The sequence below is a fragment of the Anabrus simplex genome, chromosome 5 (assembly GCF_040414725.1).
Source record: "Anabrus simplex isolate iqAnaSimp1 chromosome 5, ASM4041472v1, whole genome shotgun sequence".
In the NCBI taxonomy this organism is placed as follows: domain Eukaryota; kingdom Metazoa; phylum Arthropoda; class Insecta; order Orthoptera; family Tettigoniidae; genus Anabrus; species Anabrus simplex.
This window is the reverse complement of record NC_090269.1, coordinates 183,322,999-183,467,177: the sequence shown is the minus strand read 5'-3', so window position 1 is coordinate 183,467,177 and position 144,179 is coordinate 183,322,999. Positions and strand designations below refer to the sequence as shown.

The 144,179-nt window shown below is 39.1% G+C and overlaps 1 protein-coding gene and 1 non-coding gene across 3 annotated transcripts; one reads left to right on the top strand and one right to left on the bottom strand.

Annotated features, from left to right (window-relative positions):
- Positions 1–78,203: 78,203 nt before the first annotated feature.
- On the top strand, positions 78,204–141,570 carry Mlc-c (Myosin light chain cytoplasmic). Of its 2 annotated transcripts, XM_067147210.2 has the most exons (5): positions 78,204–78,318; positions 78,414–78,441; positions 83,588–83,728; positions 96,989–97,153; positions 138,210–141,570. In XM_067147210.2, the coding sequence occupies exons 1-5, from the start codon at positions 78,316–78,318 to the stop codon at positions 138,314–138,316; spliced, it is 444 nt and encodes a 147-aa protein (XP_067003311.1). In that variant the 5' UTR covers positions 78,204–78,315; the 3' UTR covers positions 138,317–141,570. The 2 variants fall into 2 exon arrangements, with proteins under 2 accessions (XP_067003311.1, XP_067003310.1); XM_067147209.2 differs by lacking the exons at positions 78,204–78,318; positions 78,414–78,441 and adding an exon at positions 78,452–78,716.
- On the bottom strand, positions 134,921–135,027 carry LOC136875162 (U6 spliceosomal RNA). Its single transcript, XR_011018368.1, has one exon. It is a non-coding gene; the product is annotated as a U6 spliceosomal RNA (small nuclear RNA).
- Positions 141,571–144,179: the final 2,609 nt, after the last annotated feature.

Below are 144,179 nucleotides of genomic sequence, written 5' to 3'. Positions count from 1 at the left end.
GATAAGCCTGCGGAGGTAGCTACAGAAAAGATAATTTATGTGGCCATTACCTGGCTGATGTACTGCCTGCCGAAGAATGAGGCGTCCCGCCTCCTGCCTTAACACACACCCACTCAGAAAGACGACGATCAAGAGACAAGGAAACTTGAAAAGCCGCAACTTATATACCCTCAGGGAAGGTTCGAGAGGATTCTGGGCTAATCCGGACACACTCTCTCATTTTTATTGGCTGAACCCAAAAGTTACACTCAAAACCGAACAAGAAGGCTGTGATAGGCTGAAAATTAATTACAGAAAATTTTCATTGGCCAGATTCAAAACTGGCGGAATGAGACAGAAGTGTTGCAAACCTAGAATTTCATAAGGAAAACAAATGAAAGTTGAGAAAACCTATAAACACAAAATTTCTTTCAATAACAACTTCCTTTACCTTGCACCAGAGTGCATTACTATAGTTTTTTGGTAGTGACTTGATGCACAGCAAAAACAAAACCAATAGAAATCCAATCAGTTTAGGAAACTTCACTATAACACAATTACTTAATATTTCAGTAGTGAAATCTGTGATGTGAAAATGGGAACTAATATTTACTGGACATAACTGAATTGTAACATCAGGGCGTCTAAGAGTATTTATTTATTCATCTGTCATGTCGACTTGTGTATCCGGCCGTTATCTATATTATCGGCCATTGTTGGAACTGTTACCTTACTGTGGAGGTTACCAGACCAATTTAATTCAAATTTCTTATCCATTATTGTCACGCATTTGACTGGACTATGTGATGCGCTGAATTATCATTTGTGACTTCTGCGCACTTTCGCGGTGCACGCGTTGAATCATGGGACTGGCGACTTTTCCAGATCAGTGTGAGCTCAGTAGTCTGGTCGCCGCCAAGGACCATATAAGAGAAATAGATCCGTCACTCCTGTGTAATAAAGTTGACTGAGAAAACAGGTCATGGAAGCTACAGCGGCCACTTTCTCTCTGCCAACATAAGGAAATAAATCCCACGATAGTACCTCGTAGTAAGCACGATGATGATAGTTGTTACTTTGTTAAAATTTTAATTGTGATAGAGATAATGATTGTATTTCGGTAGGAAAGTTGTATCTAAAGCTTCTCTCGTGTCTTTTACTTGAAAAGTAAATTGCAATTACCGTATTTGTATGTTGGCAATACTGTTATAACGCTAGCTTGTATCGTTGTTTCACCGTTCGCATTTTAATGTAAATTTACATCTATTAAGTGATAAATTCAACATTGATTACTGAAAATGTTAATGCAATTCATATAAAACCCCAAAACGCCCATACCTGCCTAAATCACGATCTAACATAACCTCATTCTTTCGTTCGTTCGTTGAACACTTCCCACGACTTTTATGTATGGGAATGGAAAACACGAGAAGGAGAGGATGAAGGTAAAACACAGCATAATGAACACAGTTTATATTTTGAATTTATTTATTCTAAACAGCAGGTAAGAAGCACAATCACACAGACGTTTACTCGCAACAGCTAGGTAGTTCAATGTGAAGTATGTTCATGATCATAATACTATTTCTTCACACTAAGAACGCGCATAATTATAATTTCACACCATACTCTCAAAAAACTGGATCAAAAATCTCGTTCAATGCGAAAGAATCTCAACAAATTTTCGTCTAACAAACACTATTACATACCGTACGACCAAGGTCCCTTCGCGCGCAACGATAACGGTGTTGTGTTTTCAATTTGCTGTACCACGCAACTGAATGTGTAATGCCAACTTCTTCCTTCTAAATTAACCCTCTGAAAGAGAATTTTAGTTTTCATTAGTTGGCAGAGATCGATTGGCCCATCTCAGAACTGCTTCGGACGCTCCCTATGAAGTGTCACCCCCCTGGTCGCCGCTACTCTCCAAGATGGCTGTGTTGTGTGAAGCTCCCAAGTGGACGGCTTGGCAAGAAGGGAAAGCGATTACAATGGAGCCTGACTCTGGTGGTTAAATGATAATGTTAGAGCTAGGCCCTGTTATTCTTTTGAAAGTTGTCCAGTGTGCTCCAACCGTAATATTTTCTTAATGTAACATGTAAACTTGGTGTTGTGAGTTAACCGTTATCGGTTTGAAAAGTTTTAAGTGTCTTGTAAGTTGGATATCTTAACTCCAAGTAAGTACTGAAAATTATAATTTATTGAAGGGATTCCGTTCGTTCAGACACTAGAGTGAGTAATTTCATCGTGGACATGACCAACATCATAAACGCAACTTTTGGTATAGTGTAACCTTGTAAGCAAAATTTGATATATATTTGAACTGAATCCATTGGAAAAAGAAAATTAATGTAATGTAGGGAGATCGGGATCGCTAGTTATGCGTCTAGGAGGTGGTATTTTGTGCAATTGATTTTATCTTATGGTTTTGTCGGTGTGCATTATTGCCAACTGTTTTTCTTGGTGTTCATAATGATGAATATTATTATTATTATTATTATTATTATTATTATTATTATTATTATTATTATTATTATTATTATTATTATTATTATTATTATTACTTTTATTCTTTTAGTATTCATTTCGGTGCGTGTTTTCTCCCTTAATTTTTCCCTGGTTGGTGGTATTTGCTGTCTGATTTTAGTCCTATTGCCTTCGTGGCTGATTATTTGTACGTGATTATTACTGCATTGTTACGGGCGTTAATTAATGACACCTCATATTCGCATCGTAGCGCAATCCAGGGCCTCCTCTGTTCTAAAGTATGTAAACCGCAGGTGAATTGATTAACTAAAGCTAATGTAAACTGGTATTATCACCTCTTGGATAAATAATAATTATTATTATTTTTAATTACTTAAAATCTTAAAATTGAAATTTGCTGGTCGAAATTATTTAATATGGGGGTCTTCTTTCGTTGTCTTATAACATTTCTCCCATTGTTTGTGTTCCTTGCTTTTGTCTTTATTACGTCATGTCATCCCTTCTTATCTAATCTGATGATACGTTATTTCTTTTGGGTGGCTTTGATTATTATTATGGGATCTTGGCTTCGCGTCGGTAACTGGTAGCTCCTGTTGTGTGCTTCAGTGTTCTATTATTATTATTATTATTATTATTATTATTATTATTATTATTATTATTATTATTATTATTATTATTATTATGTGCGCACCGTTAATTGTAAATTTCCTTTAATATTCTTCATTTTGTTGGGGTTGCTGTGCGCCATTCTTTTATTGTGTTTTCATCTAGGTCGTTTCTTTGGTGTAATGTTAATTCGCGGTTGGAGCCACTAATTTTTTTTCCCTTTTTCGCGTGTCCTTGTGTGCGTCTTGTAATTTAGCATTTTAGTAGTGTAGCAAATTTCAATTTTAAAGAGATTTTATATCGCGGGCCCGCATATCGGTTGCAACCAAATTTTAAAATAAATTTTAATCTTTCTGTATGTAAGGTAATGAGTTAGTAATGAATTTTCAAACCTTAATTTTGGTGGAAGCCTATGTTAATGCTAGCTTCATTTCATCTTAATTTCAACTTTATTTTAAAATACTGTTTCTCTCATTTAGTTTAATTGCATTTTTAAATTTTGGAAAAAGAAATATATTTATTGTTCTTATTTTATACCATTTTCAAATTACATTTACTTAGTAAATTTTCTTCATTTTAAATTTATCTCTTGTGTCATTTAGTAGCTAGCAATATTTACCTGGCAACCTGTCAAAGTTATGTAATACCCTGGCCTTTCTTATTCTCGCTTTTGCCCTCCACGCTTCATATTTTATGCTACTGCCCTTCGGTAAGTATTGTGTTTGTTTTCTTCTTGATGTTTGTGCTCTTCATTTGGATGTTTTGTTTACTAATTGGTAAGGTTGCAAAATCTTCTGATTAAACTCTCAACTTTTTGTAGTAACAATTCCACATTTTGGGCGATACAGGTTTTCATTAAGGCGCTTATTTTGAAAGTGCGGATTTGAGGTGTACCTCCCGGTACAATTATTATTATTATTATTCCGGGTATCTGGGGAACGCAGAGAGGTGAAAGAAGGTGTGAGCTTGAATGGGTCTAACTACAATATCAAAAATTAATTTAAAACTTTAAATAAAGGTTATATTTCTTTTCAGATCTCAAACTTAACAACATTCTTCAGGTACAATGACAATTTTGATACCAGAATAGAAAACCCCAGAATAGGGAATTTAAGAGTTTTGGGCTTCAAGCCCCAAATTTACAAGTTTACAATGTCGCCAAAGTAGCACAACATTCCAGAGCACTTTGCTCCAACAGTTACAATTTAAGGCCTTCCAAAGGCACCACTCATTATTACACAAATATCAGAAAAGATCTTACATGATCTCCAAATTTTACCAAGGAGACTGAGCTCCCAATACCATACAATCTACACAAGGCAAATTTTTACAAAAACCTTACAATCTCAGGCCTCTTTAGGCACAACCTACCATTTACAATAACATGTGGTTTACACATGGGTATGTAGTACCCATGCTATTAGACCTTCGTGAAAAGAAAGAACAGGTTAATATTACTGGCCCAAACTCAACATGTATGGAGGCGTACACTTGCGCTCCTTGAAAACCAAGTTTTAAAACCCTACTTGGGATAGTGGCCCGATGACGCAGAGGCTAATCCCAAACTACTAAGGTGACTCGAAGGACAAGTTAATTTATGATTTACATGAGATAAACAGTTACAAAATCGTAGTCACCTCCAGATAAACTGAAGGGGAACTCGAGAGGGTAACGCACTCTCTATCCCCGATTTTACAGTTTAAGACTTTATGAAATTTTACATGAGAAGTAGTAGTTTACATTCTTAGGAAACGGATGGCTACATAGTTAGAAATTAGAACCTTCCCTGGGGTAAGTCAGCGGAGACAGCTACAGAGATATAAAACTGGTGGCCATTACCTGGGCTGATGTTCTGCCTACCGAAGAATGAGCCACACCGCCTCCTGTCTTAACACACACACGCACACTCAGAAATCCGACGATCAATAAGACCAGGCAAATACAGTAGAGATAATACGCGACACTTACGGATTTAGCCTTGTTAAAATGGGAGACAATTCGACGGTGGCGCTCCTAGTGACTTGACCTGAAAGTCGGGCTAAATTCAAATATCAATGGAAATGCATATACGATAATGGATAAATAAATTACGTCTAGAAAGAAAGTATTATTGAGATATTAATTTCGAAGTTGCTAAAACAGTTCTGGATAAATGAATGAAGAATTCTTTAAAAGGTTATTATTTAAAGACTGAAATTAGACATATAAACAAGATGTGAAATGGACTGCTGTGAAATGGGTTGATCTTTCATTTATGCGTTACTTTTTTTGCTTTAGCGTTCCTGCCTGACTTTTACGGTTAGATTTGTCTTTTTTCTCATTTAAAAAACATTGTATCATCACATTAAGACACTTGTCAATAAAAATATCGGCACATTCCTTACACACATGATGCAATGAATTAACATTTAAAAGCTGGACAATTTTACTCTTAATATGAAGCCTACTAACAGAAAGAAAATCTATAAAATCCCGGCTTTAATCTGAGAAGACGGATAAAAGAAAGAAAAATATGAAAATGTTGTCGATAGTGATGCTTTGAGAAATATTTACGTACAATTAGGGTAAAAATGTAACATACCCTTGGCTGTATAGTCGAGGATTTTTAAAGTCGCTGGACTGGAAATGATCTGAACAGGTCTTATAATTCTTATATAAACGTAACGTCCCTTCTTTCTTGTACACCTTATCCAAATCACTTCTGTGACATTTCAAACCCCACAGATCACACCTACAACACCACATCGGTTTTGAAGGTTAACTGCTGCACTATACAATAAAATACGCGTATTATATTTTAAGCCAGTTAGAATATGGGTCACGCAGGTCAGAAGATTATGAAGTACGGTACTATAAAAATCACTTTGTTACTGGAAGAATATATATGCAAACACAATATTACTTACATTTTCTTCTCACGGGGGAAGTCAATTAATCAATCAATCAATCAATACTGATCTGCATTTAGGGCAGTCGCCCAGGTGGCAGATTCCCTATCTGTTGCTTTCCTAGCCTTTTCCTAAATGATTTCAAAGAAATTGGAAATTTATTGAACATCTCCCTTGGTAAGTTGTTCCAATCCCTAACTCCCCTTCCTATAAATGAATATTTGCCCCAGTTTGTCCTCTTGAATTCCAACTTTATCTTCATACTGTGATTTTCCTACTTTTATAAACGCCATTCAAACTTATTCGTCTACTAATGTCATTCCACGCCATCTCTCCGCTGACAGCTCGGAACATACCACTTAGTCGAGCAGCTCTTCTTCTTTCTCTCAATTCTTCCCAACCCAAACATTGCAACATTTTTGTAACGCTACTCTTTTGTCGGAAATCACCCAGAACAAATCGAGCTGCTTTTCTTTGGATTTTTTCCAGTTCTTGAATCAGGTAATCCTGGTGAGGGTCCCATACACTGGAACCATACTCTAGTTGGGGTCTTACCAGAGACTTATATGCACTCTCCTTTACATCCTTACTACAACCCCTAAACACCCTCATAACCATGTGCAGAGATCTGTACCCTATATTTACAATCCCATTTATGTGATTACCCCAATGAAGATCTTTTCTTATATTAACACCTAGATACTTACAATGATCCCCAAAAGGAACTTTCACCCCATCAATGCAGAAATTAAAACTGAGAGGACTTTTCCTATTTGTGAAACTCACAACCTGACTTTTAACCCCGTTTATCAACATATCATTGCCTGCTGTCCATCTCACAACATTTTCGAGGTCACATTGCAGTTGCTCACAATCTTGTAACTTATTTATCACTCTATAGAGAATAACATCATCCGCAAAAAGCCTTACCTCCGATTCCACTCCTTTACTCATATCATTTATATATATAAGAAAACATAAAGGTCCGATAATACTGCCTTGAGGAATTCCCCTCTTAATTATTACAGGGTCAGATAAAGCTTCACCTACTCTAATTCTCTGAGATCTATTTTCTAGAAATATAGCAACCCATTCAGTCACTCTTTTGTCTAGTCCAATTGCACTCATTTTTGCCAGTAGTCTCCCATGATCCACCCTATCAAATGCTTTAGACAGGTCAATCGCGATACAGTCCATTTGACCTCCAGAATCCAAGATATCTGCTATATCTTGCTGGAATCCTACAAGTTGAGCTTCAGTGGAATAACCTTTCCTAAAACCGAATTGCCTTCTATCGAACCAGTTATTAATTTCACAAACATGTCTAATATAATCAGAAAGAATGCCTTCCCAAAGCTTACATACAATGCATGTCAAGAAGTACCAAAATAAATGAAAGTCAATTTCGTTGCGAAAACCTATGAACACAAAACTTCTTCAAATCATTAATTATTCCACATTGCACCGGAGTGCATGACCTCAGTTTTTATACAGACATCTATGAAAAAAGGTTCAAACTTCTTGATGTACACCAAAACAAAACAAATAAATCCAGTCAGTTTAGGAAACTTTAAAATAACACAATACCCAGTTATTCAGTAGTGACATCTTCTGATCAATGTCCCAACTTTATCCATTAGCAGTTTCAAGAGTTGTTCGATAGACAGTATTTCTTAAGGCGCTTCTTGTAAATGTGCGGGGCTGAGGTGTACCTCCCAGTACAATTATTATTATTATTATTATTATTATTATTATTATTATTATTATTATTATTATTATTATTATTATTATTATTGTTACGGAGTTTCGTGGATTTGCAGAGGTGAAAGAAGGTGCGGGGGTGAACAGGTCTCAAAATACGAAATTAAAGTTAAGATAAAATTTAGCAAGGTTATATTTTCTTTCCAAGATTAAGAAATAACAAGAATGGCAGGTACAGAGTAGCGAAGCAACCAATCGAGAATGTACAATTACAGAGTTACAGGATTTGGGCTCAGAGAGCCAGACACATAATTCTTGAGCAATAAGCCCAACCTTACGCTATACAAGATTTAACAAAGGGGCAGAAGACCCCAATCATGCCCAGGAGATCTTGCTCCCAATTACACAGTAAAGCCTCCTCGAGGCACGCATAAACAAATTTTAAGAAAGAGCGACCCGCTCTTAAGTTCAAGCCTATCAAAGGCCACACCAAATTCCACCTTCAAGCTGTCCCCCAAGGACACATACACAGGGGTAAAAATACCCAACCTACTGAGCCTATTCAGAGAAGAAACAGAAATATTACATGGCCTCTAAAATACCAACATGAGCGGAGGCGATCTTGCACTCCTAATATACTTTATTTAAAACCTACTTGGCACTAGGCCTCAAATGCAAGGGCTAATCCCATACTAAAGAGGTGACTTATAGAAGGAGACAATTTACATTACGTTAAGGAAGAAACGGTTGAGAAAATAAGTTCACCTCAATGCAATATGAGTGGGAGCTCGAGAGGGTTAAGCACTCTCTATCCCAATATGTAGTTTAACAAGATAGACTTGATACCAAGTGTCCTTACATTTTAGGGAAAAGTTACATGGTAAAACGCTTCGGACCTGCCCCGAGAGTTAAACTGCTGAGCTAGCAAGAAAAGAAGTTATTAAACGGCCATTACCTGGTGGTTGAACTGCTGCCCGACGAAAGAGGCGCTTCCCGCCCCCCGCTACGTACTATACACACTGAAAGGTGTTACTGAAGTGGCGCGGAGACCCGAAAATCAGCAGTTTATATACTCTCGCGGAAAGTTCGAGGCGTTTCAAGAATGAGAACACCCTCCCACAAGAATTTTATTGGCTAACCAAGAAAACCCCTACACAAGATGAAGAAGAAACACATCATTGGTGGAAAATTAATTCGAGAAATTCGGGATTGGTAAATTCAAAACAAGGGGAAAGAAAGGGTTAATATTGCCAACTTAAACAATGACTGAAAGAAATTTAACAAAGAACAAACTTATGAATTCAAAATTTCTCCAAAAACATAGTTCTTTCACTTCGCACTAGGGTGCACAATTGTACTTCTTCAGTAGTGCCATCTGGAAGAGAATGTCCACACTTCTTACTACAGGCAAAACAAAAATACATCGAAAACGACCCAGTTCAGAAACTTCAAAATTTCCAAGTAGTGACATCTTCTGAGAAACTTGAAAATTAACACAATAGATAAAGTTCAGGCTTCCTCCAGTAGGGGAGTTTCAACTGGCGCAAAGTTTGAATTAGCGACGTGGAGGTGTACCACCCGGTATTATTATTATTATTATTATTATTATTATTATTATTATTATTATTATTATTATTATTATTATTATTATTATTATTATTGAGCCTCCGTGGCTCAGGCGGTAGTCCACCGGCCTCTCACTGCTGGGTTCCGTGGTTCAAATTCCGGTCACTCCATGTGCGACTTGTGCTGGGTAAAGCGGCGGCGGGACAGGTTTTTCTCCGGGTACTCCGGTTTTCCCTGTCATCTTTCATTCTAGCAACACTCTCCACTATCATTTCATTTCATCTGTCATTCATTAATCATTGCCCCAGAAGAGTGCGACAGGCTTCGGCAGCCGGCACGATTCCTATCCTCGCCGCTCGATGGGGGCTTCATTCATTCCATTCCTGACCCGCTCGAATGACTGGGAACAGGCTGTGGATTTTAATTTCATTTTCATCTAAACTAATAATATTATAAAGAGGAAAAATTTGTATGTGTGTTTGTAACGAATAGACTCAAAAACTACTGAACCGATTTTAAAAATTACATCACCTATAGAAAGCTACATTGCCATTGAGTAACATGGGCTGTATTTTATTTTCAAAACAATTCGAGGTGGGTGTACGGGTGGGGGAGGGTAGATATAAAAATAATAGGCTAATATAGGCAAAATATCGAATTTGTCGTATAAGGACGAGATAAAGCTCGATTTAATCCTCTTGACGCAAAGAGTAAAACTCGGTAAGCCCTACGGGCCCGAAAACCATGTTTTAAGGCCCTAAAACCAACCGTTACGGAGATATTGGCACCACACTACCCCTGCTCTGGGATTCGGATAAAGTAATGAACTGCCGAAACCATGGCAACGTCAGCTCCAGGATTCTACAGCAGCGAAAATGTCTACAATAAATCACAAAAACCTAACATGTTACAGACATCAAAACTGATATTTGGAATCCTCTTTAAAAATAAAATAACACAAATATTCGTTTTCAGAAAATCCACTTAAGCGGGGGGGGGGGGGGGGTGGGGGTTGTGAAAAGAAGTGAGGAAGGAGTTCAATTATTTATATGCGGATACATAATCTCAAAAATGAAGATGTTACAGACTTTAAAATTGGTACTTGGAATTTCCTTTAAAAATGATCACACTCTTTTTGGAAAATCCACTTAAGGGGGTGAAAGGAATAAAATAGCGGGTGAATTTTTAAAATGAGTATCTTCTTCTTCTGCTTATTCTTCTTCTATCGCTTTACCCACACCTGTGGGGTTGTGGGTGTGAACTGTGTCGCACGTATGGATTTGACCCTGTTTTACGGCTGGATGCCCTTCCTGACGGCAACCGTATGTGTAGGGATGTAATCTATACTTCTATACTAATATTATAAAGAGGGGAAATGTGTGCATTTGTTTGTAACGGACAGACTCAAAAACTACTGAACCGATTTAAAAATTACTTCACCTATAGCAAGCTACATTGCCAGTGAGTATAATGGGTTGTATTTTATTTTCAAAACGATTCGTGGGGGGCGGGGCGACGGGGGGAGATATAAATATTAAAATAATAGGCTAATATAGGCGAAATCGAATTAGTCGTACAAGGACTAGACGAAGCTCATTTTAAGCCCCTTGACGCAAAGAACAAAACTCGGTAAACCCTTCGGGCCCGAAAACCATGTTTTAAGGCCCTAAAACCAACCGTTATGAAGATATTGGAACCACACTACCTCTGCTCTAGGAATAGGATAAAGAAACGGACGGTCGTAACCATGGCAACTTCAGTTCCAGGATTCTACAGCAGCTAGATTATGCATGTACGTTTGGGCATAGCTGCCAACCAAAATTGATACACATATGACTTACTATCTGGAAAAAATAAACTGTTGTGTAAGACGCTCATAGCACTCCTTTGGGCGGGGATGGAAAGGGAGTGAAGTATAAAAATAATAGCCCCGGAGATCTCCGTAGTACAGCGACCAGTGGCTGCCGACGGGCCTCCGTTTTTACGTACTGGCTTAGGTTTCAGCTTTTTGTGGAGTCTGTTACCTATAGTTTAAACTATTTTCTATCAAATCATGGAGTAGTACGATCACTGATGTTATTCGTACCGATATTTTGTTCCACTTTCTCAACATTTATACTCAGATTCATTATATGATGTGCGACATGAGTGACAAGCCCTGAGAATTATAATTCTCGATAATTATAGTAGTTTCTTTTATGCATCGCGTATTTCCTTGATCATTTGTAATAGTTACGAAATGTCGGATCAATCAAATACATTCAATAATATTTATTTCTGTGGTACTATCTAGCGGAAGTATACTTACACTAAACCTGCAGCTTTCAATCAATCACTACTACTGATCTGCATTTAGGGCAGTCGCCCAGGTGGCAGATTCCCTCTGTTGTTTTCCTAGCCTTTTCTTAAATGATTGCAAAGAAATTGGAAATTTATTGAACATCTCCCTTGGTAAGTTATTCCAGTCCCTAACTCCCCTTCCTATAAACGAATATTTGCCCCAGTTTGTCCTCTTGAATTCCAACTTCTCTCCACTGACAGCTCGGAACATACCACTTAGGCTTTGTGAAGGGAGCAGGTATATCTAGGTGTGAATGAAGGAAAAACATGGTAGCAAAAGATCTTAGAGGTCGACGCTAATTAGGAACTAATATTTAGAGGCCCCCATGAAGAAAAGAAGAAGAAGAAGATACACTATAATTCCAAATGTGACAAATAATTTCTACGTACTTAAGTAAATACACCAGTGATATAAATATCTATTGAAGTCAGTCACACCGATAGTATGAGTAACTAAAGCCAGTTTCTGATAACCCGTACGAAGAACGGGTAGGTACTTCTGCTAGTTATTATTATTATTGTACCGGGCGGTACACCTCCACGCCGCGAATTCAAACTTTGCGCCTGTTGAAACTCCTCTGCTGGAGGAAGTCTGAACTGTATCTACTGTATTAATTTTCAAGTTTCTCAGAAGATGTCACTACTTGGAAATTTTGAAGTTTCTGAACTGGGTCGTTTTCGACGTATTTTTGTTTTACCTGTAGTAAGAAGTGTGAACTTTCTCTTCTAGAGGACACTACTGAAGAACTACAAAAGTGCACCCTAGTGCGAAGTGAAAGAACTGTTTTTTGGAGAAATGTTTATTTCAAAAGTTTGTTTCTTGTTAAATTTCCTTCTGTTATTGTTTAAGTTGGCTGTATAACCCTTTCTTTCCCCTTGTTTTGAATTTAGCCAATCCCGAATTTCTTTAATTAATTTATAACCAATCAGGTGTATCTTCCCCAGAGGGGATATATTGCTTAATCCTAGCCAATAAAGTTTTTGTGGGAGGGTGTTTTCATTCCTCAAACGCCTCGAACTTTCCGCGAGAGTATATAAACTGCTGATTTTAGGGTCTCCGGGCCACTTCAGTACTATCTTTCAGTGTGTAAAGTACATAGCAGGGGGCGGGAAGCGCCTCTTTCTTCGGGCAGCCGTTCAACAACAAGGTAATGGCCGTTTAAGAACTTCTTTTCTTGCTAGCTCAGCAGTTTAACTCTCGGGGCGGGTCCGAAACCTTTCACTATGTAACTTTCCTCTAATATGTAAAGACACTTAGTTCCATTCTGTCTTTTTAAACTAAAAATTTGGGATAGAGAGTGCTTAACCCTCTTGAACTCCCATGCATATTGTTTTGAGGTGAACTTGTTTTTCACAACCGATTCTTCCTTAATGTAATGTAATTTGTTTTTTTCTAAAGTCACCTCTTTAGTATGGGATTAGCCCTTGCATTAGCGGCCTAGAGCCAGTTTAGGTTTTAAACAAATGTATTAGGAGTGCTAATTGCCTCCTCTCAAATTGGTATTTTGAGGCCATGTAATTAACCTTTTCTCTCTTAATAGGCCTCAGTAGGTTGGGTATTTTACCCCTGTTTTCGTGTAGTGGAGGACAACTTGAAAGTGGAGTTTGGTGTGGCCTTTGATAGGCTTAAGGTTTGAGAGCGAGTAGCTCTTTTCTTGAAAATTGAGGGTTGTATGCCTCGTGGAGGCTTTACTGTGTAATTTTGGAGCAAGTGCTCCTGGGCATGAATGGGGTTTTCTGCCCCTCTGTGAAAACTTATTTTGGAGTAAAGTTGGGCTAATTGCCCAAGAATTGTGAGTTCGGGGCTCGAAGCCCAAATCCTGTAAATACTGTAATTGCACTTTTGTTGCCTTGCTACTCTGTACCTGCCATGCTTGTTATTTCTTAATTTTGAAAAGAAAATATAACCTTGTTAAATTTTAAATTAACTTTAATTTTGTAGCCTGAGACCTGTTCACCCCGCACCTTCTTTCACCTCTGCTGTTCCACAGATACCTCGGAACAATTATTATTATTATTATTATTATTATTATTATTATTATTATTATTATTATTATTATTATTATTATTATTATTATTATATGTTCTGTTATACACCCCACATGATGGCCATGATCTTTAAGGCGTTGAAGTCTAAACGGTCTGACGTCGTGGATAGCCTGTTCGAGTCCCGTTGGTCGAAAAAATGATCATCAGAATGTTAAATAATAATATTATTTATTTGCTTTACGTCCCACTAACTACTTTTACGGTTTTCGGAAACGCCAAGGTGCCGGAATTTAGTCCCGCAGGTGTTCTTTTACGTGCCAGTAAATCTACCGACTTGAGGCTGACGTATTAGAGCACCTTTAGTTACCACCGGACTGAGCCAGGATTGGACCTGCCGTGTTGGGGCCAGAAGGCCAGCGCCTCAACCGTCTGAACCACTCAGCCCGGCATCAGAATGTTGGGTGGCAAGGTAGGGGAGGTGGTGGTATACAATTTCTAATCACAAGGTTGCGTGCCAAAAGCCTGGACTAAATTCCAAACCTCTCCGCAGTGATAGTGTGGGTATATGACGCTGTTGATGGAGATTCATCCGTCGGATGGAGACGTTAATCCTTGAGCAGACCCCTTGGTGTTATTCGACGGGAGTAGGCTATGCGCCGGTACTAGGTTTCACCATGTTCCTTCTTACTATCATATATCACGTCATTCATTTCATCTCATTAAGACCTGATGAGACTGATGTCAGAAAGGGCGTCCGGTCTTATAAAACCCGCCACGACAGATTCATCTCACCTCATACCCGACCCCGGAGAGAAAGGGGACAAGGGTTGGACAAACAAACATAATCTGTTATACGAAGAGGTTCCGTTCTGTCTGAATTATTTCCATTTAACTTTGACGAGTGTGCCACAGTAGAAAATGTGAGCGCAGCTGTAAGCTTGCATCTTGGAGCTAGTGGGTTCGGACTCCACTATCGGCAGCCCTGCAGATGGTTTTGCGTGGTTTCCAATTAGCACACCAATTTTCACTTAATTAAGGCCACGGCCGCTTCTTTCCCACTCAAAGGCTTTTCCTATCCCACCGTCGCCGTGTCTCCTTGCGACGTATAGCAAGTTCCAATAAATAAATAAATAAATAAATTGCAGTGTCTGTATCATGAAACACTGAACTGTGCTGCTGCACGACTCAGACCACGGCAAGTTGCTCTACTACTGACTACTCGTCCGCTAGCCAGTAAAATGCCATCCGTATCTGCGTGCTACTGCGCGTGAAATAACAGTCATTTCTGTTTTTCCTTTCTTTTGGCCCCCAGGCAGGATGTGGTTCTACCTAGGATGAATTCTAATGTTTAAGACGGTACCGAATCGGAGGAATTATCAATTAAAGCTAAAATCCTCGACCGGGAATCGAACACAGGACCCCTTGGACCAACCAGTTAGCCATGGAGCCGGACTCTATGTATGGTGCAACTAAGAAACAATTAAAAAAAAAATGAAATGGCGTATGGCTTTTAGTGCCGGGAGTTTCCGAGGACATGTTCGGCTCGCCAGGTGCAGGTCTTTCGATTTGACACCCGCAGGTGATCTGCACGTCGTGATGAGGATGAAATGATAATGAAGATGACACATACACCCAGCTCCCGTGCCAGCGAAATTAACCAATGATGGTTAAAATTCCCGACCCCTATACGGAGGGATGTAATCTCTATTTGCGTGTTTCTCTGGTGGTTAGTCTAGTATGTTGTCCGAATATGAAGAGGAAAGTGTTGGGACAAACACAAACGAGAATTAATCAGACGCGATTAAATCCCCATCCCGGCCGGGAATCGAACACGGTATCCAATGTACAGAAGGTCTCAATGCTGACCATTCAGCCAATGAGTCGGACTGAAGATTATAGGAAATAATCAGAGTGACGTTCCTCAACTCTTAATCAATTTTGCAGACATTAGGCGAATCTTTTCCTGCGAGTTGTTCGATACAACCTACCGAATGTTCTGGAGTTTTTCTCTTGAGTGAGAGTTGTTGACATAATATTTTCCTTTCAATATCCTCCACATGTACTAACCACAGGTATTTAAATCAGGGAATCTAGCAGGCTCCGATCTCGAAAACGTCCCTTATTACTTTTTTCTTTCAATATGCTTCACGTAGCACCGACACAGATAGGTCTTATGGCGATGATGGGATATGAAAGGGCTAGGAGCGGGAAGGAAGCAACTGTGGCCTTAATTAATGTACAGCCGTTATTACTACCGCGCCTTCGTTCATCCGACAGCTCTTGAAAAAATGGTTTTAGATCGGCATTTATAGATTCATAAATATTGGGCCTATAATTCTGCGAGTACTTATCGCACACCAAGTGGTCGGGCATGAAGTCGCCTCTGAATATTGCACAAAATAATCTAGAAATGTTCCCAGAATATTTTCCTAAACCATTCAGTGTTCCAGAAATATTCTAAAATATTTATGAACATCCCTAGTGCCCTCCAGAAAGATTTATAAAATGTAGTACGTAAAATGTAAAGACTTTAAAATATTCTTCCCTTGTAGCGATACATCATGGTCATTTAGTGAGCTACGCGCTCTCGACAATTTGGCGCCCTGGGCCATAAATTCTGACTGGCCTTACCTGTTCTAAAGATCACCTGCTCACAACAGTAGCAGTAAAAGGAGCTGGAACCTAGAGAAAGAGTAGCATTTAACTTTGCTTCCTTCCTTCTTTTCTTTCTTTCTTTCTTTCTTTCTTTCTTTCTTTCTTTCTTTCTTTCTTTCTTAATCTGTTTACTCTCCAGGGTTGGTTTTTCCCTCGGACTCAGCGAGGGATCCCACCTCTACCGCCTCAAGGGCAGTGTCCTGGAGTGTGAGACGTTGGGTCGGGGGATACAACTGGGGAGGATGACCAGTACCTCGCCCAGGCGGCCTCATCCGCTATGCTGAACAGGGGCCTTGATGAGGATGGGAAGATTGGAAGGGATAGACAAGGAAGAGGGAAGGAAGCGGCCGTGGACTTAAGTTAGGTACCATCCCGGCATTTGCCTGGAGGAGAAGTGGGAAACCACGGAAAACCACTTCCAGGATGGCTGAGGTGGGAATCGAACCCACCTCTACTCAGTTGACCTCCCGAGGTTGAGTGGACCCCGTTCCAGTCCTCGTACCACTTTTCAAGTTTCGTGGCAGAGCCGGGAATCAAACCCGGGCCTCCGGGGATGGCAGCTAATCACACTACACCACAGAAGCGGACATTTAACTTTGCTACATGTATTAAATACATTTTTACTTATGGTTTGTTTTATTTCTACATTATTACCGGCACTCGTCATTACCGTGACATGAATTTCGAGGACTGAAGCGTGGTAATACCAAATATGCGCGTGTCTGCAGTAAGCGGGTCACTGGGGCGCGAGATTTTGTAACACAATTTAGCTCAGTCGTGACATCTCATGGCATGGTCTCTTAAAATAGTGTAGAAAATGTATGTACACCTGTACGCACAGCTGTGGCACTTGAAGAGGTAAAAGAAGGTGAGGATAACGGAAGAGGGCAGTCCTAAGAAGTGGCATCGTATCACAGCACATAATAAAGTATATTGATGATTTTCATTCGTATTGTAACAGAATTATTATAACACATGTTCAGAAACATCTGTCACGAGTTATTTGAAATTTGAAGGAGTGTTTGCAGAATTCTGGGAATGTATGTATATGTTCAGTTCCTTGGTGGAATGGTCAGCGTCGAGGCCTTTGATTTAGAGGGTCCGGATTCGATTCTCGGCTGGGTTGGGAACTGGGTTTGATTAATTCCTCTGTCTGGATGTATGGTATTGTCTCAACATATACACACAACACACTACACTACGAACCATCACAAAAGCACGTAATAATGACTATGTACATCCTTCCACATAAGGCTAGCGCAAGAAAGGTCATCCGGCGGCAAAATAAGGCCAAATCCACATGTGCGACACAGTTTGCACCCGCGACCTCGCCAGGGTGTGGAAAAAGCGTAAGCAGAAGAGGCCTCATGTATGTATGTATGTATGTATGTATGTATGTATGTATGTATGTATGTATGTATGTATGTATGTATATGGACTGTATAATCGAGGCGATAAAAACGTAGTGTGTTCTCTTGGAAGGACGTGGGTTCAGTTCCTCGTTAGGCAGTCAAAAATTTAGAAACGAGATTTCCGCTTTTGGCGAGGCACATAGTTCTAAGGTTCACTTATCCTACTCAAAAATTGAGTGTCAGGTTAATTTCTAGGACCAAAGGCATAGGGATGACCACCCTGTCGCACTTAGTGTCGAGGTTACGAATAGTAGATACCATTATCTTCCACTCCTTCTGGGGCCTTCATGACTTATGTGGAGACTGCTTTTGAAAATGAACGGTGTGCATCATTATGAACACATGAAAAAAAAAACAGTCATTACAGATAACTTCTCATTAGGCTGAAGACTATGTCGAGAACGCAAATCTTTCATCCGCCATTAACTTGAGTAACAGTCATTTATTTAAATTGCAATAATGGGTGAAATTTTTCTTCCTTTCATTTTGACCTTCAAATTGGTCTTCATGATAGATCATCCCTTTTCTCCTGTATCTTGTGTCTTGGAGCTGACATTTTATATCCGGTATGGTATTCAACTGGTGTAGATGATAAGTGACATGTTAATTCAGGAAAGATAGGAAGAAGTAGAGAGGGAAGTAAGCAAGTGTTAAGCACAATTCCAGCTTCTTTTTCTTTTTTCTCTTTGCTACTTGTTTAACGTCGTACTGACACATCGAAGGTTTTCGGCGTCGGAAGGATGAGAAAGGGCTAGGATTGGGAAGGTAGTGGCCGTGGTCATAGTTAAGATACAGCCCCAGCATTTGCCTGGTATGAAAATGGGAAACCACGGAAAACCATTTTCAGGGCTGCCGACGGTGGGATTGGAACACACTATTTTCGGAATGCAAGCTCATAGCTGTGCGACTCTAACCGCATGGCCAACTCGCTCGGTCGTTCCATCATTGACTTGTTAAGCTGTTATAATGGGAACGCATGAAGGGGGCGTGAGTAGAGCGGTGGCTTAACTGCTAGTATTCCATCCAGACGTCCGAAGTTCGACACCTGGTGGAACTTTTACTGAAAAATCACATAGCGTCATCAACGAAGGCAGGGCCCTAACGAATGAGATACTCTATTTTACGGCATCACTTTATAACCCTTATTATTGGAGCGTTTTAGAAGACAGGATACGGTACATATGGTCGTGAAACAAGAAACAAACCTAGGTTAACATATTTGCTGTTAACCTTTCCTCCCTTCACGTTGAAACTTCTCGTCAATACCATGCAGCCGAGATTTGTAAATGGAGCTTGTGATCCGCGACTTCAGGGGTTGCTTTCATACGTGACCGGCAATTAATTCTGTTACGGGGAATACCGTGGTGGACAGAGGTGAAAGAAGGTGCCGGCATGAATGGGTGGATAGAGAAAGGACTAAATAGCAATTTAAAACTTTAACATTTTGGAATATATTTCTTTCCTCGGTCTTTTCTTTTCTTTTCTTTTCTTTTCTTTTCTTTTCTTTTCTTTTCTTTTCTTTTCTTTTCTTTTCTTTTCTTTTCTTTTCTTTTCTTTTCTTTTCTTTTCTTTTCAAACTTTACACTTTGCTAAGCAAATAACAAAAATCAGGTACAAGGTCCAGCTCGTGAGCTCGAGAAACACTATAAGAAAAGTCTAGAACATGATTTAACCACCTGAGCTTGAAGCTCCCCAGTTACAATTTTAAAAAGAGCACCACTGCTCTCTTCAATATATACTCGAGGAGACTGAGCTCCAAAATTTACAACAGCAGAAGGAGCGATTTGCCCCCACACAATTACTCACTAGGAGACTATTCTCTAAAATTTACAAGTTCCAAGCCTATTAAAGGCACAACCTACATTTAACAAAAACCAACAGTAGATACTGTCCTATTTGCTCAACAGTCAAAATTACATAGAAAAATAGCAAACTTTAACAGGGTTAATAAGTGTCCATTCTACCTGGCCTTAGTTAAAAAAAGAAAAGGTTAGAGTTACTGGCCGAAAATCAAGATGTTATAAAGCGAACACTGGCACTCCTTGAAATTCACATGAAAATACTTAAAACCGTATGTGGGCTTATGGCCCGACGTTACGGAGGCTAAGCCTTTACTAAGGACGTGACCGATGAAAGAAAAAAGTAAGTTACGAGATAGATTTTAAAAGTTACAGAATCATAGTCACCTCAGTACCAAGTTGAAGGGGAATATAAGAGGGTTCCCACTCTTTATTCCCTAATTTCGGTTAAGTTCTTTAGACTGGTTGAGAATTTCCATTGAGAAATCGAAGTTACATTAAGAAAGAAAATTGAAACCTTCACCTCGAACTATCTTTCAGAGACTATTACATGATTACACTGAGTCTGCCATTACCTTGAGCTGGTGGACCTCCCGGCGATGGACGAGGCAGCCCTTCCCCTGCCTTCGCTACTAACACACTCTAAACCTCTTGACTGGAGCGATCAAAACACAACATGGCTCACACGGTCCCAGCTTTTATAGCCGAGAGGAAGTTTGCATATTTCTCTGGGCCGAAACCCTGACACACACCAAATTTCCACCGGACAATCAAATAAATATAAAAACCCCTGATTGGTTACGTAAATACATGTACAAAATTTCCTATTGGCTACAATGTTAAGTTGGCGGGAAGAGATCGAAGTGTTGATAACTTTAGAATACCAAAACTAATTTCACCAACTAACGAATACAACATTTCTCTTGATATTTAACTGTCCATCCTCTCATCAGAGCGAGTATCTAGGTTGACAGTAGAGACCTCTGTCGAGAAACGTTCAAACTTCTTCTACCACATAGTTTAAAGTACAAGTTGCAGATGGCCTTCTAAAAGGCACTTAATTTAAATTCACGGAACGGTTGTACCTCCCGTACAAATTCACACCCGAGAAACAGCGAGGCTTCGCCGATTTTCCGTTCACTAGAAGTTTTAGTTTTTCGGTCCCACACATATTAGCTCTCAGCATCACTGTAACCCTTTCTTTACTTGTTAACTGTTTCTCACAAACAATAAATGCCGTATTGCACAGTTAATGTTGCTCAAAATTCGAGTTACAGAGTATTTTTTTGTTTCAAGAGAGGAAATGTTTGCTTCGAGAAATCGAGAAATTCGTGTAACCGGAATTTCGAGTAATAGAGAAATAAATACACATGGAGTATAGGACAAACGGCCGGGAAATTTAAGTTAGTTCGAGATACTGAGAATTCGAGTAATGGAGGTTCGAGATATCGAGGTTCGACAGTATTGTCAATTTATTATTGTCAAGAGATTATTCATTACCGGTATTGTAGGATTATTAAAACATAATGTTTAAAAGGTCTTATGTGACTACCTCCGTGCTGTAACGACTAAGATGCTGAACTTCCAACAATGAGGCCATAGGTTCAATTCCTGGCTCCGTCGCGAATTTAAGATCGATTGGAGGCAAGGGCGCCCATGTCCGGGGGAAGGGGGGCCGTCCCCCCCCCCCCTAGTTTTCAAGGAAAGAAAAAATCTAATGTAGTCAGGTGTTTTTCCTTCGAGAAAATGATTTAAAAGGTGGTATTACGAAGAAGTGGTTCAACACTAAAATATTGTTTATTGTAGCTTTTTCTTTACATATATACTTAATTCTTTCTAAATATTAGTTCAAGCATGAGTAGCTGCCGCTGCGGTCTCAAGGCGCAGTATACAGCGAGAAAGAGTGCGCAAGCGCAACGTCCTTCACGAATCATCCCCCATCCCCAATCCTACCCAAGCCCACGCGACGATACATCACAACAGACTTCGACTAGTCAGTTTTTTTTTTGGTTGAGAGCGTGAACATGCCGATGAGTCGGAACATCTCCATCACGTGCACTGGCGGGGGAGGAGCGATTTGTCGTGAAGAAGAAAACTTTTTCTCCAAGCTACTGTAATAAAATATCTAATAATGAGTTCGGAGTGAATTTAATGAAGAAGAATTTGAAGAGGTGGAAAGCTTCCCTTATTAACAGACGGGCCTTTTCAACGGGGGGAGGAGATTAATTTGGATTTTAAGTAATTTAGATTGTTACGTAAAGTTGAGCCGAAAAGATGGGAGGTAACCAGTTAAAACAGGTCGTAGGTTAGCCAAGGGCCGCGATATTTGAAACGGGTATTCGGCTTCTTGGTCCTTACGATCTGTTTTAAGTGTAGGATGCCAGAGTCGGTAGAATGGTTGAGGATGATTCTAGACTTGGCCATCTTGACTGTTTTATTTACCTGAGATCTAATAAGCGGAATACGAAATTACTCTGCTGTACGAAAACATAATCATTCTTGGTGACTTCAATACTAATCTCCTAGTTACAAGTAACGAATCAACATACTTACAAAACTTATTCCATGGCATGGATTACAATATACTGACACTAGACGCGACTAACCACGTTCACACAATAAACCACACGTCTCACACACTGATCGACCTTATGATAACAAACAATCCGCAGAAAGTGGTAAAACATGGACAGCTTGCTGTGCCAGGTATTTCGACCAACGATCTCGTATACTTATGTTACTCTCTCAAGGTACCAAAGTACAAAACCAGGTACATAATGCGAAGGGACTTCGAGCATTTTGACACTGAGGTAATACGAAATGAAACATATCAACTGCCGTGGAATGACATTCTACTGACTAATAACATTGATGATAAGGTTGCCAGACTGAACTCTTTAATATTAAGACTGTATGACAAACACGCTCCGAAGTAGCAAGTTTCCCACCCTTCGTCTCTTTGGTTAACACATAAAATTAAATCGGTCATGGCAAATCGTGATGCGTGGTATAGGCGATTTAGGCGAACTGAAAGCACTAGTGATTTCGAAAATTACCGTATTCTTCGAAATCAAGTTAAACAATTCATTCGTAGCAGCAAGTACAAATATATTCAAGAGATAACAAACAGGCGAATTTCAGTACTACCGGGTAATATGGAAACATTTGCATCAGATGGCTATAGGTCGCAACCTGACCAAGCAGGCACCCAGTATACCACTTGATTATGTAAATTCTCATTTTACGTAAGCAGCATACACTAATAATGATATTACTAACAATAATGACTATGATAATAACTCCTAATAATAATAATAATAATAATAATAATAATAATAATAATAATAATAATAATAATAATAATAATAATAATAATAATAATAATAATAATTGTACCGATCGGTACACCTCCACGCCGCTAATTTAAAATGTGCGCCAATTGAAACTCCTCTGCTGGAGGAAGTCTGAACTTTATCTACGGTATTAATTTTCTACTTTCTCAGAAGATGTCACTACCTGGAAATTTTGGAGTTTTTGAACTGTGTCATTTTCGACGTATTTTTGTTTTGCTTGTAGTAAGAAGTGTGAACTTTCTCTTCTAGAGGACACTACTGAAGATTAACAATAGTGCACCCTAGTGCGGAGTGAAAGAACTGTTTTTTTTTTTTTTTTTTTTTTGGAGAAAATTTAATTTCAAAAGTTTGTTCTTTGCTAAATTTCTTTCAGTCATTATTTAAGTTGGCAATATTAACCCTTTCTTTCCCCTTGTTTTGTATCTAGCCAATCCCGAATTTCTTGAATTAATTTTCCACCAATTAGGTGTTTCTTCTTCATATTGTGTAGGGGTTTTCTTGGTTAGCCAATAAAGTTTTTGTGGGAGGGTGTTCTCATTCCCCAAACGCCTCGAACTTTCCGCGAGAGTATATAAACTGCTGATTTTAGGGTCTCCGGGCCACTTCTGTTCCATCTTTCAGTGTGTAAAGTACATAGCAGGGGGCGGGAAGCGCCTCTTTCGTCGGCAGCGGTCAACAACAAGGTAATGGCCGATTAATAACTTCTTTCTTTGCTAGCTCAGCAGTTTAACTCTCGGGGCGGGTCCGAAGTTGTTCCATTATGTAACCTTCCTTAAAATGTAAAGAAACTTGTATTTATTCTATCTTTTAAACTACATATTGGGATAGAGAGTGCTTAACCCTCTCGAGCTCCCACTCATATTGTTTTGAGGTGAACTTATTTTTTTCTCTACCTATTCTTCTTTAACGTAATGTAAATTGTGTCCTTTTTAAGTCACCTCTGTAGTATGGGATTAGCCCTTGTATTAGTGGCCTAGAGCCAGATTAAGTTTTAAAAACAAATGCATTAGGAGTGTAGATCGCCTCCTCTCTAATTGTTATTTTAGAGGTCATGTAATTAACCTTCTTCTCATTTAATAGACCTCAGTAGGTTGGGTATTTTACCCCTGTGTATATGTCCTTGGAGGACAGCTTGAAGGTGGAATTAGGTGTGGCCTTTGACAGGCCTGAATTTTGAGAGCAAGTTGCTATTTTCCCGAAAATTTTGTTTTCTGCGCGCCTCAAGGAGGCCTTTCTGTGTATTTTGGAGCAAGTGCTCCTAGGCATGAATGGGGTTTTCTGCCTCTCTGTTGAAACTTGTGTTTTGGGGTAAAACTGGGCTAATTGCTCAAGAAGTGTGAGGCTGGGGCTCGAAGCCCAAATCCTGTAAATATTGTAATTGTATTTTTATTGCCTTGCTACTCTGTACTGCCATGATTGTTATTTCGTTATTTGGAAAATAAAATATAACCTTGTTAATTTTACATGCACTATAATTTCGTAGCTTGAGACCCGTTCACACCCGCACCTTCTTTCACGCATAACTACCGCAAAAACACGGTAACAAGTGGTAGCAGAGCGTGGTTGAATGGGTCTCATTTTAGCCACTTTTGACGGCTAAACATTGTTTTGTTCCGAACTCTAACCATTTTCTTAGTTGCTGGAATTTTTTGAGTTTTTCAAAATTGTTCTGTCATCATGCCCGGCCCTCGCGATGTCCTCCATCTTAACTATTTGCGCAAAGAGGAGTTGATCTATGAGTTAACTATCAGAAATGTGCAATCTGGAGGCACGGTTGCGATAGACACCAACAAGCTTAGAGAGTCCCTTGATTTGCCCATTTCCATCCCCAATTTGTTAGAGAAAGAAATTGACGACTCTCTTTCCACGATCGTCGAGAATATTACTGGGCTAGCATCTGTAGTTAGCTTTTTCGATGAAAATGATCCTTCTCCTAATCAAATTAAGCGCGTGCAAGCCAGGCTGTTTCATTTTTCAAATAGAGTTAACGATCTGTTGTCTCTAAAGTTGAATGACGTTCAGAAGAAGGAAGCTAGTAAGCTGCTTGAAAATATTTCTGAATTATCTAGCAAGGTCACTCAATTGTTAACAGGGGAGGTTCCTCCCAAAAGCGATCAACCAACCCCGATGAATGCAGGTAGCGAGGAAGAGCCTCCTAAGGGAGAAGTCAATAGGATAACCGTTGCTGCTCAAACTATCTCTGCCCCATTGGACAACGAGTCTGAACGCCGTGCATCGTTGAGTAATATACGTTCTGAACTAACTTCCTTGCCATTGAAACCTTTACCTACTATGTCACCCGGGTTTAGCAGCTTGCCTCATCCATTGGCAATGTTGCTCAGAGGTATCTCTAAGTTTTCCGTTAATACCACCAGTGATGTAATTTCATTTTTAAGATTTTTAGTTGAATTTCAGGATCATACCCTTGTTTTTTCTCTTTCCCCGTGTCAGATTTTGCAAATCATCTATCCCTATGCAACTGGTATTCTCTCAGACAAAATAGTAAGAGCCATTGCCGAGCAATCATCTATTGAGGATTTCCACGCCCACTTGCTAGCTAACTTCATCCCGGCTAGGGCCAGGTCCTCCCTTATTCAGAAGTACTATTATCGTGTACAGCGTTTGGATGGAAACTTAGCAGACTTCATCCAAGATATTAAATTCTATACTAGGGTGTTTGCCCTTCATTTTCCTGAAGATCAAATTGTACAGGCTATTGTAGAAGGAATTTCACCATCCTATAGGTCATATTTGTGTTTCGCGGCGTGCCCGCAAACCTCCTCTGAACTTGAAGCATTGGCCGTCTCAGCGGAAGGAGTTAGATACGCCGACTCTTTGCGTGTCGCGAAAGAACCCCCACCTTCCTTTAGTAATACTCGGCCTCCACCTCGCCGACCAGTCACACCCCGTAAATGTTATGCTTGCGGGTCGCCCGACCATCTGCGCAATAAGTGTCCACTGATCAAGTCGAGTGGGACAAGGAATGGGGCTGGTTCATCACAAGGCTGTTTTAAATGTGGGGCTTTCTCACATATCGCCAAAAATTTCCCAAATTCAAATAGCACCCCCTCCTGCTCAACTTCTGGTGCAAACTCCACCTATGCCAATAATAAAAAATGACTAGTGGCTTCGGCTGAATCGACTAATCCCTCTTCCCGAGGCTCAGCCCCTGGTAAACAGGTCGAAAATTCAGGGAATGTTCTATCTTCAAATTCATCTTTCGAATGCCCCAAAGAATGTCTTAGGATTGCGGTGGATACCCCCGCACCTGTTCCTTTTCTTAAGATTGAGTTAAATAACGAGCCTATAACAGCTCTATTAGATTCAGGCAGTGTTTGTTCAATTATTTCGGACCAATGGTATTCAAAATTGAAATCTGTTCGTAAACTACCTGACTATGTCTCATCTCCTGTTAAATATGTTTCGGCTAATTCATCTCCATTGGAAATCCTAGGTTCTGTAAATGTCAAAATTCGTATTTTTAAATTTACATGGAAAGTCAAATTGTTTGTGGCAAAGCACTTGTCTTGCCCCATTATATTGGGAGCTGACTTCATTTCTTACACTGGTCTTGTGCTCGATCTCCAGAGTAGGTCGTGCACATTCAAATTTGCGTCCAATTTTAAATATCCTAGTTAAAGTGTAATTCTGTATCATGTTCATCTATTTCGCCTACCCAGGATGAGATGTTGTTAGACCTTAGACATCTACCTGAGGAGCAGGCTGATAGTATTCGTAAATTATGTCAGTCATTTCCAGAGGTGTTCTCTGATACTCTTGGTGTTACTGACCTTATTGAATACAAAATTGAGGTCATGGATTCGATTCCTGTCCGTTTTCCACCATATAGGCTATCTCCACCTAAAATGAAGGCATTGAAAGAAATCATCGATTAAATGTTGAAGGATGGTATTATTAGGCCCTCTAAGTCGGCGTATTCTTCGCCTATTTTTCTAGTCCCGAAACCCCAAGGAGGCTTCAGGCCTGTCATTGATTATAGGGCTCTCAATCGGAAGGTGGTGTTGCAATCCGTGCCCCTTCCTGACCTTCATTCTTGTTTTTCATGGTTTCGTAAGGCCAAGTTCTTTACTATCTTGGACTTGAATCAGGCCTATAATCAAATTCCCCTTGCCGAAGAGTCTAAACATCTTACAGCGTTTGCCACGGACTGGAACTTATACGAATACAACCGCGTGCCTTTCGGGCTCCCCACGGGAGCAGCTGTGCTCACCAGGCTGCTAGATAGGGTCTTCTCCGACATCAAATTTGAGTACTTGTATCACTACTTGGATGATGTCGTCGTATTTTCGGAGACCTTTAAAGAACATCTAGATCATCTGCGGAAAGTTCTCAATCGCCTTCGTAAGGCAGGGTTAACTGTCAAGTTGTCCAAGGTGGCCTTTGCTAAGCCCTCTATGTCATTCCTAGGGCATATTGTGTCACCTGATGGTGTTGCCGTCGATCATTCCAGAACACAGGCCATCCGAGATTTTAAACCTCCCAAGGACGTTAAAGGTATCGCCAGATTCATTGGTATGGTCAATTTCTTCAGGAAGTTTATTCCTAACTTCGCTAATAGAGCGGCGCCCTTGAACCTTCTTCGTAGGAAAGGCATCAAATTCGAGTGGGGACCTTCTCAACAAGCCGCTTTTGAAGATCTTAAATTAGCTCTCTGTAATGCCCCTGTACTTGCTATGCCTGATTTCTCGAAGGAATTCATCGTCCAAACCGACGCGTCGTCGTCAGCAGTAGCTGCAGTCCTTCTTTAAGAGACTGAACTAGGGAGGCGACCCATCGCCTATGCATCTAGGACTCTATCGGCTCAAGAAGCCAAGTATTCTATCTATGAGCTCGAAGGGTTGGCAGTCTTATTTGCCTTAGAGAAGTTCCGTCTCTATCTGGAACATGTCAAATTCGACCTGGAGACAGATAATCAAGCCTTAAGCTGGGTCTTAGGTAGGCCGCGTCGTACTGGTCGTATAGCCCGTTGGGCCATCCGTATTTCTGCCTTCCAATTCGATGTCCGGCATATCAGAGGTACCGAAAATGTTGTTGTTGATGGACTCAGCCGAATGTGTTCCAACGACGTTGGGAACCATGAACCGGTCGATAGTTCATCTCCTCCCGAGTCCATACTATCTGATGTTAATGCCATCTTAACTGATGCTCCCATGCTCTTTAGGGATATCGAGAAATACCAACGTGAAGATCCGACGCTGGCTCCGATAATGGAAACCCTTTCTTCTGGGGAACATGTGGTCCCTTATGTTCTGAGGAATGGTGTTTTATGTTGCCCATCGAGGCATGATAAGATGATGAAGGTTGTCGTTCCAGCTGTTCTTGTGCCTATGATCTTCGAATACTATCATGAGACCCCATTAGGAGGGCATCTTGGTATCTTTAAAACTCGTGAGAAGATTCGTGAAATGTTCATCTGGAAAGGTATGGACGGTGAAATCCGTGAACTAGTGAAGGCTTGTAAATCCTGTTTGCTTAGTAAACCAACCATGTCCACCAAGGTAGGCCTTTTGTCTTCTCATCAAGCGTCGCGCCCCATGGAACGCCTGTATATTGATTATGTTCGACCCTTCCCCCAGTCAAAGGGAAAAGCCAACAAGTTCATCTTTGTATGCGTAGATGGTTTTACCAGATTTTCCTGGTTATTTCCGACTAAGCTGGCTACCGCTCAGTCCACCATTACTTGCCTAAATTCTATTTTTGCTTCTTTTGTTCCGTGCCAATATATTGTGTCTGATAATGCTAAGGCGTTCACATCAAATCTTTTTCGTAAATTCTGTTTTGACTTGTACATCTCTCATGTAACTACTTCTGCTTATTACCCTCAACCATCTCTGGCTGAACGGGTTTACCGTAATCTCAGGTCCGCGCTTATTGCCTATCATCATGAAGATCATTCCAGGTGGGACACGTCCCTGCATTGGTTAGCTTTTGCTTTGAATTCGGCGGTTCATGAATCTCACAAGTTTACTCCAGCTTCTTTGATGTTCAAGTTCGTTCCCAACACGCCGCTCTCTAACCTCTGGTCTCTGAGTGACATTCTACCCGAGACAATAGATCCGGATAATATTAAAGATCTTTGGAAGAAGGCTAAAGCCAATCTTAAAGTCTCTCATGAAAAGGTTAGGGAAAGATATGATCGTGGACGGAGACCCACCCATTTGAAGGTAGGTGACCAGGTAATGGTCAAGAATTTTGTTCCCGCGGGCAAGCTTGCCCCCAGATTCCATGGGCCGTGTGTCATTCTCGATTTCCTTACGCCGGTTACGTTGTTATTAAGCAATCCAGCCACCGAGAGGATATTTAGGGTTCACCTGTCGCTGGTGAAACCTGTATAATTTCTGTGCTAACTTGCTTCATATAATCTTGAAAGGATTATGAAGGTTATATTTTTTTTTTGAGTTTCACCTTTAAGGCTTTCTGCCCCTTCTATAGTATTTTGTTTTATATGTAAGCATTTTGTGAAACCTGCCCCGAACCATTAAACTGCCATCCTGTCCTTGCCACGGCCATTACCACGCTCCCGTCTCCTGCTCCACTCTACACAGTGGCTTAATTAATGCCATGAAATTCTGCACGCCGCTGGCCCCTCAACGCCTCCACAAAGCCTGTGCCCTCAAAAAATGATGATGGTCCAACAATTCTGCCGCCTAGCTTTAATGTTTCAGTGCCCCCCAGCCGCGCGGCGCCGTGATGCGACTGGGTTAGAGGAAGGGCCCCCTCGGCCCCAGCGAGGACGACATGTGCACGGCGAGCCGGAGCCCTCCTCCCGGCCAAGGCTGATGTGCGGCGCACGACCTGCTACTTGCCCGCAGCCTGTATATGTTCACCGCGGGCGCGGCGTGCTTCAACACCACTGCTCCCCTCATAGTGCGGGCGAGCGGTATCTCAGGGTACTTGAGGGGTCCGAGCGGCCGCCTTTGGACGCAAGCTGCAACGGCCGGTCTAGCCATCCAACTTAATCAACATCAACTATATGGACATTCCAGATCAACTTTACTACCTTTTCTTGGGTATTCTACTGCAATATTTGGTGGACTTAGAAAATTTTCATCAACTTTAAAAACTAAAGTTTTCCTTCTGAATTCAACTTCTACAAACATAAAGACTTTACTTCGCCTGTCACAACAAACATTTTGAAACTGAATCAAACCACATTAAGAAAATCCTATAAATACTTCTGCAATTAATCTCCATATCAACATCAAAACTTGAAACTTGTTTCCAAACAAATTGCCAGTGTCACCCCTGGAGGAACTTTTGGGGGGAGAGGTCTGTACCGGGCGGTACACCTCCACGCCGCTAATTTAAAATGTGCGCCAATTGAAACTCCTCTGCTGGAGGAAGTCTGAACTTTATCTACGGTATTAATTTTCTACTTTCTCAGAAGATGTCACTACCTGGAAATTTTGGAGTTTTTGAACTGTGTCATTTTCGACGTATTTTTGTTTTGCTTGTAGTAAGAAGTGTGAACTTTCTCTTCTAGAGGACACTACTGAAGATTAACAATAGTGCACCCTAGTGCGGAGTGAAAGAACTGTTTTTTTTTTTTTTGGAGAAAATTTAATTTCAAAAGTTTGTTCTTTGCTAAATTTCTTTCAGTCATTATTTAAGTTGGCAATATTAACCCTTTCTTTCCCCTTGTTTTGTATCTAGCCAATCCCGAATTTCTTGAATTAATTTTCCACCAATTAGGTGTTTCTTCTTCATATTGTGTAGGGGTTTTCTTGGTTAGCCAATAAAGTTTTTGTGGGAGGGTGTTCTCATTCCCCAAACGCCTCGAACTTTCCGCGAGAGTATATAAACTGCTGATTTTAGGGTCTCCGGGCCACTTCTGTTCCATCTTTCAGTGTGTAAAGTACATAGCAGGGGGCGGGAAGCGCCTCTTTCGTCGGCAGCGGTCAACAACAAGGTAATGGCCGATTAATAACTTCTTTCTTTGTTAGCTCAGCAGTTTAACTCTCGGGGCGGGTCCGAAGTTGTTCCATTATGTAACCTTCCTTAAAATGTAAAGAAACTTGTATTTATTCTATCTTTTAAACTACATATTGGGATAGAGAGTGCTTAACCCTCTCGAGCTCCCACTCATATTGTTTTGAGGTGAACTTATTTTTTTCTCTACCTATTCTTCTTTAACGTAATGTAAATTGTGTCCTTCTTAAGTCACCTCTGTAGTATGGGATTAGCCCTTGTATTAGTGGCCTAGAGCCAGATTAAGTTTTAAAAACAAATGCATTAGGAGTGTAGATCGCCTCCTCTCTAATTGTTATTTTAGAGGTCATGTAATTAACCTTCTTCTCATTTAATAGACCTCAGTAGGTTGGGTATTTTACCCCTGTGTATATGTCCTTGGAGGACAGCTTGAAGGTGGAATTAGGTGTGGCCTTTGACAGGCCTGAATTTTGAGAGCAAGTTGCTATTTTCCCGAAAATTTTGTTTTCTGCGCGCCTCAAGGAGGCCTTTCTGTGTATTTTGGAGCAAGTGCTCCTAGGCATGAATGGGGTTTTCTGCCTCTCTGTTGAAACTTGTGTTTTGGGGTAAAACTGGGCTAATTGCTCAAGAAGTGTGAGGCTGGGGCTCGAAGCCCAAATCCTGTAAATATTGTAATTGTATTTTTATTGCCTTGCTACTCTGTACCTGCCATGATTGTTATTTCGTTATTTGGAAAATAAAATATAACCTTGTTAATTTTACATGCACTATAATTTCGTAGCTTGAGACCCGTTCACACCCGCACCTTCTTTCACGCATAACTACCGCAAAAACACGGTAATAATAATAATAATAATAATAATAATAATAATAATAATAATAATAATAATAATAATAATAATTGTACCGGGCGGTACACCTCCACTCCGCTAATTTAAAATGTGCGCCAGTTGAAACTCCTCTGTTGGAGGAAGTCTGAACTTTATCTACGCTACTAATTCTCTACTTTCTCTGAAGATGTCACCACATGGAAAACTTTGAGTTTTTGAACTGTGTCATTTTTGATGTGTTTTTGTTTCGCTTGAAGTAAGAAGTGTGAACTTTCTCTTCTAGAGGACACTACTGAAGATCACCAATAGTGCAACCTAGTGCGGCGTCAAAGAACTATTTTGTTGGAGAAATTTTTATTTCAAATGTTTGTTCTTTGCTAAATTTCTTTCTGTTATTGTTTAAGTTGGCTGTATACCCCTCTTTTTCCCCTTGTTTTAGATTTATCCAATCCCGAATTTCTTTGTGTTATTTCCGACCAATCCGATGTATCTTCCCCCAACTTGGATATGTTTCTGTACCCTAGCCAATAAAGAGTTTGTGGGAGGGTGTTTTCATTCCCCTGACACCTAGAACCTTCCGCGAGAGGATATAAACTGCTGATTTTAGGGTCTCCGGGCCACTTCTGTTCCATCTTTCAGTGTATTAAGTACATAGCAGGAGGCGGGAAGCGCCTCTTTCCTCGGCAGCGGTCAACAACAAGGTAATGGCCGATTAATAACTTCTTTCTTTGCTTGCTCAGCAGTTTAACTCTCGGGGCGGGTTCTAAGCGTTCCACCATGTAACCGTTTCCTAAATGTAACAACTCTTTTCATTTATTCTCTTTTAAAGCTACATACTGGGATAGAGAGTGCTAACCCTCTCGAGCTCCCACTCATATTGTTTTGAGGTGAACTTATTTTTCTCAACCTATTCTTCGTTAACGTAAAACAAATGGTTCTCTTCTTAAGTCACCTCTTTAGTATGGGATTAGCCCTTGTATTAACGGCCTAGTGCCAAGTAGGTCTTAATCAAAGTGTATTAGGAGTGCAAGTTCGCCTCCTCTCAAATTGTTACCTTAGAGGTCATATAATTAACCTTCTTTTCATTTAATAGACCTCAGTAGATTGGGTATTTTACCCGTGTGTTTATGTCCGTTGAGGACAACTTGAAGGTGGAGTTTGGTGTGGCCTGGGAGAGGCTTAAATTTGAGAGCGAGTGGCTCTTTTGAAAATTGAGTGTTGTATGCCTCGTGGAGGCTTTTCAGTGTAATTTGGAGCTAGGGCTCCTAGGCATGAATGGGGTTTTCTGCCCCTCTGTTGAAACTTGTGTTTGGAGGTAAAACTGAGCTGATTGCCCAGGCATTGTGTTTCAGGGCTCGAAGCCCAAATCCTGTAAATATTGTAACTACCCTTTGACTTGCTACTTTGTACCTGCCATGCTTGTTGTTTCTTTGTTTTTGAAAAGAAAATATAACCTGGTTAAATTTTAAATTAATTTTACTTCAGTAGCTTGAGACCCGTTCACCACCCCGCACCTTCTTTCACGCATAACTACCACAAAAACACGGTAACAATAATAATAATAATAATAATAATAATAATAATAATAATAATAATAATAATAATAATAATAAGTATTAATTAATAATTAATAATTATTAATTAATAATATTTATTCTTCTCTTCTTCTTCTTCTTCTTCTTCTTCTTATTATTATTATCAACCAGTTGATAACCTAACTGATGATGATGATATTAACGCCATAAATGCTCATTCCCGAGTAAATAAAGTAAAATTCACATTCAAAAATGTTGGTGCGAAGGATGTGAAGCGTGTAATTTACTCCCTCAAGTCAGATGCTCCGGGTAATGACGACATACCATTATCTTTCATAATAAAATATTATTGGTGCAATATTACCTATCCTGACGCATATTTTGATCATTGCCTCGTACAGGGAGTATTCCCAACTGTGTGGAAGTACGGTATCGTCATTCCCATTCCTAAGAAGAAATCTCCTATTTTACCATCAGATTATCGCCCTATATCCATTCTCCCACCCCTTTCCAAAGTACTAGAACGCTTGGTACACGAACAAGTCCTCACTTACTTGACTAACTACTCACTGCTTGACCCTTATCAATCTGGTTTCAAGAAAGGACACAGCACAACGATTGCCCTACTGAAAGTAACTGATGATATCCGGCACGCAATGGACAATAGACAAGTGACTGTACTGGTTCTACTTGATTTTTCTAGTGCTTTTGATACTGTTGTTCCTCAACTGCTACTTTCAAAATTGGATTCATTAAATTTCAGCAAGACGGCAAAAAAAATTTCAGTTCGTACCTCAAAAATCGCCGTCAGTGTGTCAAAGTAAATAATAGCAGATCTGAGTGGCTTAACAAACCCCCTCGGTGTCCCCCAAGGGTCTGTACTTGGACCATTGCTGTTTGCAATTTACTTACACGATGTTGCCAAATCGATTACACATTGCAAGTATCATCTTTATGCTGATAATCTGCAGATCTACTACCACTAAGTAACTGATAAAATTCAGAGTGCTGTACAACAAGTTAACGTAGATTTAAGTGTCATAAGTAATTTTGCATTGAGTAACAATCTCAAAATTAATCCTCTTAAAACACAAGCAATAATCATTGGTAGGTACTTCGAAAAACTTACACGTCTTAAAACAATACAAAATTCCCCCTGTAGCACTAAACAATACCATTATTCCATATTGTGAAACAGTTATGAATCTTGGTGTGGCTATAAGCGAAACATTGAACTGGTCGCAACATGTGACGAAAGTGTGCCAAAAGATTTATCAAAGCCTACATCCCCTGAAGCGTTTTAAAAATATATTTCCTTGGTCCCTGAAAATATAGCTCATTCAGTCACTTTTGTTTCCAATTCTCGAATATTGTGATACAGTTTTTATTGATATCAATAAAGCGCAAGGCATGAGACTGCAACGTGCCCAAAATGCATGCATCAGGTATGCATTCGACATACGACCATATGCTCATGTATCCCCATACTATAGATAATTATCTTGGTGAGACTGAATGACAGACGTAGACTCCACGCAACGATTTTGGTGTATTAAGTGCTTTCTGAAAACACTCTTCCTTACCTATCCACCAGATTTCGCTACCTTAGTTCCCTACACCTGTTCAAAACCCCGTCAGGCTGTTCGCTAGAAATTCCCGTGCATCGAACCGCAACCTACAACAGATCGTTCACGATCACCGCCACGAGCTGGTGGAATGAATTTCCCAATGACATCAGGGAAGCTAAATCTAAGACAAAATTTAAAATCCTTTGTCAGCGTCATCTTATAAGCACTTCCAGTCTTTCTTGAGTGTGAATGGGATGCATGAATGAGAGTGAATATGGTTGTTTATCGTAATGTGTTCCTGTTTATACTTTAGTTATACTTTACTCACTTTAGTTAGTTTAGTGATACTTTAGTTGCTTTAGTTATACTTTAGGTTGTAAAGATTTCTTATGTTAAAATTTTATGTAAAGACTATATTGTATATACATGAAGCGTTTAAGTGTAAGAAAGGGCCGGGAGCTCTAACTTCGCCACAATAAAGACGCTTTAACAACAACAATAATAATAATAATAATAATAATAATATCGTTTTATTAGATTTCAGGATAGGCGCTTTTGTCACCCGTCGGAGGGTTTTATTTTGGAAACGTTGGAGTTTTAACATATACGTACGGTAGTTTATTAAGAGGTGTGTCAAATGTCAGAAAATATGTAATTTCGTAAGAAGTACGTAGAAATTCGTAATTTTTCGTAATAAAAATGCGTTGAAATTATTTTCATCAGAGCAACTCAAAAGCTAGATCACTACTTTTGTCTTTGTAGCTTAACAAAATTGAATTCTTAAAGTTATCACTTAGAAATGAAAAAAATCGAATGAAGGTAACCGCAACAAATAATTAAAAGAAATTCTCAGAAATTAATTAAAATGTGTAATGTCGGTAAGATATGTTTGCAATTCAGTGGGACATGCTCTTAAGGGCATTCAATACTTAATTTCAGAATGTTTAAGAGTAACTGCTTCCGAGTCTACTAAAGGGAGTGGAAGCCTTTAATTACTTATGGGGGGAAAATTGTCTTCCAAATTCAAAATTTCAACTTACATTTTACGTTTTAGACCTTCCAGAACATTAATTGTTATTCGATCAATTTAAAAGGTGTATGCTTACCTGAAAAACTATAAATATTCTGAACCGATGCGACGAAAGAGGAAAACTAAGAAACACTACATAATAACAATTATGTTCAATTATGTTCTTGATATTTCCACTTTTCACCGATTTATGTAGTTAGTGGAAAAGAACAACTGTCGGTGGGAGTGCGATTTGTAGAAGAGAAACTGAACTTTACAGTGAAAGAAGAATTTTTAGGGTTTGCAGAGCTAACTACATTGGATGCTAAGGGCATTCCTTAATCTATTTTAAAATTTGTTAATAATTTAGGGCTTAATATGAATAAGTTGATTGGCTTGGGCTTTGATGGCTGTTCGACAATGGCAGGCCATGAAACTGGAGTGCAGGCTAGGATTAGAGAAAAAGTATCCTTCAGCTGTTTATTTCCACTGCGCATCGTACAGACTAAACTTAGTTGTCAATGGCCTTAACAGAGTCCAAGAAATTCGTAACACTGTCGGAACAATAAAAGAAGTTATTAGGTTCTTTAGAGAAAGTGTATTGCGTAGGAAAACAATACCTAACATTCCAGTATTCTGTGAAACTAGGTGGTCACACAAATATACACCAATCAGGGTTTTCAAAGAAAACTTCTTGGCAATAAAGGATTGTCTCAATCATCTTGCAAATAGCCCTGAAAACAATCAGAGCACTAGATCACGTGCCAGCCAACTAGATAGTGCAACATCATCAACTGTATTTATTATTTGTCTGCACATTATATCAAGGTATTCTTCATATCTAGGACCAATAGTGAACAAATTCCAGTATGCTGATATGGATCTCCACTCAGTCTACAGATATGTCAACTCTGACTTGCTAGCCAATTTTCAAAATCAGAGAGAAAGCGATGACGAATTCAGACACATTTTGAAGGCAGTACAAGAAGCTTGTAAGGAACTTGACATACACATAAAAATCCCAAGATTGGTTGGAAGGCAGATCCACAAATGCAATATGAAAGTCCAGTGCTCATCGCCCGAAGACTATTTCAGAGCGGCAATTTACAATCCGTACATGGATTCTGCAATCATGTCACTTACTACAAGATTTAAAGAGATACCTTTCAAAGGTGGAATTCTTCACCCACATTTAAATGAAAAAGGAGAAGAAAGAAAATTTCAAGAGGGACATAAAAAGTTTGCGAAACTTTTATCAGATCGACAACTTGGAAGCAGAAGCCAATGGACTAATAAGGAGTGTTTGGAAAAAAAAAGAGAGCTCAGTGATATACTTTCAGAAACTATGTTTTACCCAGCAGTAAGGAGATTACTTATATTCTACCAAACTATACCCCCCACGACTTGCACTGTAGAGCGTTCTTTCAGCACCCTGCGTAGAGTGAAGACGTGGCTGAGAAGTACTACTGGCGAGGACCGTCTATCAAGCGTGTGCCTTCTTAGTGTCCACAGGAAAAGAGCAAAAAACCCTGGTTTCGAGGACAAAGTGATTGACTTGTTCGGCAAGGAGAAAAGAAATTTACAGCTTGCTTTTACGGATAAATATTAGTGCCAAATCCATAAACTAACCTATGATTAATAATTTAACTTACGGTTTGCTTTTTACATGAATACCAGTGTAAAATTTAATGAGGTGTGCGTTTTTTAGTTTTTCTGTATTAAATATAAGGACTTTTCTCCGGTCTTTGTGTTGCTAAATATTCACTGGTTTCAATAAAGCAGTTAAAATAACTTGTTATCCTTTTTCTTTTATAGAGTATGAGTATTTTAATAACAGGACAAAGTTTTTAACTGGGTCGGAACTGGAACTTTTTAATGGCTACTTACAAGGCATCATTCATCTTGCAAAATATTAAATGTACTACATACCCCCAGGTCTAGCCCACCTCCCCCCCCCCTACAAACTATCATATGGGTGCCGTTGCTGGAGGGTTTTGGAACGGGGTCCTACATGCCTCGTGTGGTCAAGCAGTGAATATAAGGAGCAGAGAAAATGAATTGGCCACCCTATCTCATGGAAACTTAGGGTCCCTGTGATTCCAACCAGTCTTTTTGAAATGAGCACTCAACAAACAAAACTATTTTATTTATGAATTAAATATATTATAAGTCCACTCCTGTGGTATAGTGGTTAGTGTGATTAGCTGCCACCCCTGGAGGCCCGGATTTGATTCCCGGCTCTGCCACGAAATTTGAAAAGTGGTATGAGGGCTGGAAGGAGGTCCACTCAGCCTCGGGAGGTCAACTGAGTAGTGATGGATACGATTCCCACCTCAGCCATCCTGGAAGTGGTTTTCCGTGGTTTCCCTACTTCTCCTGCAGGCAAATGCCGGTATGGTACCTAACTTAAGGCCACAGCCACTTCCTTCCTTCTTCCTTGTCTATCCCTTCAAATCTTCCCATCCTCCCACAAGGCCCCTTGTTCAGCATAGCAGGTGAGGCGAGGTACTGATCATTCTCCCTAGTTGTATCCCCGACCCAATGTCTCACGCTCCAGGACACTGCCCTTGACGCGGTAGAGGTGGGACCCCTCGCTGTGTCCGAGGTAAAAATCAACCCTGGAGGGTAAACCGATTAAGAAGAAGAAATATATTATAGTGATTTAAAGCCACTATCAATAAGCATCTACTTCTAGCTGCTGTTTGTTGTAGGCCTACTCATTTTGAACATTACCTATTACTATTCACGGTACTTTCTGTAATGAAAATGAAATAGCTTTTAGTGCCGAAGTGTCCGAGGATAATTTCGGCTCGCCAGATGCAGGTCTTTTTTGATTTGACTACCGCAGGCGACTTGCGCGTCTTGATGAGGATGATATGAAGACGACACTTACACCCAGGTCCCGTGCGAGCGAAATCAATCAATCATGCTTAAAATTTCCGACCTTGCCAGGAATCGAACCCGGGACCCCTTTGACAAAAGACCAACCATGGAGCCGGACAGTTTCTGTGATGCGACCGTATTGATGATTTCGCTGACATCACATTCAATAGTCTCCTGAGAAGCCCCACAATAAGTTCACGAAGTCTGTCGTGGGTCATAGATAGTTATTTATAAGTTTTACTGTAGCTTCGAAACTGGCAGTTCAGACGAAAAAACGGTTAACAGTAATAGTCTGAAACAAGTACGGTAAAACGCCGTGCATAAGTGTGGAACGCTAGCAGCTACGATTGAATTCTCTAATAGCATACTAATAGCTGTGTTAAGTTAACTACAATTCTACAGAGATCAATGAGGCTATTTCTTTGCGTTTCTGAAATCTCCTACCTGGTCTAGGAATTCACGGGATTAATCTTCGTAAAAATTCAGCTTGAAGAACCGCTACTGTGTTGTGAATCTCTTTGTCGGAAGCGGAATTTAGAAATATTGAGAAAATATTTTTGCGTTAGTGGTTAACATTATGCCGGCCCCGTGGTGTAGGGGTAGCGTGCCTGCCTCTTACCCGGAGGCCCCGAGTTCGATTCCCGGCCAGGTCAGGGATTTTACCTGGACCTGAGGGCTGGCCTGAGGTTCACTCAGCCTAAGTGATTAGAATTGAGGAGCTATCTGACGGTGAGATAGCGGTCTAGAAAGCCAAGAATAACGGTCGAGAGAATTCGTCGTGCTGACCACACGACACCTCGTAATCTTCAGGCCTTCGGGATGAGCAGCGGTCGCTTGGTAGACCAAGGCCCTTCAAGGGCTGAAGTGCCATGGGGTTTGGTGTGGTTTGATTTGGTTTTGGTTAACGTTATGCATACCCTCAAATCTATTCTTTAATATCCGGCTGCAATAATGTCCAAATAGCCACTAAAAGAGTGGTTCTGATGATGTATGCTTCTTGATCTGCTAGTCGCTCGTCCTCACACAATTCATCATCTTTTTTCTTCACTTTTCGAATTCTCCTGTTTTCAAATTTTTGTGGAATATCCAGTGGCGGCGCGTGGATAAAACGTCTGGGGGTTCACTGCTGTGGAAAATAACGTGTTCAGATTATTATTGTTACTTGATGTTTACATAGATGTAAAATAGTGACATTGCTTGATTATAAACATGACTTTGCTTTGCAGAGACACGGCTACAGCTCGAAGAAGTTATCAAAACAATGAAGAATGAAAGGCAGAGGATATGAGGTGCAATTACTTTAAGCTGATCCAATTTCCCCTCATTTTGAAGACGTTGCTTACGTAGGAATAACTTCTTCAAGAACGTGTTAGGCAGACTACTGTTATTTATTTGTTGTAGTATTTTGCTGTTTACTTTTCATAAAACACGTATTACTAATGAAAAGTTTCATTTGATTACATAAACTTAGGCTACTTACGCCTGTTGATGCTATACAAACCGTAGTTAGCTAAATATTCTGGCTCATTGCGGTTAATTACATCAGAAAGACAAATTCGCCAAATTAAATTCCCTTCAAAACCTACCACATACGGCAAATTTTAACCGCGCGCTCTGACAATGCTTCGGCTAATTTCGGAACTGCTCGATATCTTGTAGATTAGCGAGAAGAGTGAGATTTCTCAGTAGTTACTTAGATAAGACTTGTCTCCCTTTTTGTGCAGAGGGTGGATGATAGCCGACGTCCAATAACTAGGTAGTTTCTATGTCATCCAGCTGTCAGGTATAATCTCTTGAATTCATTGAATGGAATCTTCGTCTCTGTATTTCCACAATTCTGATATGATACCATCTTCACCTGCTGCTTTATTGGACTTAAACTCGGAAATGGATTTCCAGATCTCCTCCTTCGTTGGTGAGAGGGAATTTCCATTAGGAACTTCCTTTATTTTAAGGGGAGTATAAATGACCATGTTGTTGAAAAAATCGTATTTTTTTATTTTTATGCCAAAACCTTATTTGGAGTTTGCTGATCAATTTGGTGTATGACTTAAATTTGCTTGATTAGAAGTATATTTAATTTAATTTAATTTAATTTAATAATTTAATTTAATTTAATTTAATTTAATTTAATTTAATTTAATTTAATTTAATTTAATTTAATTTAATTTAATTAGTTGCGCAGGGCATTTTCAGGGTTTCATATACCATTTTTCAGTAAACACTTAATATCTCAAGAACCATACGATCTAGAAGTCTGTGGTTTGATTTAAATTATAGTGGGAACATTGCTGCGTAAGTTGGCGGGATTGGCATAACATTTGCATTTATTGTTTACGTTGTGTGCGCAATATTCTTGGTATAACGTGCATATTTTTTCATTCTTTGTGCTGTTGTGGTAGCGTGTTATTGATCTTGAGTACATTTGATCATGACAAGACCAAAAGGGGTCGTATGCTAGACAATGCCATCAATAAACTATCAGATTACTATGGTCAGGCGATCAGAAGCAATTAAAATAATCTAGATGATGTGAAAAAGGCTGTGTGGGCAACATTTTTCCATAAAATATCAACAGATGACAATCCAATCCACAACCTTCATTCTGGCGAGTGTTGTAAATACAAAAGATAAGTTAACCCATATGAACTCTATCCTGAGGCTGTTATGTTGGCTATAAAGGAAGTTAATAGAGATTTGGCAAATCCAGATCTACTGAAGAAATGTCTGAAAGGGAAATCACAAAACGTAAATGAGTCATTCAACAATGTAGTGTGGACAAGGGTACATAAAAATGTATTTGTGGGGTAGCATACATTGAAGATTGGTATTATGTTACTGTCATCACATTTAATGATGGCAGTACTGGTAGACTGAAAGTCTTGGAGGAGCTGGGTGTGAAGACTGGTTGGAATGCATGAGCCATACTGAAAGAACTGGACAAGGAGAGAGTAGACAAGGCAGAGCTACAGGACCAAAAACTGTCCAAGGAGGCAAGATCTTTGAGGAGGAAGAACAGGATACACTCGGACAATGTAGGAGATGATGAAGACTACACTTCCGGTGATTTTTTACTCTTGTTGCTATTGAAAAATGAGTTACAATCTAAATTAATTTTTATTTTCGATTTCTGAAAAACTCAATTTTTTCAGACAAATGACCCGTTATTTCCGGATCTATAGAAGATAAACCCTTGATATTTTCACTGTTCATGTATAATATTCTAGTAATACCACACCTCTAGAATGGTAGAGATAGATTGTATATTTGAAGAAAAATTTTAAAACATTTGACAAAAGAAGTTGTAAAAAAATAACACAGATAATTTTTTTATCCCAACTCCTAGAAAATGTACTTCAATGAAACTAGAGGAATAAGTACCCTACATAAAGCATGTATAAATAATCTGTAAAAGTTTCATTACCTTTCATGAAGTAGTTCCTGAAAAAATGGGTCATGAAATAAGCAAATTTAACATTGGCGGTATAGGAGATTCATACTCCCCTTAAAGAATTGTTTCTCTCTGGGTTCTTCTGAATTGAAGAGTTTGCTGAATATTCTACTAGGGCAGATGTGCAATCCACATTGTTCATATTCATCTTGTCATCTGGTCCCCGAAAGTGAAATGTAAGGAAAAGGAATTAGTACAGGGTTATTTGGGCCCTGAGGATTTGATATAGGTCTTTCATGTTGTACCTTTGAAGATCTTTTCCTGCCTGGTCGTTGATGTCCTTATTGTATTTCCACTTAGCGTTTCTGATTATTCTGGCGGTGGGTTTCCCGGTTGTTAAGATGTTTGTGTAGTTAGCATTGCTCTTATTACTGTTTTCTACAATTGTATTGTCACATGCCGTGGTAAACCATGGATGTTTGTTTCTTCTAGTTGACGGGATGGTTTTTATGGCTGCATCTAATATTGTCTTCTGCGATTGTGGCCAATCATTTTTCTCCTTATTATCAGCTAAAATGTTGGTGAAGTCATCATTATCTTTCAACATGGTCTCATTGAATCTTGGAACTTTCGACATTCTGGAGCTGGTATCTCTGTTTTGTGAGAGGAATGAAATTAATTTCGACCATAGACAAGTGGTGGTCTGAATCAATGCTTTCACTTCTTAGGACTTTGACACTTAGCACTTCTTTGCTATTTTTTCTGCTAATGGTGACGTGGTCAAGTTGAAACTCCCCTAACATGGGATTCGGACACCTCCATGTCTTTGCTTTCCGGGGCAGGCGTTTAAAAGCTGTGGACTTGAGAAATATATAGAGGTTTCTGCATAGAAAGTAAGTTTCTTTTCTCTCCTTCTAGTTCTAGCGTTTGTGAAACAGTTCCAGATGATACTCTCACTTGAAATGTCACAGATGAATGCACTTCTAAAGTGAAATGTGATAATATAGGCCTAGTAATAGTGCTAATTCTTTATTATAACACTTGCTAACTTAGTACATTCTAGAATATTTGCAACAATATCTGAACAATTAATTCAAATTTCTCCAATTGTATTTTTCAAACAAACAGCTTGTTCTATTTCTTTTTTTTTTGCTAGGGGCTTTACGTCGCACCGACACAGATAGGTCTTATGGCGACGATGGGATAGAAAAGGCCTAGGAGTTGGAAGGAAGCGGCCGTGGCCTTAATTAAGGTACAGCCCCAGCATTTGCCTGGTGTGAAAATGGGAAACCACGGAAAACCATTTTCAGGGCTGCCGATAGTGGGATTCGAACCTACTATCTCCCGGATGCAAGCTCACAGCCGCGCGCCTCTACGCGCACGGCCAACTCGCCCGGTGTTCTATTTCTTCCTATTTCTTAGATGTGAATATTAATTTTGACAGAGCCTTAAGTGTGTTGACATAAGCATAACACATGGATTTAATAGAACGCTATCTCGAAGACAAACGTGTTGGACAAAGTATTTTGTTTTATTTATGAGATCGCGTAACACAGGATACCGAAAGCTCCCGTATTTTAATACTCTGGTTGAAGAAAAGAAACAATATTTCCAGTGCGCCATAAAAAGATCTTGAATTACACACGCAACATCGATATGTAATATATTTAAATTATGAGCTGCACAATACACATATTTGGCTGCCCTTTGCCTTGTTGAATTCTCGTTTCGACACATGTTTATAAGCCTGACATATAGGCACAACCGTCATATTCCTGACCGCGGTATTAAAATAATAAGAGTCCATTTTCGTCTTTTGCACTGAGCATTTCCTTCTCTATTGAAAATGCAGTTTGATCTTGTATTTCACGAAAGCCAAAAAGCTTTAATCAATTTTCACTTCACAAGGCTTTCCGGTTACATTATGTCAAACGGTAACGTGTCTTTATATCTGAGTTAATCGGTCTCTTTGTATTACTGTGTGTACTGGGCTGTATGTGTAATAATAGAAAAGCTTTAATGTCATTAATGATTTCTTTTTCAACTGCACGAAATGGAACACTTATTAACTTTTTTGAGTTGGAGAGCGTAGGTACTTTTGAGTGTACTTTTGTTTTATTTATGAGATCGCGTAACACAGGATCTTACTTTGCGAGCAGATCGATGACAGTAAATATGTTTCCACTATTTGATTTCCATGTCCTTCCTTATTTCCCTGAAACACTAGATTACTGGATGCCAGTGTTAATGTCGCATTCCCAATAACGGTACGCTCAAGGACCTGCTTTCATATGTTCTCACTTCTTTTTTTACCTCTGAAACCATACACACATAGACTGTGTTGCCATACGGCATGAATTACAACGCATGCGTTCGATTGTGCGATAGTAGTTTCATGTAGTGCTATATTTTGGTTAACCATCTCCACTCTCGAATCTCTTTCCTCCAAGCCGAAGATGATTTCTGTCCTCCAAAGGTTCAGCATGGTTTACATAGAACTGAGTCATTTTAGATCAATAACACAACCATTCTCTCCAAATACTTTACGCTGTCAATGTAAACATTTCGACATATATAGTGGGAAAGGATGTGTTATTCTGTGTAATATCTTTAGGGAGGGGACCCAGGGGCTGCCGGATTTTGTCTAAAACTAACTTTTTATTTTCATTGTCTACATGTAACTCATAATCTGCACGATTGTTTGAATGCATCCCGACATTGACAGACCTAATTATATTCATGGCGATTGCGTCAAAATCTCCTTTTTCACTTTTACAATTGCTTTCATTTATACTAGGCATACATCGCTTTTCACTTTAGAATTGCTTTCATCTGTGTCATTTGCAAGAGGGAGTATCATCTGCAACTGTTTCACAAACACTAGGTCTAGGGGGAGAGAAAAGAAACTTATTTTCACTAATTTGATTTTTTCTTTTTCTATCGCTTCTTCTTTCTTTTTCTGCATCATTTAGATGTTCCTCCGTAACTTTAAGCCTATTACTAACTTCGTGCAAAGAGAGCTCGTTTGAAACTGAGTTGACGTTGTTACTACACCAACTTCTTATTGGCATTGCGCATAATTTCTCAATTTATGCACATTGGTGCCAGATAATTCGTAATCCTTTCTCCATAATCTGCTCCCATGTAAATATGTTAATATAAGCTTTGTGATCTCCTAACTTTTCTAATAGAGTAGCGTCAATGTTTCATGCCAGACCACCAATGCTGGACGCTGTTAAAATGCACTGTGGTTTTACGCATTGATGCCAACTACTTGTATCTTTTACCTTAGACTGCCCCCATGTAAATAAGTTAATATAATCCTTTTTAAGGGAACCGGGTAGCGTGGAATGACCAAAAATAACATTTTTTGTTTTTAGGTTAAAAATTCTCCATTCTTTCCCGATTACAACAATATATAACACATGGGTATAAAAACCATATTTGAGGTCATTATTGATATTTTAATGTAACACTCCCTCTTTTTGTTTTCCGGGAATATTTCTTGTTCTTCATCGTGTAACTGAAATCGGGAAAGTTTGTTATCTTGGGAAATTCTTCTGTTCATCACATTGCCTAGTCTGAGCACGCATTAACAATTGCCAGTCGTTTTACCGCCTTTCTAATATTTAGGTTAACTTGATGTTTACATTGTGATTGTGCTCGTATTCAAACTTTAACCTCATTTTTCTCAAAACACAATTGTTGATGGATTATGTACCATTTTCTCGGGAATTAAAAACTGTACAATCCCTTAATTTCTACCACATACTGTAGCAGAATCGTTTTGAAACCATGAGTAGTTATTGAGATAAGTTATGAAGTATAACCAAAAAATGCCATTACAAAATGCTCAAAAAGTTTGCTCGATTAGATTTTTGTTTAAAAATCAACTATCAAGCCCTTCAATATAAATCAGCTACAGGCTATTAACTACACATTTTCAAGTACATACTCCAATATTCAAGGTTCTGAGTCTTCTAGATCCCAAAAATTGGTACAAAAACAAAGCAGCCCCTTTCTAAAATTTAATCTTACGCCACTGCTCATAGTTTTTCAATCATCACGAAATTCACATGATGTATACCATTAAGTTATTGTAACAATTATTCAAAATCTCATAAATATAGCTTAAGTAGTTTCGGAGTTATTCAAGATTTATTGGGAACTAACGTTTTCAGTACCCGGTTACTTTACTCCATATATTAATGAACATTGTTTTTCTCATTGAAATAGTAATTATTTTCCTAACATTTTTGTTAGTGTAACGTCAATATCATGTCTCACCACTGCTGCTGGACACTGTTAAATACCCTGTGGTCTTACATATTGGTGCCAGTCACTTGTATCCTTCACTTAGACTTCCCCCATGTAAATATGTTAATATAACATTTGTAAGACATACTCTAACATTTTGACGCTGTTATCCTACACAACTGTTAATTTACAGCCAACGGCTGATTTGTTGGTATCCATATTATCACTGAACACTGTTTTTCTCATTGACTATCTCTTCTGTAATGTGTCAATATTATTTCTTAGTAATTATAATTTAAATACAAGTCAGGTACCTGATTTATGCCTTGAGGTAGTATTGATGCCTTCAATGAAAGGCGGAACATGTCTCATGTGGAAATAAAGATATATTCCTAATTGTGTAAAATGTTAATGTATTGAATGGGTGATATAAACTAATTAGCATCCTACATATAGTATCTTCAATACGGATCCATAATGATATTTATCACTTGCAACAAAAGTACCTTGTAATACAACAGGTTAAGTTTGTTTACATAGATACCCCTATAGAAGACGCGCAGTTTAACTGGCTGGAGAAGGTGTACCCCCGGTACAATTATTATTATTATTATTATTATTATTATTATTATTATTATTATTATTATTATTATTATTATTATTATTATTATTATTATTAGTATTATACCGGTTGATACACATCTACGCTGCAAATTTGAATTTTCCGCCTTAAAGTACCTCTCTACAGGAGAAACCCTGAACTGTAACAACTGAATCAACTCTACTGTTTATCAAAAGATGTCACAGGGTGTTTTTGATTTGCTTTTGTTGATCAAGAAGTGTGGGCATTCTCTAACAGATGTCTCTAATAAAAAACTATGATAATGCACTCTGGTGCGAAGGAATGAACTTTCTTGGAGAAATTTTGTATTCATAAGTTTTGTCTTTAGTAAATTTTGTTCTTTCATTTGGGGGTTGGCAATATTAAGATTTCTTTCCGCCTGTTTTGAATTTAACCAATCCTAAATTTCTGTAATTAATTTCTTACCAATTAGGGGTTTCTTCGTCGATTTGTGTGTAACTTTAGCTGTTAGCCAATAAACGTTTGTGGGCGTGTCTTAATCGTTCAAGAAAGGTCTCGAATTTTCCGCGAGGGTATAAAAACTGCTGATTTTCTTGTCTCCGCACCACTTCAATAACATCTAGCTTAGCGTGTGGATATGTAGCAGGGGGTGGGAAGCGCCTCTTTCTTCGGGCAACAGATCTTCAACAAGGTAATGGCCATTTAACATCTTTTCTTGCTATATCAGCAGTTTAACTCGCGGGGAAGGTTCGAAACCTTTAATATGTAACCCATCTATTTAAAATGTAAATCCCTTTTCAGTCTATAAATTTCTTCAACTGTAAATCGGGAATAGAGAGTGCTTTACCCTCTCGAGCTCCTCTTCATTTTTTAATTTGAGGTGGCTATGTTCTCGTAACCGTTTTTCTCTTCCTTCTTAATGTGTTAAATTTATTTTATATACTAGTCACCTCCATAGATTAGATTAGCCGCTGTGTAATCGGTCTAGTGCCTATTAGGTTTTAAAATTTGTATTTAGGAGAGTTAACTCACGTCTCCATTCCTTTTGCATTTAGGACCATTTAAAGTAATCTATTATTTTTCATTTTAGGCCCAGTAGAATGGGTACAAGTTACCCCTGTTTATTTATAAGTGTGTCTTGAGGGCAGTTTGTAGTAAAGTCCGTTTATGGCCTCTTAATAGGCTTGAAAGATTGAGAGCTGGTCAGCTCTTTCTGGGTTTTTTGAAAGATGCCTCGGGGAGGCGTGACATTTTGATTGCTGGGAGCTAGTGCTCCATGTAATTAGGGGCGTTCTGCCCTTTGGTATTTTGTGGTTGTGAGCTGAGAGCTCAAGGATTGACGAATTTGGGCTCGTAGCCCAGAATTTGTAAAGACCCCTTAACTTGTGCTTTCTTTTGTAAAGTTGCATTATACCTGATTTTCTTTGTTATTTCACCTAGTGAAAATTGTTAAATGTTGTTATCTGTTGAAAATATAACCTTTATTTAAATTTTAAATTCATCATTAAGACCTGTAGTTAGACCCATTCCAGCCCGCACCTTCTTTCACCTCTGCCTTCCACGGATAACTCCGTAACAATTATTATTATTATTATTATTATTATTATTATTATTATTATTATTATTATTATTATTATTATTATTATTATTATTATTATTATTGTACCGGGCGGTACACCTCCACGCCGCTAATTCAAACTTTGCGCCAGTTGAAAATCCTCTGCTGGAGGAAGTCCGAACTTTATCTAATGTATTAATTTTCAAGTTACCCAGAAGATGTCACTACTTGGAAATTTTGAAGTTTCTGAACTGGGTCGTTTTCGACGTATTTTTGTTTTGCTTGTAGTAAGAAGTGTGAACTTTCTCTTCTAGAGGACACTACTGAAGAATTACAATAGTGCACCCTAGTGCAAGGTGAAAGAACTGTTTTTTGGAGAAATTTTTATTTCAAAGGTTTGTTTCTTGTTAAATTTCTTTCTGGTATTGTTTAAGTTGGCTGTATAACCCTTCCTTTCCCCTTGTTTTGAATTTAGCCAATCCTGAATTTCTCGAATTAATTTTCCACCAATAATATGTTTCTTCTTCGTATTGTGTAGGGGCTTTCTTGGTGAACCAATAAAATCCTTGTGGGAGGGTGTTCTCATTCCAAAACACGCCTCGAACTTTCCGCGAGAGTATATAAACTGCTGATTTGCGGGTCTCTGCGCCACTTCAGTACCATCTTTCAGTGTGTAAAGTACATAGCAGGGGGCGGGAAGCGCCTCTTTCTTCGGGCAGCAGTTCAACAACCAGGTAATGGCCATTTAATAAATTCTTTTCTTGCTAGCTCAGCAGTTTAACTCTCGGGGCGGGTCCGAAGCGTTTCCACCATGTAACTTTCCCTAAAATGTAAAGACACTTTGTATTTATTCTATCTTTTAAGCTACATATTGGGATAGAGAGTGCTTAACCCTCTCGAGCTCCCACTCATATTGTTTTGAGGTGAACTTATTTCTCACAACCGATTCTTCCTTAATGTAATGTAAATTGTTCTTTTCTAAAGTCACCTCTGTAGTATGGGATTAGCCCTTGCATTAGTGGCCTAGAGCCAGATTAGGTTTTAAAAACAAAATGTATTAGGAGTGCAAATCGCCTCCTCTCAAATTGTTATTTTAGAGGTCATGTAATTAACCTTTTTCTCACTTAATAGGCCTCAGTAGGTTGCGTATTTTACCCCTGTGTCTATGTCCTTAGAGGACAACTTGAAGGTGGAGTTTGGTGTGGCCTTTGATAGGCTTGAAGTTGAGAGCGAGTGGCTCTTTCTCGAAAATTGAGTGTTGTATGCCTCGAGGAGGCTTTTCTGTGTAATTGGGAGCAAGTGCTCCTGGGCATGATTGGGGTTTTCTGCCCCTTTGTTAAACCTTACGTACATGTAAGCTTGGGCTAACTGCTCAAGAATTTTGAGTCCGGGGCTCGAAGCCCAAAGCCTGTAAATGCTGTTGTTGCTCTTTTGTTGCCTTGCTACTCTGTACCTTCCATGCTTGTTATGTCTTGATTTTGAAAAGAGAATATAACCTTGTTAAATTTTACATTAACTTTAATTTCGTAGGTTGAGACCCGTTCAACCCCGCACCTTCTTTCACCTCTACCAACCACAAAAATACGGTAACAATTATTGTACCGGGCGGTACTCCTCCACGCCGCTAATTCAAATATTGCGCCAATTGAAACTTCTCTACTGGAGAAACTTGAAACTTTAACTACTTTACTAATTCCACGGTTATTCAGAATATGTCACTGAGTGTTTATTATTTGCCTTTTGTTTTTCAACGATTAAGAGGTGTGGACAATCTCTAACAGATGTCTCTACCCAAAACTATGGTAACACACTCTGGTGCAATGGAATGAACTTTCTTGAAGAAATATTGTATTCCTAAGTTTTGTTTTTACTAAATTTTGTTCTGTGGTTTGTGGGTTGGCAATATAAATCCTTTCTTTCCGCCCGTTTTGAATGTAACCAATCAGGAATTTATGTAATTAATTTTCCACCAATAAGGTGTTTCTTCCTCGTCTTGTGTATTCGTTTTTGCTGGTATCCAATAAAAGCGAAAGGGTGTGTCTACTCATTCCTGAAAGGTCTCGTATGTTCCACGAGGGTATATAAACTGCTGATTTTCTTGTCTCGGTGCCACTTCAGTAACATCTCTCTTAGTGTGTGAATATGTAGCAGGGGCGGGAAGCGCCTCTTTCTTCAAGCAGCAGTTCTTCTACAAGGTAATGGCCGGTTAACATCTTCATTTCTTGCTAGCTCAGGAGTTTAACTCTCGGGGAGGGTTCGAAACCTTTAGTATGTAACCTACCTTTTTAAAATGTAAATTCTTTTCTGTCTATGTAAAATCTATAAATTATAAATCTATAAATTACTGTGAAGCAGGGATAGAGAGTGCTTCACCCTCTCGAACTCCCCTTCATTTTTGAATAGGAGGTGACTACGTTTTCATAACTGTTCTTCTCCCCTTTAATGTAGTAAAGTTTTCTCATACGTGTCACCTCCCTAGCTTGGGATTAGCCCCTGTATGATCGGCCTAGCGCCACATAGGTTTTAGACAAAAACTTGGTGTAGGAGTGCAAGTTATCGCCTCCATTCAATTTGTATTTTGGGCCATTTACTTAACCCGTTTTGTTTTCCTTCCTGCGAAGGCCCAGTAGATTGGGTATTAGATACCCCTGTTTCCCTGTATGTGTGCCTTGAGGGAAGTTAATGTAAAGTCAGTTTATGGCCTCTTAAATAGGCTTGAATACTTTGAGAGCGCATCTGCTCTTTCTCGTGTGTGAAACGTGCCTCTAGGAGGCTTAACATGGTAATTGGGAGCAAGTGCTCCTTGGCATGATTGGGGTTTTCTGCCCCTTTGTGTGAAATGGGTACATTGGTAACGTTGGGCTCATAGCTCAAGGATTGTTATTGTGGGGCTAGAAGCCCAGATCTTGTATTATCCCCTAACACTTATAATTTCTTTGTACCTGATTTTGGCTTGTTGTTGACTTGTTAATATTTTCAAATTCTATGTCACCACTGTTAACTTTTGAAAATATAACCTTTGTTAAAGTTTTAAATTAACTTTAATTTTGTAGTTGAGACCTATTCCCGCCCGCACCTTCTTTCACCTCTAACTACCACGGATATCTCCGTAACAATTATTATTATTATTACCGTGGTTTGGTGGATCAGCAGAAGTGAAATAAGGTGCCGGCGTGAATGGGTCTAACTGCTTGTCAGGAAGTAATTTAAACTGAAATGGAATGTTATATTTTCGAACAACAAAAATTTAACAAATTCTCACTTAGTGAGATAACAATTACATAGCAAATTAAAAACAAGACTTTAGAAAAATCCAAGACTTCAAATCCTTAACACATTTGGGCTACCAGCCCCTAGTTTTACAATCTTTGAGCTTCCAGATCACACTTCACAGAGGTGCATAAATTTACAAATGGGCAGAAATCCCCTAATAACTGGAGCACTTGCTCCCTACTTTACAATATCAAGCCTCCTAGAGGCACTTTTCCAACACAAGAAAAGAGCTGACACGCTCTCAGGTTTTTCGAGGATATTCCAGGCAATACCTGAACTTACAATTACTTGCTCACAAGGCACAACTTACAAAAATGAAACAGGGGAATCTAGTACCCAACATGCAGGGCCTTCGTGTAAAACAAATAACAGTTAAATAAATGGCCCGAATACAAAATGAAAGGAGGCGAATACTTGCACTCCTCTATTTAGCTTCCTAAAACCTATCGGGCACTATGCCGATGAAACAGGGGCTATTCCCAAACTATGGAGGTGACCCGTATAAGAAAGAAATTTTAAAACATAAAGGAAGGGAAGACAATCAGATACCGAAACGTAGTCACCTCAAACCAAACTGAAGGGGAGCTCGAGAAGGTAAATCACTCTCTATCACCGAATTACAGTTACAGATTTTATAAATATTTTACATAAGCCTTTAGAACTTACATTTTATAGAAGTTGGTTACATATTATAGTTTCGGACCTTTCTCGCGGATTAAACTGCTTACCTAGCAAGAAATAAGATGTTCAACGGCCATTAGCTTGCTGAGGAGTAGCTGCCTGCTTCACGTCCACACACTTAGTTAGATGTTGATCAAGTGGCCAAGAGACGCGAAAATCAACAGTTTATAAACCCTCGGGGAACGTTCAAGACCTTTCATGAATAAAACAGCCACACCCTCTCAATTTTATTGGCTAGCTTACAGTTACACACCAAATCGAAGATGAAGCCTGTGATTGGTAGGAAATTAATTACAGAAATTCTGGATTGGCTAAATTCAAAACTGGCGGAAGGGAAAGCTAAATATTGCCAACCCACAAAATAATGAATGAAATTTAGTAATAAAAAACTTATGAGTAAAAATTAATTCAAAAAGTTCCTTCACTTCGCACCAGGGTGCAAGGTCATAGTTTCTTAGTAGACATCTATGAGAGAACACCTCTTGAAGAACAAAACAAGTTGAAATCCACACTTCATAATCACAAAATTAAGGTAGTGACATCTTCTGAGCAAAAGTTTAAGGAGGTCTAGTTTATTTCATTGTTTCTCCTATAGAGGAAATCTTATTGGCGCAATATTTAAATGTGCGGCGTAGGGGTGTACCGCCCGGTACAGACCTCCGCCCCCCCCCCAAAATGTCCTTCCAAGGGGTGACACAGAAGAATTTTGAAAACATTATAGAAGAAAAAATATTTTTTGTTTTTCGAAGTAGTTGGGTAGCAACTAGTTGAACTTCAGCTTTAGAGAGTCTTTGTTGGTGTATACTTAGAAATACATGTTGATAATTTTGACGGCAAGACCTGCCGCTGCCGCCGACATCCAGGTGAGGTCGCCCGGACCCCTCAAGTACCCTCAGATACACCTCTCCCGCTACTATGAGAGGGGTAGTCGTGGTGAAGGACGCCGCAGATCAAAGAAATAGGTACAGTCCCCAGATAAGTTGGCGGTTGGTGGTCCGCACTTCAGCCTTTGCCGGGAGATGGACTCCGGCGCGCCGTAAACAGGAAGACCTCACGGGAGTGGAGTGGGCCCTTAGCCCACCTCGGTGGCGGTACGGCGACGAACGGCTGCGGGGCACTGAAACAGTAAGATCTCGGGATAAAGATGTTGTTGGTGACTTGTGACTTTAGGGTACGATCTGTGTTGGTGAGGCTGAGGGGTCAGCGGCGTGGAGGAAGGCAATTAGCCACTAGTGTGGATTTGCAGGAGACGGGGGCTTGGTAATGGCCACTAAGGAATTGACAGCAGGATAACCAGAGGGGAAGATCGTATATAAAATTTACAAAATACCACGATTGGGGCAGAAGGCCACTCAAAAATATAACCTTCAGGTTGCTGTTAAGTGTTGAAAGCTAAGTAACAATGACGTTACACAGGTTTTACCTGAGAGGTATAGACCCTAAAGATCCTCTCGGTGCCTGGATTGCTCACCAACAAGGTTACTGGAGTCAAGAAATCCAAAATGGTGCACGGCCCATGAAACCTGAGGGCAAGCTTGCCCGCGGGATCAAAGTTTTTAACCATGACTTGATCTCCTACATTTAAATTGGTGTTCCTCCGTCCACGATCATATCTTTCCCTAACCTTTTCATGAGAAACTTTAAGATTGGCCTTAGCCTTCTTCCAAAGATCTCCAATACTATCGGGATCTATTGTCTCTGGTAGAATATCATCAAGAGACCAAAGGTTAGAGAGCAGCGTGTTAGGCACAAATTTAAACATCAAGGAAGCCGGAGTGAACTTATGAGATTCATGAACCGCCGAATTCAAAGCGAAGGCCAACAAATGCAGGGACGTGTCCAACCTGGAATGATCATCATGATGAAACGCAATGAGTGCCGATCTCAGATCACGATTGACCCGTTCAGCCAGAGATGGTTGAGGATAATACGCCGAAGTAGTTACATAAGAGATGGACAGATCAAAACAGAATTTACTGAAAAGATTTGAGGTAAGGGCTTTAGCATTATCAGAAACAATATATTGACATGGACCAAAAGAAGCAAAGATGGTATTTAAACAAGTAATGGTGGACTGAGCGGTAGCCAGCTTAGTCGGAAATAGCCCGGAAAATCTTGTGAAACCATCTACAAACAGAGAATGAATTTGCTGGCATTCCCCTTTGATTGGGGGAAGGGTCCTACGTAGTCGATGTAGAGGCGTTCCATGGGGCGCGACGCTTGATGAGAATCTAGTAGCCCTAGCTTAGTGGATAAGGTGGGCTTACTAAGCAAACAAGATTTACAAGCTTTTACCAATTCATGAATTTTGCCGTCCATACCTTTCCAAATCAACATCTCTCAGATCTTCTCCCGGGTTTTGAACATGCGTAAATGCCTCCCTAATGGGGTCTGATGGTAGTACTTGAAGATCATAGGTACGAGAACAGCTGGAACAACAACTTTCATCTTCTTATCATGACCCGACGGGCAACATAAAACCCCATTCCTCAACACATAAGGGACGTCATGTTCCCTAGAAGAAAACGTTTCCATAATAGGAGTACAACGTGGCCTAGCTAAGACCCAACTTAAGGCTTGGTTATCTGTTTCCAAGTCGAACTTGACGCGTTCCAGATAGAGGCGGAATTTCTCTAGTGCAAATAAGACTGCCAAACTTTCAAGTTCATAGATGGAATACATGGCTTCTTGAGCCGAAAGTGTCCTAGATGCGTAGGCGATGGGTCGCCTCCCGAGTTCAGTTTCTTGAAGAAACACAGTCGCCACCGTCGACGACGACGCGTCGGTTTGAACGATGAATTTCTTTCTAGAAGTCAGGCATAGCAAGAACAGGGGCATTACAAAGGGCTAATTTCAGGTCTTCGAAAGCGGCTTGTTGAGAAAGCCCCCACACAAATTTGACGCGTTTCCTGCGGAAATTGGCGCCGCTCTATTAGCGAAGTTGGGAATAAATTTTCTGAAGAAATGGTGATGAACCTGGCAATACCTTTGATGTCCTTGGGAGGTTTGAAATCACGGATGGCCTGTGTTCTGGAATGATCAATGGAAATGCCATCAAGCGAAGGACATGTAAGGCTTGGCGAAAGCAACCTTGGACAACTTCGCAGTTAACCCTTCCTTACGAAGGCGATTAAGGACCTCTTTCAGATGATCTAGAAGTTCTTCAAAGGTCTCAGAAAATACGACGACATCATCAAGGTAATGGCATACGTACTCAAATTTGATGTCGGAGAAGAACCTACCTAGCAGTCTCGTAAGCACTGCTGCTCCCGTAGGGAGCCCTAAAGACACGCGGCTGTACTCATACAAGTTCCAATCCGTGGCAAAAGCTGTCAGATGTTTGGATTCCTCAGCTAGAGGGATTTGTTTATATGCGTGATTAAGGTCTAATATGGTGAGAACTTAACTTTCCGAAACCACGAAAAACAAGAGTGAATGTCGGGAAGAGGCACAGATTGTAACACCACCTTCCGATTTAATGCCCTATAGTCAATCACAAGCCTGAAGCCACCTTGGGGTTTCGGAACCAGGAAATTGGCGGTGAATACACCGACTTAGAGGGTCGAATAATACCATCTTTTAACATCTGATCAATGATCTCCTTGAGAGCCTTCATTTTAGGACGAGATAGCCTATAAGGAGGAAACCTAACGGGGATCGTATCCGTAACCTCAATCTTGTATTCAATAAGGTCAGTAACACCTAGTGTATCGGAGAACATATCAGGAAACGACTTACACAATTTACTAATACTATCAGCCTGCTCCTCAGCTAGATGTCTAAGGTCTAACAACTTCTCATCCTGGGTAGGCGAAACAGATGAACATGACACAGAATTACATTTAAGCAAAGGTATTTTACAATTCCTAGCAAATTTGAAAGTGCACGACTTGCTCTGAATGTCCAGCACTAGACCAGTAAAAGACATGAAATCCGCTCCTAATATAATGGGTTAAGACAAGTGCTTAGCCACAAACAGTTTAACTTACCACGTAAATTTAGCAATCCTAAATTTGGCAAAGATGAAATCTGAAAGTTCTAATGGAGAAGAGTTAGCCGAAATGCATTGAACCGAAGACGGACAATAATCTGAAAGTTTGCAGACAGATTTTAATTTAGAGTACCACTCAGCCGAAATAATGGAACACACACTCCCAGAATCTAACAGAGCAGTAATCGGTTCATTATTCAACTCAGAAAAGGAACCAGTGCGGGGGTCTCCGCCGCAATCCTAAGACATTCTTTGGGACCTTCGAATGATAAATTAGAAGAGCCCTGACATTCCCTGGCATTTGCTGGGTTTAACAGGGGCTGAGCCTGAAGAATGCGAGCACGCCGACTCACCCGAAGCCACTAGTCACTTTTGACTATTTATGTTGGTGGAGGTTGCACCAAAAGTTGAACAGGAGGGGGTGCTATTAGCATTCGGGCAATTCATGACAATATGAGAAAACGAGCCACATTTTAAACAGCCTTGGGATGCCCCTGCTCCGTTCTTTGTCCCACTGGATTTAATCAAAGGACACTTGTTCCGGAGATGATCTGCCGACCCACAAGCATAACATTTGCGGGTTGTGAATGTTCGGCGAGGTGGAGGCAGAAAATTACTCGAGGACGGGGGGCTCCTTTGCGACGCGTAATGTATCGGCATACCTAACCCCTTCGGCTGAGACAGCCATAGCTTCTAACTCAGCAAAAGTTTGAGGACGCGATGCAGAACAGAGATATGAGCGGTAGGGTAGTGAAATCCCTTCCACAATGGCCTGCACAATTTGATCTTCTGGGAAATTAAGAGCAAATGCCCTTGTGTAAAATTTAATATCCTAGATGAAGTCTGCAAAATTTTCATCCAGTCGCTGTACTCTGTAATAATACTTTTGTATTAATGAAGACATTGTCGTAGCCGGAATGAAATTAGCTAGCAGATGGGCGTGGAAGTCTTCTATAGATGACTGTTCAGCAATTGCTCTTACTATTTTGTCTGAGAGGACACCAATGGAGTAAGGGTAAATAATTTGGAGAATTTGACACGGGGAAAGAGAAAACACAAGAGCGTAATCTAGGAATTCAACTAAAACTCCTAAGAATGCGATGACGTCATTAGTGAAATTAACCGAAAACTTAGAGGTATTTGTAAGTAACATAGCCAAAGGGTGAGGCAAACTACTAAAGTCAGGCGAGATAGTAGGTAAGGGCCTAGAGGAAGAAGAGGCTTCAGAGACAGCGTTATTAGAAAGAAAGGTGGGATTGAGGTACGGCGATCCGACTCATTTCCTAATGGGGCAGACGTCTGTTGAGTAGTTACCGATTTTCTACCTTCTTCACCCTTGGAAGAATCCTCCTCATTAGCTATGTTTACCACAGTGGGCTGGTTGGTTTTGGGAGTAGCAGACCCAGTTAGCAATTGACTAACCTTACTGGACATTTTAGATAGGTGTTCAACAAGATTACTTGCCTCCTTAACCTGAAGGTAGTTTAACTTAAGAGACAATAGATCACTCACCCTATTATAAAAATGGTACAATCTAGCCTGCACTCTTTTAAGTTGATTGGGCGATGGATCACTTACTTAAAAAAAACTAACTACAGATGCTAGTTCAGTAGTGTTGTCCGTGATCATAGAGAGAGCTTCATCACCATCTTTCTCTCCCAAAGTTGGGATACTAATTGGCAATCCAAGGGATTCTTTAAGCTTTGTGGTATCGGCCGAAACCGTGCCTCCAGATTGAACATTTCCAATAGCTAATTCATAAATTAATTCCTCCTTGAACAAGTAGCCGGGATGGAGGACTTCGCGAGGGCCGGACATGATGACAGAAACTTTACAAATTCAGAAAATAGGAAAGAAAATTCCAGCGACCGAGAAAATTGTTAGAGTACAAATCAAATTGAATGTTTAGCCGTCAAAAGGGGCTAAATTAAGACCCATTCAACCACGCTCTGTACCACTTGTTACCGTGGTTTCGTGGGTCAGCAGAGGTGAAAGAAGTTGCCGGGGTGAATTGGTCTAACTACTTGTCAAGAAAGAATTTAAACTGACATGGAAGGTTATATTTTCCAACAACAACAAGTTAACAAATTCTCGCTTAGTGACATAACAGTTACATAGCAAATTAAAAACAAGACTTTAGAAAAACCCAAGACTTCAAATCCTTAACACACTTGGGCCACCAGCCCCTAGTCTTACAATCTTTGAGCTTGCAGATCACACTTTACAGAGGAGCATAAATTTACAAAAGGGCAGAAATCCCCTAATACCTGAAGCACTTGCTCCATAATTTACAATATGAAGCCTCCTAGAGGTACTTTTACAACACAAGAAAAGATCTGACACGCTCTCAGGTTTTTCGAGCCTATTCAAGGCAATATCAAACCTTACAATAACTTGTTCTCAAGGCACAATTTACAAAAATGAAGCAGGTGTATCCCGTACACAATCTACAGGGCCTTCGTGTAAAAGCAATAACAGTTAAATAAATGGCCAAAACAAAGAGGATGTTGGTTACATGTTAAAGTTTTGGACCTTTCCCGCGTGTTAAACTTCTGAGCTAGCTAGAAATAAGATGTTAAACGGCCGTTAGCTTGCAGAGGAGTAGCTGCCTGATGAAAGAGGCCACTCCCGCCTCCTGCTTCACGTATACACATTTAGTTAGATGTTGATCAAGTGGCCAGGAGATGTGAAATTCAGCAGTTTATAAACCTTCGGGGAAAGTTCGAGACCTTTCATGAATAAAACAGTCACACCCTCTCAATTTTATTAGCTAGCTTACAGTTATACCCCAAATCGAAGAAGAAGCCTGTGATTGATAGGAAATTAATTACAGAAATTCTGGATTGGCTAAATTCAAAACTGGCGGAAGGAAAAGCTAAATATTACCAACCCACAAAATAGTGAACGAAATTTAGTAACGAAAAAACTTATGAGTACAAAATTTCTTCAAAAAGTTCCTTCACTTCGCACCAGGGTGCATGATCATAGTTTTTAGTAGAGACATCTATGGGAGAACACTTCTTGAAGAACAAAACAAGTTGAAATCCACACAGTACTGGCAACTTCAGAATCACAAAATTAATGTAGTTACATCTTCAGAGCAAAAGTTTAAGGAGGTCTAGTTTTAAGTTCAGTGTTTCTCCTATAGAGGAAATCTTATTGGCGCAAAATTTAAAAGTGCGGCGTAGGGGTGTACCGCCCGGTACAATTATTATTATTATTATTATTAGTATTATTATTATTATTATTATTATTATTATTATTATTATTATTATTATTATTATTATTATTATTATTATACCGGGAGGTACACCTCTACGCCGCGCATTTAGATCCTGCGCCTAAAAGTACTCCTCCATTGGAAAAACATGAACGTGGAACTATACCTACTTAAAAGTTTACTCACAAGATTTCACCACTAATATCTAATGGAATTTAGTTATTTTGAAGTTTCCTGTACTGTGTGAATTTCTACGTGTCTTGTTAACCATTCCTCAAGAAGTTTGGACATTCTTCCATAGATGTCACTGCTAAAAAATAGGATCATGCACCCTGGTGCGAAGTGAAAGAACTTTTGATTTAAAGAAGTTTTGTATCCATAATTTGTTTACTAATTGATGCTCATTTACTTTTGGGTTGGCAATGTTTATCTTTTCTTTCCGCCAGTTTTGAATCTACCTAATCCCAAATTTCTGTAATTAATTTTTAAACCTATCACAGACTTCTTCTTCGACTTTGAGTGTAACTTTTAAATCCACCAATAAAAATGAGAGGGTTTGGCTAGTTTTATTCTTGAATGGTCTTGAACTTTCCCCGAGGGTTTATAAACTGCGGATTTTCTCGTCTCTTGGCCATTTGATCGTCATCTAACTAAGGGTGTGTGTCAAGCAGGAGGCGGGCGGCGCCTCTTCCATCAGGCAGCAGTTCTTCAGCAAGGTAATGGCCACATAACATCTTACTTTCTTGCTAGATCAGCAGTTTAACCTGAGGGAAAGTTCCGAAACATTAACCATGTAACCTAGTTTTCCTAAAAATGTAACCTTAGGCCGGCTAATGTAAAACTTAATAAAATCTTGAACTGTAAATCGGGGATAGAAAGTGATATACCCTCTCGAGCTCCCCTTCATATTTGTCTGAGGTGACTAGGTTTTGTAACTGGTTTTCTTCCCTTCCGTAATGTTCTAATTTATTCTTATACGAGTCACCTCCATAGTTTGGGAATAGCCCCTGGTTCATCGGCCTAGTGCCCCTTAGGTTTTAAGTGTTCATATCTAGGAGTGCAACCATTAGCCTCCTTTCAATTGTGTTCTGGCCATTTATTTAACTGTTGTTCCTTTTACACGAAGGCCCTATAGGTTGGGTACGAGATACCCCTGTTTCATTTGTAAGTTGGGTCATGGAAGGCCAAAAGGTGTAAGATATTTTTGGTGTTGCCTTGAGTAGGCTTGAGAACTGAGAACACGTTAGCTCCTTTTCAGGTGTATAAAAGTGCCTCTGGGAGGCCTGATATTGTAATTGCTGGAGCAAGTGCTTCATGGATTAGGGGATTTCTGCCCTTTGAACAAATTTGTGCTCGTTTGTAAATTTGAGCGGGGAGCTCAAAAATAGTAAAACTAGGGGCTTGAAGCCCTAGAGTGTTATAGTTTTGAAATCTTGGATTTTTTTAAATATTTTGTACCGGAAATGTCATTGTTATCTCACTAAGTGAAAATATGTTGTTTATCGAAAATATAACCTTCAGTTTAAGTTTTAAATTATTTTCTTGACATTGTAGCTAGACCCATTCATCCGACACATTCTTTCACCTCTCCGGTTCACAAATACCCCGGAACAAGTGATAGCAGAGCGTGGTTGAATGGGTCTCAATTAAGCCCCTTTTGACGGCTAAACATAGTGTCCGCACCGAACTCTAAGAATTTTCTCGGTCGCTGGATATTTTTAAAATTTGTAAATATGATTCATCATGTCCGGCCCTCGCGAAGTCCTCCATCCTGGTTACTTGCGCAAGGAGGAATTAATTTACGAATTACTTATTAGGAATGTTCAATCTCTAGGCACGGTTGCGGCATATACCACCAAGCGTAAAGAGTCATTAGAATTACCAATTAGCATCCCATATTGATGAGGCTCTCTCCGCTATCACCGGCAACACCACTGAGTTGGCATCCGTAGTTAGTTTTTTGAATTGAGTGATCCTTCTGCTAACCAACTTAAAAGAGTACAGGCTAGATTGTTTCACTTATACAATATATTAAGGGACCTATTGTCTCATAAACTAAAAGAAGACCATAACAAGAAGGCTAGTAACCTTGTTGAACCCCACTCTGAAATTTCAAATAAATTTCTCCAATTGTTGACTGGGGCTGCTGCTCCCAAAACCGACCAAGCCACGGTCGTGAACATCGTGAGTGAGGAAGCTTCTTCCAAGAGTGTAGAAAGTAGAAAATCTGCATCAAAGAAACAAACTTCTGCCCCATTAGAAAATGAGCCTAATTGTCGTGTACCCATTCCACCAATCTTTTTAAATAATGCTGTGTCTGAAGCTTCTTCAGCCCCTAGGCAGTTATCTATTATATCACATGGGTTTAGTAGTTTGCCTTATCCCTTGGCTATGTTGCTTAGGGAAATTTCTAAGTTTTCTATTAATTCTACTAATGATGTCATTTCATTTTTAAGATTCTTAGTTGAGTTTCAAGATCACGCTCTAGTGTTTTCTCTTTCTCCCCTTCAAATTCTTCAAATTATTTACCCTTACTCCATAGGTGTCCTCTCGGACAAAATAGTCAGAGCCATAGCTGAGCAATCTTCTATAGAGGACTTCCATGCACACCTTCTGGCGAATTTCATTCCGGCTAGGGCAATGTCCTCTCTAATACAGAAGCACTATTACAGAGTAAAGCGACTGGTTGAAAATCTCGCTGACCTTATTCAGGTGAGTAAGTTCTACACCAGGGTATTCGCTCTTCATTTCTCTGAAGATCAAATTGTTGAGACCATTGTGGAAGGCATCTCCCCACCCTATATGTCATATCTGTGTTTTACGTAGCGTCCTCAAACCTTTGCTGAATTAGAGGCTATGGCGGTCTCAGCCGAAGGAGTTAGGTATGCCGACACCTTACGAGTCGCTAAGGAGCCCCCTACGTCTTCGAGCAACTTTCGGCCCCAAACTCGGCGAACTTTCACCACCCGCAAAAGCTATTCTTGTGGGTCGGCAGATCATCTGCGTAACAAGTGCCCTTTGATTAAATCCACTGGGACAAAGAATGGAGCAGGTTCATCACAAGGGTGCTTCAAGTGTGGCTCCTTCAATCACCTCGCCAACAATTGCTCTAATGCTAATAGCACCCCCTCCTGTTCAACTTCTGGTGCCAACTCCACCAACTCGAACAATCGAAAGTGACTAGCGGCATCGGCTGAGCTGGCAAATTCATCCTCCCAAGGCTCAGCCCCAGTTAAAACCACCGAAAGCTCGGAACAGGTTAGAAGTTCTTCTAACCCCGCATTTGAATGCCCTAAGGAATGCCTTATGATTGCGACGGAGACCCCCGCACTTGTACCTTTTCTGAAAGTGGAATTGAATAGTGAGCCCTTTACCGCTCTATTAGACTCTGGGAGTGTTTGTTCTATTATTTCGGTTGAATGGTATTCTAAATTAAAGTCTGTCCGTAAACTTTCTGATTATTGTTCGACTTCAGTTCAATGCGTTTCGGCTAATTTTTCTCCTTTAGAAATTTTAGGTTTTTTATTTGCCAAAATTCGTATTTCTAAATTCACTTGGAAAATTAAACTGTTTGTGGCTAAGCACTTGTCTTGCCCCATAATATTAGGAGTAGACTTCATGTCTTCTACTGGTCTAGTGCTCGACATTCAGAGCAAGTCGTGCACTTTCAAATTTGCTAGTAACTGTAAAGTTCCTTTGCTTAAGTGTAGTTCTGCATCATGTTCATCTGTTTCGCCTACCCAGGATGAGATGTTGTTAGACCTTAGACATCTACCTGAGGAGCAGGCTGATAGTATTCGTAAGTTGTGTCAGTCGTTTACTGATGTCTTTTATGATACACTTGGTGTTACTGACCTTATTGAATACAAGATTGGGGTTACGGATTCGATCCCCGTTAGGTTTCCACATTATAGGCTATCTCGTCCTAAAATGAAGGCTCTCAAGGAGATCATTGATCAGATGTTAAAAGATGGTATCATTCGACCCTCTAAGTCGGCGTATTCATCGCCCATTTTCCTGGTTCCGAAACCCAAAGGTGGCTTCAGGCTTGTGATTGACTATGAGGATTTAAATCGGAAGGTGGTGTTACAATATGTGCCTCTTCCCGACCCTCACCCTTGTTTTTCATGTTTTCGGAAAGCTAAGTTCTTCACCATCTTAGACGTTAATCAGGCGTACAATCAGATCCCTCTAGCCGAAGAATCAAAACATCTAACAGCTTTTGGCACGGATTGGAACTTGAGTATGAGTACAATCGCGTGCCTTTCGGGCTCCCCACTGGGGCAGCCGTGCTCACGAGGCTGCTAGATAGGGTCTTCTCCGACATGAAATTCGAATACTTGTACCATTATCTTGATGATGTCGTCGTGCGTTCTGAGACCTTTGAAAAAACACCTTGATCATCTAAAAGAGGTCCTTAATCGCCTTCGTAAGGTAGGGTTAATTTGAAGTTATCTAAGGTAGCTTTCGCTAAGCCTTTTAGGTCATTCCTAGGCCATACTGTGTCGCCCGATGGTGTGTCCATTGATCATTCTAGAACGCAGGCCGTGATTTCAGACCTCCCAAGGACATCAAAAGTATTGCCCGATGGGCCACCATGATTTCGGCCTTCCAATTTGATTCATAGGCATGGTATTTTCTTCAGGAAATTTATTCCTAACTTCGCCAACACAGCGGCACCCTTCAACTTACTTCGTAGGAAAGGCGTCAAATTTGAGTGGGGGCAGTCTCAACAAGCCGCTTTCGAAGATCTGAAATTAGTCCTTTGCGACTCTCCTGTCCTTGCTATGCCTGATTTCTCGAAGAAATTCATCGTTCAAACCGACGCCTCGTCGTCGGCGGTGGCTGCTGTGCTTCTTCAAGAAACTGAATTCGCAAGGCGACCCATCGCCTACGCATCTAGGACACTATCGGCTCAAGAAGCCAAGTATTCCGTCTATGAATTGAGGGTTTGGCAGTCTTATTTGCACTAGAGAACTTCCGCCTCTATCTGGAACATGTTAAGTTCGACTTAGAAGCAGATAACCAAGCCTTAAGTTGGGTCTTAGCTAGGCCGCGTCGTACTGGTCTTATAGCCCGATGGGCCATCATGATTTCGGCCTTCCAATTTGATGTTAGGCATATCAGAGCCTCTGAAAATGTTGTGGCGGATGGACTACCCCGCATGTTTGCTAATGATGTGGAGACCTCAGAATTGAAAGATAGTTCCTTTCTTCCCGCGCCTATACCTTCGGGCATTTATGCCATTCTAACTGATGGCTCCATGTTATTCAGGGATATTGAAAAATATCAACGTGAAGATCCTTTGCTGGCCCCTATTATGGAAACCCTTTCTTCATTTAGACATCTTCAAAACTGGAGAAAAGATCCGAGAGATATTTATTTGGAAAGGTATGGACGGTGATATTCGAGAATTGGCAAAAGCTTGTAAATCTTGCTTGCTTAGTCAGCCCACCTTGTCCACTATGCTAGGTCTGTTATCTTTTCATCAAGCGTCGCGCCCCATAGAACGTCTCTATATAGACTACGTCGGACCCTTCCCCCAATCAAAGACAACGCCAACAAATTCATTTTTGTGTGTGTAGATGGTTTCACTAGGTTTTTCGGGTTATTTCCGACTAACCTGTCAACCGCTCAGTCCACTATTTCTTGTTTAAATACCATCTTTGCTTCTTTTGGTCCGTGTCAATGTATAGTTTCTGATAATGCTAAGGCATTTACATCCAACCTGTTCCGTAAATTTTGTTTTAACCTGTCTATATCACATGTAACTACATCGGCGTATTATCCTCAACCATATCTGGCTGAACGGGTCAACCATAATCTTAGATCAGGTCTCATTGCATTTCATCATGAAGATCATTCCAGGTGGGATACGTCCCTGCATTGGTTGGCCTTTGCTTTGAATTTGGTAGTTCATGAGTCCCATAAGTTCACTCCTGCTTCTCTGTTGTTTAAATTTGTGCCTAACACGTCGCTCTCTAACCTTGGTCACTTAATGATATTCTACCAGAAACAATAGATCTTCTATGGAAGAAGGCTAAGGCAAATCTTAAAGTGTCCTATGAAAAGGTTAAGGAAAGATATGATCGTTGACGGAGGCCCACCAATTTAAAAGTAGGAGTTCAAGTCATGGTTAGGAATATTCTTCCCGCAGGCAAGCTTGCCCCCAGATTTCATGGGCCGTGCATCATATTGGATTTCCTGACTCCTGTTACATTATTAGTGAGCAATCCCGCCACGGAAAGGATATTTAGAGTTCTCCTGTCTCAGGTAAAACCTGTGTTACGTCATTGTGAACTTAGCCATCAACGTTTTGCAGCAGTTTGTAGGTTATACTTTTTGGGGAAGCCTTCTGCCCCAAAATATTTTTTAAAATGTATATATATGATCTGTATGTACGAGCTTCCCCTCTGGTTTTTCTGCTGTCATTTCCTTTGGGGTCATTACCGAGCCTCCGTCTCCTGCATGTGCAAACCATTGGCATTAAGTTCCTTCCACGCCGCCCGCCCCTCATCATCACCAATAAAGATCGTACTCTCAAATCTACATCAACACCTTTCTGTCTCCGAGATCTTACTGTTTCAGAGCCCCCGCAGCCGTTCGCCGCCGTACTACCACTGAAGTGGGGTATGGCTCCACTCCACTCCCGTGAAGAATCCTTGTGCACGGCGCGCCGGTGTCCATCTCCCGGCAAAGGCTGAAGTGTGGCGCCCCAACCGCCAACTCATCTGGGGACTGTAGATATACTTCTAATCTGCGGCGTCCTTCTCCACGACTACCCCTCTCATAGTAGCGGGAGAGGTGTATCTGAGCGTACTTGAGGGGTCCGGGCGACCTCAGCTGGATACCGGCAGCAGCGGATGGACTTGCCGTCAAAAATATTCACATGTATTTAATCTTCTATGTTTACCAGGACACTCTAAACCTGGAGTTAAACTAGTTTCTACCTATCAACCTCAAAAAGTCTTAGAAATTTTCTTCAACTGGAAATATTTTTCAAAATTCTTCTGTGTCACCCCTAGGAAGGACATTTGGTGGGGTCTGTACCGGGAGGTACACCTCTACGCCGCACATTTAAATCTTGCGCCTAAAAGAACTCCTCCACTGAAAAAAAACGTGAACTTGAAACTATGCCTACTTAAAACTTTACTCACAAGTGTTAAAGTTCTGAAATCTTGGATTTTTTGTATTTTGTGCCTGAAATGTCATTGTTATTTCACTAAGTGAAAATTTTTTAGTGTGTTGTTTTTCGAAAATATAACCTTCAGTTTAAGTTTTAAATTATTTTCTTGACATTGTAGCTAGTTCCATTCATCCCGGCACCTTCTTTCACCTCTGCTGTCCACAAATACCCCGGAACAATTATTATTATTATTATTATTATTATTATTATTATTATTATTATTATTATTATTATTATTATTATTATTATTATTATTGTTACGGAGATATCCGTGGTAGGTAGAGGTGAAAGAAGGTGCGGGTGTGAATGGGTTTCAAGCTACGAAATTAACGTGCAATGTAAAATTAATTTAAAATTTAACTAGGTTATATTTTCTTTTCAAAAACAAGAGATAACAATCATAACAGGTACAGAGTAGCAAAAATGTACGTACAATATTACGGGATTCGGGCTCAGTGCCCTTACTTCATAACTCTCGGGCAATCAGCCCCGCCTTACTCCAAAAAATTTTAGCCAAGGGGCAGAAAACCCCATTCATGCCCAGGAGCCCTGGCTCCAAACATTACACATAAAGCCTGCACGAGGCATACAGAAACAAATTTCAAAGAGCGATCCGCTCTCAAAATTGTAAGCCTATCACAAGGCCACACCAAACTCTACCTTCAAGCTGTCCTCTAAGGACGTATTCACAGGGGTAAAATACCCAACCTACTGAGGTCTATTACATGAAAAGAAGGTTGATTACATGACCTCTAAAATAACAATTTGAGAGGAGGCGATCTTGCACTCCTAATACACTTTGTTTTTAAAACCTAATCTGGCTCTGGGCCGCTAACGCAAGGGCTAATCCCATACTACAGAGGTGACTTAGAGAAGAACACTTTACATTACATAAACGAAGAATAGTTTGAGAAAATACGTTCACCTCAAAACAAATGTGAGTGGGAGCTCGAGAGGGTTAGCACTCTCTATCCCAATATGTAGCTTTACAAGAAAAAGATGAAAAGAGTAATTACATTTTAGGAAAAGGTTACATGATGGAAATGCTTCGAACCCGCCGCGAGTGTTAAACTGCCGACCTAGCAAGAAAAGAAGTTATTAATAGGCCATTACCTGGTGTTGAACGGCTGAAGAAGAAAGAGGCGCTACCCGCCTCCTGCTATGTACTTAATACACTGAAAGATGGAACAGAAGTGGCCTGGAGACCCTAAAATCAGCAGTTTATATCCTCTCGCGGAAGATTCTAGGCGTTAGGGGAAATAAAACACCCTCCCTCAAAGTTTTTATTGGCTAGGGAAAAGAAACCCCTACATAGAGGAAGAAGAAACACATTATTGGTGGAAAATTAATTAAAGAAATTCGGGATTGGCTAGATCCAAAATAAGGGGAAAAAGAGGGGTATACAGCCAACTTAAACCATGACAGAAAGAAATTTAACAAAGAGCAAACTCTTGAAATAAAAATTTCTCCAACAAAATAGTTCTTTGATTTCGCACTAGGTTGCACTATCGTAATTCTTCAGTAGTGTCCTCTAGAAGAGAAAGTTCACACTTCTTACTTCAAGCGAAACAAAGACACATCAAAAATGACACAGTTCACAAACTCAAAAATTTCCAAGTGGTGACATCTTCTGAGAAACGAGAAAATCAATAGAGTAGATAAAGTTCAGATTTCCACCAGAAGAGGAATTTCAACTGGCGCAACTTTTAAATGACCGGAGTAGAGGTGTACCGCCCGGTACAGACCTCCCCCCCCAAAAGTTCCTCCAAGGGGTAACACAGAAGAGCATAACTTTTGATTGAAAGTAAGGTCCAAGTTTTAATGTGAATGTGAAGATAGTTTGCAGTAGCATTTACAAGATTTCTTAATTCAGTTTCAAAATGTTGTTGTTGCAGGTGAATGAAAGTCTTTATGTTTGTAGAATTTGAATTTCTGAAGATAAACTTTTAATACTTAAAGGTGAAGAAAAATTTTGCTATGTCCACCAAATATTGTTGTTGAATTCCCAAGTGTAGTTATTGCTTATGGTGACTGTCCATGTAGTTGATGTAGATTGAGTCGGATGGCCAGACCGGCCGTTGCAGCTTGCGTCCAACGGAGGCCGCTCGGACCCCTCAAGTACCCTGAGATACCGCTCGCCCGCACTATGAGGGGAGCAGAGGTGTTGAAGTACGCCGCGCCCGCGGTGAACAGATACAGGTTGCGGGCATGTAGCAGGTCGTGCGCCGCACATCAGCCTTGGCCGGGAGGAGAGCTCCGGCTCGCCGTGCACATGTCGTCCTCGCTGGAGAGGAGGGGGCCCATCCCCCTCCCCAGTCGCTGCACGGCGCTGCGCGGCTGCGGGGGCGCTGAAACATTAAAGCTAGGCGGCAGAATTGTGTTGGACAATCATCTTCTTTGAGGGTACAGGCTTGTGGAGAGGTTGAGGGGCCAGCGGCGTGTAGATATCCATGGCATTTACTATTATGAAGCCACAGTGTAAGGTGGAGCAGGAGACGGGAGCGTGGTAATGGCCGTGGCAAGAACAGAATGGCAGTTTAACGGGTCGGGGCAGGTTTTACACAAGGCTTACATCTAAAACCAAAATATTACAGAAGGGGCAGAATGCCTTAAAAGTGAAACTCAAAAAAAAAATATAACCTTCATATCCTTTCAAAATAGTATGAAGCAAGTTAACACAGAAATTACACCGGTTTCACCTGGGACAGGTGAACTCTAAATATCCTCTCGGTGGCTGGGTTACTTAGCAATAAGTTAACCGGCGTAAGAAAATCGAGAATGATACAAGGCCCATGAAATCTGGGGGCAAGCTTGCCCGCGGGAACAAAATTTTTGACCATAACCTGGTCACCTACCTTCAAAGTGGTGGGTCTCCGTCCACGATCATACCTTTCCCTAACCTTTTCATGAGATACTTTAAGATTGGCTTTAGCCTTCTTCCAAAGGTCTTTAATGTTGTCCGGATCTATTGTCTCGGGCAGAATGTCATTCAGAGACCAGAGGTTAGAGAGCGGCGTGTTGGGAACAAACTTAAACATCAAAGAAGCTGGAGTAAATTTGTGTGATTCATGAACCGCCGAATTCAAAGCAAAAGCTAACCAATGCAGGGACGTGTCCCACCTAGAATGATCTTCATGATGATAGGCAATAAGTGCGGACCTGAGATTACGGTTAACCCGTTCAGCCAGAGATGGTTGAGGGTAATAAGCAGATGTAGTTACATGAGAGATGGACAAGTCAAAACAGAATTTCCGAAACAGATTTGATGTAAAAGCTTTAGCATTATCAGATACAATGTATTGGCACGGACCAAAAGAAGCAAAAATAGAATTTAGGCAAGTAATGGTGGACTGAGCGGTAGCCAGCTTAGTCGGAAATAACCAAGAAAATCTAGTAAAGCCATCTACGCACACAAAGATGAACTTGTTAGCATTACCCTTTGACTGGGGGAAGGGTCCAACATAATCGATATACAGGCGTTCCATGGGGCGCGACGCTTGATGCGAAGACAAAAGGCCTACCTTGGTGGACATGGTGGGTTTACTAAGCAAACAAGATTTACAAGCTTTTACAAGTTCACGGATTTCACCGTCCATACCTTTCCAAATGAACATTTCACGAATTTTTTCACGGGTTTTAAAGATTCCAAGATGCCCTCCTAATGGGGTCTCATGGTAATACTTGAAGATCATAGGCACAAGAACCGCTGGCACGACAACCTTCATCATCTTATCATGTCTCGATGGGCAACATAAAACACCATTCCTCAGAACATAAGGGACGACATGTTCCCCAGAAGAAAGGGTTTCCATTATCGGACCCAGCGTCGGATCTTCACGTTGGTATTTCTCGATATCCCTAAAGAGCATGGGAGCATCTGTTAGGATGGCATTAACCTCAGATAGTATGGACTCGGAAGGTGATGAACTGTCGGCAGGTTCATGGGTCTCGACGTTGTTAGAAAACATACGGCTGAGTCCATCAGCAACAACATTTTCAGTACCTCTGATATGTCGTACATCGAATTGGAAGGCAGAAATACGGATGGCCCAACGGGAGATAGAGACGGAACTTTTCTAAGGCAAATAAAACTGCCAAACCTTCAAGCTCATATATGGAGTACTTTGCTTCTTGAGCCGAGAGAGTCCTAGATGCATAGGCGATGGGGCGCCTCCCTAGTTCAGTCTCTTGAAGAAGGACTGCAGCTACCGCCGACGACGACGCGTCGGTTTGGACGATGAATTTCTTCGAGAAATCAGGCATAGCAAGTACAGGGGCATTACAGAGAGCTAATTTAAGGTCTTCAAAAGCGGCTTGTTGAGACGGTCCCCACTCGAATTTGATGCCTTTCCTACGGAGAAGGTTTAAGGGCGCCGCTCTATTAGCAAAATTAGGAATGAACTTCCTGAAGAAATTCACCATGCCAATGAACCTGGCGATACCTTTAATGTCCTTGGGAGGTTTAAAATCACGGATGGCCTGTGTTCTAGAATGATCGACTGCTACACCATCAGGTGACACAATATGCCCTAGGAATGACATAGAGGGCTTAGCAAAGGCAACCTTGGACAACTTAACAGTTAACCCAGCCTTACGAAGGCGATTGAGAACTTCTCGCAAATGATATAGATGTTCTTCAAAGGTTTCGGAAAATACGACGACATCATCCAAGTAGTGATATAAGTACTCAAATTTGATGTCGGAAAAGACCCTATCTAGTAGCCTAGTGAGCACAGCTGCCCCCGTGGGGAGCCCGAAAGGCACGCGGTTGTATTCATATAAATTCCAGTCCGTGGCAAACGCTGTAAGATGTTTAGACTCTTCGGCAAGGGGAATTTGGTTGTAGGCCTGATTCAAATCCAAGATCGTGAAGAACTTGGCCTTACGAAACCATGAAAAACAAGAATGAAGGTCGGGAAGGGGCACGGATTGCAACACCACCTTCCGATTGAGAGCCCTGTAATCAATGACAGGCCTGAAGCCTCCTTGGGGTTTCGGGACTAGAAAAATAGGCGAAGAATGCGCTGACTTAGAGGGCCTAATAATACCATCCTTCAACATCTGATCGATGATTTCTTTCAGAGCCTTCATTTTAGGTGGAGATAGCCTATACGGTGGAAAACGGACAGGAATCGAATCCGTGACCTCAATTTTGTATTCAATAAGGTCAGTAACACCAAGAGTATCAGAGAACACCTCGGGAAACGACTGACACAGTTTCCGAATACTATCAGCCTGCTCCTCAGGTAGATGTCTAAGGTCTAACAACATCTCATCCTGGGTAGGCGAAATAGATGAACATGATACAGAATTACACTTTAACAAGGGAATTCTACAATTGGACGCAAATTTGAATGTGCACGACCTGCTCTGGAGATCGAGCACAAGACCAGTGTGAGAAATGAAGTCCGCTCCCAATATGATGGGGCAAGACAAACGCTTGGCCACAAACAATTTGATCTTCCATGTAAATTTAAAAACCCGAATTTTGACATGTAAGGAACCTAGAATTTCTAATGGAGATGAATTAGCCGAAACATATTTAACAGGAGATGAGTCATAGTCAGGGAGTTTACAAACAGATTTCACTTTAGAATACCAATCAGCCGAAATAATGGAACAAACACTGCCTGAATCTAAGAGAGCAGTTATAGGCTCGTTATTTAACTCAATCTTAAGAAAAGGAACAGGTGCGGGGGTATCCGCCGCAATCCTAAGACACTCTTTAGGGCATTCAAAAGATGAATTTGAAGGCTGGTCGTTCTCTGCATTTACAACCTGTTTACTAGGGGCTAAGTCTCGGGAAGATGGATTAGTCGGCTCAGCCGACGCCACTAGTCACTTTTTATTATTGGCATAGCTGGGATTTGCACCAGAAGTTGAGCAGGAGGGGGTGCTATTTGAGTTTGGGCAATTCTTGGCGATATGTGAGAAGGCCCCACACTTAAAACAGCCTTGTGATGACCCTGCTCCATTCCTTGTCCCACTTGACTTGATCAGAGGACACTTATTCCGCAGATGGTCAGGCGACCCGCAAGCATAACATTTACGGGGATTGACTGGTCGGCGAGGTGGAGGCCGAGTGTTACTAAAGGAAGGCGGGGGTTCTTTCGCGACACGCAAAGAATCGGCGTATCTAACTCCTTCCGCTGAGACGGCCAATGCTTCAAGTTCAGAGAAGGTTTGCGGACACGCCGCGAAACACAAATATGACCTGTAGGATGGCGAAATACCTTCTACAATAGCCTGCACAATCTGATCTTCAGGAAAGTGCAGAGCAAACACCCTAGTGTAGAATTTGATATCTTGAATGAAATCGGCCAAGTTTTCATCCAAGCGCTGTACACGGTAATAGTACTTCTGAATCAGGGAGGACCTGGCCCTAGCCGGGATGAAGTTAGCTAGCAAATGGGCATGGAAGTCCTCAATAGATGATTGCTCGGCAATGGCTCTTACGATTTTATCAGAGAGAATACCAATAGCATACGGATAGATAATTTGCAAAATTTGACATGGCGAAAGAGAAAAAACAAGAGCATGATCCTGAAATTCCACTAGAAATCTTAAAAATGAAATTACATCACTGGTGGTGTTGACGGAAAACTTAGAGATACCTCTAAGCAACATTGCCAATGGATGAGGCAAGCTACTGAACCCAGGTGACATAGTCGTTAAAGGTTTCAATGGCAAAGAAGTTAATTCAGAGCGGATGTTACCCAATGACGCACGGCGTTCAGATTCGTTGTTCGATGGGGCAGAGATAGTTTGAGCAGCAACGGTTATCCTATTGACTTCTCCCTGAGGAGGCTCTTCCTCGTTACCTACATTCACCGCGGCGGGTTGATCAGTTTTGGGAGGAACTTCGCCGGTTAGCAATTGAGTGACCTTATTAGACAATTCAGAAATAGTTTCAAGGAGCGTATTAGCGTCCTTCCTCTGAACGTCATTCACCTTTAGAGACAACAGATCATTAACTCTATTTGCAAAGTGATACAGCCTGCCTTGCACACGCTTAATTTGATTAGGAGACGGATCGTTTTCATCAAAAAAGCTGACTACAGATGCTAGCCCGGTAATATTCTCGACGATCGTGGAAAGAGAGTCATCAATTTCTTTCTCTCCCAAATTGGGGATGGAAATGGGCAAATCAAGGGACTCTCTAAGCTTGTTGGTGTCGATTGCAACCGTGCCTCCAGATTGCACATTTCTGATAGTTAACTCGTATATCAACTCCTCTTTGCGCAAGTAGTTAAGGAGGAGAACATCGCGAGGGCCGGGCATGATGACAGACAATTTTGAAAAACTCGAAAAATTCCAGCAACTGAGAAAATTATTAGAGTTCGAATCAAAGCAATGTTTAGCCGTCAAAAGGGGCTAAATTGAGACCCATTCAACCACGCTCTGCTACCACTTGTTACGGAGATATCCGTGGTAGGTAGAGGTGAAAGAAGGTGCGGGTGTGAATGGGTTTCAAGCTACGAAATTAACGTGCAATGTAAAATTAATTTAAAATTTAACTAGGTTATATTTTCTTTTCAAAAACAAGAGATAACAATCATAACAGGTACAGAGTAGCAAAAATGTACGTACAATATTACGGGATTCGGGCTCAGTGCCCTTACTTCATAACTCTCGGGCAATCAGCCCCGCCTTACTCCAAAAAATTTTAGCCAAGGGGCAGAAAACCCCATTCATGCCCAGGAGCCCTGGCTCCAAACATTACACATAAAGCCTGCACGAGGCATACAGAAACAAATTTCAAAGAGCGATCCGCTCTCAAAATTGTAAGCCTATCACAAGGCCACACCAAACTCTACCTTCAAGCTGTCCTCTAAGGACGTATTCACAGGGGTAAAATACCCAACCTACTGAGGTCTATTACATGAAAAGAAGGTTGATTACATGACCTCTAAAATAACAATTTGAGAGGAGGCGATCTTGCACTCCTAATACACTTTGTTTTTAAAACCTAATCTGGCTCTGGGCCGCTAACGCAAGGGCTAATCCCATACTACAGAGGTGACTTAGAGAAGAACACTTTACATTACATAAACGAAGAATAGTTTGAGAAAATACGTTCACCTCAAAACAAATGTGAGTGGGAGCTCGAGAGGGTTAGCACTCTCTATCCCAATATGTAGCTTTACAAGAAAAAGATGAAAAGAGTAATTACATTTTAGGAAAAGGTTACATGATGGAAATGCTTCGAACCCGCCGCGAGTGTTAAACTGCCGACCTAGCAAGAAAAGAAGTTATTAATAGGCCATTACCTGGTGTTGAACGGCTGAAGAAGAAAGAGGCGCTACCCGCCTCCTGCTATGTACTTAATACACTGAAAGATGGAACAGAAGTGGCCTGGAGACCCTAAAATCAGCAGTTTATATCCTCTCGCGGAAGATTCTAGGCGTTAGGGGAAATAAAACACCCTCCCTCAAAGTTTTTATTGGCTAGGGAAAAGAAACCCCTACATAGAGGAAGAAGAAACACATTATTGGTGGAAAATTAATTAAAGAAATTCGGGATTGGCTAGATCCAAAATAAGGGGAAAAAGAGGGGTATACAGCCAACTTAAACCATGACAGAAAGAAATTTAACAAAGAGCAAACTCTTGAAATAAAAATTTCTCCAACAAAATAGTTCTTTGATTTCGCACTAGGTTGCACTATCGTAATTCTTCAGTAGTGTCCTCTAGAAGAGAAAGTTCACACTTCTTACTTCAAGCGAAACAAAGACACATCAAAAATGACACAGTTCACAAACTCAAAAATTTCCAAGTGGTGACATCTTCTGAGAAACGAGAAAATCAATAGAGTAGATAAAGTTCAGATTTCCACCAGAAGAGGAATTTCAACTGGCGCAACTTTTAAATGACCGGAGTAGAGGTGTACCGCCCGGTACAATTATTATTATTATTATTATTGTTCCGAGGTATCTGTGGAACAGCAGATGTGAAAGAAGGTGCGGGCTGGAATTATGTCTCAACTACCAAATTAAAGTTAATTTACAACTTTAACGGAGGTTATATTTTCTTATCAAAATCAACAAATGAAACAAATAACAAAAGTGTAATAGGTACCAATTAGCAAATCAACAAATTAAGAAATTATAGATTACAGTCGTTTCAAGTTTTGGGGCTTCGAGCCCCGTTTTACATTCCTTGAGCCCTCAGCTCACAACCAAAGGGCAGAAAACCCCTTCATACCAAGGAGCAATTGCCCCTAATTAGAATGTCAAGCCTCCTAGAGGCACGCAGAGATCAAATTTGGAAAGAGCAGTCCCGCTCTCAAGCTTACAAGCCTACCAAAGGCCACAACAAACTTCACTCCTAACTGCCGTCAAGGCACACATACAGTGAAACAGGGGTATCTTGTACCCAACCTACAGGGCCTTCACAAGAAGAAAACAAAACTTTGGGTTAATTAAATGGCCCAAAAAACCAAATTGACTGGAGGCGTAGCTTGCACTCCTACATGAAACTTCTTAAAACCTAGGTGGCACTCGGCCAGTTATACAGGGGCTAATCCCATACTAGGGAGGTGACTCGTAGAAGAATAATTTATTACATTAAGAAGAGAAGAAAATCGGTTATGAAAACGTAGGTAGTCACCTCAAAACAACATGAGTGGGAGCTCGAGAGGGTTAAGCACTCTCTATCCCAAATTGCGGTTAATTTACATGAATATAGTAAGGTTTACATTGAAAAGGATTCGAACCTTCCCCCGCGGGTTAAAACTGCTGAGCTAGCAAGAAATAAAGTTCTAAACGTCCATTACCTTGTTGATGAACTGCTGCCCGAAGAAAGAGGCGTTTCCCGTCCCTGCTACATAATCACACACTAAGCAAGTTGTCGATGAAGTGGCGACGAGCCATGAACCTCAGTAGTTTTATACGCTCGGGGAAAGTTCCTGACCTTTCGTGAATAAAACAGTCCCGCCCACTACCTTTTATTGGTCGGCTAAAGATTACATGCCAAAACTGAAGAAGAAATCTAGGATTGGTGGAAAATTAATTTAGAAAATTCAGGATTGGCTGAATTGAAAACTGGCGGAAATAGAGATCAATATTGCCAACCCAAAAAATGAAAGAAAGAAATTTAACAAAGAACAAACTTATGGATACAAACTTTCTTCAAAAACAGTTCGTTCACTTCGCACCAGGCTGCACAGTTATAGTTTTTATGTAGTGATTTCTAGAAGAGAATGTCCACACTTCTTGCTACAGAGCAAACAAACACAAATCGAAATAGACACAGTTCAGAACACTTCAAAATTTACAGTAGTGACATCTTCCAAGAAACCTTTGATTTAATACAGATTTTAAAGTTCAGAGTTACTCCTGTAGGGGATACGTTTTAGGCGCACAATTTAAATTTGCGGGGTCGGGGTGTACCAACCGGTACAATTATTATTATTATTATTATTATTATTATTATTATTATTATTATTATTATTATTATTATTATTATTATTATTATTATTATTATTATTATTATTATTATTATTATTATTATTATTATTATTCCTGCTGTTTGTTGCTATCAGTGTTGTTTTCCATATGTTAAGTGACACGCCATTAATACCTACTTCGGTGCCATTTTCATACGAGAGTACGACTCCATGGCTAAACCTTGGGTTCTGTTTCCCGCGGGATAGGTATTTTTAACCATCATTGTTTAATTCCGATGATTCGGGGACTGAATGTGTGTGATTTCTTCAGCATTAGAAATCATCATATGTACGGCCCCATCCTCACAGACGTGCAGGTCTCCTGTCAACTCGAAAGAGCTGGACCAGGCCTCTTTGGGGGCCACACGGTACTATTATCAACATTCGATACGTTTTCTGTATATACAGGTACCTGAAAATAGAAAGATCGTTAATGTACAACATAAACAATACTGTATCGAATGTTTTTCTTGCGATACTCATTTTGTAGACACAGTTTATGTTTTACTTGCACCGTCTATCTGTGCTGGAGGAAGTTTGTCACGAGGTTTTGTGGTAAGAACTTCCTGAATATAAGTTTTTCTAATTTTCGTACTGATATATTGTATTTAATCGTGTTGAAAAATGTCGTTCGGCGGAGATAATGGAGTAGTTATATAAAAAAGAGTAAAATCTTCAGTTTCATCAATCCATTGATAGCGGTCCCGTTATTGGACTTATTGTTTGGTACTGTATATTTTGGCTTTGGGAACTTCGAAATTTTAGGGAAGTAATCTTTGTTCGTCATGCGTAACATGGTTTGTTTATACAGGACTTTACAGGAGCAGACGTTAACCTCAGGAGATTAAGTTCACGTTATTTTTTATAGTTCTAATAGATCCGGATAGTTTACTTATTAGATAGTATTTTTGCATAATTTTGCACTCGAAGGTAGTATATATTTAAGAAACTCCGGTCAGATAATTGGCTGTTGTTTTTGAATGACTCGGCTTGTTGATTTTTCACTTGTGCTATCTATTGGCAGCAATGTAACTACAGAGCAATGGAAGAAACTGTTCAATCTATGTCAATGGAAGTCATACGATCAAGTATGATGTGTGCGTCTACAACTGTGTGAAATCAATGCATCGTGTGCTTATCCATCAAACGTGCAAGTGCGAAGACCGCCGATATCGTTAAAATGGTAAATACTTTTTGATCAATATCGTGACGAATATTTTGCTTTAATTTGTTTTTACTGTGAGGGTTGTAGCTAATATATTCTATTCCTGTTTGCAGGCTTCGTATTCAGAAGACCAGTTGGCCGGTGAGTAGAAAGGAGGTCACTAAATGCTTATGACTCACTAACAGACACGCCCCGAACATAAGTTTTCCTTATTAGGACGTAGATTGAAAGTTAAGTAACTTGTTTTCTGTGTTTACTTTTTGTGGGAGAACATTTACTACGAGTTGAATGGGCACATTAGTAGATTCGAGTCCGTGTGTTCGGTTGTGACATTCCGTGTGTTTGGGCTGTCAGAAAACCCGCCTTTATCATGTACGGCTATGAAGTGGCTAATCGAATAATGACATCAGTCGAAGGTACGTCTTTTTGAAAATAAGAACAATTTAAAGAAAAAGAAAACTCGAGGAGGAGGATGATACCTGATTGTTAATTTAGTGACATTTCATTGAGATACACGCACGTTTCCGAAATTTTTCGCGAGCGAGATTCGTAGCTAATGTAAAAATTAGCAAATAAAACACATTGAATTGTGAAAGGAAAAATTCATAAAGAAATGCAATTTCTGTTAGGCCTATTTTTGCAATTTCTAGTATGTATGCTAAGTAATTCACTGCATGTTAATGGTAATTTCCCAGTGCCTCTGAACAATAACAAAGATTGTAGATAAACTGTTCTCAAACAGATGATTCATGGTATTAATCACACGACGCACAAATTGTGCAAAGAACACTTCTGTGAGTACAGTAATCTATAATAGATTTTTGACGGTTTGTACACTTAACAACTTGGTAGTGGGCACAGATTTAAATAATTACATTTCAGCCTTCATTAGGTACCTACCCTTGCTCAATTAAGGAAAAAACACCTGTATTTCATTGCTTTCTGTTCATATATTACCTGTGTTCATTAACTTTTTGACTTGCACACATTCTAAGCTTATTCATAAGATGAATAGACAGATGTTTTTATTTTTGTTGTATTATATTACATTATCATCATTAGCCTATACATGTTAGTACCAGTGAGGTAAAAAAAAAAATGAAAAATTTCCTTGCTGTGATCACTAGTCTTACTTTCTCTGCATGATTACTACCTGGACGAACTCAGTTGACTGACATACATAGTTGTTGGTGCATTAAAAATACAATTTTCAGTCTCAATCATAGTTTTTCAGAATACTCTACCAGCATAAAGGATAATACATTTTTACAATTTTGTTAACCTGATAGCACAGAATCTTTAGAAGTTCAAGTAAGTAAAATTCACATAAAAATGTGTTTCAAACATACGAAAAAAGAGAAAAATTCTTCTTGAGTTCTTGGGATCTATAATTTATTATATTATAGGCTAGAATATACATATCTGTAGGCTGCTGACTGCACTCCCTTCTGTTAGCTAGAAATGGTCTGTCTTAATTTGATATTAATTTTTGGTAGTGTTAATTTTTATTACTGGTGTTTGCTGGGACAGATCATGAATCTAGTTTCTAAGTGAACTGCAGGTCCTCTATACCTACTCACAAATTCATTAGTAAGCACTCAGTTTTAAAAAGTTTTTTTTTTACAAAATAACTTGAGAGGACATCTAAGTACTTACCTATCTTTTGAAATTCATTTTTACTTAAAGCATAGCAAATATTTTCCAACTGATAATATAGTTTTTAATAACACTGCATTTTACACAAAATATAACATATAATATTCACAATTCTTTAAGCTGGTGGAAAAATGTAAGCTACAGGGACATTATTTTATATGTTCAGGGGATTGCCGCTCGCCCGGTCGCCTGCCCTGCGAGCCTCTCTCCCGCCAAGCACTTTGCCATAATGCGGCCAGCGCTTGCCCTACACTGAGTCAGAGTGTTTTCGCAAAAGATTTTCTGAAATTTATGAAGGTATTATGTACAGTATATACACACACTAATGTAATGAAAATGGCATTGAAAAAACACACTGAGCCCTAAACACTTGAACACTTGACTAAACTGAACCTTACGCTAATAAAGCTCTCAGTAGACTGCAAAGGAGAGGACTTGTGGTGCCGAGAAGCGCATTACAGCGAGGTGCTTGGCGCGAAACTGGCTCGCAGCACGGGCGACTAGGCGAACGGCAGTCCCCTGAATAGATTTTTAAAAATGTCCCTGTATTTCAAATAATGTCACGGTGTGAAGAGATCAAGGCAGTAACAGTCCGGTGTTATTCAATCAGTCACTACTGATCTGCATTTAGGACAGTTGCTCAGGTGGCAGATTCCCTATCTGTTGTTTTCCCAGCCTTTTCTTAAATGATTGCAAATAAATTGGAAATTTATTGAACATCTCCTTTGGTAAGTTATTCCAATCCCTAACTCCCCTACCTATAAATGAATATTTGCCCCAATTTGTCCTCTTGAATTCCAACTTTATCTTCATATTGTGATCTTTCCTACTTTTAAAAACACCATTCAGACTTATTCATATACTGATGTCATTCCACGCCATCTCTCCACTGACAGCTCAGAACATACCACTTAGGCCTATGATAAAGATGTTGATTCCCATAGGGAATCTGGAAAATTTATTATGTCCAATAATGGACCAACTATATTGGTACATACCACTTATAATACCAATATAAATGGTCCGTTATTGAACATGATAAATTTTCCAGCTAACTCATTCCTGGTTGCCAGCGTTTCACCCCAGTGTGCTAAGTTGGGCTCATCAGTTCGTAAATAGCATACCCACCAAGACGCATGGCTAGTACATACCGTGGAGGCCACTGAATAGGCTACCTGGAGCCACCGGCAGTGCCAATGCACTATGAGAGACTTACTCATTCGGGAGAAATATTTCAGGTACTCTATGGGAATCATCTATATCATATACCACTTGGTCAAGCAGCTCGCCTCCTTTCTCCCAAGTCTTCCCAGCGCAAACTTTGCTACATTTTCTTATGCTACTCTTTTGTCGGAAATCACCCAGAACAAATTGAGCTGATTTTCTTTGGATTTTTTCCAGTTCTTGAATTATGTAATCCTAGTGAGGGTCCCATACACTGAAACTGTACTCTAATTGGAGTCTTACCAGATACTTATAAGTCCTCTCCTTTACATTCTTACTACAATCCCTAAGTACCCTTATAACCATGTGCAGAGATCTCTACCTTTTATGTACAGTCCTGTTTATGTGATTACCCCAATGATCATCATTCCCTATATTAGCACCATAAGGAAATTTCACTCCAACGTAGTAATTAAAACTGAGAGGACTTTTTCTATTAGTAAAACTCACAACATGACTTTTAACCCCGTTTATCGTACCATTGCCTGCTGTCAATCTCACATCATTCTCTGTACAGATTGGAGTTTATCCCTCAGAATGGAAGCGAGCCAGTGTACGTCCTGTGCCCAAAAAAAAAATGCCAGCAGATTGTAGTGATTTTAGGCCTATCAACATCCTCTGTGCACTTAGAAAAAATTATTCATGTGCAGATATGTGTGTATCTGTCTAAATACCACATTCTAAATCCCTACCAATCTGGCTTCAAGAAGGGCCATAGTACTACTACTGCTCTGCTGAAAGTTACAGATATACGCACAGCCACCGGTAAGAGGCAGCTCGCTATCTTATGTCTGATTTCTCTAAGGCATTTGACTCTGTTAATCATGAGTTGTTTCTTGCTAAGTTGAAGTCAAGTGGCTTCTCGCAGAGTGCTCTGTCGTGGTTTGAATATCTGTCAAATAGATCAGAGAGTCACGTTTGTTGATGGACGGTCCTCAAGCAGGGAATCAGTAAACTGTGGCGTACCGTACCACAAGGATCAGTCCTCGACCCTTTATGTTCTTCTACTTACATTAATGACATGTCTGAAGTCTTTTAAAGCATTACCTTTCACATGTACGCTGATGACTTACAAGCTTACTTCCACCTTAGTCCCACTAACACACCTTCTTGTATAATGCATTTTAGCCATGACATCTCTCGATTGATCGAATGGAATGCAAATCATGACATCCAATTAAATGTAGCTAAGACCCAGCTTATTTGCAAAGGTTACATAAAACTCCTAAAAACTGTTGATCTCAAATCCCCCCCAGCAATAAAATTTCTAGATACAGATATCTATTATAGTGACACCCCTAACAATCTAGGACTAATTTTTGACAGAACCCTATCCTGGTCTGATCATATGTCAAATGTGATCAGAAAAGTTGTCATCCATGCATATTTTGAAACGTAATGTATCGTACGCCACCTTTCATGCAAAAACTACTTGTTCAAAGTCTTATATTCCCAATAATTGACTATGGATCAGTTTTACATGACGACTTACCTGAAACTTTGAACATAAAACTACAGAGGGTACAAAATGCATGTGTTCGTTCCGTCACAAAAGCCAGGCGTGATGAACACACAATACCTTATTACGTACAGCTGCAATGGTTGAAACTCTATGAACGACTGGAAATCTCAGTAGCCTTGCTATGCACAAAATTCTAGAAACAGAGCCACCCATTCAGTCACTTTTTTGTCTAGTACTCTTGCACTCATTTTTACCAGTAGTCTCCTATGATCTACCCTATCAAATGCCTTAAGACAGGTCAGTCGTGATATAATCCTTTTAACTTCCTAAATGCAAGATATCTGCTATATCATGCTGGAATCTTGGAGATGAGAGTTTCAAATTAGTTCTGAAATGTGGTGTTGTTTATCTCCTGAACACATACAGTTAGTATTACTCTAATAATAATAATAATAATAATAATAATAATAGGGGCCTAATATATTAAGGCCATAGCCGCTTCCTTCCCAATCGTAACCCTTTCCTATTCTTATGCTGCCGAATATCTTTGATGTGATAGTGCGACGTTAAACCACTATCAAAATAATAAAAAACATTACCTTGTTTCCATTGGGTTCTGTGATTGTACCTTCCATGGAATCATCTATCCAAACTTATCCCAGGTTATAGCCGCTTAGGTGGGGGATTGCATTCGGGAGATAGTGGGCTCATTGGCAGTTGTGAAGATGGTTTTCCATGGTTTCCCATATTCACACCAAGCAAAAGCTGGGGCTGTACCGTAATTAAGGCCATGGCTGCTACCTTCCCAATCCTGTCACTTTCACAGACCAAAACTTAAAAGAAAAGGCCTGTGGTGAAGATGTGTGTTATAACATGATTTAATAATATAATATCAGTCTGCTGAGATTTGTTCTCATTCATATCTTACTATTGATTTAATTGCAGAGTTCCAAGAAGCATTCCAGCTTTTTGATGCACGAGGTGATGGCAAGATTCAAGTTACGCAGATAGGGGATGTGCTCAGAGCATTAGGACAGAACCCAACTGAATCAGATGTGAAAAAGTTCACTCATCAACATAAACCAGGTAAGTGGATAATTACTGTTATTAGGGCTAGGATTCATGGTGGGTACTTCCTTTTTAAGAAAGGAACAGATTATTTGCTTATATATAGTAAAGTCTAATATGTGGCCAGGGTTAAATATTTATGGTATGAGTTGACCATACAGCCAGTGGCTCAACACTGAGTATTTACAGCAGCTGCTGGTCCCTCAAGGAAGGAAATGTCATAGAAACTCATCATGCAGTGTCTGTTTTCCAGGTTAGGGGTGGCTGCAAAATGAGTCTGTTCTCCAGGTTGGAGGTGATCTCATTGAAACCTGGCAGTTAGTCATAAAATGCCTTTTATAATATACGAAGTGTCAAAGTGGATTAGAACAAAGATCTTATTAGTACACCCAGAAGCGACACGCATCTCTTGTGTCTGTCTCCAGGGATGTGCGAGAATTGGATGGAGATCAATGAAATGATCCACAGCCTGACGCAAGAGCTCTCTGGTTAAGGGTGACGGAGGAAGAAGTAGTGAAATCTGGTTAATTCCATAAAAATTCTTGTCACTATGTCATGGCTGTCTTACAAAATTGGAATAACTAAACGAGTTGGCTGTGCATTTCAGGTCATGCAGCTGTGAGCTTGCATTCAGGAAATGGTGGGTTCAGCTGCCCTGAAGATGATTTTCCGTGGTTTTTCATTTTCACACCAGGTAAATGCTGGGGCTGTATCTTCATTAAGGCCATGGTTGCATCCTTCCCAGTAGTAGCCCTGTCCAATTTGGTGCAATGTAAATCCAATAGCAAAAGAGAAAAATAGTGGGGTAAGATTTGTCTCGAAGCATTTTTAAAATTTGAAATGAGAACAGCACTTCTTTTTCTTGTGAGTTATACATTTTCATGTTCTAATTTTTAAAATTCTAATCGAGCCTTTATACACTGCGTGCTATTATTGTTTCATTTTCAGGGTTTAGATCTTGTTTGTTTGCCCACCTATTAGTGCCTTCTTGTGTGCTTCACACAAAAGGTACCCTTTGTCTTCTGGACTCTGATTCTGCTATAAAGACCCTAACAGCTTTTGACAATTTGTCTAATTTCTGCCCTGACACTGATTTTGTATTTGGGAATATTGATCAATCTCAGGCTTTTCTTACATTCTTGGAACCCCTTCAACAGTGTAGTTTTTTTGTTATAAAATTTCCATATTTTATTAATTGGTATTAGTCATTTGGAAGATATGCCTTTTTTAATTAATTATGTTATTGGTTCTATCTTGCTGAAAAGTTCATTGAACCTCGAATGTACCTGCCCATCATCCCATTTGTTGCTAAGAATCCTTTTTTAATATTCTTTCTCCTGTTTGCTAACTGACCAACTTGTCTTCTCACAGTCAGTCTCTGAAGCATACAATCTTGGTTTGAGAACTGTATACAGTAGAACCTCGATTATACATTCTCTTAAACTACGTTTTCTCATATTATTAGTTCAAATTACATGGTCCTGCGAGCATCCTAATTAAATCACATTGTAAAAATCCCGCATTATCCGTTCCTCGAAGAAATGATTTCCCGGATCAACTGTCCAGAATTTTCAGTCCCATCAATGCTAAATCCTTGATGACACGTTTTTCAAGAAACTGTATCTCGCGAAAGGATGAGTACGGCATACTTGCGGATTTTGGTGTTAATGTCCCGTCATTGCGGTAATTTGAGGAAGTACTGTACCATACTGGAAAAGCTATCGGCGGTGGACTTGCATAAGGGAGCATCTTAGCATCGCATTCTGGTGGTATTGTTGAGAATCCTCGGAAATCATGAAGCAGAGAGTGCCCACAACAATTGGAAGGAGACAGAGCGCATTTCGACAGCTCTACTTGAAGACTGAACGAGTTTCACCAAATGTTTGTACTTACCAAAACGTCTACATTATGCCCAGGGTTACATGTTTGTTTTTTAGTGTATCACCGAACAGGTTTTCGGCACTACCTTCAGGGCAGTGTATAGTCATTGGGCTTTCAGACAGGAATCGAAATTGCTCCTAAAGTAACATAATTTCATACCGTATTTTAATATTATTGTATACAATTATGTTATCAAGACCAGAACAGATGTTGCACCTTGCATATATAAAGCCATGGGAGGTTCTGGGATTGCCTATTTCAGTTTTGGTCCTAATATAAGACTGGAAATTTCACGTTTTTGTGTTAAAATGATATAAAAACCGCAGTATATTTATGTGCACACATTATATTTTAAAACTTTGTATCATTTCGCACTTGCACCGACTTGTACAGCGAGCGCGCTTTCCAGCTGAGCTCAAGGTTGCGAATACCTGTAATTTCGGAAGTGTTAATGATATTTTTTCTCTTTCCAATTTGATTGTGATTAGTGACGAGCAGAATTGAATATAATGGATTTGAGAACTTGAGGATTGGTACTTACATTCGAAACCATATTACCGAGTTCAACTTAACCTTTCTACCGATCGTAGTTACTTTTAAAAAACTCCCTCATGCCTGTTTTATCAGCCATATGGTACTGCCTAATAGTCCTACTTTTAATACCTTCCTTTCTTTCACGTTTATTTTTAACTACTACATAAACAGCTTCGTGATCACTAATACCATCTATTACTTCGGTTTCTCTGTAGAGCTCTTCTGGTTTTACCACCACCACATCCAGAATATTCTTCCCTCTAGTTGGTTCCATACTTTCTGAATCAGCTGTCCTTCCCATATTAACTTATTTGCCATTTGTTGGTCATGCTTCCTGTCGTTCGCATTACCTTCCCAATTGACATTTGGTAAATTGAGATCACCCGCTACTATCACATTCCTTTTCATATTGTTTCTCACATAGCTGATTATCATATCAGATAATTCTGAATCGGCGTCAGCGCTACCCTTTCCCGGTCTGTACACTCCAAAGACATCAAGTTGCCTATTATCTTTAGAAATGTGCCTTACACCTAGAATTTCATGTTTGTTATCTTTCACTTTTTCATAGCTTACAAATTCTTCTTTCACCAGAATGAATACTCCCCCTCCTACCATTTCTATCCTATTTCTACGATACACACTCCAGTTCTGTGAGAATATTTCATGAATCGCCTCCCTGATTCACAGACGTATGTACATGGTTTGAAGGCCATGCTTCAGATTGATGATTTCATACTGATAAGACGACTGCCCAATATTTACATGAACAAAATAGCATCACCACCATGAAATTATTTTATCTCGGGTTATAACCATATGAAAAAAACGAAACAATCCCAGTCACTTCAGTATACTCTGTTTATCAGACTGCTCCGGGAATACCGTGCTGAACAGAGGTGAAAGAACGTGCGGGTATTACGGGTCAAGATCGGACAATCAGAAGATTGATTTAAAACTTTAAAATTATGGTTATATTTCTATCTCGGCTATCTTTTTTCTTTTTCTTTTTTCTTCAGAAATAAGACTTAATATAAGTCAGGTACAAAAGATCATAAGATGGGGGTAGCAATCGAGAAACCTTAATTAACAATTGTGAGCTTTAAGCTCCCTGATTGTATACTCTTCAAGAGCACTGGGGCTCCTTTCAAAAAAACTTCGAGACGGATCTCCCAATACTTTCTACATCATAATCAGAGTCTGTTTGCTCTACCAATTTGTCTAGGAGACTGCGCTCTGAACCTTATAACTTAACAGCCTTTTAAAGGCATCATTCAACTTTTACATTTATAACCAGAGCATCTTTGCTGTATAAATTTTACACTTCCGAGGCTTCGCTAGGCACAACCTACATTTAACAAACAGTATTAGCTGTCTTCTAGGCTCAACAGTCTGATATATTTACATGAAAGGAAATAGGAATAAAATAGAATTTTATAGGGGTATCGAATACCTATTCTACTGGGCCTTTGTGGAAAAACAACAGGTTCAATTACTGGCCCAAAAAATCAAAATTGTGCGGAGGCGAACTCTTGCTCTCCTAGAAGTTTATAATTAAATGGTTAAAACCCTATTTGGGCTCAAATATACAGAGGCTAAGCCTATGCTTCTGAGGTGACTAGCCGGAGATAGTATTTAATTTACCAGATTACAAACAAAAAAACTGTTACAAAATCATAGTCACATCAAACTCAAATTGAAGAGGATTCAAGAGGGTATCACACTCTCTATTCCCTGATTATGGTTAAGTTTCTGAGGCTTGTTTGAAATTTACATTAGAAGATTGAAATTTATATTTTAAGAAAACTGAAGTGGCATTATTAAGATTTGGAAGTTCCCCTCGAGCTAGCTGTCAAAGACAGTCACTTAATAAGATCTGGACTGCCATTACATTGAGCTGCTGGTCTGCTCGATGATGAATGAGGCACCCCGCCTCCTCACAAACCACGCACTAGTCGGGAGTGATTCATCACTAATTCCATAGGGGATATTAACCACATCGCACGTGCAGACATGGGTATATATGTAGGCTTGTTCCACGTGGCTCTAGCTTTGCGAAAATTCCACTGTTAGTAACGCTGTGACGAAAAAACATCAAGTGTCTCTCAGTCTACACAACCGTCATTCAAAATTGGAGCTTTGAGATTTTTTACAGAGCAGCCGATATGAAAGTTAGCGATCTCTAGTGTTCATCCACATTGGTGAATAACTATCTTCAGCCTATACATCCCGGCAGTACCCCTGGTTTCCAAGCCACTGGTTAAAACACTTTCAGCCAACTTCAACTGTCTTTACTGATATTGTCACTGTTTCCCATGTTGCACAATCTTCACTGCTAGGCCATGTGTACAGACTCTTACCAAAATTTAAAGTTATACAAATATAAGGATATAAATGTTCAGTATTCCCTAATTACAAATCCTTCTGATAATACTATGTTCTTACATTTTAACTTAACACAATCACATAATATTCGCTACATTATATTGCAAATTATGTTACGGAAATTTTCTAGCCTAAAATTGGGAGATTGTCTTTTACAAACATTTCCTAACCTAAAATCAGGAGGTTGTACTTGGGTACAGTTACATTATAACCTGTTTGATAGTATATGGAACCACACCCGGGCAACTGGAGTGGGACACTGATGATGTTTTTGAGTCCATTTGGGTCATTGATAAAGAGAATGAATGTATTTCTTGAAACGTGTATGACAGTTTGACCGTAGTCGAACTCAAACTAATTTTTTACCTGAGAGGTGGTCCAATTGATAGCAGTTGGGGTGGGTTGGAAAATGTGGAGTAACATAGACTTGAAGATTCTTGTAGAGTTGGACACAATGTGATGTCAGAGAAGACCTTGTAGATGGAGTTTTCAGTTAAAAAGTTTGTAGCGTGAGTGTGCAGAGTGAAGTAAGCAGTGGAGTGGGATGCCGTGTTGTAGCAGTCCGATATGGTTCAGGTAATGAGGGGTGAGTAATATTGTCAGAAGTGAGATCTGTAGACCACTTCTCTCTGCTATTTCTTTCAGATGGTTGATCTTGATTTTCTGAATTGATGTAGTTGGCAGAAATGGTTGTCGTCTGCAAAAGGTGGGCAGTCAGCCGTACTCCCATTTGAGTTTGGGATCTAATCTGAACTGATTCTCATTCCCTTCTTTTTGCCCCAGTGATTACCTCAATTTTCAAATGATCTCTATTTATTACACAAGTCTGTACAGGGTTATTCTCCAATTATAGCAGACATTATGAATGAATAAATGAATGAATAAATGAATGAATAAAAGAAACTCTTTTTCTCCCAGTCAAGGAAAACCAACTGAGGAGAGAGCATTCAGAATTAAACGATTGATTGAATGAGACGATTGATTGAATGAATGAATGGATGTATGCTCTCCGCCTACAACTACGGAACCCCAGCAGCTGAGGAGGGAACATTCCATTATGGATGGATGGATGGATGGATGGATGGATGGATGGATGGATGGATGACTGAATTAATTTTGCATGCATGAATGAACAAAAAACTCTTCTCTCTTAGTCATGGATAACCACCAACTGGGAAGAGAGCATTCATGATGATTATTACTCACTCTCAGACTAGAGCTATGGAACTCCAGCAGATGAGGAAGGAACTTGCGTTGTTGGTGATTCGTCTGTTGGATGGAGATGTTTAGCCTTGAGCAGGCCCCTTCGTGTTATTCGTCAGGAGTAGGCTATGCGATGACAGTGGTATTCACCCTCTCCCTGTGGGAGAGCACATTGTATCCAATTGGTCGCAGTGCATAATCATGCAGTGACCTCCACCTTGTACAAAACAAAAAGGGAGAAATTCAGAATGTATAAGTGATGCAGATCTTTATTCTGGAGACTAGACATGTCACTGCATGAAAATGGAGAATTAATTTTCCTTTAAACTCACATTATATTACTTCTGGTAAACAAGTCAAACTCTCATTTGTTTTCCCACTTTTCTTTTCCACAATGTATTTATTTCTTTAAACTACCTCTTCCTTTACTTGCAAGTTATTTTCCTGTACATTTATTATAAAAATACAATATGATTAAATTGTACAGTAGGCTTAAGTATGCTGTTGAGCAATTGAATTAGAGATAGCTGTCATTTTGGCGAAATTACATTGTGGTTGCGTGGTAAATGTATAGGCTGATTCCAGAGAATAGTCCACCCAAGTAGGAAAAAGTAAAGTTTAAAATAAAACTCAACAATTTGTTTTTAAGATAGATAAAACATGACGTATTAATTTTATGATATGTATTAATTTATTGATATCTTTCAGTTTTTGTGTGCTTAATTAAACCTTGATGTAGAAGCTTAACTTCATTTGATATTTCTCAAAAGTTTTAGGAATTCCTGTTTATTTGATGAAAAGTTATGAAAATGATTATAGTAAATGTTAATTCTAATGCTCTTTTCTCTTCGCAGTAAAGTACTTATTTAGGTTATTATCAGTTTATGTAAGGTGTAATGAAGTGACAAATTTATTGCTGCAAGCCGTGTAAACATGCGACGAAAAGGGTATAAAAGTTTTATAAATGAAAAGTGCATGGCTCAGTTCGAATGAAACTTAGTGTGCAAAGCCAATATTGCACACCCTTTCAAGCTGCTGTATCATTTGTTTAAAATTTCAAATGGATTCATACGAAGCTGATAGTAAAATACGTGGCGTGTTTACGGTGTTCTTGCGAGGAGGCGACCGGGAAGTTCCCTGCTGTTGCAACACACTGCCAACAGAATTCAGTTTCTGCGTCACACTCACTTGTAAAGGACATATTTTAGAATAGCAATCGGTGTTCACACGGGGGTGATATTTAATAATGCTGCTTACTCATAAGGAACGTTGTAAACTGTATCACGAGAAGAAATATGACACCTGCTCAGTTACACATACGCCACCAACAGGTACGAGAATTGGTGAAGAAACACAGAGCTCAGAAGAAACTTCATGGCTTATCAACAGCTACTTTCTGTTCAAGTTGAACAAAACCGTCAACATTGATTACAGAGCAGAGTACGCCAACGTCTGGTTATAAATGCAAACAAATGCAAACCCGCGATCACCTGGCTGGCCAACTTTTTCTGTGCCATAGTTGACTCTGGCTCTATTCCCAGTGATTGGGCTACGAGCATCACTGTGCCTATCTTTAAGCAAAAAGGTGACCCAGCAGAATGAAGATTTTCGAGTGAATCCTCGATCGACAACTGCGTGATATTGTTGACATTAATACCAACCAGTGCGGGTTCTTCAAGGGTGCTGGAACAACAGACACCATCTTTGCTGCCAGAATGCTCATTGAAAAGCATCGAGAGAAACAACGGCCACTGTATATTGCCTTCCTTGATCTTGAAAAGGCTTTCGACCATGTTTCACATCGTGTGATCTGGTATGCACTTCGTGACGATGGTATATCAGAAATGCTTCAAGATCAAGATGCTTTACACGAACACCAAAAGTCATGTACGTTGCACTGTCTGCATTTCGGAGAGCTTCCCAGTGAAAGTTGGTGTACACCAAGTCTCCGCATTGTTCCCATTGCTCTTTGTTCTCGTGGACACAAACGGGGCCTGCAGAGGAGTGTCCCTTGGACTCTTTTATGCAGTTGATGTCACACTTGCTGATGCCACCAGAAGTGAATTGCAGCATCAAGCAGTCTCTCACAATACGGTCTTAAACTGAACAGAAAGAAGACCAAATACTTGGAAACCATCTCAAGCAACGGCTCAATTCATGGTGATGGAGAGACCTTAATGAAGACCGTAAGCTTCAGGTATCTAGGATTTTGCCTACAGATTGATGGTGGATTTTGTGATGAGTGCGAAGTAGGATAAAGGCAGCATGGATGAGATGGAGATAAGTTACAGGCATACTCTGCGACAGAAGGATGCCACTACATCTGAAGTCCAAAATATACCGCATGGTAGTACGTCCTGTTGCTTTATACGGTGTTGAATGTCGATCAGCTGACAAAACTACAGAGCGCCAATTACACACCATGGAAATGTGCATGTTCTGTTGGTCGATGGGCATCACACTGCTGCATCATGTAAATTCAGTGGTATAGTCATGTCCTGCATGCTGCACCTGGAACAGTTGCCAATTTTACCCACTTTGAAATTAATGGGAAACGACCACGTGGACTTCCAAAGCAGCACTGGCATGACAGACTCTGGACTTAAGATCATGTAATGCCCAAGATCGTGCAAAATGGCGAGCCAAGATTAGAACAGTGGACCCTGCACCAGCGGGAAAACACTAGGAAGAAATAGTAGTAGTTCGCCTCTTGCACCCTGCAAGAGACCTGTTCCTACAGCAAGTCAATGCATGACCCATCTATTCAGAATTGTGGCCGATGGATTCAATAAACTCTCTTCAGATATGAGAATGGTTGCCCAGTTGTGGTTCCTCTTAAAACATTAATCACCACCACCACCACTCTCAGTACCTTTTTACACATCTTGGGATGCTGTCGAAATGAATGTCGGCACCTTGCCCTGACCAATCTCTGCTCATTATAGGAGGCTGCACAACGATTGCGGATCAGTATAGCTCCCCAACACTTCTGGTGTCCTGTGCAGTCCATGTCATGCCGCATTGTCATAGTCATTGGGGTGAAAGGGAGTGCTACACCCTATTGATCTGGTATCTCTAGTTCAATTGATCATCAGTGTAAGTGTTTGATCTCCATATTATTTTGTGTGTGTGGCTGAATCTCATTATTTTGACCTTGAAACCAGAACTACCACTATCACTTATCCTGTTTGACATTATTGAGAATTAACTAATAAGTAGGGCCCGGATTCTTATGCAGTAAAAACTCCAAAAATGTGCAAACACGTATGCACTAAAAATGTTGAAAATATGCACTAAAAATAAAACAAAATACACTTACCAAACACATTATTTAATTTCAACTCAGTGTTAAATTGATAATCATATTTTATTCCTTGCAAAATGATGCATGGCAGTAGGTTATCTACAGTTTTTTTTTTCCAATGTTTTCAGGGATCAGTGACTTTCAGTTGTCGGAGAGAATTAATTTATACGCTGAAAATGATCGTCTACGTCGACGGATGTAACTAAGTAATACTTGTACACTGACTCCTCAGAACATTTTTCTGGCAAAGACGACCTGTTTCCACTTATGTAGTTGCTTATGGATCGAATCTTCTTCAGTCCTGGGTTTAAGTCCAACACTGCACGGAGTTCTCTTTTAACTTTTTCTCCAGTTTCACCACCAGACAGCATTTAAAGAACTAATGGTGTTTTGTATTAACTGAAAGGATTTGTGTAGGGATGCACTGCAAGTTTCTAATCGCCTTCGAAAGTGACGAATAATGCACATGGACGAAACTGATATCTTTATATAGAGTTTCAGATTCAAATGCGCACTTTGCTTTATGAACACACACAGTATGAGTATCATCAATACATTTTGTACCAGGCGGTACACCTCCACGCCACTAATTCAAATATTGCGCCAATTGAAACTCCTCTACAGGAGAAAGTCTGAACTTCAAAAAACTGTATCAACTCACTGTTTCTCCGAAGATGGCTCTGTGTAAATTTTGATGTGTTTTTGTTTGTCATTGATCAAGAAGTGTGGACGTTCTCTACCAGATGTCTCTACAAAAACTATGGTAGTACACTCTGGTGCAATGGAATGAACTTTCTTGAAGAAATTTTGTATTCATAAGTTTTGTCTTTACTAAATTTTGTTCTGTCATTTGTGGGTTGGCAATATAAATCCTTTCTTTCCGCCTGTTTTGAATGTAGCCAATCAGGAATTTCTGTAATTAATTTTCCACCAATAAGGTGTTTCTTCCTCGTCTTGTGTATTAGTTTGTGCTGTTATCCAATAAAAGTTTGTGGGCGGGTTGTCTCGAACTTTCCACGTGGGTGTAAAAACTGCTTGTCTCCTGGCCACTTCAGTAACATCTTTCTTAGTGTGTGGATATGTAGCAGGGGGCAACAGATCTCTAACAAGGTAATGGCCTTTTAACATCTGTATTTCTTGCTAGCTCAGCAGTTTAACTCTCGGGGAGGGTTCGAAACCTTTAATATGTAACCAATTCCTTTAAAATGTAAATTACTTTTCAGTATATGTAAAAACTTCAAATCCCTTTTCCATAAAGCAGGGATAGAGAGTGCTTCACCCTCTCGAGCTCCCTTTCATTTTGAAATCGAGGTGACTACGTTTTCATAACCGTTTCGTCTCTTCCTTAATGTATTAAAGTTTTTTCATACGAGTCACCTCCCTAGCTTGGGATTAGCCCCTGTATATCGGACTAAAGCCACTTAGGTTTTAATATTGTATATTTAGGAGTGCAAGTTCACGCCTCCAGTCCTTTCTGTACTTTGGGCCATTAACTTAACCTGATGTTTTGTTTTCTTCATGCGAAGGCCCTGTAGGTTGGGTATTAAATACCCCTGTTTCTTTGTATGCCTTGATGGCAGTTTGGATAAGAGTCTGTTATTGCCTTTATAGGCTTGAAAGATCGAGAGCAGGTCAGCTCTTTATGGTGTTGTGGTAAAGGTGCCTTAGAGAGGCTTGAGGTTATTAGTTGGGAGCAAGTGCTCCTTGTATGAAGGGGTTTCTGCCCCTGGGATCTGATCTGTAACCTGGCAAAGTTGAGCTGGCAGCTCGAGGAATGTAAAACGGGGCTCGAAGCCCAAATATTATAACGAACTGTAATTTGTAATTGCTTTATTTGTTGATCTGCTACTTGGTACCTGTTAATACTGTTATTTGTTAAGTTTTGAAAATATAACCTTTGTTAAAGTTTTAAATTAACTTTAATTTTGTAGTTGAGACCTATTCCAGCCCGCACCTTCTTTCATCTCTAACTACCACGGATATCTCCGTAACACATTTAACTACACCTTTCACTTGATTAAAGTTCTCCTGGTAGAACAGTACTGCGGATAACCAAGTTCTCTATCTTGTGAGATCAGGTTCTGGCGGAACAGAAACCTGAGGCAGATTAGTCTTTTACAACTGTATACGAGCCGGTGTTTTTAGGAACAGTTTTTTCCCACTTGAAATTACTTTGTTGACAGATGGAAAGATGGTATGTATCTTTTCTGCAATGCAATCCCATCCATGGGCCAAACATGACATTGATTCGATTAAAAAAAAAAAAATGAACATTGATGAATATTGAATTTTCACGACCGCATTGTAATCAAAACCGACTTTCAACCTATTAGGTCGTGTTACGTACATTTAGTACGTGTTGAAGAGATGTTAAGTACAGAACAAAAATGGCCAACCAGACACCAGTGGGATCCGAACCCACTCGAAGAGACTGACCAGCTTTCATGATATACAAAGCTGCATGTGTGACTAAAAGGCGCACTTTGTAACAATCGCTCTCTGATTCACTAGGCCACAGAAGTCGCAGGGAATCATTAACAAATCTTGCAGCTGTAGTGTGGTTGGATTTTTTTAGCACTTTGCACGGAAGTAAATGAGGTTTTCTGGGTTCTTCTGGACATAATTTGCCCACTATTTAGTTCGCAATGTATAGACTGCACAAATCGGTTGTTTTATCTACTGATATCCAGAGACAGTTCTCTCCTATGTCAGATCATACCGAATCTACGACAGAACCGTGCATTGAAAGTAAATAGTTCTTCCTAAGAGTAGATTCATCTGGTATCCTTTGAGCAGCACAATACTTTTCAAGAAATGAGCATAGATGTGGATTATTCAACCTTCATACAAAATTTTTGCAAACATCAGCGGAAAATGTACTAACTACACGCCGTGTTTCCATGTCGTTTAAAAGTAGTGTTGCGTATTCTTGCTCTGTTCTTTTGATATCAGATGTGAAGTTGTTTTCGAATGCTGTTCAGTTTGAAATGTTTTTTCGCATTTTACACTCTTCCTGTTTTTGACATGCCTATTGGTGAAAAAATCTAATTCCCTCCATGGGAACTTAGAATTTTCCATTTTACACTCTTTGTTGCACACTTGACAGTACACTACCTACATCAGTCACTTGTATAGTCACTATTGCCTGATATCCACAGTTTAATTAAAAAAGACCTAGAGCTCTTATGTATAGGCATTTTTACATTTTAATTTGGTAAAAACACTGCAATAGACGCAGAGCAACTTAAGATGAACGCACTTGTTTAAGCAAACCTTGGGAGGCTACTGTAAGGCGATAGGAATGTCAGAAAGAAGCCCATAGCTGGTGTGAAAAGGATCATTATCCGTATACCTGTTTGTATAACGACACTGAAAGCATTTCCCTTGATCAGGGAAGGCTTCTCGTGTTGCCAAGGAATGTACAACATATAGAGTTCGATATTTCATTTCGTTCAGAAATCTTAGATAATCGATCACACATAAGAAAAAAAAAATCTGTATATGCACTAACGTTCAAGATATGTATGTGCATAAGCACATATGCATTTTTAAATAATCCAGGCTCTATTAATAACATATAAATTACTTGATTACCTGCGAGATCAAGCTATTTTGCAGTAATATTCTTAAAACCATTGACCTTTTTCGTTATCCTTTACTTTTAAACTCTTGATTGCTCTACAGGCATGCTTTGTTTGGTATACGTTTTTCTCAGAATTCTTGTAGCATACATGCTTCCCATGTTACATCAACCACAATTAACCAGAACTATCCTTTATTTCCTGACTCATTAGTTATGGCCATCTGTTTAATGAATGTTTTTCTGTTTTTCATAAGGTTTCTTTCTATTTTTGCTTATTTTCCTCCTTGTTCCCAACACTTGAACATTTTCTCCTTTCAAGCTACATAAATATTTGTGTTTTGATTCGTTATATTATGAAATGACTGAAGCAATTTTTTTTTTCTCTTAGATGAACGTATCAGTTTTGAAGTATTTCTACCCATTTACCAAGCTATCTCAAAGACTCGTTCTTCAGACACAGCTGATGACTTCATTGAAGGTTTGAGACACTTTGATAAAGATGGTAATGGTTATATTTCATCAGCAGAGTTGAGGCATCTTTTGACTACTCTGGGTAAGTACACAGTCTTTCATAATGTCTTTTTATTATGTATGGTAGGTTTTTATTAGCATGCAAACTTACTGTTGTGTATGTTTGGAAATTACTTTATGAAATTTAGAATTAAATACAGGATTATTGAAAAAGACCCCTCTGGTTTCAGAAAAGTACTATGTTTATTGCAGACTGATAATAATATACAATCTAAAAGATGCCTACCTAACTTCCTTGTTTATCGCGACGTATGTCAGTGCGATATTCTAATTTTCCCCAAACATGGTGTAGTATGTACATAATGATGGTGGTAGCTAAGTTTCTTGCTTTGTACTTTTGATCTTGCAGCATTTAAGAGCCGTTTTAATTTCCGGTAGCACATAGGAGTAAAATCTGTTGAAGTATTTACTTTTAACCACATTTCAATTGTTTCGTTGAACAAGTATATAAGCCTACCTAAGTGCAGTTATTAGATAGTATCTTCCTTGCTTTATTTTTTGTAATCCTTGTGAAATTCTTTCAGTAGTTCTGCATTTAATGGCATTTTTAATTTCTGTTAGCACGTAGTAGGATGATGATGATAATAATAATAATAATAATAATAATAATAATAATAATAATAATAATAACAACAACCTGTCTACATATTTAGTTTAAACATTTGTATATTCTCAGTTAACCCTTGTCATCTTCCCTTGTACTTTCTATATTCCAGCATAATAGGGCAGATTTAATTTCTGCCACGCGTAGTAGAAATACCAGGTGGCTCTCAAACGCTGTACTTTCTACTTATAAATGCCCCGCATGCAAAAATGATAAATGGGATGTCTACCAACTGATTTTCACAGGGGAACTACTTCCAGCATGGAGGTTTTGTCAGAATATGAAGAGATAAGAAACAGTGTGTTGCTCGCAGCATGTTACTCAGCGCTACTGGTCTAATGCACCTACTGCATTAGTAAACATCGTTTTCGACCGCATAATTCTAGGCTGGTGTATGGTACAGCTGCACTATATTTGCTGTCTGTATATCGGCAATGACTAGTGTGATCAGCAGCAATGAATAAACACATTATTTTAAGCTGGACAACCTGGTTGGAGTGCAGCAGAAGCTCCAAATAGACGTACGCCTTCTACACACATATTTCGCTGAACAGTATTAGTTTTTGTTCCATACAATCCAACGAGCTAGAATAACATAGAGAGGCGGAAGCGCTGCCTGGGTGAACCTAATAGAACGAACGTCCGCCATGTTTCCTGTTGTCACACAAGCAAGGGGGCATGGCCTTTAAATGACGAAATGCGCATTTTAGAATCGCTGGGGGAGAATTAAAGTCCGTTGCCGAAAGCTTGAAGCATGAAAGCGAATACCGCCACTTCATCATATTTCGGCACGAGGCCAACATCACGATCAGTTGATTGTGGGGTAGTTCGAAATCATCGCACAGTGACATACGAATAGGCCTCGAAATCGGAACAAGAGCGTTACCCTGCTTGGCTGTTGTGGTTAAGCGTAAATTAGAATAAAAACGATGGACATAAATATTTATGACAGGAAACCTTAAAATCATAGGGACCTATAATATGTTACCTCATTCTGTTAATATTTTTAAAATTATTGCATCCTCATGAGTACTGTGTTCCTTTCTTAATCTGTTTACCCTCCCGGGTTGGTTTTTCCCACGGACTCAGCGACGGATCCCACCTCTACCACCTCAAGGACAGTGTTCTGGAGCGTGAGACATTGGGTCGGGAGATACAACTGTGAGGGAAGGCTGCACCTGCTTTGCTGAACAGGGGCCTTGTGGGGGGGGAGAAGGAAGCGGCCGTGGCCTTAAGTTAGGTACCATCCCGGCATTTGCCTGGAGGAGAAGTGGGAAACCACGGAAAATCACTTCGAGGATGGCTGAGGTGGGAGTCGAACCCACTTCTACTCAGTTGACCTCCCCAGGCTGATAGAATCCCGTTACAGCCATCGTGCCCCTTTTCAAATTTTGTGGCGGAGCTGGGAATCGAACCCGGGCTTCCAGGGGTGGCAGCTGCTCACGCTAACCAGTGCACCACAGAGGAGACCCATGAATACTTTACCACAATAATCGTTTAGTGTAATTATTTATTATAATATAGGGGGGATATCATGTTTCTCCCATTACCATATCATACTGGGATTACTAGCTTGAAAGTTGTCCATTATGAAGTGTGGCGTAGTTTTAAAAACCAAGGCAACAGACATCTACAATAAAGGCTGTATACATTTCAAAAATAGCAGTAAAATGCTGTATTTATCATACTTGTACGTTTGAACGAAATAAGTGATTGTTTGTGGTTACGTTTCCTTGGTGGTGGGCGTTCCATTTCCTTTATTTGTAGATGTGAATGAAAATTAAATAGGGCTGGAAATGTACAGAGCATAAGCAACTGAATTGAGTGGGATACCATTTATCTCTTTTCGCCCTCACAACGCATTGTTCAGTTAATTCCTTGTTCTTTAAACGAAATCTGAAACAAAATTTGACAAATAATTACCGTGGCTATCCGTACTTCCGCTAAGTAAACAATAAAATGGATTTAATTACAAACAGAAATTACAAAAAGGAATCTCGGCTATAATTCAGTAATACTTACTTAAAGTACGATATATCCTTGGTTTTATTACTCTGATTGGTACAACCATACGCTGAGCTTACGGCTGGCATTCTTGAAAGCGAGAATCTATCTTTTCACTTCTTAAAACTTAGGGAATTAAATTGGCAAGCACGATCTCCCTGTCACCTCAACATATGCTCTCGCGCCAATTCGCTTTGTTTTGACAACCGTTAACATGGCTGCCCCTTATCAACTTGCTTCAAGCAGGGAGCGCTGATGTCAGGTATACAGCCCCTCTATGTTATTCTAGCCCGTTGATACAATCAAATGTTTTATCGAGATGAATGTCTACACGTGTATAAATTACTAAGTTATTTGATTTGATTTACTGCATCTTTGGCGTGTCTACAAACAGTAGCGGCGGTTAGGGGGTGGGGTGAGGAGGAACAGTTGCTCCCACCCCCATTTTGTAGAGTAAATATGCCATTTTATTCCACTTTAGCCAGCTGGAACTAGGAATTATTTTAAACAAGCTATTTGTACAAGCCTTGTTGTCTTATATGCTAAATCTTTCCTTTATTGTATAGCGTTATGGCAAGTAGTGGAGACTTTGCATATACTGTGAGGAAGGGTAGTAGGGGTACCTTTTTTTTTTTTTTGCCGAGGTTGTGGCCACTGAGTTATAATTCATCCGCTTGCCGTGCGAATTTGTCAGTCTGGCAGTCTCTTTATTATCTGTTAGTTTCTTAGTGTGTATTCAAGTACTAAATGATTTTTAATTGCATAATCATGCCGTACATCTATGTAATTGTACCGGGTGAGCTGACCGTGGGGTTACGGGCGCGCAGCTGTGAGCTTGCACTCGGGAGATAATGGTTTCGAATCCCACTGTCGACAGCCCTGAAGATGGTTTTCCGTGGTTTCCCATTTTCATACCAGGCAAATGCTTGGTCACCTTTTTGCTTAAAGATAGTCACAGTGATGCTTGTAGCCCAATCACTGGGAATAGAGCCAGAGTCAACTCTGGCACTGAAAAAAGTTGGCCAGCCAGGTGATCGCGGGTTTGCATTTGTTTGCATTTGTAACCAGACGTTGGCGTACTCTGCTCTGTAATCAATGTTGATGGTTTTGTTCGACTTGTAGAACAGAAAGTAGCTGTTGATAAGCCATGAAGTTTCTTCTGAGCTCTGTGTTTCTTCACCGATTCTCGTACCTGTTGGTGGCGTATGCGTAACTGGGCAGGTGTCATATTTCTTCTCGTGATACTGTTTACAACGTTCCTTATGAGTAAGCAGCATTTTTAAATATCACCCCCGTGTGAACACCGATTGCTATTCTAAAATATGTCCTTTACAAGTGAGTGTGACGCAGAAACTGAATTCTGTTGGCAGTGTGTTGCAACAACAGGGAACTTCCCGGTCGCCTGCTCGCAAGAACACCGTAAACACGCAATGTATTTTACTATCAGCTTCTTATGAATCCGTTTGAAATTTTAAACAAATGATATAGCAGCTTGAAAGGGTGTGCAATATTGGCTTTGCACACTAAGTTTTATTCAAATTGAGCCATGCACTTTTCATCTATAAAACTTTTATACCCTCTTCGTCGCGTGTTTACACGGCTTGCAGCAATAAATTTGTCGCTTTATTGCACCTTACATAAACTGATAATAACCTAAATAAGTACTTTACTGCGAAGAGAAAGAGCATTAGAATTAACATTTTATTATTATTTATTTACATATTTTACGCCCACATTGGAGCACTGAAATCAATACATTTGAGTTAATTTCTTCTTCTTCTCCCAGAACTTTTTCATCCTCTCCGACCTGGAAGCCCTTTGTGTGTCCGATATAGTATATTGTTTCCGTTCAACTGCTTTTAGTTTGAGACTTATGCTTTTGTTCTTCAAAATCCTCTTCTCTTTTCTGTCTTTGATTTGTTGCCGAGTTATACCCAATTCTTCCAAATCGTCCTGAACTTCTTTGAACCAATTATTATTGATTTTATTCTTCAAAAAGTAATCGAATAGTTGTTTCAATATCCTGGTGTCTGCTAATCTTGATATGTGACAGAAAAAGGAAATTCTTCTTTTACGCATTGTAGATATTATTGATTCACATTCACGATAGACAATGTTGTTAGGCAACAATCTCCACTGTCCATCAACTTGGTGTTTTTTATTAATAATTGTTCTAAGAATTCTTCTCTCAGTTTTCTGTAATTTGTCTGTTGTAGATTTTACATTTAATTTGAATAAAGTTTCACTAGCATAGGTTGCCTCTGGTTTAACTATGGAATTATAGTGTTTCAGCTTAGCGTTTATCGAAAGAGATTTTTTTTTATAGGTTGGCCAGGTAAGTCTTTGTGCTTGTTTAAATTTAGTTGTTCTGTGTTCTATTGCTTCTTTTTCATTTGTGTTCCATGTTATTATTTCCCCAAGATATTTGAATTTCTGAACAATTTTAATCTCTTTATTACTGTTCAGCTGAATAACTGGTAAATCAACTTTAAAAGTTGGCATCATTTCTGTTTTTTCAAATGAAATTTGTAATCCCATTTTTTTAGCTATAATTTCTAGTTGTTCAATTTGAAATTTAGCCTCTTCTATTGTATTTGCAAGTAATGCTAAATCGTCCGCAAAAGCAAGGCAGTTGAGTTTAATATTTCTACCGATCTTGATAGTTGGTTGGCATTTCTTGTTCCATTCACGCATAACCTTCTCCAATGCACAATTAAATAACAATGGTGAAAGTCCGTCTCCTTGTCGAAGTCCAGTTCTTATAGTGAATGATTCTGATAATTCACCTCTAAATTTAACTTTTGCCTTCGTATTTTTAAAAGTCATATTAATGAGGTTAACAAGTTTTTGATGTAAGCCAAATTCTTTAAGGCTTTTTAATAATGAGTCACGATGAATACTGTCGTATGCTTTTTTTAAATCTACAAACGTGATGACCAGACCCTTACTTCGAACTCTTTGGTGCTTCATTATCCATTTTAAACTAATGATTTGATCTGGACAGCTTCTACCTGGTCGAAATCCTCCCTGATATTCTCCAAGTTCTTGGTCGAGTTGTTCTTGGATTCTTGTGTATATAATCTTGGATAAAATCTTGTATGTAATATCAAGTAAGGATATCCCCCGATAATTATTTGGATCGGAGCGATCACCTTTCTTGTGCAGCGGGTGGATTATCGCTGTATTCCATTCCTCAGGAAGCTTCTCCGTGTTCCAAATATCAATGATGTATTTATGTAGGTTTTGAATAGTCTGATCATTAGCATTCTTCCATATTTCTGCTACTATTTGATTCTCTCCTGCTGCTTTGTAGTTTTTAAGTGCATTAATTGCCGTTTTCACTTCATTGTAAACTGGTGGTATAATCTTTTGTAATGGAGTTTTATTTTTTGGGTTAGGATCAAATTCTAAATGTTCCACAGGATCCTCACAATTAAGTAACTCTTTAAAGTATTCTGCAAGAATGTTAGCATTATCCTGATTATTGTGTGCCATTTTACCATTTTTATTTCTTAACATAAGTGTGGGAGGGGTAAATTTAGATTGATATTGCTTGAATGTTTTGTAATAGTCTCTTGTTTTATGCTGATTGAATGTTTCTTCTATAGTGCTAAGCATTTCCTTTTGATAATTCCTTTTAATTGTCCTAATTTCTTTAGCTGTTTGTCTTCTGGCATTAATTAGTTCTTCTCGAGATTTTTCCGTTTTCCTCTGTTGATCATTTATCCATGCCTTGTGTCTTGCTTGAATTGCTTTGTCACATTCCTCGTTCCACCACGCATGTTTCTTTCTCCTTTTGATTGGGGCAATTTCTTCAGCTATGGTTTTAAGTTTGTTGATTATTGTCTCTAATTTGTCATTTAAAGGTGTTTTGGATCTCTCTAAATATATTTTATTATTTATTAAGTAACTGGGATCATAATTTCTCCTTGCTTTGAGATGATTATGTTTGTGTTTCCTTTTTGGTGTTAACTTGATTTTTATTTTTGAGATATAATGATCCGAGTCAATGTCTACCCCACGGAGGACTCTGACATTATAAATTTCTTTATGATAATCTTTATCCATGGCAACATGATCAATCTGAAACTCTCCCAATTTTACGTTAGGGCATTTCCATGTCATAAGTTTATGTGGTCGCCTCATGAATCTGGTGGTTTCCAAAACGAGTCTATGATCTGCACAAAGTTCAATTAATCTTTGGCCATTTTTGTTCGTTAATTTATGAGCTGGCCATTTTCCTACAACTGTGCGATACTTCTTTTCTCTGCCTATTTTAGCATTGAAATCTCCAAGTAAGATTTTTATATGCTCATCAGGGATCTTCGCTAATATGTAATCAAGTTCCTCCCAAAAGTTTTCAACTCCTTCTCTATCTTTATTGTTTTTGTCATTTGTTGGTGCATGGACATTTATTAAAGTATAAGTTTTATTCCCTACTTTAATTGTTAGAAGTGCCATCCTCGAAGATTTACTATAATTATTTTCATAACTTTTCATCATAAGTTCTATGTGTCGGTGCTGCATAAAGTCAATTGTAAAAAAATATATATTTAATTCTAATTGTAATTTCAACGCGAGAGAATACCAACTTTACTTTCACCGGACTAAATTTTTTTAAAATTATGTTATTTTATATGTAAATGTAATTAATCTGCCCCATGGATTATTCGTAATCAGTTTTTTGAGATTTTGATTCAATGCTGTATAATACAATTTTTACCAGGTCTCACAAACATACTACGGGGGATTTACTTGATAAATAACATAACACAAAGAAATAATTTAGGAACGTTGGTATTAGCTCCCGTTAAAATACGATTACAACTGAATATTTTTTTTTTACAATTGATTTTCCGTCGCACCGACATAGATAGGATTTATGGCGACGATGAGACAGGAAAGGGCTACACATGGAAAGGAAGCGACTGTGGCCTTAAATAAGGTACACTTGCCTGGTGTGAAAATGGGAAACCACAGAAAACCATCTTCAGGGCTGCTGAGAGTGGGATTCGAAACTACTATCTCCCGAGTGCAAGCTCAGAGCTGCCTTGGCCACCTTGCCCAGTATAATTAAATAGAAGTACGGCATGATTATGCAATTAAAAATCATTTAGTATTTGAATACTCACTAAGAAACTAACATACACTAAACAGACTGCCAGACTGATGAATGCGCGTGGCAAGTGGGTGAATTATAACTCAGTAGCCACAACCTCGGCAAAAAAAGTATGTACCCCTACTACCCTTCCTCACAGTACATGCAAAGTCTCCACTACTTGCCGTAGTGCTATACAAATTGGTTAGTCACGATGAACAGCATTTTGTGCGTATTTCCATCAATAATTGTTAATAATTAAAGAAAATAAACAAAGGAATTAGCAGATAAGATAACAAGATTTGTACAAACAGCTTTTTTAAAATGATTCCTAATTCCAGCTGGCTAAAGTGTTTTAAAATGTACTGTTTACTCCACAAAGTGGAGGGCGGCGACTGTCCCTCCTCGCCCCACCCCCTAGTCGCCGCTACTGTTTGTAGACACACCAAAGATGCAGAAAAGGAAATCTAATAACTTATTAATTTATGCACGTGTAGACATTCCACTCGATGGAAGAGTTGCTTGTATGAAACAAAAACTAATACTGTTCGGTGAAGTACGTGTGTAGAAGGCATACGTCTGTTTGGAGCTTCTGTTGCATTCCGACCAGCTTGTCCAGATTAAAATAATGTCTGTGTATTCATTGCTGTTGATCACACTAGCCATTGCTGATGTGCAGACAGCGAATATAGTGCAGCTGTACCATACACCAGCCTAGAACTATACGGTCGAAAACGATGTTTACTAATGCAAGGGGTGCATTAGACCAGTAGCGCTGAGTAACATGCTGCGAGCGACACTTCGTTTCTTATCTCTTCAAATTCTGACGTAACCTGCCCGCTGGCAGTAGTTTCCCTGTGAAAATCAGTTGGTAGACATCCCATTCATAATTTGTGCATGCGGGGCATTTATAAGTAGAAAGTACGCCGCTCGAGAGCCACCTGGTATAATAATCTAAGTATATAGTTATTGTTTCAGTTAACCTGCTGTAATTAGGTTACTCTTAAGTGCAGTTTAGAATTGCAGTGTAGTTATTTTGTGATAGCACTTTGCATACTTTATTTCTGTGTAATCCTTTTGATATTTCAGCATTTAACAGTTTTCATTTCTGTTAACAAGTAGGGGGATAAAATAACATCAATCAGTTCATGTATTAAGTTTAACCTACATTTCTGTTTCAGTTAATCTGTTATTTTAAAATTAGGATATGCTTAAGTAGAATGGTAGTATTGTTATTTAATAAATTAGTATCTTGTTTGCTTTATTTTGTATAGTCCTTGCTTAATATACATTATTTCTTTCCTTTGCTTTTTAAAATTTTTATCCACAAGAGTACGTTATTTTACTTTTGCTCATGTACATCTACCCCTTAGTCCCGTTTCTTGGTATGGGTTTGGAAGGAGACGAATTTAAGTTTTTAAGGCCGGATACCCTTCCTGATGCCAACCTCAATTCAGGAGCTAATGAAGATATGAATGAGGGTGAATGAAACTGGGTAAGGAGGTGGAAGGATTCGGCTGTGACCTGTGAATAGGAACTGTCCCGGCATTTGCCTCAAAGTGGAAATGAGGAACCACAGAAGAAAACCATTCTCAGGACAGTGGGCGGTGGGGTCGAACCCACACGTCTCCTGAATGCAGAGTTTGTTCACTCCACTCGGTATTTTATTCTTGCTGAAATTTTTGTAATATTTCATACTGCATGACCTCGATTTAGCGCAAACGTGCATTTAACCGAAGAAATTTAAAATCCCGAAAATTATTCCATAAGAGCAAAGCAATTTAACATAATTCACATTAGGGCAAAACCTGCATTTAGCGTATTGAAATGTTAAAATTCATAAGTATTTATTTCTGTTCGTTATGGTTATGGCCCATGGGACATAAAGTATGAAAAGGATGTCATAAGCTTGCTAAGGATGACTCGAGGCAGAAAGAGCGCGGGCACTTAGGGTTAAGCTGAGATGTTAGACTCGCATACAGTATCCAGTATTCGGGAGATAGTAGGTTCAAACCCCACTGTCGGCAGCCCTGAAAATGGTTTTCCGTGGTTTCCCATTTTCACACCAGGCAAATGCTGGGGCTGTACCTTAATTAAGGCCACGGCCGCTTCCTTCCCACTCCTAGCCCTTTCCTGTCCCATCGTCGCTGTAAGACCTATCTGTGTCGGTGCAACGTAAAACAACTAGCAAAAGAAAAAAAGACTCGCATACACATCCAACTGCGGCAGCTGTAGTACAGTAGAAGGGAACCTTGTGTAATGACAATATTATTATGCCTTTCGGAAATTCCTGTTAATCTGTGCAATATCCTTTGGTTACAATGAGAACTCTTACTGATTCGTCCGCTATTACGGACAAATTCCGGCATCTTAGTTTTTCTGATATCAATATTCATACACTACTCCAGCGTTTATATTGAATGCGATCGATCATTTTCTGTATCGATTCCTTGCTACATGCATGAGCGAGATTTCCCTGACTGGTGTGAACAAACCTTGGGAGAAAATGTTTTCATAATAAGTGCATTGGCAGCAGTTGTTAACTTGTTAGAAATAAAGGCTGAAGTAAATAATTGCTTAATTTTAATACTAGGTACTGAAATAAAATAAGAATGTGATACTTCTCCTTCTCAAGGTACAGAAGTGTGCGTAACTAATTACAGAGGTTAGGTTGTGTACTTTTGCATCTGGTTAAATTTCAGGAAGTCTGTTCCCATGTAAATTTATAGCAAAAAGGTTATCATTACTCTATAGGGAGCTTGAAATATGTTTGATGAAAACTTATGCGGTAAACCTAGGTTAGGTGACGCCGTTTGAAGTAAGAAAATGGAGACATTTGCCACAAGCCTCTGGAGTGATGCTATTACATTTTTTAAGAATGAAACTTGAGTATGCATGTTCAGACTATTGGAATTAGAAAATACCGTGGTAATGAGTAAGCTGCTGTTGGGGAAAACATTCACGAAGATTTTTAAACAAACTCATTGCTGTTTCATGCCGATTTGAATGTGTTTTTGTGAGAGTTTATCTTTTCCGACTTTCATGGAAAATAGTGTATAACCTTATTAGAACAACCTTAAACCGTGGCAGTTTTGCATTCACTGAAAATAATCTACTGTCAAAAGGAAGGGTTAACCATGGACTCACCATTATCAGGAATAGCAGCAAACATATTCCTAAATAACATTGAAAATAATTTCTTAACCAACTAAGAGACGTAGAGGGAGACCAAGATTTTAGAGGTTTGCAACTAAAGGAAGCTACAGAGGTGGTTTAAATGGAGGGTTATGGAAGCACTTAGTTAATTCACAGAGGCTTGCAGACAGAACGTGAAAAGGTGTAACAGTGTACAATGAAGATGCATGTACTGTATAATGATCCATCATCTAGCAACCACATTTCCCTGTGTATGTCTTGAGAATCATCAACCATAGCCTCCAGCAGTTATTCAGCTGGGTTCTGCAAATAGCATAGGTCTGTTAATCTGATGATAGTACAAAGGAACAAATTTGTTAGGCTGTACCCAAGCATGCACTTAATTATTTATTTAATTAAATTTATTTATTTTCAAAGAATAATCTGAGCCAGTGGTAGTTATGGTGCAATACAGGTCTCTTGCTTAGATAGCAGGGGCAGTTCAACACATGACTAATCTTCAGCATAAACAATACAAAGTTGTAACTACAGTTTAGTGTGTAGGGTAGATATCTCCTTTTATTGCTGTCACTGTGTAAATAATGTGTTATGGTGCAATTTATGGTAATACAGGCAAAGATTTCTGGAAAAGGTGTGCTTTCTACTGAAACCTTGATTTAAGGAAAACCTCCATTTAAGCTTTAAAAAATCAGGTCCCTGTAAAAACTCTAAATAGAGGTTCTACGTATATTGATTATGAAACTACCTTCAGAGTCTGTTCTTCGTCAACACTAACGCTCACGTATTTATATCTTAGACTTCTGAATGTTGGATGTTACTTTCTTGTAAACCCGGCTGACATAAGTTTTGTGTGAAGTGTTTTCATCTAGAATATGTTCATTGGTGTATTTGTGAAGGGAATTTCTGAGCGATGGAGTGTTAAAACTTAAACAGAGGAATATCTGCTGCTAGAAAGGCTTGACAGAGACTTGAGGAAAACTAGCCTACTGCCAAAAGACTCCTCAAGCTGTTTTTGCATAGAAGAATTCATATTACGTTTCCTTGCTGCTGACTCCTTATGTTTGGATGTGTTTATATGCTGGAATTCTTGATACCGTTTTTCATTACCTACCGGTACTTTCTTCTCTTACTATATGATATTTTAGACTCTGTAGAAATAAATTCAGAAGTAAACTAGTCTTGGAGCCTTTAAGCCTACCTGCACTACTTAACTTAGTTTTTGGCATGATGTACACTATAATAGATTTATTAAACACAATACAGTACAGAAAAAAATGTTTGACTGTCATTGCCAGTTACTGTCTTTAACATAATGGGTGGTTAGGAGGGTTCTTATTGTGCACTCAGAACAGGTAGTGTAATAAATAGCATAGTCCGCAGATTTTGCACATGCATTCACTGTACAGTTGATGACCTTTCCTACTACAGATGCGATAGTGAAAACTATGTATTGCTCCTCGCATGTAGAGGTGTCTCAACTAGTAGTTGGCTGTTTTCCATTCCTCATTGATCATGGCTGGGGTGCAGAAAAAACTCTGGGTCTATTTCTCTTTTTTTTCTGTCGTCACTCTTCTAGAAGTGGTCTTCAGGTCCTCTATGAAAGATGTAATTTCTGCCAGCTGTTATACAAGTTGGGTTGGGTCAAACTTTGAGGTAGGCCTACAGAGAGTTCTTTTAATATGTCTGGCTTTGACTCCGAGACTTTAAGATTTTTGTATTTGAGATATGGCCATGTTATTTCTATAGCATATGATGCCACAGGTGCGACTTTGTCCGAACAGTGACATTGCGGTCCTGAGCGAGAGAGATTTGAGATCGCTATGTCCATCGTAGCTTTTATTGCACCTATAGTCGTGTCCTCGGTATGCTTTGTGAAAGCGAGTCCCGTGACCTGTAGTGTCGCCCTTAAATATTTAAATGACTTTCTGGTTTCTGATATCTGCAGTGTGTGTCGTTTGTTGCCAGCTTTCTTCCTTTACGAAACCTTATGACCTTAGTTTTATTCAGGTTTATGTGTTGTTTCGTGCTCCCTAAATCATGCCTACTATGTTCATCTTACCTTCTGCATACTTCGCCATCGTGCTGCCGTAAACATTCCTACTGGACAAACTGCTCCATCTGCTCACCCGCCTCACCAGCGACTGCGTGCTGTCTCGCCTTCCTTGCCGGCTCTTGATTGCGTCACCTGTTTCTCGTATATTACAGATTACGCTTCGCTCCGCTATGTAACTCGCCGCTGCCTTTCCATCGGCGGTCAGGTACTCTTGTGCATGTAAAGCAGTGGGAGCAGGAACTCTTTCGCACGGCTGGCCCGTGGCGATTTTAAACATTCTATTCTACGTCACATCATATCTTTGTGCAGGGTGAGGTGACTTGTAATTTATGATATCTTAATACTTTAGATTTTCTTCACTCCTTAGCCCTTCAGGCCTTAGCATACTTTTTTTTTTTTTTTTAACTTTGGCCCATTCTGGGCACTTCATGTCGCTTGTTAAACAAATTCTTCAGACTTGGTCAGAATCGTGTGCAAAAGGATTTGTGCTTCGGCGAACTCTACCATTGACACGGAACTTTGTGTACGCCCTGTGTGTGCGTGATTTTATTAGAGTAGAACGCAGCCCAGAAGGCGGTTTGAAGAGGGTTGCGCAGTAACATTCGCGCGCTTTGTAGTATGACGTGCTTTCCGCTGAGCCAATAGAATCATTTCAGAAAGAGGTGCCTGTTTGTGCGGGTCACGAGTGAATGATTCTAGTATTATTTGTAAATATCATAATCAACGAATTTAGGGAACTATTTGCGTGTGTACGATAGATCCAGGAAAAGCAAAAAGACAAGTATTCCGTCGACAGGCGAGGGAAATATTATTTAAAGTGTATTTATATTTTGTAAACACACAGCAGCAGGCGTTCATAGGCGGAGAAGGTGAGGAATGCCATGCTGCCACGCTTCAAAAGAAGACAGCACTCGCGTGTGGTATCAGCCTGCGAACAATACAGAGGATAAAACCAGCTTCGGAAATAAAAATAATGCGGTGTTCAGGTCGCCAGAGAAGAACCCTTAGAGGAAGAAGCCAGTGACGGTTCTCGATGATTTCAATAAAAATATTCTGCTTACAACAATATTTGATATGTATAAAAACAGCGAATATCTTAAGGCATTGAAACTGGACCGTCCATTTACCTTCCTTAATATCTCGAAAATTTTCCTCAACACTTTCGCGGGTTTTGATAAAAATTAATTTGGACTTTCAGGAAACGTTTAAGCCCACGAAATATATAGGGACCGAGCTCGATAGCTGCAGTCGCTTAATTGCGGCTAGTATCCAGTAATCGGGAGATCGTGGGTTCGAGCCCCACTGTCGGCAGCCCTGAAGATGGTTTTCCGTGGTTTCCCATTTTCACACCAGGCAAATGCTGGGGCTGTACCTTAATTAAGGCCACGGTCGCTTCCTTCCACTTCCTAGGCCTTTCCTATCCCATCGTCGCCGTAAGACATATCTATGTCGTGCGACGTAAAGCAAATAGCAAAAAAAAAATAGGTCATCGCTTTGGAATTAAAGATATAACTGGATGAAAAAATGTTTACACATACATGCTGTTATGAGTAGGCAAATTGGCATCACCGCACCTCATACTTCTGTTTCTCTTTGCGCAACGAAACCGCCTTCCGGACTGTGTTCTACTCTAATACGGAAATAGCCACAGCAGCCTGATTTTTACCCTCTCTCACCCTCGCCTTTCCCTTTAATCCTGCATTCTTTTCCCTCTCTTTGCAGATTTTTTTTTTTTTTTGTTCCATTGACCTTTCTGTTTTCACAAATTTTACGTTCTTAATTGTAATAGTGGCCTATATATTGTTGTTAGATCCCTTTGGTATTGTCCATAAGATATGCTATTTCCAGTCATTTCATAATGTGTTTCCCCAGATGTACATATTATGTCATGTTAATAGGGTTATAATTAGGTCTACTCATAGTCTGATCGTCCTTTTAAATTCTTTTTCTATTGCCAACATAATTTAGAAAATTCTTGTTACAATCTCAAAATCTACTTTCCCTTGTGGAGTTCCATGTAGACTTTCGAATTCTTGCTTACGCACCTAAACGTTGTATGTTATTTTTGTTTTATATTTATCAAAGGTGTTCTTGATTGTAAAAAAAAAAAAAATTTCCTTCTGGTTGTCTTGTAATACATCTAGTAATTTAAACCTTGTTGTTTGGGCTGTTTTTGCTATCCTTGCTTCCCCTCCCCTTTTTCTTTTATGCACTTACCACGGTATACCTCCTGGGTAAAGGTCCAGAAAATAATCTCTGTGCTATTCTGCTGACACCTTGGAATTTATTCTGATTGCTATGCCTCCTTTTTTTTTTTTTTTTTTTCCTTTTTTTTTTTTTAATGTCATCTGGTAGTTGAACTTGCGAGTACTGTATATGTGCTATGAAAGACTTGGCTGGTGTTTTCATTTGTGCGTGACCTTGAGCTCAGTGCTTTGGCTTCTAGACTTACACAGACTTATAACTTGGATTTTCTGCATTTTGTATTATCTCATCTATCTACAGATATTATCAATTTTCGTAAACGTAAATGCTAAAAACATAAAATTGACCCTAACAGTGTATATTATCATGTGACCCTTCCTCTACTTTGAGCGCTTCTTGTATTGATGTCCTGTTGTTACTTAGTATGAACATGTCATCAGCACACAGGTACATTTTCACATCTTCGCTTGTCACCTTCTGTATTATGTCATGCATAACTACGTTGAACGTTATTGGGGTTAGGGGTTCACCTTGAAAGACCCCATTCATTTGTGTGTTATCTGCTGATTGTAGTAGGCCGGCACTGATATTTATTACATTCTTTTCCATGGTGTTGATTATGAGTTTAAGGAACTGGTCTTGTGGACCTAGGATTGCTTCAAGTTTCTGGATGAGAACGTTTCTATTATTTACTCCATCAAAGGCCTTTTTGTAGTCTGAAAGCCGTGTACACATGACATTTTGGTTGTCTTATTGAGGCTGCAATATATTCAGTGACATGGTGCACTGCTTGTACTGGTGACCTTCATGGTGTAAAATCATACTATTCTATTGGCATTGCCTCCATTAATTGTCGAGATATTCACATGTACACTATGTGAATATTAAATAACAATGTATACGCACACAACACTTGGTCACATTCCACAACTCACACGTAACACACTCGGCGCTGTTAAGACAACTGGGCTAAAGAATCCAGTCAGCCACTACTGAAGCTGTGCCTCTACTATTGTGAAAGACTATTTCGCCACGCCACGAACCTACTACGCTGGCGTAGTGGGGGGAGAGGTGATACTCCCACATGGCGCGTCCCAGGTGGTGGATAGGGGGGTCCTAACTGGCTTGCTGGCAGACTTGAGGGAAATAAAATGCCTCTCGCGGACCAAACACACTACCCCCTGTGGGTGGGGGACGCAGAAGAAGAATACACCCACGGTATCCTCTGCCTTTCGTAAGAGGTGACTAAAAGGGGCCCAAGGGGTTCTCAACTTGGGAGTGTGGATTGGCGACCACGGGACCCTTAGCCGAGTCCTGGCATTGTTTCCACTTATTTGTGCCAGGCTCCTCACTTTCGTCTATCCTGCCCGACCTCACTTGGTCACCTCTTGTTCTTTTCCGACCCCGACGGTAATAGAGCATTCGAGGCCTAGGGAGTCTTTCATTTTCAAGCTCCGCAGCCCTTGCCTTTCTTCGTCTGTTACTTCATCTTTCGAAGTGATGGATCCCTTCTTTCCTCTTCTTTTCTCTCTCTCTTTACCCCCTGTGGGTGGGGGGCGCAGACAAATAATACACCCACGGTATCCCCTGCCTGTCGTGAGAGGCGACTAAAAGGGGCGACCAAGGGATGATTGAATTAGAACCATGAAACTACTTTTGATTCGTACCATCACGCGGGGAACCCCATAGGTTGCCTGTACTTGCGAGTAGTACCACTATATTAGGTACGAAATAGGTTTGTGATTAGTAGCAGCCTGGCCTGGAGTTTTCCAGTACCCGTGCGTCGTACCCATGTGAGCAACAGCGCGGGTCTGGGCGTTGCCTGAGAGTTGTACCACTATATGAGCGACACCGTGGGTCTGCGTTGCCTGTGATTCGTACCCACTATGTGAGGAACACCACGGGATAGTGTGGTTAGTACATCTAGGTGAGGAACCTGATCGGTTTGCGTTGGCTATGAGTGGCGCCATTGTGTGAGAAACACCATAGGTTTGCATTACCTATACGAAGTACAATACTTGTGAGTAGTACCCTCTTGTGTGGAACGCCGTGAGTCTCCGCTGCTTTTGATTAGTACCCCAACATGACAAATACCATGGTTCTACTTTACTCGCGACATGTACCATTCTGTGGGGCCTTAGACGTGGATTTTGCACCCTGTAGACATCAAGCAACATCGTGCTTTATAAGTGGTCCCTTGGTCAGTAATACTATTGATCTTTTTTTGAGTCTGATCCACTGGGTTTTTTTTTTTGTTGGGCTCATGTCCATCCATTCATTCTTCATGACATTTTTAATTTTATTTTGGTCAGTGAATGAATTTGAACTTTTTGTTATTTCATTTCGTACCATTAGGGGCCGATGACGTTGATGTTAGGTCCCTTTAAACAACAAGCATCGTCATCTATTTCGCCACATGAAGCACTTACACTATGATTCACAACAGTATTGTCAACTTCCATAAAGCGGAAGTCGCTGTTCAGCCATGGAAAAATCGCCAAATCCCTATACGAACAACAATAAATCAATTTTTTGTAGCTAAAGGTCTTCAAAAAGTAGCTAATTTGCTGTTCAAGCTGTATTGAATTTTCAGTTTCTTATAGCTCAAAACTGTTTGGTTTTGTGTAAAATAGCAAGATTGACACCACTGATTCCCAAGAGTGTGTGGAGAAACACCAGGATTACATAACACGACATTCAGCTGGCGTATCAAGTATCGTTGGTGAGTGATGCTTCCCTGATCGCTACCCTTCTGTTCCTTGTTGAAGCATGTTTCTCAATTCATACTGCGCAGCTAAATGCTCATTTCTTATCTGAATGAGCCCTCTTGTCTATGAATCATCATTGTCATCAATCACATTCCCTGCACTAACTGAACATATTACACATTAGTAGAAAATGCCAGGGTGTGCATTTATAAGCATATTCAAAATTAAAATATCATTGTAATATGCCACTTAGGGTATAAAACCCCAAATAGGATGCATCTATTAAAAAACAAAAAAAAACAAATACCTTTAGCTACAAAGTAAGCGAGCTTGTTCTGTTCAGGCATTAGTGATTTGCATAAATAATTTACCAGCATATTAATATAATGGTGGGAAATATATAAGCACAAACTTCCGATCCCTAATAATCCGTTACTTAGATATTAATATAATACCCATTACCTTGTGTGTGTTCTGCTGCCTTTCTTTTAAAGGGATTTATTATTTCTCATATCACCTTTGTTTCAATTGTTCATTTTAAGGCTACTTTGTGGTTGTGAGGTTATGTTTTCAAAATACTTTGCCACATGGAAAATAACAGGTATCAGCTATGGGAAATGATATGTAATAATATGTACAAAGAGAACAAAATCTCTTACAGACTATAGCAAAGATTAAATTGATGTTCTTTATTTTTGTTCATTAATGCTCCACTTTAGCACACTTTTCTTGTTAATAAAAGATCATTATTTAAAACATAACTGCTTGAAAATGTATTACCTAATTATAATGTATTGGGAATGAATAGCCCGCCCGTCGACTGTGATCGTTAAGGTGTGAAGTCTATATGGTCTGACACCGTGGTTAGTCGGTTTTTTGAGTCCTGTTACAAGTAATAAATCTCATTATAGACCGTATTGGACATTGGTCGAAAAAACTTTCAGTATCAGAATGTTGGCTGGCAGGGTAGGAGAAGTGGTGGTATACAATTTCTCATCACTAGATTGTGTGCCAAAAGCCTCAATTCATTCCAAACCTCTCAGCAGTGTTCATATGGAGTGAGGGCATAAGACGCTGTTGATGGTGATTCAATCCGTTGGATGGGGTCTTAAAGCCTTGAGCAGACCCCTTGGTGCTATTCGACAGGAGTTGGCTATATGTTGGCACCAGGTTTCATCCTCTCCTTTCCTACTATTATATATCACGTCATTCATTTCATCTCATTAATTCATGTGATGAGGTTGACGTCAGGAAAAATCCAGTCATAAAAACTCGCTACGAAGATTCATCTTGCTTCATACCTGACCCCGCATAGAAACAGGATAAGGGTTGGATATACAATATATTGTGAATGAAGGTAATGGAACTGCACAAACATCACAGGTAAGGAGGGTATACGAGAGGGGGGTGGATTAAACGGGCTGACGCTGAGGAGAGCATGGCCGAATGTGCATCACAACATGGTAAGTTACATCGCTGCAGTATCAATTAATAATCAAAGTAAGCTTTCAACTTATTACATTGCATTCAGTACATATAGCACATAATTTATAACTTAGGTTCTTAAGTCTCTTGAAACTAATTTATGAATAAAAATGTATAAAATACCTGAAAAAGGAACAACAAAATTAAAACAGAATGACATGTTTAGTTCTTCAAAGAACGTTAGATTTTATAAAATTGCACGCTTTATTATTTTTCTCCTCACTGGTCTGCCTAGGATATATTATGTTTTTTCTTTTGGTATTTTATAAATTTTATTTATTCATAAATTAGTTTCTACAGACCAAAGAACCTAACAGTCATAAATTTAGTTGAAACTGAAATGAAATAGCTTCCTCCATAACAAAATATCATTTATAGACATTTATATGTCAAACAAATATAAATATCTTTTGAAAGATCAATTGTCTTCTCAAGCGGCTGATTATTCCAATCCTGGATAACATACTCTATTACAATGGTGGCACACATAATTTGTGGTGGCAGAGGATGTAAGAGAGCACCATTCTTCGTTCTAGCTTGTTCTTTCGTAAAATTCCGTCTCTCAGATTCTAATCTATTCTGTTAAAAAAAAGGTAAATCATGTATGATTTGGCACCATTTTGACTTATCTTTGGCGTTAGTTTCTCAGTTGACAGTGTCAGTTTGACATTTTTTCAGATTGCTTTTTATAATAATCTTATATTGTTTTAGCTGCCCTCCATGATTACGCAGGCCACTTTTTAGTCGGGAATACATGATTAGTAGGCGTTTCTGGCATGCAAACTATATTTTCAGACCACCGTAGTTGATTCTTGATTATTTTTGCCTCCATACTTGTAGTGTTTGATTCTTAGAGTATACTGATGTTCGTCCAATGGTCTTGCCATTTAATTTTCAATATCCTTCGCATGCGTCATTGATGGTATCTCTCCAGAAATTTTAGGAGTCTTCTATAAGTAGTCTTAAAGGTAAGTGTTGGAATCACGCAACTGGAAGTTTCAGGTGCAGAACTAAGCGATGCACTGGATTTTGTAAAGTTCATTGAACAGGATTTAAAGCATGCAGAAGGAACAATAACATCTAGGGTGTGTAGAAAATTATAAAATGTACTGGTGAAAAATAGCAGACTTATGTACCTGCGTGGAATAAGAAACATTATTTGTGGAAACCCTTCATGTGTAGATTTCCAGGAATTTTCTCCAAGTGATTTAACTCTATTCAAGTTTGCTCCCGTTACATCATGTGATTACAAGTGATTATTTTCATTTTGACCGTATTGAAATTTAATAACATCAATTAATAACATCATGTGATGTCGAAAGAAGTTTTTCTCGCTACAAGACGATACTCAGCGACAACAGAAGGGGATTCTCATTCAACAGTCTTAAGATGCATGTAGTCATAAATTGCAACAGTTCTGATAATGGAGACTAGATCCATTATGAAAGTTTCATTCAAATAACATATGTTTCGTGTATAAATTAAAACAAATTGAATATTGAACAGTGAAAGTAACTGTAGTGTTTGTCTTCCACAGAGTCCGTCCTCGCCTAGGAGTATGCAATGTAACTGTAACGAGTTCATGAAATATTCATCATTTTAGTTGATTTTGGGTTAAAGATTTTAAAAAATTAAAACTTTTTAAACTCTAAATTAATTGCAGCCTGTAGCAATCGTAATAAGTGTTTCTATGTAACGTAGATGCTATTCATTAAGTCATATTTTGCATTTTATAGGTCATATTTTTATGGCTTTTAGGTCATAAATGCATACATATTTCATACATTTTTAGATCATGGAAATCCGCCTGCTAGTTATAACACTTAATATCGTGACTATCAAGGACTCTTTATGCCAAGTGAAGCAATGAGGGGGTTAGACTTTGTATAGGTGCTATCAAGGACTCTTTATGCCAAGTGAAGCAATGAGGTGGTTAGACTTTGTATAGGTGTGTGGGGATATTTTAATTATTATTGTGCCATATTTGGCAATGACATCACCTAGGTAAGTGTCTGTATTGAATTATGGGAGTGTAAGTGCAAATATTACACATTTTTTTTGTAATTCAGCCAATAGCATTGTTCTTTCACCTAGGTTCTTTGTAAAATCTCCATTTCATGATGTTTTTCTATATACTATATAACTAAATGTACTTTACTAGGTCCGTAGCTTTGACACTGAAAACTTCTATCTTACGTGCTAGATGAGGTCAGATTTATCAGATTCTATTTATATTGTGTTCTTTATCTCTGGCATCATTATTGAAGTTATACCCCCAACCTTTCACGACTTTTTTTCTCTGCTTGAGATCTGTCCAACAGTTTGTTACATAATACTGGTTCATAAGTATGATAGAGATTTTGTTTTGTTAATCTCATTTTCCTTCAGAATTTCTCTGAGTCAGATGCCAGTTATTTACAATTTTAATTTACCGATTTGCTCAAAATTTTGTCCATTAAAGCAATTAACCAACCACGGCTGTTTCAGATGGTAAATTTTATCACCTGCTGATTTTCATTTTGTTATATATTTACATTCAAAAACTGGAATATCTTATTCTTGGCCACATCTATCACTTTGTTTGCTGTTATTTGCCATAAATATATGGTGTTACCGTATTTACGCGAATAATCCCTGCACCCTAATTTTAGAAAGATTAATTTTGAAAAAATTGAAATGAACTAAAATTCCTTCCATCAAAAGAGTAATGCAAGCATATCACTCCTAGAGTTCCGTGTACTCTTTACACAAATATGAAGATGACGGATATAGCTACTTTGCCTGAACATATTTCATATGATAAAAATGCATTATCACAACTATAAAATATATTTGCCATGAAAATTACCAAGTAAGTCTTCTTATGTGACAGGTATTTCATTAATCTGAACTTGCAGTAGGCTTGATTCGATGTAGAATGGGATTCTTTGTCTCTTATGTCACTAGAATCCTATCCTAAATTACTTACAAATTCGTCACACTCCACATCTAAAATACTTCTCACACACGGTCTCTTTTTAATCATATAGTAACACAACTAGTTGTGGATAATTCTTTTCATGCAATGTAAACACTTGAAACAGACACACTTGTGCACTCGATTGTTAGTTTTGCGATACAGTAAAACCTCGTTAATTCAGAAATCGTAGGGACGCAGAAATGTGACTTCGAATTACATCATTTTGAATTAACTGCCAACCTTTAATTCAGAAATATTCTAAGACCCGTTACTGCGTGCAATTAACGTTGATTCATAGTGTAAAATTTTCAAATGCCATGGAAAAAACTATTTCCAAAATGTATCTAACAAGGCGCATTTACAGTATCCCAGTAATGCACTTGGATAACACACTGGTAAACATAACCTCACTCAATGAAAGAAAAAAGAAAAAAATTATTCAAAGACGAGAAGAAATCTATGCTGGCTCCCCTGTGCAAGTACTGGAGTACTGTACTGTAAGCAGTTTAGATGCCTTGTACTTGCACAGAAAGCACCCGATGCCCTTAAAAAATCGTGGCTTATCGAACATTCCTATGACAAGGTGAGGAAGTAGGAAGTCTCTCGCTTTCATCTGCATTGCAGCACCGGGCAGAGACTCAAGCCGCGTACAATTTCTCGCCATGGCATTTTGCTCGTAATTCAGGAATGCCAATCCTTGCCACGTCACAAAGTATTTTAAGACCCATTAATCCATGCAATCACCTTGATTCACAGTTTAAACCTTTCAAATGCCATGGAAAAAGACTATTTCTGAAATGTATCAAACGAGGTGCATTTAAATTATTTAAATAAAGCACTTGGATAAATCACTGACAACGAAGGAATAAAAACAAGATTCAAAGATGAGGACAAATTATGCTGGCTCCCCTGTTTGAGTACTTTTATTTATTTATTTATTTATTTATTTATTTATTTATTTATTTATTTATTTATTTATTTATTTATTACTGTACTGTTTGCATTTTTAGATGCCTTGTACTTGCATGGAAACATCGTGGTTTATCAAACTTTCCTATGATGAGGGGAGGAAGTCTTTTGCTTCTGTCCGCATTGCAATACATTTATACAGTGATCCCATCTACTTTAATGCTGGAGAGGGCACGTAAAAATAACCCCCTGAGGAGGCGCGATTGGTGTTTTAGACGGGGTCAGGGGAAAATGACACAAATTAAGCAAAAGCTGCTTTTAATGTTGTTATAAAACTAGCAAATCATTTTGAACCAACTTGTTAATGTTCAAAGGTATTTTAAAAATACAAAAATTGGATGTTAAACAATTGACGTCCATTCTGCGTCATCACTTGATTCTTGACCTTTCGTACTGCACCGAACACATGTCAGTGCTGAATGTTCTGTGCAGATTTGTCGCTGGCATACACGGCATCTAGACTTCTTTTTTTTCCTCTCTTTTTTTTCCCTTTTTATTTCCTTTTCAGTTCCAGGTCCTTATAGTTCTTGCGGAGCTGCAAAGGGCTGCTTTTCTTCAGAGAATCCTAACATATGGCGAATGTTCCTTTTCTAAAAGTCTTTCTATTTCTATCCATGATGAGTTGGACTTCAGTATATACGAAGGCACTATTTTACATGAAAATGAAACAAAACTGATACATTCTTACTATATTAACTGAACAGTAAAATAAAACTTAACTCATAAACACGCATACGTCATGGGGTGCGCCAGGAGTTTTAGACCGGGTCCGTCAAAACTCAGGTTGAAACTGAGGAGGGTGAGGGGTGAATTGTTTGCGCACACGGGTAGTGAATGAGTACAATGTCGGGTACTGAGGGAATGGAAGCTAGCGGTCCGCTACGTTAATTATAAACATTTATCTCTGAACCTGGTCAAAAAGATCGTGATGCGCCCTCTCCAGGGTTAAAACCATAAGTCCATTTGATCTTGGCATTAAAAAAAAAGATGCAGTTTCGTCGGCATTGACAGTAATGTTCAGTGTGTATGAATTTATTATAATTATTGGCCATGCTTTTTCGCCCACTGTCTGCTACGTGATGTTGGGTTCCTTAAAACGCTGAATAGAAAAGAATTACGATTTCACTCAAACTTAACAAATATGAAACACGTTGTAGACCCACCGAAGCGAGTGAAAGTGCGCAAAGCTACCCCTGCACGTTCTGGAAGACACCTTCTATCGTGATGCCGAGAAAATTCAAATTTAAATTAGGCTACTCTGTAAATTAAAAAAAAAAAGTAAAGGCAGTTTTAAATTAAAAGTCTGAATTGTTATCTGTTTAAATATGACTTATGGGGGCAGTTTCCTTCTATCTGCGGTTACACAAAGCAAAACGGTACACCCTCTATCGAAAACTATGTGAACCGGGAGTGTGTTGCGAACCTTGATGCAAATAAAACCTGCACTCCAATTTCTTGCCTCAAATTTAAAAAAAATGCAGGAATTATTTGCGTGTATACAGTATATCACTTCTTTTCTTACAGATGATATATTGCTAATGCTAAAATATTCAGTTATTACAATGTAAGCAAAATATTGGATGAAATTATCTGTAACAAGAAGAATATGCTTGTGTAAGTAGGATTGTCTTCTGTGCAAGAAATTTTTTATATATTGTGTATCTCTTCATCCTTGCACGTTTTTAAGTTGTACAACTTGATGGATGACCGGGCGAGTTGGCCGTGCGCGTAGAGGCGCGCGGCTGTGAGCTTGCATCCGGGAGATAGTAGGTTCGAATCCCACTATCGGCAGCCCTGAAAATGGTTTTCCGTGGTTTCCCATTTTCACACCAGGCAAATGCTGGGGCTGTACCTTAATTAAGGCCACGGCCGCTTCCTTCCAACTCCTAGGCCTTTCCTATCCCATCGTCGCCATAAGACCTATCTGTGTCGGCGCGACGTAAAGCCCGTGGCAACTTGATGGATGAAAATTATGTTATTGCACAGCTTAGTGGGACTGTTGTTTGTACAACAGGGCTGCAATTCTGTGCTAAAGCAAAGGAAGGATTCGCTAACACCACAAGAATGTCAATGCATTCAATGAGTGGGGTTTGATAGTACCCTATCCGACAACTACTAATGTAAGCTAGGCTTAGTAGAATTTTCTTTATGGACTTTGAATAAGTTATGTTGCTGAAACACTATGGTATCAAAAATGTACATACACCTTTGGAATTGGTTGAACTTGTGAGTTCTTCCATTTCTTTTGTGATATACCATATTTGTTTGCTTGCCATTGCATATATTACACGCCCTAATTTTTTGTGTGGAAGTGAGGAAGAAAAGTAATCCCCGATTATATCTTGCGCCAGTTTTTCTTAATGTGTTGGTATAAATACAAGGACCCTGCAGCATGCCTGCTCGCAGCTCAAGGTCGAACTGTCTCCTGTAATTCTTCTGTTATCTTATATCTTAGTCGCCACAGCTCTCCCCTCCATTTGACGAAAATTAGGTGGATAATTCCAGATTCTCTGGCCTAATGAGCTAGATAGAATGTGACTCTGTTGAACTGGCTGCAGTTTCAGTAAACCAATATATGGTATGTGCGGGGCTTTAGATATAAAATTAGGTCAAGATTCCTTAATTTCCTTTCCAGCGTGACTGCACTTATAAGCGAGTTATGAAGAAGCGTTCGAGTTTTATGGGCAAGTTCTAAAATTCAAGTTATTCAGCTTCTGGAGGAATGCTGGCAGTAATTGTGCTGCAGGCAGATAATTTGTGACAGAGTTCAATGTAACTGCATTAATATTCAGTAAACAGTTTCAGGTACACCCTTAAATAAAAAAGTATGCATAGTACTTGAGTGCTGGTAGTAGACCTAATATTTTTCTTATTTTTTCTGTGCAGTGAAATCGGAGCAGAAATGGCAGGGGAATGTATTCAGCTATGAATGGAAACTTACCAGTTTTAATACTTTTGTTATTATTCATTGACATGTTACATACAGTAGAGTCTCGATTATCCGACATAAACGGGACCTGGAGTACGTCGGATCACCGAAAATGTCGGATAATACGGAATAACTTTGAAAATGAACTGAAGCAAACAGGAAGGCTAAAATAATGACATATTTTACGGTGCTCTATTTATTGAATTACCAATTCAATTGTACAGTACATGCAGTATTAAACGAAAACTTTCCAGATGTCTTACGAAAAGAAACTTTTCTCCACAGATATTAAGCTACCTAATACCGTACCGTTTTTGCCACCGATCACGCCACCCAGCACTTGCAGGAAAATTAGGGTCCCCTTCATTAAAATCCTTCTGGAAATACACAGTCTTTTCCCGCAGAATGGTGCCAGATATTGGCAGGCCCTTTTCCCGGTGTTGAGATACCAAAGAAATAGTGCTTCACTTACTTTTTCGTACTGACATTTTTTCATTGTTTTTCTCTGCTCTGGTAGAGCACAACTTTTCAATTTCTTCCCTCTGTTTTTTCCAGTCTCCCACTGTAACACGTCCAACACCATAATATGAAGCCACATTTTGAAGAATTTCCCCTTTGTCCAGTCTCTTTAATGCACTCAGTTTGTGTTCCATAGAAACAGTCACTTTCTTCCATTTACTCGCCATACTCACAGAGGATATGAAAATTATAACATCCGCACCGAACCAATACTACAATGACTGAAGACTCACTGCACCTGTCCTTGAGAAAAACCCAGTCCTACCGCCAGCGTTCAGGCCAGTGCTTGCCCCATGGTCGCACCCTCCACAGCGGGTGTGCCTGAATTTAGTCTCCACCAAAAGTTGAAATTAAGTCTAACAGTGTCGGATAACACGGAATGTCGGTTAAGCGAAGGTCGGATGAGCGAGACTCTACTGTATTATAATATTCAATCTATTATGTAAAATTGCGAGGCTTGATTGGGGTACTATACAAAATGTAGTTTAATTCTAATAAGTTTCCACTCTGATTTTTATGCTGAGTTCTCAGGAAAAAGGTGAGCGGTGTGTGCAAGTAAATATGGTAGTTACTGATGAATGTGGAAGGAATTCCATTATAATAGTCACTTAATGCTTCATAATGGTCATTCTAAAAGAATGTATGTGACAGACTTTCCATGACACTTCTATTATTGTCTTTGTATTCAAACATGTACACATTCATGTACAGGATATGTGCAGTTCTTCTTGTTCACTACTAAAACTGACATTTCTTTAATACATTAACTAAAATAGTGCAACAAAATTTGAAGAGATTTGATTGTATTGTAATGTACTGGAAGTGATAACTTTGTATTCAGGCAGCACACTGTTTTGGAAAGTACTGTGGCAGTATTAGTTTTCACGTTCTGAAAATCTTCAGCGATGTTCACTTTCAAGGCATCTGTAGTTTGTGGTGGTTTGGTAAACTCTCCTTTTCTGATATCCCCACAAAATTTAATCAGATGGTGTCATATCAGGCAAGCACAGTGGCTAAAGTCAAAGGATACAGTCATCAAAGAAAGGACTGATTTTGGCCACCCTGTAATATGTGTGAGATGTTTCTCCTTCCTGTTGGAAATTTTCAATTGATTGAAATTCCTTGTCATGACATTGATGTACAAAGAGGTTGATTATTCCTGTATATTCATCTATTGTTTTGGTTGTGTCAAAGAAAATTGGACCAGTTAATTTCTCCTGAGATATCCCACACCAATCTTCTCTTAATGAAGGTACCCTTCAGAGAGATAGATAAAGAATGGGTGAACCCTGCCTTCGCAGGGCTCCACACGTAGGTCTATGAAGACCCTTTGTGTCCTCTAAACGGGTTTGCCTAGTCCAGCCCTAGTGCTCCTATAAAGGATACCAGTGTCCGGATGTTGGCATTCCTGATGTCTTCCAGGATCAAGACATGTGAGCCAAGGTATCGATGTCTAGTGCTTGCAAGAGCCTCGCACTGACATAACACATGCGCGGAGGTCTCCTCCTCCCTACCGCATCTTCTACACATCGGATCCTGACTGATTTTCATGATGTGTAGGTGTCTCTGTAAGGTATTGTGGCCTGTCAGCAGTCCAACTACCATTTGCATTCTGGTCCTATTCAAATTTATCAGGACCTTTTTTTAACATTGGCTAGGCCCTTTGATAAGTTCACGTGCCTTCCTTGCTATAGTTAACCTCTTCCAAATGTCTAAGTGAGACTGGTTTGTCCACTGGGATATTACCAGTTTCACGCTTTGGAGTGACACTCCCAGGAACGACTCTGGTCCTATGAAAGGACCTTTTGAGCCTTGTTTCGCTAGTTTATCAGCTTCTTCATTTCCACTGATACCTGTGTGCCCAGGGACCCATAATAGGGTCACTGAGCTAAGTTCGCACAGCTGATCTAACATCCTTTGGCATTCCCATACCATTTTTGATGTTGTTTTAACTGCACATAGTGCTTTTAACACTGCCTGGCTATCGCTGCAAATAGTGATGTATCTTCTGTGTCCAGGCATGTTCCATATATATACAGCACAGGCCAGTATTGCGTATACTTCGGCCTGGAAAACAGTAGCGTATTTACCCATAGGTAGGGAGAGCCTTGTATTAGGCCCCCAGACCCCGGTGGCTGTGCCCGTCTCTGTCCGTGAGCCATCTGTGTACCATGTACAGCCCCTAGAACTAAGATGGGCCCCAGCATCCGCAGCCCACTACTCCCTTCTGGGTATCACCACTGTGAATTTATAATTCAAATTAAAACTAGGCTTCATCAGGTCCCCGATCATCATTGTTGTAGGGCAGGTCTGGTGAAGCCTTGTAAGAATAGAGGCATGACCTCTATTCGGATTCTTGAAGGACCATCCTCCGAGTGACCAGAGGCGGTAGGCACTCATTCCCGCTATTTCCTTAACATATAAATGTAAGGGGGGAAGACATAGGATGACCTCCATTGCACATAATGGTGTAGTATCCAGTGCGCCTGTTATTCCTAGACACGCAAGTCTTTGGACACTGTTTAACTTGGTGGTCACAGTTTTACTCTTCGAACCTGGCCACCAACTAAAGATGCGTAGGTGATCGTGGGCCGTACAGTAGAAATATAGAGCCACTGGACCACCTTAGGTCCTAGGCCCCAAGTCTTTCCGACGGCCCTGCGACAGGCCCACATAATCTTGCGAGCCTTATCCACCTTATGGTCTATGCGTTTCTTCCAACTCAGTCTTGCCTCAAGGATCACCCCTAGGTACTTAACTGAGGTTGTTTTAACTAATTTTTTCCCAAATAGGAAAGGCTCTGACAGTCCGTCTAGCCTCTTCCTCCTGGTAAATACCACGAGCTCCGTCTTGTCGGGATTACTAAATTTTATACTATTGAGATTCTTCCACCGTTTTGATACTTTATTTTGCCTTTTGGCAAATTTTTTTTATATGTCAACAGTACATGTTTCGTTCCTTATTTAGGAACATCCTCAGCTGTTATAGTGGCTTAGGTGAATGGTTAAGATTTTAAACACATAGATTTACAAATACATTGATTCACTTAAAAACTAAATACGAATTAAGATAGATGATATTAAAAACAATGTGGGGTTAGTGTGTTACTGGTATGAGAGCAGATGATTACATGGTTGATTGACTTAAAACTATGTCTATTCATTAGAATAGTTGTTCAAAAAAAATTTTCACTTTGTTACATAAAAAGTTTGTATGCAATTAAAAATTTTTTAATAAATGTTTAACTTCATAACATTGTTCGAATTGTTGAAAGTTTTTCTTCCTTTCCTTCCAGGTAAGTTGTTGTATGTTGTGTGCTTGCTTATAGTGCTTTTGATTGAGTCTAATGTGGAAACTTTGGAGCTGATTGCTGATCTATTAATGTGAAGGGAGCCTCGTTTCAAATTTCTGAAATGAAATAAAATACGGTAGTGGGAATTTGTTCGAAAGCATGTGTCTTTGCGTAATAATAGATTGTATAAAAAATTTCCTTTACCTTGCTATAGCTGAATTCCGATTCTACTGTGACCCTGGAGGGACGTTAGATGCTGCTTTGCGTCTGGTGAAGTAATGGTGTGTGTATTCCGTTGTATGCTCCTCCCTACGGGGAGGTGGGGCTGCGGAGAGGGGGGGCGTGTCGGTTACAGTCACGGCATCAACTTTAGGAGGGCTGGGTAGAGGGGATGTACAAAATGGCGGAGGCTCTGTCTTGTTTATCCTTCTACTATTTGTATTGTGTTTTTTGCCTAATGCTTCGAGACTTGATAATGTCCCTTCAAATAATAAAGGGTTTCTATTATCAATAGTTTCATTGAGGTTATTGTCTTGATTACTTTTTTGTTCTAAATAAATATATAGATTTTCTAAAGTATTAAGGAGAGCTCCTTTGTTTATTTTATGTAATATAGTTAAGTCCTGCTCTATGGTTGTAAATTGATGTCCCGTTAAACTCATGTGCTATCCCATCGCGGAGAATTTTTTATGTCTTTCGGCATTGACATGTTCTTGGTATCTTACAGTAAAACTGCGCCCAGTTTGTCCGACATAACTTTTTTTACATTGATTCAGAGTGTTCGTTTTTACCTAGGGAATTGACACTGTTGTGATTAAAAAATTTTTGCTTCGTGTTGTTGCTGGTTGAAAATGCGATCTTATAATTATGTTTTCTGAATAATTGGTTACTGTGTATAGGTTGGGGTTGTTGAATGTGAACTTAGCGTATTTGTCTTTCTTTTTTGTTTCGGGTGTCAGATTGGTTTGTAATTTTTGTTTGAATTTACCAATTATTTTGTTTATTATCTTTGGTTCGAAACCGTTATATTGGGCTTGTTTGCGAATAAAGAGCAGTTTTTTTTCTCTTTCTGTGTGTGTAAGGGGTATGTTAAACGCTCTGTATATGTAACTGTAATAAGCTGACCTTTTTTGCCATTCTGGGTGCAATGAGTAGTTCTTTATTGTGATGGGAGTGAAAGTAGGTTTTCTATGTATCTTGAAGACGAACTCTTCCTTTTTTCGTGTTACATACATACATACATTATCATTATAGACTGTTATGCCTTTCAGCGTTCAGTCTGCAAGCCTCTGAGAATTTACTAAACGTCGCCACAATCCTCGATTTGTAACTAGTGTTGTGGCTTCATTTAGTTCTATACCTCTTATCTTTAAATCGTTAGAAACCGAGTCTAACCATCGTCGTCTTAGTCTCCCTCTACTTCTCTTACCCTCCATAACAGAGTCCATTATTCTCCTAGGTAACCTATCCTCCTCCATTCGCCTTACATGACCCCACCACCAAAGCCGGTTTATGCGTACAGCTTCATCCATCGAGTTCAGTCCTAAATTAGCCTTTATCTCCTCATTCCGAGTACCCTCCTGCCATTGTTTCCGCCTGTTTGTACCAGCAATCATTCTTGCTACTTTCATGTCTGTTACTTCTAACTTATGAATAAGATATCCTGAGTCCACCCAGCTTTCGCTCCCGTAAAGCAAAGTTGGTCTGAAAACAGACCGATGTAAAGATAGTTTCGTCTGGGAGCTGACTTCCTTCTTACAGAATACTGCTGATCGCAACTGCGAGCTCACTGCATTAGCTTTACTACACCTTGATTCAATCTCACTTACTATATTACCATCCTGGGAGAACACACAACCTAAATACTTGAAATTATCGACCTGTTCTAGCTTTGTATCACCAATCTGACATTCAATTCTGTTGAATTTCTTACCTACTGACATCAGTTTAGTCTTCGAGAGGCTAATTTTCATACCATACTCATTGCACCTATTTTCAAGTTCCAAGATATTAGATTGCAGGCTTTCGGCACAGTCTGCCATTAAGACCAAGTCGTCAGCATAGGCCAAACTGCTTACTACATTTCCACCTAACTGAATCCCTCCCTGCCATTTTATACCTTTCAGCAGATGATTCATGTAAACTACGAACAGCAAAGGTGAAAGATTACAGCCTTGTCTAACTCCTGTAAGTACCCTGAACCAAGAACTCATTCTACCATCAATTCTCACTGAAGCCCAATTGTCAACATAAATGCCTTTGATTGATTTTAATAATCTACCTTTAATTCCATAGTCCCCCAGTATGGCGAACATCTTTTCCCTCGGTACCCTGTCATATGCTTTCTCTAGATCTACGAAACATAAACACAACTTCCTATTCCTCTCGTAGCATTTTTCAATTACCTGGCGCATACTGAAAATCTGATCCTGACAGCCTCTCTGTGGTCTGAAACCACACTGGTTTTCATCCAATTTCCTCTCAACGACTGATCGCACCCTCCCTTCTAAGATGCCAGTGAATACTTTGCCTGGTATACTAATCAATGAGATACCTCGATAGTTGTTGCAATCCTTCCTGTTCCCTTGCTTATAGATAGGTGCAATTACTGCTTTTGTCCAGTCTGAAGGTACCTTACCAACACTCCACGCTAATTTTACTACTCTATGAAGCCATTTCATCCCTGCCTTCCCACTATACTTAACCATTTCAGGTCTAATTTCATCTATTCCTGCTGCCTTATGACAATGGAGTTTATTTACTATCCTTTCCACTTCCTCAAGCATAATTTCACCAACATCATTTTCCTCCTCCCCATGAGCTTGGCTGTTCACAACACCACCATGATGATTTCCTTTTACATTGAGAAGATGTTCAAAATATTCCCTCCACCTCTCCAGTGATTCCCTGGGATCTATTATGAGTTCACCTGAATTACTCAAAACACTGTTCATTTCCTTTTTCCCTCCCTTCCTAAGATTCTTTATTACTGTCCAGAAAGGTTTCCCTGCTGCTTGACCTAGCCTTTCCAGGTTATTACCAAAATCTTCCCATGACTTCTTTTTGGATTCAACAACTATTTGTTTCGCTCTGTTTCTTTCATCTACATACCAATCCCTGTCTGCCTCGGCCCTTGTTTGGAGCCATATCTGATAAGCCTTCTTTTTACGTTTACAAGCTGCTCTCACTTCATCATTCTACCAAGATGTTCGCCTTTTCCCGTCTTTACACACAGTTGTTCCTAGGCATTCCCTTGCTGTTTCTACTACAGCATCCCTGTATGCCACCCATTCACTTTCTATATCCTGAACCTGCTTACTGTCTACTGTTCGAAACTTCTCACTAATCATATCCATGTACTTCTGCCTAATTTCCTCGTCCTGGAGATTTTCTACTCTTATTAGTTTGCAGACAGATTTCACTTTCTCTACCCTAGGCCTAGAGATACTTAGTTCACTACAGATCAGATAGTGGTCTGTATCATCGAAAAATCCGCGAAAAACTCGTACATTCCTAACAGATTTCCTGAATTAAAAGTCCGTTAAGATATAGTCTATTATGGATCTGGTGCCCCTAGCCTCCCATGTGTAGCGGTGAATAGCCTTATGCTTGAAGAAAGTATTCGTAACAGCTAAACCCATACTAGCACAGAAGTCCAGCAAACGCTTCCCATTCCTATTAGCTTCCATATCTTCCCCACATTTACCAATCACTCTTTCGTATCCTTCAGTTCTATTCCCAACTCTCGCATTGAAATCGCCCATTAGCACTATTCTATCCTTGCTGTTCACCCTGACCACAATGTCACTCAATGCTTCATAAAACTTGTCAACTTCATCCTTATCTGCACCCTCACATGGTGAATACACGGACACAATTCTTGTCCTAATTCCTCCCACTGACAAATCTACCCACATCATTCGCTCATTTACGTGCCTAACAGAAACTATGTTGCGTGCAATGGCATTCCTGATAAAGAGCCCTACCCCAGACTCTGCCCTTCCCTTTCTAACACCCGTCAAGTACACTTTATAATCTCCTATCTCTTCCTCATTATCTCCCCTTACCCGAATATCACTTACTCCTAGCACATCCAGATGCATTCTCTTTGCTGACTCAGCCAGTTCTACCTTCTTTCTTCCATAAGCCCCATTAATATTGATAGCTCCCCATCGAATTCCATATCGTTCACCAAGTTGTTTCCAAGGAGTCCCTCGCCTGTCAAATGGGAGTGGGACTCCATTACTCCCATAGGTCCGAGGCTTGCTTAAAGTGTTCTGAGCTCGGTTAATTCATGAAGCAGGATGCTGCCCTACTTGCACATAGTCCAAGTGAGGATCTCTCCTCTAACGGGTTATGGACCACTGGTGAATTGTATAGTCCTAGCCGCCTGAGCACAAGGAGGGCCACGACTCAGAATATGTCCGAGATGCCCACTCCCATTCCATAGCAACTGGTATCCCGACTCTCAGGACCACTTACTAGGCCACTCAGCCGTTGCCCATGGTTCACGAACTAGGACGTGACTACAGTAATCCACAAACATGAACCATTCGTGTTACATTTATGTCTAAAAAATTTATTGAGTTTTCTTTTTCTTTTTCTAGTGTGAACTTTATTCTGGAATCAAGTGTATTTAATTTATTGAGGATAGTCACTGTTATTCTCTTTTTGATCTATTACGGCAAAAATGTCTACGAAGCGTATCCATAAATTAAGACCTTCTATTTGTCCTATTATTTTGGTATGTTCTAGGTAGTCAAGATAAATATTGGCTAAAATGCCTGAAGCAGGAGCACCCATTGGGAGGCCTTCTTGTTTATATATTTTGTTATTGAAAGTGAAGTAGTTGTGTTTCGTAATGAATTTGAGTATGTTAATGAAATCCTCTACTTCTGGAATGCCGAGTTGATTATGTTCTATGAGATTCTTTCTGATAATTTTTATTGTTTCGTCCACTGGAATGTTTGTGTACATGTCCTTGATATCGAAGAAACATGTTACTTGATGTGGTGTTAACTTAAAGTTTTTGAGTACTTTGCAAAAATCTATGGAATTTTTTATTGGTGTCTTGTTGTGAAAAACGTAATGTTTGGTTAGGAAAGTGTGTACGTATTGCGATGTTTTATAAGTAGGACTGTTGCGGAAGTTTGTTGGTTTCATGGCGATTCCTTCTTTATGTAACTTGGGTAAAGCTTTTGCTGTTGGAAGGCCAGGATTCATGTTTATCAATTTTTGGACGTCCTGTTCATTCAAAATAAAAGTTGCGTTTCTTAATAGTGTTTTTAACTCCTTCCGAGTTTTAGTTGTAGGGTCTCGTTCTATTTCCGAAAAAGTGCTATTGTTGAAAGTTTCTGTTTTTTTGATGTATTCTTCTTTATCTAAAACTACTATTGTCCCTCCCTTGTCCGCTTTGGTAATTACTATTTATTCTTGTTTTATTTTATGTGACAAGCTTGAAGTGGATTTATTTCTATTATGAGAAACTTTTAAACCTGTTATTAAGTTCGGAATTTTCTTTTTTACCTCGTGTCTGACGTCATTCTGAATTTCGTTAGGGAGTTTTTGTATTACCGTTTCTACTTCTGCAATGGTGGTTATTAGTTCTTTTTCTTTATTCCTACTTGTCCAATTGAAATTGGGGCTTTGACTTAGGGTTTTCATTTCCTCCTTGGTAAGATCAACCTTGGAAATGTTCTTAACTGGCAAAGGGTAATCTTCCAATTCGATTACTGAATTTGAAGAGTGGGATTCGTTTCAAAGATACATCCACGAAAAAATGGATATCATTTTATGTAGAAAACAGGAAACCCTTAACAACAAATTAACATCTGTAAAAAATGCTAAGTCCAAAAACGAAAACAGCAAAGCTTACTCTTCAAATTCAGTATTTTATTTCATTTCAGAAATTTGAAACGAGGCTCCCTTCACATTAATAGATCAGCAATCAGCTCCAAAGTTTCCACATTAGACTCAATCAAAAGCACTATAAGCAAGCACACAACATACAACAACTTACCTGGAAGGAAAGGAAGAAAAACTTTCAACAATTCGAACAATGTTATGAAGTTAAACATTTTTTAAAAAATTTTTAATTGCATACAAACTTTTTATGTAACAAAGTGAAATTTTTTTTGAACAACTATTCTAATAAATAGACATAGTTTTAAGTCAATCAACCACGTAATCATCTGCTCTCATACCAGTAACACACTAACCCCACATTGTTTTTAATATCATCTATCTTAATTCGTATTTAGTTTTTAAGTGAATCAATGTATTTGTAAATCTATGTGTTTAAAATCTTAACCATTCACCTAAGCCACTATAACAGCTGAGGATGTTCCTAAATAAGGAACGAAACATGTACTGTTGACATATAAATAAAAAATTTGCCAAAAGGCAAAATAAAGTATCAAAACGGTGGAAGAATCTCAATAGTGTAAAATTTAGTGATTAGATTTTGATACGGAAAATGAAGCTGATTACTTGCAATTGTCGGGATTAACCGACAAGTGGCACCATCTTTCCACCCTACGTAGGGAGCTCTGTACGAGCTCTGAAACCGTACTGGGGAAATTTCCCACCGCCATCAGGCTAATGTCATCTGCATAACCTTGGGCATAAATTCCTCCAACATTTAACCTGGTAAGTATTTCATCCACTACCAGACACCATAATGTTGGTGATAATACTCCTCCGAAGGTACCCTTCATATATTGCCTGATGATTTTTGCTTGCTCAAATATAGGAATTTTGAGAATTAATCCACCCTAACAGGTGAAATAGTGCCTCATCTGAAAATCATATGTGGTTCAGAATGCTGCAATTTTCTTGAAAGTGTGTCTGCAACTATTGACATTTTCTTGTTGCCTTTTGTCATATATATCAGGATTTCCTTCTTTCTCACTAAGTTTGTCCTGAATGGCAACTCTCAGTAGCTTGACATATACAGTGAGACTGCACAATTTAAATAGAAACTATTTACATCAGTACTTTTGATGCAATGTAAGGTTAATACTATCCGTGTCACTTCTTACAGCAAGGAACTAAATGATCACATATGTTCTTGTATTCATAGTGGCTGTATTCCCTCTGTAGGCATAAAGTACTGTTAATTTTGAGAATACAAATTAATGTACATTACTGAAAATTTCAGAAACAGATGACATTTTTTCTGTACTCTTGTCTAATATGTACCATCTATGGCTAGATTTTCTTGAAAGTGTCCTGCATGAGATTTAGGCGCACATTTATTGTGAGGCTGTTGTTTTCCCACCCTCTGACATGTCCATTCTTCACCACATGATTGTGCTGAGAACGTCTGTCTAGCATTGTTTATGGAGTGTAGTAAGAGTGATTAGTTTAATTTATAGCTTCTAAATCTTGGAGGCATTATGTGGTTAGTACATGAAAGTTATGAACAAAGAATACAACTTTAAATTGGATATCATACAGACAGTTACAGGAGGTACAAGAATGGGAACAACATTGATGGAAAGGTATGAAGGGAGGAGTGTTTAGTTCTCCCATAGGGAAACTTGAACGCACGGAGAGTTCCTGTAGAAAATTTCATAGAAGCATTTAGTGTTAGGAAAAACATTCCCCAGTTGTATACAAATTGTTGAATGTGATTCTGCTAACCTTAGTATTTGAGTTAAGGAAAATGGGAACTGCAGTATACTCTTGTATATCATTTCATTAGTTTCAAGGGGTAGTTTGGGGAAAGATGAAAAGAAATCTCTGATATCTCTTTATATTGATGCTACCTAAAAGCTGTAAAGAGGTAGAAAATAAGTAAACCGGTCAACATCTTGTAGCGACATATAGTTTGAGTAAATAATGTAATGCACAGGGGCCATGCTAATCATCTCTGTATCGTTCCAGTTTTAGTAGTGTACCGCCAAAGTGAGTACATAAACAGTACATCATTATACTTGATACCTAATGGAAATGATAAACTAAATGCCATAAACATAGGGTTAAAAGAAATTAATTTCATTTTGAATGGTCCGTATTGAACTGCGATTACAATTAAATTAAAAATTGAGCAAAATATTTCCACCTTTTCAATACAAAATCAAGTAATGTGGGTTACATTATGGAAGAAACATTTAATTAGAACTAGTTTTGACCTATTTTAAGGTCATCAGCCAAATCGCGAGTTGCACAGAGTATCTGATCGTTCATAGAAATTGTAAAAAAGTCGTGTAAACACAGTTGTTTGACACTATAAATGTTAAAAAGTCAAAATAATTGTAAAAGTTTTGGATAATGCATAAATTGATGCTCTCAACTGTTGAAGGAAGAATTCAAGAAGAATAATTTGGGCATTGAATATTCTTGAGGTTTGTATATATCACTCCTTATGAAGTTCTGATAGTTGCGCTGCGCTGTGTTAGATGTATTGCAGATAAGGTCTCATTGGTGATCAACATTTCAGATTATGTTTAAAAATGTAGTTGAAGGTTAATGAAGATTCTTGAGAATTATGTATCACACGATGCAGATTTTTAAAAGCTGCAAATCAACAGTAGTAGTAGTGCTGAGAAAACAGTCCATGCACACGCAGTGAACAATATAAAAAGATGGTAAATAGAAGTCATTCAAAGAGATTAAAGTCCTTAAAAAACTGAAAGTGAAAGTAGCGCTTAAAAGTTTCTTCCTTAATGTAACCCACATTACATTTTGTATTGAAAAGGTGGAAATATTTTACTCTTAATTTATATTTATCAACATAGGGTTCCTGTTGTATATTATTGCTCGGTCCGTATTGGCCGTGATTGTTACTGAGCGGCAGTTGATTTGATACTGTGCCGGGAGAAAGATGTGACCAGGTAATGGTTCTTCCCCACTACCAGTCAGGCCACACAATACAGGTGCTTAAGAGGATATTTAGAAAATCAAATTATAGTTTCTTATTTTACAGATAAATCTTTAGGAATGTTCTTATCAGAACTTGTCTTTGTGCTTGAAGATTCTTATAGCATGCCAAGGATGCAGTTACCCTCTCCTGCCCCCCCCCCCCCCCCCTTTTTTCTTACCTTTCGTTTTATCACGCCAGTTTTTAAATGTTTTCTGTGTCTGTATTTGCTGATAGATTTATGCTTTCATACACAAAAATGTTATTAGTGTAAATGAGGGTAGTATTCTGCATTTAACATGCACAGCTACTAGATCATGTATAATTTAACTGAAAGAAATGTTAAGCTAGATTTTTGGGTAATTATTTATCCCCTCTTGCAACATGCTTTACATTACCATTAATGACCAGACACCTGTAGATACTGACTTAACTGGAGTCGCTATAGTTCAAGTATAACATAGGTCTGCCCTTTGCCGTTATCACAGCCTCTACTTTCTAGGAAGACTTTCCCCTAAGTTTCAGTAGATGTCTGCAGGTATTTTCTTTCATTCCTCCCGCAACATGACAGGCAATTCTGTAGCCGTTTTGGGGTGGTCTGGTCTGGCTGTCAACCAGTGCTGTAACTCATACCAAAGATACCCAAGTTGGGTTTAGATCAAGGCTATGGGCCAACCATTCAATTTTATTCACTCTCATTTTGATAAACACCTCTTGTGGCCTTCGCTTTATGAATAGGTGCATTGTCATGTTGAAAATAAAAAGGACCGTTTCCAAATTGTTGCCGTTGGGTGAGTAGTATAGAAATGAACAGTATTGCCTGATAGGCTTCCATATTCATGGAACTAAAACTAGTGGACCAAGACTGAACCATGAAAAACAGGCTTGCACCATAATGCCTCCTCTGCCAAATTTCTCAGTGGGAACAGTCCATTCCAGTAAGTAATGCCTATCTGGCATTCGCCATTTCCATATATGTTCATAAAAATGTATCAGCGTGCAGCATAATTCATGACTCGTGCTCTTCTATTGTTCTGCAGAGTCCACAGGCAACTTGTTTTGTACCACTATAATTGGCAGCAAGCATGAAGTATAGTGATCCTCAATTTATGTACTGTAGCTCACTCACGTAATCTAAGTGCATACACTTCCCAGTGAATGGTATTGTGTACTTACGTCTCTTCTGTATGTCATTCAAAAGTCTGTGATGCAGTTTCTAACGAAGCTTGCTGGTTGACTTCACCAAACATCACAGGCATTGGCGGTTCCTATCTGTTAATTGTTTTGACTTTCCTGCTCAAGGTGGGTTTTCTTATAAATCCATGGTGTTTCCATTTCACCACTACATATCTCTCTGTCGAATGTGTTATCTGAAATTTGCCAGAAATTTAATGAATGAAATGGCGAATCAGAGGACAATGATAAATTTCCCCCTTTCAACTCCACTAAGCTCTTTTTGTACATCCATTTCGACTGCTAGACCTAGTGAATATTTCTACTGAGTGCTCATGACTTTATGTAGGCTCGCAACATTCTTCAGTGACATTGGGTCAGTCTACTTTCCTTTTGCAGGGTGTACGGTCATTAATGGCAATGTTGTGTGTCTTACATAGTTAACCATATTTTTGTTATAAAGAAATTAAATGAGGAAGTGGAAATTATAAAACTATTATGTTTAAATAAGATTTAAAGAATATTTAATTGATAATATGGTGTGGAATGTATATGGTATGCAGGTATAGAATACTTAGTATGAAGATGTACATGTACTGTCATATCAAATAAAAAGAAAAGTTACCCAATGTTTTACGGCATGAGCTACAGATTACTCATTTGTTATCTGATAATCACGACTTGGTTGGATGATAAAATTCCCATTTGAATGATAGGAAGCCATAGAGATATCATTAAACCTGAAAAAAACCCATAAAAATTGGTGGTTTTTCTCACTTTTGGAACGTGTTATCTGAAGACTGTCAAAGAGGAAGATCGTCACCATAAAACCTATTTGTGTCGGTGCGACGTAAAACAACTTGTAATAATAAAATAAGAGAGGACGGATAGGGAATATAAGAAGTAATACGGTTGAAAAAATATTTTGTTGAGTTCAGTCATGTGCTGCTGCGCTTATGGCTGCCTAGTTCTTACTGTCATGAACGTTTAAATATTTGATCAAATATCTAATATGCTGTTAATATGTGAAGTGTATTAATCATTTTATTGTTCTTATACAGGTGAGAAACTGACAGATGAAGAGGTAGAACAGTTGCTGGCTGGTCAAGAGGACTCTCAAGGAAATGTTAACTATGAAGAATTTGTTCGTAATGTGATGTGTGGCTAATTGTTTACATATCATTTGTACAGAAATACATACAAGTATTTTTGATAAGCAATGGTGCTTCCTCTGTAGAAATTTAAAAAGAACTAACAGATCAAATGAACTGAAGAGAAACTTAAACATGTATTACAGTTTTGTACTCCTAATGTAAATGATTCCATTTAGAAAAGGCATTATATTTTCCTGAGAAATATTCTATAAATTATTCCCCTTATAATTGTGAAAGTATGTGAATGAGATGGCAGTTGTAAAGTATTAGGGCCTCTTTTTTTCTGTCGGTATGGATGGGTGTTGCAAACATCCTTAACTTCCTCAGAAAGCCTTTTATATGTCGTTGGGAAATGCTTTTTATGCCTCAAGGTTTTGAGGAAATTTTATATTTTTTTAAATTTGTTTCTATCACTAATAGCACCATTTCTCTTGCAAAGTGGAGATATAGCTTGTATTAGATTTGTGTATATTTCTTGCAGTGTAAACAGAACTAATTTCATTTTAGTTAATGAACATTTTTATCAGCTTTAGTTCTAATCAGCTGCTCACTCTTCATTTCCTGAGTATGCTTCCTCAGTGATGCCTAGGCCATTTATGACAGCTAATGGTGAAGCTATTGAGGATCCAACCAGCCTACGGTCTGAGGACTGAACATACAGTTTGTAGTAACAAAAAAAAAAAGATAAGACTTCTCATACTTGTTCAAAGAAAAGAACACTTCCTATTATGTAAAAATAAAACAAACCTTTTTGTTTTCTTTTTCTTTTTTTGTCATGGACTGAAAGGAAATGTGAGAAATCTGCCTTCAGATAATTGAAAGAGAAAATATGAAACTTTGGGAAGCATACTCCACCATTAATTCAGAACTTCTATCTTAAAATTCATGCTATGGAATCCCATTTCACTTATCTGTAGTTGCAGAGGATAACTGTTCTTACCATGTGACTTCATTATTAATGCTACGTAGTCCTCCCTGTTAAGTGACCCTTTAATGGACTTTAACAGAACAAGCTCCGTGTATATTTGATTTATTCATCAGTATAAATCACATTAATTGATGACATCTATAGCATTCATAACTGAAGAAAGCGTGTAAAGGCATGTAGCTTCAAAACATGAATATTTTCTGGAATTCTCCACAACAGTTGTACTAAGAAAATGTACATTATTTCTTACTTCTTCAGTGATATGTACAGACTTATTGTGACCTACAGTCATAGTAAAAAGTATTCGTACACTTAATACTGAAACAAAAATACTTTACTTAGTACACTTATTGTCATGTACATTTTATAACATCAATAGGTTAGCTTTCTGTACACTATGTAAAGGTATATACATCACAAAACATAAAATTGATACATGTCTCTGTCTATAATAGATAAATAACTGAAAATACCATGATTTCATACTCATAAAAAGTATTCGTACAGTCCGGTTTTACTTTCATTCGCCACTGATTTTAGTACATATTTAGTATTTTGTTGGCAATCCTTTCAATTTTACAATGGCCTCAAGCTGCCTAGGCATTGAATGAACTAGCTTGGAGGTGAAGGTGGGCTCAATCTTACCCCATTCTTCCAAAAGAGCCATTTTCAAAGCTGTTTTTGATGAAATATTTCTTGTGCTCAGTCTCTCTTTAAGATAAGCCCACACATGTTCAATCGGATTCAGATCCGGGGATTGGGGGGGTGTTACCACATATTTGGGTGTGTTGTATAAAATCCACAATCGTGTATCAAGGGCCGTATGCTTTGGATCATTACCCTGCATAAATACATAATTACCCAGAAGTCCCATTTTTTCGGCACTAGATGCTAGATTTTTCTTCAAAATTTCAATATAGTATTTACGGTCCATCTTTCCATCTATGAATTCTAAGGAACCTACTCCAGCTGAGCTCATGCAACCCCAAACCATTAAACAACCTCCACCATGCTTCACTGAAGGAACCAGATTTTTTCTTCGAGTTCTGTGTTCGTTTTCCTCCACACCTTTTTGCCATGTTCTTGAAAAACAGTGAATTTACTTCCATCCGTAAATATAACTCGATCCCAGAATTTTAGAGACGCATGTTTATAGCCTGTAGCATATTGTAGTCGTTTCTTTCTATTTGCTGAAGTAATTTAAGGTTTTCGCCTGGCATTTCTACAATGATACCCATTCGTATATAAAAACTTTTGAATTGTGGAAGCACAGATATTACGTTTTAAATCCTTTCCTAGCTCAGACGTCAGTTTTGCAGCACTGATTCTAGGATTTTTCGTAACTTTCCTGAGGATTAGTCTTCTAGTTCGATCGTCTAGTTTGCATGGACGTCCACATCTACGTTCATTTTTGAAAGATTTTCTCTCACCATAGCTGTCAATAATTCCCTGAATTGTAGATCTTTGTCTCTTCACAAGTTTCGATATTTCCGAGAGCGATTTACAGGAATTATGAGCCTGGATTACAATTCTTCTCTCTTCTTCTGTTGTTTCTTTCATTTTTTCGGCCCATCTTACAGATTGACTGCATCACTTGTTGTTCACAACGACTGAAGCACAACTGGCTTGGTACAAGACGTGACCTTTACTGCTTACCTGCGTTGCAAGGGATGCCATCAAGGACTTTGATGTGAAGACAAACCACCTGTACGAATACTTTTTATGCATCTATATTTCAAACTTATTGGATGATATGTTTGTTAAAACGAACATTTCTCAAGTACTGTTGTTATTTCCAGTACGTATTCATACTCATGTTTCGCGGAATACCGAAATATAGAACAGTAGTGAAATTTCTAGCAGTCTATGGACAATGCGTCAACTACAAACGATAACATTCCTTAACTTTTAAGGTGTACGTATACTTTTTCCTATGACTGTATATTGTTATAGGAGGACTATGCCTATTACATGGAAGGGTTGAAACATTTTCTCTCATTCTTGCTAATATGTATATCTGCTTTGATTACTTGTTCTTGCAATTAGTCCTTTAGCATTTAATAGGTGTGTAGGTGAAGAAAGTATATTCTTGCTATTCTGAGGAAGTTGGGTTCATTCTGTGCTACTTGTATTTCTTTTATATTTTGTACTATATATTGTTATTCTTATGTAGGCTAATGTATTTAATTTATTATGAAATAACTAACTGATTTTATGAGTCAAGACATTCCTGTGTCCTGTGTTCTATTATTTATTAAGATAAATTGATAAATCGTATGCCTTATTTGCATTGCAAATCCAAATGTGATAATGAACACAATAAACTGTTCATGTACGTAATCAGATTGTATGTTCTTATTTCCTTCTCATATGTGAAGAGCACATCTTGCATCTGGTTTCTCCCCATGTGGCACTGGATGTCATCTTCAGTGATAACTGTTACAAATTTCCCTTAGTTTCTACGGTTTTCTCACATGTGCTTCAGCAGTACAGAATCGGTACTTATTATTATGGATTTTACAGAATCAAAATGTTCTTTATAAATTCTCCATTTCTCCTGCAAACATGAAAAAGAATAGTTTGAAGATAGTGATAATGCTTGTTGTTTAAAGGGGCCTAACATCTAAATCTAAGGTCATCGACTCATATAATATTTTTGTATGTTAGAGACTCACTGTACAAGATAGCAACATTTGTCTACAACCTTTAACAGTGAGTGTAACATCTTTACTGAATGTAAATTCCCAGCATATGTGCTCAGTTTGTGTTCCGTTACCTGTGATGTTTTAATGAATTGCCGGCGCTTCTCATTACTTCTGTTGCCTACTTTTGTTGCAAATTTATGTCGTGAGTACAAGAATTTATTTTGGTGAAGTGAAGAACAATTTCAAGTAAAATAAAATGTCATGTAAATATTTAAAAAAAAAAAAAAAAAAATGAGGAGCAGAGTGATTTTACAAAAATGATCTGCAACAAAGCAGTTTTACTGAAAGCAGAATTTGGATTAATTTTTATGCTTAGGACCATTGAAAATTTCACTGAAGCACGTGTTTTGTGAAACATACAAGTGATTTTTTAATATGGAGGGCACAATGGCTGTCCATACCATGTGAAATGTAAAAAAAACCTGTAGAGTATGGATGTGTTGAAGAACAATGCAAGATACTTTCATAGTATTCTTCTTTTTAACTGTAGAAAGTGACTTTACTAGTGATATACTGACTTAAATGTTATTTCACACATACTTTGGTTGAACATCACCATCTCTTATCTGCAGCAGACCATGCCACAACATACAGCCACCTTGGAAGTTTGGCATCTCTGCATCTTGCTTGAGGTAAGCTGGCACTCCTGGGATATGTGCTGCATAAGAGTTTCAATCCACTAGGGGAAACTTGTCACAAAACCCGTCCACTGTCACTTTAATCACATCTCTTGTTCCACCCCGTCCATGACTGGTGTCCACATTCTGTATTCGGTTCCATAAGCTGACTACTGCCAGATTACCGCTAGCAACAGAACAAGTTAGACACTCTACGGCATTCGATCTATCCAACATTCTAATCATTGAAAATTTACACAACAGAAGGGATACTACAATTATATTGATAAATATCTTCAATCCAGTGCATTGTCGTGAATTTACGACGTGTATTTTTAATTCAACGTATTCTTATTCGAGTGGTTACATAACCAATTTAACTCAAGAAGAATTACCATGATCATCCCTGACCTAATCTTCTACTACATGATTAATTAGAGCCCTTGTTTTGTATATATTTTGTTCTTCGAATTTCTACTTGCTGATGAATACAACTTAATATGGACCTTCACCAAATGTTAAAGAAAATGGATCCATTTCAATTTCAGACGAATGCCGTTTGACAATCTTCCTACCAACATTAACATATATATTTTTTAGACTAGATTATGAGATTGACCTACAATTGTTTTAACTTGTTGTTTATAAGATTTACTTATAACTTTTTAATAATGGTATCAAAAAACAACTTTTAATGTCACATTTTATTCCAATCTTATATGATTGATTATTGTAAGACAGTCTTAAATGTAACTATTATTTTTAAAGTTGTTCATAGTGCTGATGATGCCCGTTAAGAAGGGCGAAACATGTTCACAATTTTTCAATTATTTATGATCATTTAACCACAATAGTGGTAATTGTAAGTATTGACTAGGTTGACATTAAACAAATATTTTTTAAAATTATATGTAATCACTGTCGTCAATACGGACCAAATATGAGATTAATGACTTGTATCCATAAGCTGACACCGAGCATCACCCACTCCATCACTTGCTGGCAGACCTAGAGCTATTTGTGCTCTTCACGGTGAGAATCACAATTTCAAGCCTGTTGCAATGAGTAGAGCAAATGTGTTGTAAGACTTTCTCTTGAGGCTTATTGGGAATCTTCCTTGGAAGGAGTAGCAGAGTTAATCAAATGCCACCCAAGTCAAGCTGTTTCTTCGGGTTATCTCTGCCATCTGATAGTCTCACCCAAGTTTAATGTTGTGCCCCAAGAGTACACATACTAATCCACTTTCATTACATGGATTTTGATGGAAGGTGTATGGTAGTGAAGTATTAATGTCTTACTTCTTGCTTGTAATCACTAGTGTAATAAAGATTGCACAATAATCTACTAACATTGGTTCTAGTTGAAGGTGAACATGAACTGTAGTCTGTACTAAATCTGTTGTCTGGATGAGGGGTAACCTTAGAAGTTGAACCAAGTAGAGCACAGCTATATTTAACTTCTTATTGCTTTAAAAAAAAAGCAGAAAAAAAAAGAGAAGTGAATTGGTTCGTGGTCAAAGAGTACCTGTACAGTAAATATGAATATGCATTTGGCAATATATATACATAAATCCAGTATTGTACCTAGTCTAAAACTGAATGAGTGGTTGGATGGTTTGGGTCATGCA

Bases quoted from the DNA above. Each gene is read 5' to 3' on its own strand.
- Mlc-c (XM_067147209.2), top strand. From the start codon at position 78,671: ATGTACGGCTATGAAGTGGCTAATCGAATAATGACATCAGTCGAAG. The intron at 83,729-96,988 runs GTAAGTGGATAA...TTTTTCTCTTAG, and splicing joins CACTCATCAACATAAACCAG to ATGAACGTATCAGTTTTGAA. The intron at 97,154-138,209 runs GTAAGTACACAG...GTTCTTATACAG, and splicing joins GCATCTTTTGACTACTCTGG to GTGAGAAACTGACAGATGAA.